The sequence below is a fragment of the Pinus tabuliformis genome, chromosome 9 (assembly GCF_031772625.1).
Source record: "Pinus tabuliformis cultivar Carrire ecotype Pingquan chromosome 9, CPIR1, whole genome shotgun sequence".
Lineage (NCBI taxonomy): Eukaryota > Viridiplantae > Streptophyta > Pinopsida > Pinales > Pinaceae > Pinus > Pinus tabuliformis.
The window spans coordinates 1,194,096,784-1,194,240,962 of record NC_142307.1 but is presented as its reverse complement, the minus strand read 5'-3'; the positions used below and the strand labels follow the sequence as shown (position 1 = coordinate 1,194,240,962).

Sequence of the window (144,179 nt, the reverse complement as noted above, 5' to 3'; positions counted from 1 at the left end):
AGAAGTTACAGAAAGAGGACAGACTGTAGTTTCTTGTGTATATTTTTCAGATCCTAAGGTCAAAATAGTGACACATGGCACTTTCTACAAGTTCGCTCTTCTGCAAAGGTCTATAATCAGGTCATCTTGGGAGATTGTGCATAACTCTGCCTTGGAGAATCTAAATTTGATCATACTGGTGGCATTAGAAAGAGGACAGAGAGGCTACTGCAGGTCGCAATTTCAAAACTGGATGATCCGAAATTACAGAGATACATCAGAGGCAATATCAAGCTCCTACAAAGTGAAAAAAGGTGTGTAGATTTTTTTAAATTTTTTCTTAAGCTTGGTTTGAAAAATTATTTTGAAGGAATTCAAAGGGCATAGTAGAGCATTATTATCGGTAACTAATGCCCCGAGGAAATAAAATGCAAACACCTAGTAAGCAACCTGAAAGCTCTAGCATGACTTATGAAGAAGAGGAAGAAATGCAACATGATATATCAAAATTACGAGACCAAGTGCAACAAATGTCACTCGCACAAAAAGTAACAGAATCTAAGATGGATGGTTTAAAGAAAGATGTAGAAGCTAAGATGAATGACGTGGAAGCTAAGATGGACGATTTGAAGATAGATTTGAAGACAGATTTGAAGACAGGCATGGCAGATTTGAAGACAGATTTGACAAATTTTCTACAAGAAATACTTACTAATGGTGAAAGGGTAGTAAAGGAAACTCATGATGAGAACAAAATAAATGTTAATCATGATTTCATAGACTTTAATGTTGGATCAGAGACCCACCATATTCCAAAAATCTATATGAGGAAGTTTGATGGCAAGGATCCCGCAACATGGATATTACAGATGGAGCAATTTTTCGATCTCAATAATGTGCAAAACACACAAAAGGTACATATTGCAACTTTATATTTGGAACCAAATTAGTTTGTATGGTATCAATGGCTTTGCTCTCATAAACAAATTATCACTTGGGCAATTTTTACTGAATAATTGACAGCATATTATGAGGATACAAAAAGCAACACTTTTTTAAGCCAATTGATAAGTCTCAAACAAAAGGGTTCAATAACGGAGCACATTGAGGAGTTCCAAAAATTGAACATAAGGGTAAAAAATATTCCAGAGGAGCATAGGATTGATGTGTTCATAGGGACTTTAAAGGATAATATCCAACATGATGTTTGCCTTTGGGAACCTGATTCATTAGAGAAGGCATTCAGGTTAGCAAGAAAAATGGAAAGCAAAATTATGGCAACTAGGAAGCATACCACTCACAACTATAAAGATGGAATTGTTGTTGCTCCTAGCCTTACACAACCTATAAGGTTGACACCACAACAATTGGAAGAAAAAAGAGCAAAGGGCTTTGTTACAGTTGTGATAGCAAATACACTATCACAAGTGTGATGAGAAGAAATTATTCTACATAGATTGTGAAGAGGAAGAAGAAAAGGAGCAAGAAAGGTCAAAAGAAGAGGATATACTCCAGGAACAAAGCCTAGATAAAGAAGAAATGAATCCGAACATATCTTGCAATGCATTGGCTGGAATTACCACTCCTCAAACCATCAAGATAGAAGGACAAATCAAGAAGAAAAAGGTAATAGTGTTGATTGATTCAGTAAGTACCCACAACTTTATTCATTGTAAGATAGCAAAAGAATTGAATTGCTTCCTATATCCAGCACTAGAGTGTCAAGTGATGGTTGCAAATGGAGGAACGATAAATTGCTCTAGAAAGTGCCATAATATCAAGCTATCCATGGGAGAATATGTATTGACTAGCCCAATGCTTTCCATTCCAATGGGAGGTGTTGATGTTGTACTAGGAGTCCAATGGCTACAATCCTTGGGTACAATAGCTTTTTTTTCAAGAACTTTTCATGAAATTTTCTACGGAAGGAAAGAAAGTTGAATTAAGGGGTATTGCAGGGAAACCAAGAAAAATAATCAGCTCTAACGATATGACAAAGCTTCTAAAAAAGGAACAAAGAGGTGTAATTGCACAATTATGTTCGCTAGATGTTTCCACGTCGAAATCATCTATTTCTCCAGATCTCCAAAAAGTCTTGGACAATCATTCCAAGGTATTTGAGACTCCCAAAGGTCTCCCACCTATTCGTGATCATGATCATGCTATTCATCTGATTCCAGGAAGTGTTCCTCCAAACATCAGGCCGTACAGATATCCCTATGCCCAAAAGAGTGAAATTGAACGTATGGTTGCAGAAATACTAGAGGTGGGTATAATTCAACCTAATCAAAGTTCTTTCTCTGCTCCAGTAGTATTGATGCACAAGAAGGATGGATCATGGCGCATGTTTCCGGATTATAGGGAGCTCAACAAGCTCGCTATTAAAGATAAGTTTCCCATTCCTGTCATTGATGAATTACTGGATGAATTGCATGGATCAATTTACTTCACCAAGTTGGATCTTCATTCAGGATATCATCAAATCAGAATGAAAACTGAAGACATTCCGTAAACAACATTTAGAACTCACGAGGGTCATTATGAATTTTTGGTCATGCCTTTTGGCCTTACCAATGCACCTTCTACATTTCAAGGTTTGATGAATTCCATTTTCAAACCCTTCCTTAGAAAATTTGTATTAGTATTTTTTGATGATATACTGAGCTACAGCGAGTCTTGGAAGGATCATGCTGAACATGTTGACAGGGTGCTACAACTATTGGAGGAGAAACAATTATATGCAAAAAGATCCAAATGTTTCTTTGGAGTACAAGAGGTGGAATATCTGGGTCATATTGTATCTCATGAAGGAGTTAAGGTAGACCCTAGCAAAATTAAAGCCATTAAGGAATGGAAAATCCCCACATCCATAAAGCATCTACGAGGATTTCTCGGGTTGACAGGGTATTATCGCAAGTTTGTTAAGAATTATGGGAGAATAGCAGCACCTCTAACAACATTATTGAAGAAAGATGCATTTTCATGGACTTCGGAAGCAACAAAGGCCTTCGAACATCTTAAAGAGGCAATGTGCCAAGCACCGGTCTTAGCTACACCGGACTTCACAAAAATGTTTATTGTGGAATGTGATGCTTCAGGAAATGGAATTGGTGTTGTTTTAATGCAAGATGAAAGACCCATTGCTTTTGAAAGTCATCCAATCAAGGGAAAGCTTTTACACAAAGCTATTTATGAGAAGGAAATGTTGGCAATACTACATGCACTTAAGAAATGGTGACCATACCTAATGGGAAGACACTTCAAGGTAAAAACGGATCATGATAGCCTTAAATACTTTTTAGAACAAAGATTATCCTCTGAAGAGCAACAAAAGTGGGTCACAAAGATGTTGGGTTATGACTTTGAAATCATCTACAAAAAAGAAAAGCAAAATGTGGTGGCAGATGCACTCTCAAGAAAGGATGAGGATGTGGAAGCATTGTTTTGCGCCATTTTTATTATCCAACCAGATTGGATAAATGAAGCAAGGGAGGAATGGAAGAATGATGAAGAAGTGTGGGCACTTATTCGAAAGTTACAACAAGATTTCAGTGCCTCTGATACATTTAGCTGGAAAAATGATTCATTATGGTACAAAGATCGCTTATACCTATGTAAGAATTCCCAACTCAAACAAAAGATTCTTATGGAATTGCACACTTCTCCCTTAGGAGGGCACTCAGGATTTTTAAAAACTTACCACAGGGTTAAGAAGGAATTTTTTTGGGATGGCCTTAAATCAGATATTCAAAAGTTTGTGGCGGAATGTTTGGTTTGCCAACAAAATAAAGTTGAAACAATTAATACCCCGGGTCTATTACAACCTTTATCCATTCCAAGCCAACATTGGGAGGAGGTTTCAGTGGATTTTATCACAGGTTTACCCAAGTCTGAGGGAAAGAGTGTCATCATGGTGGTAGTTGACAAACTTACCCAGTATGCACACTTTTGTGCATTATCACATCCATTTAAAGCCAGTACAGTTTCTACTGCATTTATGGAAACAATTCAAAAGCTACATGGAAACCCAAAGATTATTGTAAGTGACAGAGATCCCATTTTCACTGGAAATTTTTGGATAGAATTATTTTCTTGTCTTGGTACTCAGTTAGCTCATAGCTCATCTTATCATCCTCAATCTGACGAGAAAACTGAGATAGTAAACAAATGCTTGGAAGGATATCTTTGTTGCTTTGTATCTGATAAACAGACATAATGGGTCAAATGGTTGCCTCTGGCTGAATGGTGGTATAACACTTCCTTCCATACAGCAACAAAAATGACCCCATTTATGGCACTTTATGGATATCAGCCACCATCCATCACTTCATATTTAAGAGAAAATTCTAAGGTTCAAGCAGTGGAACATCACATCGAGCATCAACAACAAGTCCTCCAACTCTTAAAGGATAACCTTGTGTTGGCGTAGAATAGAATGAAACAATAGGCAGATCAACATCGCAGCGAAATAAGTTTTGATGTAGGTGATTGGGTATTCCTACGGCTACAACCATATAAACAAATGTCCCTCAAGCAAGTTAAGAAGGATAATAAATTATCACCAAAGTATTATGGTCCGTACAAGGTGTTGCAAAAGATTGGTACTATGGCATACAAATTGGAGCTTCCTGCAGCTTCTCGAGTGCACCTAGTTTTCCATGTTTCATGTTTAAAGAAGGTTATAGGCGACAAGCTCCCAGTTCAAACAATATTGCCAGAGAATTGAATGATAATCCCTTTCATTGATGAATTTGTTCTTGTATATCTAGATGATATTCTTGTCTTTAGTAGAAATTGGAATGAACATGTATGCCATGTAAAGTGAGTGCCAATTTCTCTATTATTGCATCAGCTCTGCACACACTGACAAGCGTAAAGCAAGTCTTTCAATGGGGAGGAAAGCAGCAGAAGTCCTTCAAAGAATTGAAAGAAAAGATCAGTGCCGCACTGGTCTTGGCCTTACCAGATCTCGAGCAGCCATTCAAGATTAAGACAAACACCAACGAATATGCCATGGGGATTGTATTGATGCAACAAAAGAAGCCGATATGTTACCATTCGAAAAAATTCTCTTAGGTTGTGATAAACTATGCCACTTATGACAAAGAGTTATATGCCTTAGTCTAGAGTGTGAAAAAGTGGAAACACTACCTGATCAAAAAGGAGACCATCATCCACATGGATCATCAGCCCTTGCAATATCTTCAGTCACAAACCAAGTTGCAACAAGCTCGTCATTTCAGGTGGATGGGTTTTCTTCAGCAATTTCGTCTAGTAATAAAGTATAAGAAGGGCACTAGAAACAAAGTGGCCGATATGCTATCTCACCCTCCTATTTCTGCTTCTGTTATTTTGCATAATGCTTCGTTATCTTTTGAAAGTTATGCTAAATAATATGCTAACGATGATGAATTTAAGGAGATTTATGCAAAACTAACGCATGGTTCATAGGTGGACAACTATCACTTGCAGGGGAAACTGTTGTATCACCTTGGCAAATTTTGCATACCCACAGGAGAAAATGTACATGTAATCAGGGAGGCACACACCTCCTTTGCGTCTGGTCATTTTGGCGTTGAAAATACTTTGTGTCATTTACAAAGATTTTGCTTTTGGCCTCATATGAAGAACATTGTGACTCGCTATGTAAAGGGATGTGTGATGTGTTGTGTTTCAAAGCCCTCTAATAGAAAACTCGGGCCCTACACACCACTCCCTATTCCAGGTCGTCCATGGGAAAGTGTGTCGGTGGATTTTGTAGGAGGTTTACCTTTGTCTAGAAAAGGTCACGACTATTTGTATGTCGTCGTTGACCATTTTAGTAAGATGTGTATCTTAATGCCTTGTAAAAAGTAGATCATTGCAGAGTAGGATGCTTATCTTTTCTTTCAACATGTTTGGGTCCATTTTGGGTTGCCCACATCAATTGTGTCAGATCGGGACTCTTGCTTTCTTGGAGAGTTTTGGACCAGCTTGTGGAAGATGATGGACACTAAGTTGAAAAGAAACACAACATTTCATCCACAGACCAACGGATAGACAGAGGTTGTCAACCGCACCGTGGTATACTTGTTGCGATGCTATTGTGGAAAACATCCTAAGTTGTGGGATGAGCATCTTCCATATGTGCAACATTCCTACAATCGAGTAGTGCACTCATCTACGCATTGCTCACTATTTGAGACATGTTTTGGCTACCTGCCCAAAGATCCTTTTGATATGGTCTTTGGAAAGGAAGATGACTCCAATGGACGTGATGATAGGGACAAAGCGCAACAGTTCATTCAACGGATCCAGTTGATTCACCAAGCAGTACAGAAGCAGTTGGAAAAAAGTCAAGCCTGATACAAGGCTCAACATGACAAACACCAGTCGACCATCAATTTCAAGTGGGCGACAAAGTGTGGTTCCATATCAGCAAGGAAAGAATGAAGGGAGAAGGGAAGAAATTGCGACCAATTCGGTATGGTCCATTCACGATCTTAGAGAAGATTGGAGACAATGCCTTCCCTCTTGATTTGCGGGCATATATATGCAAATGTACAACATAGTGAATGTGTAAAACTTAAAGCTTTATGAGCCACCATTGATTATGGACACTAGAGATGTGGGATCAGTTCCTACAATTAATGACTTTGCACCAGAGTACCTTGACGAGTTTCCTGAAGATATCATCCTTGACAGAAGAACCAGGACTTCACGACTGGGAGATGTGGAGTACCTTCGAGTTGGTTTCAAAGGGATGCACCCTAGCAAGGCAAAATGGTTGGAAAAGGAAAGGGTGAGGGAACAATTCCCTCACTTTCCAATTGACTAATAAAGCTTTTGGCGGTCCAAAAGCTCCTCAATGGGGAGGATTGATCCAGGTGGATCTCCAGATACCAGTGGCATGGTAAAAGGCTCAGAATTCAAAGTGGAAGAAAGTTGATGAACTTGACACCAAATCGACGTTCTCGTCGCCCTGATTCCAACGACGCGAATGACAATCCAATCTGAGTCCATATGAGGAAGATAGAAGCACTCAAAGTTTAAGGTTGACTTGCACACATGGCAAGCTTATGGAGGGCGTAATTTGGTAGAAACTTGGCACCAGAATTCGGCCAGTTTTCCGGGAAAATTTGTAGGACGATTAATTTGTCCAATAACCCTAAGGTTCGAGAAAGTTTTCTAAAATGGGTTACAAGTTTAAAAAAGGGGCGGCAAGCCATGACCCCTGTCGCCCCGGTGAAGCCCACAAATATTTTAATGTTAAAAAAAAGAGTCGGGCAGCCATGACCCTTCCACCCCTGGAACCACAACAATTTTATATTAAAAAAAGGGGCGGGTAGCCATGACCACGCCGCCCCCCGAACCACCGCACCAAAATATATTACATATATATTGTTGGGGCCCGCCGCCCCTCCACTCCTTTCAATCAACATAACAACCAGCAGAGAGTGAGGGGACAGGCCAATGCTTTGGCGGGCCCGCTGCCCAGTATAAGAGTTATGTGATAAACGGGGAGGGGTGGGATTTGATCCCCTGACCGCTCCTCAACCACCATGCCATTTTCACCATTGCGCCAATGGACTCTGTTGGGAGGTCCATCGGCCAAACATTATTTAAACCTTTCTAAGCAGTGCAATCGAGGGAGCAGGCATGAATTCCGAGACTATATTATTTTATTGCAGGAGGGCGGAACCTTGAGTAGCCTATGGCAGGGGGGCAGAACCTTGCCTGGGCACATTTTTTTCAGAGGGTCATTTTGGTCCAGTGTCAAAATTGGGCAAGTTTTATATCGATTTTGCACCTCTCCGCGACAGGAACTCAACGATGATGTCAGTTTTTGCAATAGAGCTCTCCATTTTTCGGCCATTTTCTAGATTGGAGGTATAAGACTCCTTATGTAAATGTTGATTGTACTTCTTTCTCTTTTATGCCACTTAATGAATGAAGGCCTCCCCATTGATTGAGTAGGACCCAGAGACGTAGTCCAAATTGGACGAACTCCATTATCAAGTCTCTTGTCTTCTTTTCATGCCTTTATGTGTTTCCTCTCTTCTTTCATGTGCACATTAAGTTTCTATGGTTAAGTTGCAATTTTTTCATGTAATTCTTTAATACATCTATAAGAAAAAGATCTTAGATCATTTAGATTTATAGAGGCATTGTCCAGATTGAAGGTTGGAACCGTTTACAAGAAAATTTAGTTGCTACTCCTCCTATTCCTAGTCCTATTACAACACATTTTTTCCTTCTTTCCTTTCTATTAAGTTGTAACATTTTGCTATGACTAAAATTATAAATTCTCCAAAAGACACTACCAAAAACTACATATTTGCAATTCATTTAGATGATTAAAGTTGGGATGAGGTTGAGACCTGCTTCCTTCTTCTTTTTTGAGCACTTATCCACCTTCTCTGTTGGACTGCACTGTGTATCCCCTACTAAATCTTTGTCATCAAGAGAGAATCCCACTGAAGGAATCCAAGGGAGGTCCCCTACTGTCATATTAGCTGAGATCTCTTTTATAACCATGAGAAATTCCAAATTTTCTTGCACTATATCCCCCTAAAGGAAACTGATTTCTTCCATAATCATGGAATGGGTAGAATGCCTTTGGGCTCCCCATTGATCAGTAGGTAACCTTGGGGAAACGTTGCACCCAAATTAGCCATTTCATCTACTTTTTTATTATGTACTCTTAAAATGTGAAATAACTATACTTGTTCAAATGTTTCTAGTTGATGGACGATTCATCATTGCAAAGAGCCTCTAGGAGGATCCTTGCAAATATTTTCCTTATTCATTTGTTAATAACCAAGAGAGATTCGTCGATGACTACCAGTCTTTTGATTTCTCTTTCCCTAGCCAATCTCAAACCTTGAAAGAGGGCTAGGAACTCGGCTTCACTATTTGTAGATAACCCAAGGCCCCATGCATATTTTATTTCTTCGTCTTTGAAAGGATCTATAAGCACCCCACCTCCTCCTGCATGTCCCAAATTTCCTTTTGATGCCCCATTGAAGTATAGGAAGAATCTATGCTTGCCCTTCATCCATTCTTTTAGTTCAAGTTCCTCCATCTGAAGCTTCCATTTGGGAATGTAAATAGGCTTCATACAACGACCAGTTTGAGAGTTAGGAAGATCTAAGTTGTACCAATTTCTTTTTTCTTTTGAGATGATTAAAAGATCCACTGGATCAAATCCATTAGTTGTTATTGCCTATGCTGCTAACTACTTTACTTTGGTAGTTGTAATGCTAATTTTAACATATTTATTTTGGAAAACTGTTTGGTTACGCGCTATCCAGATCAGCCAACAAATATATTTGGGGAGGGCACTCCAGTACCAAGCAATTGCGTCTCTTGATTACTTCCATAGAATTTTTTGAATCCATGTTACATACATCACTTCCCAAGTCACAGGGCAAGCGTCCAACTCTATTACTTCTCTTAAAATTGTCTGCCAAATAGATTGAACGTAATTGCAATTCTTGGACAAATTTTCAATTGTCTCTTCCTCCTCTTTGCACGGGAAGGATTTGGACGGTCCTTGAATTTGTCTTTTCCTTAGATTTTATGCTGTGAGGATTTTCCCCAAAACAAGATTCCAACAATTTTTTTACCTTGGGAAATCCATCAACATTCCACACAAATTTCCATAGATCTACAGTTGATAGAGTCCCACGATTTTGTAATAGCACTTTGTATCCCCTTTTAATTGAGTATTATTGATTTTTGTTGGTATTCCAAACTCTTTCATCGACCAGGGTTGTACTAATGGGAGTGCACCCTTTTAAATCCTGAATCATCAAGCTCCATTCAAACAATAGATGTTCTGGAACATCTGGACAAATCCAACCTCTCCAGTGTCTAACGCCATCCCAAGATGAACGATCAACAATAAAAACCAACTTTTGGGCTTTCATCCAATATGTCAATTTTGACATTTTAGGGTTTTCATGAAGAATCTCTTTCGAAGGAGTAATCCTTCCATAACTTTAACCTTTTCCCATTTCCATCTTTCCATCCTAGATGGTCAATTATTAGGGGAATGACTCCCTTGCAAAGCTTCCATATATTTGATCCCTTCTTAATCCAATTTTTACTTTCAGGTCTCAGAAGTTGGATTTTGTGAAAGTACTTTCGAAGGAGGGATGACTTCCACCATTCAAAGGTAGGGGATATCATCCTCCAAACTATCTTGGAACCCATAGATATGTTCATTAGTTCAGGGACCTTGACACCTAAGCCCCCATAGAGATTAGGAAGCCTGACTGTTTACCAATTGACAGGATGGAATCTATTTTCATTAGACTTACCTCCTTGCCACAAAAACTTTTTGCTGAGCCCCCCAATCTTGGACATAATTCCCTTCGGAGCTAAAATCTCTATCCCTAAATAGAGGGGAAGGGCGGAAAGCACAACTTTAGTTAGAACAACTTTCCCAATAACATTAATCCATTGTGTTCCCCAGTTCAATATTCTTTTCTTAATTTTTTGGATCACCCCTTCCCGATCATCACTATGAGATGCACCTATGGATATTAGTAGTCCATGATATTTAAATGATTTCCACTCTTTGCAGACCGAGAAGGAAAGATCCCTTACAATTTAAAGAGTTTTGTGCTACTGTTCCAGCCATATATTTGACACTTCTCCTTGTTAATCTTTCCCCTAAATAACTCATGGTAATTGCGCATTATCTTATGAAAACAACTTGAAACAATTTTAGAGACTCCTCCCATTAACAAGGTGTCATCTACAAAGAGAGAGTGATTAATATTTTTGACATTATGAGCGATGCTTAGCCCAAGTAATTTTACTTCCAGCTTGGCCCTTTCCAGATTTCTGCTAAAAGGTTCTGCCAAGATGATATATAACAAGGGGGACATGGGGCAACCTAGCCTCAGCCCTCTCATTGCTTTGAAAAATCCCACAGGTCTTCCATTCACCAATCGGGCTATCCAGGGGGAGCTTATGCAAGCTGCAATCCATCGGATTACATTCTCATTGAAGACCATTTTCCTCATAGTTTTAAATAGAAAGATGTGCCTCACTTTGTCAAAGGAGTTCACCATGCCTAGCTTTATTACCATGCCTGCTTCTCCTAATTCTTTGCTAAAATGGATAACCCTCTTACACTAAAATTATGTTGTCTACTATTTGTCTCTTTTCCATGAATCCCCCTTGGTTTTCATAGATCAAAGAGGGAAGAAATTTTTTGAGCCTAGTTGCTATAATTTTCGAGATTATCTTATATGAACAATTGCACAAAGAAATAGGACGATATCTGGCAAAGCTCACCGGATTGGATTCTTTCAGGATGAGGGCAAGGAAGGAGGAACTTGTTCCACCTCCTAATATTTCCTTTGATCCAAATTTGTTAACCATGTGAAGGAGATCCCTTTTAATCAGGTTCCACAATGCCCTGTAGAAGCAAATTGAGAAGTCTTCGGGACCAGGCGCTTTATTTAGTGTCAAACCCCAAACCGCCTCATCCAACTCTTCTTCACTTACCTCTCTTACCATCAAATGATTGTACTCCATTGAAATGGTTGCTTCAATTAGGTTCAGGAATTCAACAACCTTATCCTCATCTAAACCTCCTTCTTCCTAAAATAGGCTACAAAAGTGGCTGAAATCCTCTTGCTTGATACCCTCTATGGAGGAAATTTTCTCTTTTTCTTCCAAAGTAATTTATTTGACCCTATTCTTAGATTCTCTATATTTCACCATTATGTGGAAGTAAGTTTGTGTTTTGATCTCCCTCCTTTAGCCAAAGACTTCAAGATTTCAGCCTCTAGTGTTGTTCTTCCTTTCTACCTTCAACAAATATTTCTTTTGTAAGGGTCGCTTCTGCTTCTAAATGGTTCGAAGTTACCTCCTCATCTTCCATTCGCCACTGATGAGCTTCTAGCCTATTTTTAAACTCATGCCTTTTCCACCCTAGAGGTTGGTATTTTGTCTTCAACCAATTTCTTAACTCTCTTTTTGCTTCCTTCAGTTTGTTTTCCCAAACAGAAGAAGACGAACCAGAGATCGACCTTTTCTAGGCATGAGCGATCAACTCCAAAATGCCTTCTTATTTGAGCCAGGTTAGGTTAAATCTAAAGGGTATTGGTCCCAAATTATCAATAGGGAATAATTTTATCCTAATTAGTTTATGGTCTAACTCACCTTGATACATAATAGAAGTCCTGCACTCCATACCTTTGTCCAACCAACAACTGTGGATCAAGAACCGATCCAAGGGAGCTGCAATATAAATATTTCCACTGTGTTTGTTTGACTAAGTAAACTTTCCAGTCTTTGGTGGCAGATCCACTAAGTTCCACTTGTTGAGAAATCTAGGGCATCAAGTATTAGCTGATTTCTCTGAGAGATAACTTCTTGTGAATGCTTTTTACTTCTTAGATTAGATTCTTCTCTTTAGATTATTATTTTGTTCTTCTTTCATCAAACAGTTAGCAATGCATAAAAAATAAAGAGACAAGAGACACAAAATGTAGGTTATTTGTCAGCGCCAAAACCTCTCCACTTGAGAGGAAAACCCGCACAAATTCTTCTTCTTATAAAGACTGCAATTGACGAATACCAAGATTAAGACCCTTTACCTATTCAACCTCTCCAATACCAAGACACCTAACTTCTTGATTTTTATCTCTATTTAGAGTCAAAGGTAATCAACTGGCTGCTTCCTCTACTTTTGCCTCGGCTTCCTTGTAGATCTTGGCTTCCTTGTCTTTATTTCAGACCTACAGCTCCTCAGCCATAATTTAGAGGCCTTTGTACATGCAGATGACCTTCCTTCACTCAGGGTAGAGACCTTTCCTTGCTTAACTCTTCTTCTCCCTTTACAATTTGGATACCTAGATGAATGAAGTATTTCAGTCCTTTTTCCTATAACAAACAGTCCTGCAATCTTGCGTGTGTGGAGGTAAGTTGGCCCACAAAAACAATCCCAAATCAACACAAAATAATTCGTTGCTATTTCTTCCTTCCTCGTTGGAAATTCGGCTCCCTTGATGACCCTCGCACTTCGAATCTAGACCAAACTTATCTTTGAAATTATGTATTGAAATGGAGTATGAACATCCCTATTTATAGTTGCTTGTCATCATAATTAGCCGACATGTAGGAGGGTGAGCCAACATGTCATTTGTAGGATATATATTTATATTTCTTGAAGCCATTGAGGAGGAGACTTACTCTTGGTCTTGGAGGGCTTTCTAACTTATTTAAGGACTTATATAAATATATAATATGCCCAAGAAGGGTCCTTCATAAATGACATTGACTCAATTTGACATTACAACCAATCCTAAGGACTCACAATGGGAGTCATACTAAAAATAAAATTCCTTGCTCATGAAACCCATGATACAAGTATTACAATAATAATTTTGTTTTTCTTCTTTTCATCAATCACATAAAATCACAATTACATGTCATTATGAAGACCGAACCTAATTACTTTTCAACACCACTCCAACATTAAATCTTCCATCCGTTCTAAAAAGGGTCCCGAATTAGGCATCCTCCTCTTTTCTCTACAACCTTCAAAACTATGTTGAAATCTCCTCTCAGAACATAGTTTTCAAGCCCAAAATTCTCCCTTATTCTTTCTAGGGAGTTCTAGAATCCTAGTTTTTCGCCATATAAAACAAGCCCATAGACACAGACCACTAGATTTCTTTCTCCACTACTTTTTTCCTCCAACAAAACTGCTATCCAGTGCTGCAAGCTTAGACTATCCACTATTTTTTTTTTTTGTCATCTTAGAATACTCCCAATCCTCGTGATGCACCCTTCGAGTCTAGAGCAATTCCAGTACTGTTTTTCAAAAAAAAAAAGTTTTCTATTGATACTACAACCTCAAGTTTTGTCTCTTGCAACAACACAACCAAAGGATTTTCCTTTCCTATCAACCTTTTCAAAGCTAGGAGTTTTTGGGGACCTCCCATTCCCCTTAAATTCCAAGATAAAACTATCATTTCAGAAAGGGAGTTTTGAGAGGCACTCCACCTTCTTTTTGCCCTTTTGCACCTTTCGATGTTTTTGACTTGATGATTTTCAGAAGCACAAATTGACTCCCAAGCTTTTTATTTTGCTCAACCTCCCTTTCTCTCACTGTTTACTTAGGTGGTCTTCCCTTATGCTTTTTTTTACTACTTCTCGTTTCAAGACTGCTTCCTTCGTCTACCCATATCAACATTTGGGTTTTAGCTCGAGTTGATACTCTTGCTGGGATGTTGGATTCAACTTCTGCTCTATCTTGTAGCATGTCCAGATCTTGAGTAGTAAGCTTTGCCTCCTCTTCAATCTGCTGACTTTTATTCTCCTCTTCCCCCACCTCTTCTCCCTGGTTCTCATTTGGCTTAGGTTCTTGGACATTTGTTTTAGGATCTATGCCTTCATTCACTTCATGATTCTAGAGTATTTCGAAGAAATTCTTATACATTGTTGTCCCAATGTTTTCCTTACTACTTTGCTCTTTGTTGGTCCATGCTCTGTTCTTGTTTCCACCCTTCTTTTGAGTATGCCATTGATCCACTTGCTCATCCGACGCATTTTTGGGAGGGGCCTTTTTACAGTCCCTTGCAAAGTGCCCATACTCATGGCAATATCAACATTTGAAAGGGATTTGTTCGTAGTCCAACAACTGACAATGGGTCCATTCCCCTAGAGTTAAGTTGATCTCTAATGACAACCCTTTTTCAAGATCAACCTCCACACATATTTTTTCACAAGCAAACTGTGATCCTTTTGGTTCTGCCTAGTCAATAAATTTTCCAACTCCATTGTCGATTGCCCTCAGGAAGTCATCGCTCCAACAAGATAAGGGGAGTTTGGGCAGTTTTACCCAAATTGGGATTGTTGTTGGGATGTCTTCGTCTGGATTAAATTCCAGTGTCCACTTATTGAGATACATCCCCCTATTTCCAAAGAAGGTACATTTTTGAAAATAATATCTTTGTCTTCTCTGTTCTCGAATAGGAACACAAAATATCCATTATCAACAACATATAACTTGATATTACCAATCATGATTGATCTCTAGGTTTTTTATATCCATGCCTCCATTGGTTTGGGGTGGCCACATCCCGGTGAACTTCCCTATGAGGGCTCGCTCCGAGAAGGCGACAAAGGCTCTTCTAACACCCGATGGCAACTATACCGAAGGGATTTCTTTTGATTTTTGTTATAAACTTTGCATTCAAATCTCTTTTACAGGATCGTTTTTCAATAGCAGAAGTCATCACTTGGAAGGCAACGCTCTCTTCATTCCGGGGAGGAGGGGGAGGGACCCCCCCCCCCCCCCCCCCATAGCAGCCAAGGGAACAAGAACTCGGGTCACGCTTGCTTGCTAAAAAGAAATAGGATATTAATAAAAACAAAATTACAATATAACAAATCAAATTTTATTATTTTTTTACCTTTATTTTATTATTATCAATTGAGCTAACATTTAAATGTTTACACTCATTTACTGACACTGCAACATTTCTCCCATATTGAGCTCTATATTACGTTTAACATTTTATTATTTTTTAATTGAACCTATATATACATATTTATAAACAAACATTTACACCACTACAATGTTTGCAATTATTTGATTTATATATTTAAAGGATCATTTATATATTTATTTTTTAAATTAAATCGTGTTTTATATTTATAATTGGTTTATTTAAATATCTATATTGCATATGTTCACTTATAAATAAAAAATAAATATATTTGTTTTATTTACAATTTTTAAATAGTGAGAAAACTTGTTTAGAAAGATATATTTACACCACTACAACTTTGCTCTATATTAAACTATAGAGATTTATATAATTAAATTGTTATTTAAATTTTTATTTTGAGTCCAGCCCAATATTTGTTATTGTATTTGTTTTGCTCTGTTTAACATTTTGACTTGGTCAAATTACATAAAAATAAGAATAGAAATAAAATTAAAATAAATTGATAATTAAAGTCAAATAGTTGATTTAGCATGGCAGACTCTAGATTTTGAATATAATATTTTTATTTTAAAATATAATATAATATTTTTCATTTTTAAAATAAAATTAGTCATTTAAAAAAAAAAAAAATTAGTCATTTTTTATTGCCCCCAATATGTTAGAGATGTATAACGTAGGGTAATGTAATGTAAACATTTTGACTCGATCAAAATAAAAATAAAATACAAATATGGTAGAAATGTGTCACTTAGTGTAAGGTAATGTAATGTAAACATTTTAATTCACTGAAAATACATTATAAATAACAAAGTAACAAAATAAAAATGACCCTATAAAAATCAAATAATAATAAAAATGACTCATGGTATTGAGAACCCATGGTATTCAGGTAGAATATAATCTATTTAAAGGGGGGATTAAACTAGCCTAGATCCATCTTATTTTGATGTTATATTTAGATCTAGGAGCTTAGATCCATCTGAATTCTAGATCTACCAACTGCTAGAGGGATCAAATTTCTTTTCACTCTAAAAGAAGTTTGCACCTCAATAGATTTGATCCCTCTCCAAATTTGGTAGATTCAGAGTTAAGATGGATCCAAACTAGTGTATCTAAATATAACATCAAACTAAGATGGATCCAGGCTAGTATAATTTCCCCTTTAAATATGTTATATTCCATAATCCCCCCCTTAAATATGTTATATTCCACATGAATATCGTGGTTCAATGCCATGGGTTATTTTATTTTTATTTTATTTTTTAGGTTTATTTTTATTTTGTTATTTTTTTACCCAGTGAAAATGTTTGCATTACATTGTATTACATTAAGTTACACATCTCTACCATATTTTAATTTTAGTTTCAATTTTAGTTTGACCAAGTCAAAATGTTTACATTACAATTAAAATGTTTGCATTACATTGTATTACATTAAGTTACACATCTCCACCATATTTTAATTTTAGTTTCAATTTTAGTTTGACCAAGTCAAAATGTTTACATTACATTACATTATGTTACGTTACACATAGAGCACCTATCAACCCAATAAAAATGAGTATTTTTATTAAAAAAAGATTATATTATATTTTAAAGTAAAAATATTATATTCAAAATCTAGAGTCTAGAAATCAATTAACGATCTTACTCCTTCTTTTTTTCCATATAAGAGATCCTTCCATTATAGAAAATAAAATGGAGCACATGGTCAATTTTTTTTATAACACCTTCTCTCATATTGGAAAAACATTAAACGACACCAAAACAACTCCAAAAAGAAGTTAGCTTAGATTGAAAACAACCCAGAATGACACCAACATTCGGCAAAAATGATAAGAGGAGACAAAAAAACCATAGATAAAACTCCCCAAAACAATGAAAGTATAGGCCTATCTTTTAATGGACACCGAAAAAGTGTACAAACATAACAATACAAAAACAACACACATAAGTAATGTAATTCACATATTCAAAGGTTTTACTGAAAATGATATATCTGGGTCAAATGAAGCTCACTTGGAATCTGAAATGATCCCTTGCGCAAAAGCTGAAGACCCCTTCTTTCTTCGAAAAAGATGTATCCCTCCTCCATCTACAAAGTTTTTTAGACAAAATGTCTGCTTGTTGATTCCATTCTCTGAGAATGTGCTGAAATAATATATTTTGAAAGAGAGCATTGAGATTCTGTATGGGGTCCATTTAGTGATTCAGAGTGAGTACCCTCATATGGCTCTTACCAGACAACCAATCCACCACACAGTTGGAATTACCAAAAACTTGCATAGAGGGAATATTCAGAGAGGTTGCAAAAAATAATAGAGCCCATGCAGCCACCACTTTGGATTTGGTGTTTGTCCTTGAACCTGCATTCAGACAAATGTTAAAAGAAATATTGTCCAAAAGAAAAATGGATGCTCCGTGTAGCAGCCCTGGTGAAAATTCCATGTAATAAAAATTAATAAAGGAAAAAACAATAACCGCGGTTGATGGGACACTTATTCCAAGGTGAATGTTGGGCAAGACATCCTAGGGGGGTGTTCATTTGATTGCTTATGGCTAAGGAAATTGACAAAGGCAATGGATAAGGATTTGGAAAGGCAAAAAGAAATTTTGGCACATTAATTTATGAAAATAATGGAAATTAGGAGCAAAGGAAGGTGAAAGGTCACAGGTTGCATGTGAGGAGGAAATTGAAGGAAAATAATGGAAAAGGAAGAAAATAGAGGCCTCATTCATAAAAAAGCTTACGAGGATCAATTGGCAACCTTTGGTCAGTTGAGTTTTGGAGCTCTCTAATTATCTCTCTCTCTCTCACACACACTCTTAACACTTAGAGTTTTCTTGGAGCATTTTTGGCGTTGGAGCAAGAAAGGCAAAGAAGGCAAGAGGAAGCAAAGATCAAGCAGGGAAAGGTAGGATCAAGCAACAAAATTCTTTGCTGGTATCAATTTGCATGTGAATTTTCCTTGCTAGATTTGGCATTCATGGTATTGCATGTGGTTCTTTGCTATTGTGGCACGGGTTTTGCCAGGTGTAACAATGTTTTCAACATAGCCTTACCATTTCTGGATAACCATGGCGTGATGGGGTTCTCATGTTTTGGATGAGTTGGATTGCCAGATGGATTCAAAGATGAGTGGGGTGGATCTCTAAATGATAGAGCACATGGCCTAGTGGTCCCTAAATCAGACTGTGGATCACGTTAAATCCACTGGCCTAGTGACCCCTGATCCAGACTGTGGGTTGTGGTAAAGCCAGGATTATGTTGCCTTGGTGGGCCTAGGAACCCTTACCAGTGAATGGCAGGATATACAGTAAATCCAAGAGGTGTTTTACTCTCCGTTCAGCCTAGTAATCCCGGGTTTGGGATATGCAGTAAACCCTGAAGAGTGGGTCTCGATTTAGGGGCTAGTGATCTGGCTTTGGATTGCGATAAAGCTTGAGAGATTATGAGACAGGAAAATTCCTCACGGTGTAAGTGGAGAAATCCAGTGGCACCCATGCTTGTTTGGCCTAGTGATCGGGTGGAGATCACGGTAAAGCCTGTTATGATGTGTTCATTGTGTTGGCCTAATGATTCGGGATGGATTACGGTAAAGCCTAGTTTCTATTGATGAGGGTGAGGTGGTTTAGGCTTCATATGCCCTCGTTGGTTCTTTTGGTTTGAGTCCCACATTCATGCTTGGAATATCGCATAGGGGGGAATGGCAAAAGAGAGATTTGGCTCAACCATTTTATGGTGAGGTGGAACGTGGAAGTCCCATCCCGGGTTTGGTTTTTGCATCATTAATGAAAGGTTATTTCTCCTTGTATTTCTATGAGCAATTTGATGGATTATATGTGGTTTATATGGCTGTACTTTCATGAGTATTCCTATTGTTATTATGTTGGTTATATGTGTTTTTATGACAACAACTATGTATGGCTCTTAGCATGTTTTTACTTGTAAATGAATGGATAATGTATATATGGCCTAATAGATGGTAATGCAACAAATGACTTGAGGGAGGAAAGGTTCTTAGCGATTCTTAGATAAGTACAAGATCCCTATGTTTAATTATGTTGGTTACACCTGTAGATTACATGCTTGCGACATGTTTGACGAAATGTCTATCATGGCTAGTAGGGATCTGATTAAGGTCTTGTTTAACTTATTGCTTTTGCATCATTGTTTCCCTATTCTTTTACTGATATTAAGTTATCATTCCATTCTGGGCAGTGACCTGGGCTCTGGACCTGAAAAAGTGGCTCAAATCCCGGGGACACTGGCAAAAAACTGGCAAATTGGGTCTTTAGACATTTACAGACAAGCCTGTGAGAGCGATTCTGGGTTTCTGGACACTCTCATGCCTATAGCATGAGAGCGATTGAGGCTTAAGATGTCTAGAACATCAGTGGGACCCAGGGACAAGATGTTTGAGTGGCTGACATGTCTCCTGAGGGTTCTGTTGCTGATGTGGATAGGTTGGTTGATGTGTTCCGTCGATTCCACTTCCTTAAGGTCACATAGGAGGTCAAATCCAATCATAATAGCCTCTCGTTGCATGTTTACCCCAGTTGGATGGTTACTTAGGTAGATGTGTGAGGAGGGTGTTAGACTCCCCATCCACAAACCCCATCTTGGCAAACACCTTAAAAAAAACCAACATTCTTAGATAATGAACTAGGTGGAAGGCAGAAAGGTCTCTTTCTAAGAGGATAAGACATGACAACATCTCTGAGACAGGTTAAGACATTACAACATCTCTACCTTCCTTGGATGGAGAGGGCCTCTTGATACAACAATTAGTTGTAGAAAATGATGACATTGAATCCATGTAGCCAGTAAAGGTAAAACATTTTTATTATCGGTTTGTCTGATGTTTGTACGTATCTATTAGGTGGGTCTATCTCTTTTTGTATGTTTTATTTCTACCATTGAATGGATGAATACATAATGTGTATATATTTGTAGTGACCTATTAGGTGGGCCTATCTCCTTTTGTATGTTTTATTTCTATCATTGAATGGAAGAATACATAACGTGTTATATGCATAGAAGCTAGATTTTCATTTTGTACTCGCATATAACAAATAATGTAAGTAATGTAGCTCAACTAGGAGAATTGGAAATTTCATGTTTATAACTCAAATCTAAAAAATGTATTATACAAAAGGATATTTCTCTCTCACAATGGATTATAAGAACATCACTTATTTCTATTAATGTGAATAATTGTTTTAATATTTTTTGAGCTCTTTCCATAAGTTTACAAATGAATAAGCTTAACTATGAAGTTGAACTAGGGTGAGGGGAGGAGGTGGGGGGAAATATAATGTAAAATGCAATTATTACATTTTACCTAGTATTTTTGCCTATCTCCATCCACTTTTTACTAGGTAACATAATACTATAATATTACATTTTACTCAATATTTCCCCTTTTCTTTATATTTGAAGGTTAATAGTAAACAAGCTCAATTATAAAATTAACACGGGTGAGGGAAAATATTAAGTAAGATGTAAAGTTTAAAAGTAAACAAATTCAACTATAAAATTAGCACAGGTGAGGGGAAATATTGAGTAAGATGTAAAGTTTAGAAGTAAACAAACTCAACTATAAAATTAGCACGAGTGAGGGGAAGTATTGAGTAAGATGTAATATTAGATAAAATGTAATAATATTACATTTTAATTAGTATTTCCTCCCACCCTTGACCACTTTTTACTCAGTGGGGTGGAAATAAATATTGGGTAAAATATAATGCTATAATATTATTTGTTATCCAAGATTTCGCCTCGCCCAATCCATATTAACTTCAGATCTCCCAAGGGCCCAGAGGATCAAATCACTTTATGCAAACCTCTTTTACAATGAAAAAAGATTTGATCCCTCTAGGCCCTTGGTAGATCTAAGCTTAACATTGGGATCAAATGCGTACATAGAAGTTTACTTATGAACCTCAATTATAAAGAAAATTTATAATGAGCCTAGATCCATCTTAACTCTTAATCTACCAAGTCCATCAAATTTCTTGATATGCAAGCCTCTTTTATAGTGACCAGATTTGATCCTCTTAATGCCTGTACAATGTCTTTAGGTGCAATTATTGGATATATATATATATATATATATATATATATATATATATATGTTTTATTTTTAAAATTATTTTATTTAAAAATATGTATTTCTTTTTATAAACTTGGTGGGACTACATTTTCATCATGTCCAATATATCACCTTGATCGGGGTTGGGAATTGAACTGATGACTTCGATCGAGGTTGGGAATTGAACTGTTGACTTTGAGTGCCTTAACAGAGCACCGATCATTATCTATCCAGACCCATGACATGTTTAAATATCTATATTATATATGCTCATTTATACATAAAAATATATATATATATATATATATATATTATATATATACAATTTTAAATAGTCAACAAACTTCTCACCCATCTAAATTTATTTTATCTACACATTTTTAATTGGTGAGAAACCTTATTCGTAATCTAGATCTATTTTAAACATGGATTAATCAATTTTTTCTAATGTATACATTTTTTTATCATTTCACTTAGTGCTATACTTGTTATCGCTGACTACATTGAGTTGTTGTTGTTTTTTTTTAATATTGTCAAAATGAATTATGGTAACATACTTTTTGGGTAAATATTCTGGTACGTCGTGGAGTTTTTTTGGGTTTTATATTGTCAAAATATTTGGAATTATGGTAGCATATTTTTTGGGTAAATATATTGGTACATTATATAAATCAATGTTTTTTTCTTTTGGAAAAAAAAATATATTAACAGTCTAAATCTATAGTAAACACAGACTAATCATTTTTTAATGTATAATTTTTTTAATCATTTAATAGAAATACATTAATCATTCAATGCATATATGAATTCCTTCGCATTAAATGATTTGTATATTTAAATTGTTTCTGTTTGTTTGTCAAGTGACGAGTTCATCAAAGATTACATCCGGCTTGACTCATGGCTTGAGAAGCCACAACCCAGGGGCATCTAAGCCGTCAAAATTACCTGGGGATCACCCGGCCTAGGCCACACCAACCCTTAACATAACTAGATTTTTTCCCACAAAGTTTCGTGACCTTCACATCACAAAGTGACTTAACAATACACCCCATCACCCTCTATTCTACACCTGTAGGCTTATATATATATTATTTAAATATTTATACTATGTATGTTCATTTTTTTTTTTTCCGAGGAAAAAAACGGTAACCTTTTATTAAAAAATTAATGAAAAGTTACACAAAGCAGATGCATTGAAGCATTTCGTAAGCTGCCACATGGGCCCGAGTGCTTTCGCACCCCACGCAACGTTAGAAGACTAACGTGCAAAGAATAGGAAAAGAGAAAGAGAGGAGAGAGAAAGAAAGGGCAAAAAAAGCTGAAAGTCTCACGCTTCAAGCTTTTCTCCCCTTTTTCTTTTCAACCTTGCGCCACTCTCCTTGAGTGGGCTCGATCGAAGCAATGACTAACTGTGTTTCTGCATTCTGAGGCCCTGTTTCTTTGTCTGAGTCTGAAGTATCTGAGTGGTGATGCCGTTTGATGCCTCCCATGCTTGGATCCATGCTTGTCATCTCTGCCTGATTTTGATGAATCTTTGTGCTCTTGTTTGTTGATGTAGTAATTTTTCCGGAATCTGAGGACAGATGTTCCTGATTGTTTGCCGTTGGGGTCGCTGCTGCGGTATTCTCCCCAATAGGATCATCATGTTGTTCAGGTGGGGCGTTAAGCTCCCCCTCATCCTCTATTTCTTCTTCTGGATTCACTGTGCATTGCCAGCCTCTTGGTTTGTGCACTTGTTTCTTGTTCCTTCTGTTTTCTCTTTTATTTTGCGGACAGTTATTATGTAGATGTCCTGTTTGTTGACAGCCTCGACATCTGAAGGCCGTGTTTTCATAATCAAGAGGTTGTTTCCACTGAGAGTTGTTGTGAATCAAAATTATATTGTCAGGAAGCCCTTCACTGAGATCAACCTCCACACAGATTCTGGCGAAAGTATGAATGCATCTTTCTATTCTTTCAACATCATGCTTGATGAATGAACCTATGGCATTCCCTATCGCTGCAAAAACATTAGGGAACTAGAAGTGTAATGGTAGATTGTGGAGCTTGACCCAAACCGACATTTTGGAAACCACCATAGTGGAGGGGTCAAATCCCGGAAACCAGGGGGTCATGAAGAGACCAGCATTGCCCCAGAACCATGGCCCCTCATGGAGGGAAAAATCTTTTTCCTTCGCTGAGTCGAATTTTACAATAAAGAAACCCTTGGAGCACAAATGTATATCACAATTTGTGGTCCATGTGGAGAAGATCCATTGTCTTAAAGCATCTATTTTGGGCCAAAACCCGTTGAATCTGCATATGACAGCCAATGAAGCAAGATCAGAATGAAATTTTTTTACCTCAGGCAAGTCGATTTGCAGAGCAGGGGTCTGAGATCTTTGCTCCACAATGTAGGGACCAGGAAGATCTGGAGTTGGTGATGGCTTGTTTTTGACTTCCCCCTTCCCTTTGACAACATCTTTAAAAGAACCAATGCCTTTAGGGCCTGAACCAGAGCTTCCTCCTCTCAACCTTGTGCTTATAATGATAGTTGAGTCTCTGCCAATGCCATAGTGCTGTACTGTAAAATTGTCCTGCAGGATTTTACCTGCATGTATCAAGCTTAGCAGATTTGATGGGATGCCCATATCTGCTTGTATTTCATCCTTTATATTCTTTATCAGCAGTCCTGTCCAGATTTGCTTGCAGATAGTTTTTCCTGTCAGGGTTCTGATGAAAATTTGAGTCCGATCCTGTTCTGGGTCCTTGAGGGCTAGCTTGGATTCTTTACCCCCTGAAACTTCTACTATGCTCCTGATTGGACTGTCGCTTATTTTCATAATATGCTTGTCGGGCCTTATGTTACAATGCAGCATCCAGGTGGTAAGAGCCTAGATCTGCGCTGCAAAGATCTTAAGAAACTCCACACACCGCGACCTACTCCCGCCCCATACTTGATCTACAGCCCTACCAAATAAAATCCGCCCTAGGTCGGAAAATCGACTCCACAACGCGTCCAAATGGGGCATGGGAACTGCCTCTCTGCCATACCCGTGTATATCATTCTCGTATGAGAGCGTATCAAGAAAAGACCAGTTAAGAACCTGTTGTTTTGGGGTGCGAACCTCCGGGCAAACGGTTTCTGGTGTCGCCCTGAGATAATCGATCTGTAACCTGACAGAGGGGCACACCGGTCGCAGATTCCTTTGATTCGAACCGTAAAAGACCTTCTCCTCAGCAGATCCTGCCCCGGACCAGAGGAAGCCAGCGCGTTCAGAGTATCCAGCGGCCAGTCGTCTAGCCGATCCATAGCAAAGCAGTTCCTTTGGAGCCGCGGCGGCGCAGAAACTCTCCTCTGAAACCCTAGATCCATGATACGCCTCCATCGCTCGAGTGTCTCCCCAAATTCAAGTTGTGTATGTTCATTTATACATAAAAAAATAAATATATTTATTTTATTTACAATTTCTAAATAGCCTGAAAACTTATCACCCATCTAAATTTATTTTTAACATTTATTTTATCTATATATTTTATTTTTGGGTCGAGGCCTTCCAACCCATTATGGTAGAGATGTTGTAATGTAATGTTTAACATTTTGACTAAGTCAAATTAAATAAAAATAAAAATAAAATAAAAAGATTAATGTAATATAAACATTTTAACTCAACAAAAAATAACAAAATAAAAATAACCCTATAAAAAAATGGCTTATGGTATTGATCCATGATATTGAGAAACCATGGTATTGACCTGTGGTATTCACATGGAATATAACCTATTTAAAGGGGAATTTAAACCAACCTAGATCCATCTTAACTTTGGATCTACCAAGCCTCAAAGAGGATCAAATCTCTTGATAGGCAAACCTCATTTACAATGAAAAGAGATCCCTCTCGCCACTTGGTAGATCCGAAGTTAAGATGGATCTAGGTTGGTTTAATTATTAAGAAAACTTATTGGCAACCTAAATCAATTTTAAACAGGTATTAATCATTTTTTTATTGTATCAAAATTTTAATCATTTAATAGAAAACATTAAACATTTAATGCATATATAAATCCCTTCACATTAAATGATTAAAATAATTACATGTAACAAATTTGATCCCTTTTGATATTTGATAAAAGTGTTTGTGTAATTAATAGGCGAAATTGATAAATGCGTAGTCTAATTAATAGACGAAATCCATGTTTGATAAACACATAGTTTAATTAATAAACAAAATGAGTTTTTTTTTTAAGCACTCATTTTTTGGGTTAAATTTACCGAAAATTTGGTAGAGAGAAGAAAGAAAGAAATTATTTTAACGTCTATGAGGCTAAAGATAGCCTATGGGACATATTGCTTCTTCATTTGCTTGATGTATTCGACTCTTTTTCTGTGAAGCTTCAAAATAAATGCTCCCAGCTTCTTGACAAACCCCTCACTAAATAGATTATCCCAAGAGCTAGCTGCCAACATATCTGCATAACTTTCCCTGTTGTCTTTAGAAGCCTCACATTCTAAAATGAAATGTTTTTCTGTTTCCACTTTTCCGGAAGAACAAAAAATGCATACTCTTTCTTCCCACACTTCCTTTGGCCTTTTCCAGCGCCCTATTTCACAACAGAGTTGATGAGAATTAATCCTTAATTGAGCAATAAGAATTTTGGCTCTCTAAGAGATATTGGCCTCTATGTATGCTTTTGGTTGATGATTATGAGTGGGATTATACACTTCAATATAGTATTTTTTCGTTCTTCCTAGCTCCTTATCCCAAGTATGTTTGTGGAACGTTTCCATAACAAAAGCTTTTATCTCTTTGCCGTTTATGGGACACGTGTTCAAGCAAATACCCCGTTTACTAAACCATTTGTTATTTTGCTGCATCCAAGTTTTTTTGTTCTTGCACAATCTATCATTAAAGACAATCTTAGGCCATCTACCCTCTTCCATTTGCTCAATTGTTTTTAAATACCTTATGACTCACACGATAGCAATTGCTTCAATAGGAGCAATCCCTGTTTCACTTAACAAAATATCATAAGGAACTGCACTTTTAATCTTAAATTTGTTTGTAATCAAATGCTTCTGAATTTTCTCAATTTGTCTCCATTGCATGTCGGATGTACTGCTGGCCCATAGTTCACAACCATAGAGAATCACCAGAATCACTAGAAGCCCAAAAAGAGTTTGAGTGGTTTTTGAGTCCCATAACTTTGCCTCTCTACACCTATTTTGAAAAGCATAAAATGCTTTCCAACCCCCCAAAGTTCTTTTCTTTCTACAACCATTCCAACTTAGACTTTTGTTGAAGTCAATTCCGAGGTATTTGTAATCCGAAACTTCTTCCAGAATATTGCCTTCAAAGTAGAACTTATGCTGGTTATGTTTTCTTTTCTTAGAGAAGACCACTACTTTCGTTTTGCTGATATTGACTTGTATCCCCACACTTCTACAAAAATGCTCAAGGGATAGTAAGTGCTCTTGCAAAACAAGAGCCAATTTAGTAATCAGAATAAGGTCATCTGCATACAAAAGAAGCCTTATAACAAACTTGCCCAAATAGATACCATCACCCCTTTGCGAATTTAACCACTCCTCAAGCTTGTCGATATATAAATCAAAAAGGATAGGAGACAGTGGGCAACCTTGTTTGACCCCGATATCGCTTCTAAAACTTTTAGAAATGCCTGCTGAAGTTCTAACTTTGACTTTCACCTCTTCATACAGCCTATGCACCGCTGCTCTCAAATGTTTAGGAACCCAAAGTTCCTCCATTCTGTGCCAAAGCTTATCCCTGGGAACCGAGTCAAACGCTTTTCTGAAATCAACAAAGCAACAAAAGACTTCTTCCTTTTTCTCCCAAACTTTTTCAATGATGTGCCTTAAAGTTATAAAATGATCAACTGTGGAATGTTTAGGTCTAAAACTTGCTTGCCCTTTAGCATGCTTATCTCTTTCTTCTACCCACTTGCTAATTTTGTTTTCTAGCATGCTTCCAAATAGCTTTGCAAACAAAGGATTTATCATGATGGTTCTAAGGTTAGGTTAGGTTGTTTAATATGCAAAGTTCTAGTACCTAATGAATTTTAATGGTGATGAATCCATTTATGCATTCAAAAGTGCGTTTTAATCAACACGAAATCTCAATCTTGCCTGGAATTATATTACCATATTTTGTAAAAAAAAACTATTTCATTTATTAGTTAGACTATATATTAATAAATTCAGATTTAAAACATTAAATAACATTTAATTCCATATCCTATATTAATTCTTTTATATCAAATAATTAAAAAATACACATAAAAATTTAAATTAATTTATGTTTCTTAATATAATCTTATATTTATTCATAACCAATTTTTCTTCTTTTAAGGCTGAAAGCACCTCATGATTTTCATCAAATTAATATTAGACATAGCAATTATTGACTATTATCTATAAATATAAACCACACATATCTTCACATTTATAAATGTATTTTTATTTATAAAATATTCACATTTACAAATATAATTTTACTTATAAATAAAAGTTATAAATATACAAATATATTAAATAAAAACCATAAATATATTTATATGAGGAAAATCAAATACGTCGGTTCTTGGACGGATTCAGGGATAAAAACAATACTAAAAGGGGTAAATTGTAATGGACTATATTGTGCATAAATTAGCACGAAATAATGTAAAGTTTGTTCCCACCGGCCGTCACGCTCATGCCATAGATGCAGTGGATAGAGATGTACATTGGTTACCCGTACTCTCCATGTGAATGTCCATCTCCTTGACTAGTTGTAGCAGAAATATATGTTATTAAAAAGATGTACACCAATTGTTTAGCTTGAAGGTTTTGATGATGGAACATGACAAAATTGAAGCCAAATGAAATAAGACTACATACTAAAAGCCAAATTATGATTATGAATGTTCAAAATAATAACAACACATCAAGGTACAACTTGTATTTTAATTTATGGTGTAAAGAGCATTCACTACAATGATGTGTTGGGCTTCAACATATTTTTTAGGTATCCCTAACCTCTTAGGCACAAATCAAGAATCTTCTTTACATGATGATGGAGACACATGCCTTCATTGCATAAACTTCCACCATATTAGGTATCCCTATCCTTTTAGGCACAAATGATGATGGAGACACATGCCTACATTGCATAAACTTCCACCATATGTCTTTTTATTGATTGCAAAGGATTTTCACAAATCATTCCTTTTATTGATTGCAAAGGCTTTTTACAAATCATTCACCATGTAAATGTTGAGTGTTCCTTTATTTGTCTTTGTTTCTTATTAATAATAATGAAATAAAAAGTTGAAAATCAACAATTTTATTAAAAAGTTATTATTTTTGGATAAAAAATGTTTATTTTTTTAATTGTAGTTATAACATTTTAAAATGTAAAAGTTTTTTAAATAAATAAGGTTAATTATAAAAAAAATTAAATAAATAATATTATTTATTTGATTATATAATTATATATATGATAATTATAAAATATGTAGTGATTAATCTTAAGTTTGGTTAATAAAAATAAATTAAAATAAAAACAAAAAAAATACATTGATGATAATATATTTTTATATTTTAGTAATACAAAAGTTGATTTCTAAAATAACTCAAGTGATTATAATCTTTAATATGGAATCCGCATAAAGCAAGTACAATAACAATGATGAAACTATAGATAAAATGAATTAAAAGTATATCTAAGATATACTTTGTGAACCTCCTCCACAGATGTGTGATGCATGCATTTATTTTAGATATTCCAAAGACAAGAATAAAAAGTGATTATGAAATATTGTTGATATCATCATTTAAAGAATGCAAAAAAGTTGCAACCTTTGTATTTAGGAAATTTTTGTATAATCATATACATAAAATAAATAAATACATGAATATGATAATTTCTTTATAATACCATTATAATTTATGTGAAACGATGTCATTGTTCTATAAGAAAAATTATATATTTTTACAAAATAATAGCACAAAATATTGATCTTTTAGATCTAATAAGTTCAAAAAGAGTAATATAATTTTATAGAAAATATTAATTTTGAATTAAAAAAGAATAATATAATTTTATGGAAAATATTAATTTTGAATTAAAACTCAGAAATAGAAGATAATTACATTGTCTACATAAAAACTAAAATAAATTATTAAATTATTTTGATTGAATTGAGTTTGAAAAAACTAAAAAAATATTAAACATCAATCTAACCAACAATACTCCTACACCTATATAAATATTCAATATAGTGCACTTATTATGTTAAAAATACATTATAAGCCTATATTTTAAAAAACATTAAAAAGATATATTTGTAAAAACATTTAAATTTATAATATAAATTTTGATTTCTAAACTATAAAAATGCGTAAATTATTTAAAGTATCGTAAATAATTTGAAAACCTCTAACTTAACAACCTACATACAATATATAATATTTTAAAAAACATAATAACAATAACAGTTAAAAAAAATTCAACTCCAAATCAAAACCATAACCATTTCGTTAAAAAAAAATAACCAATACGAAGACGTGGAATTAATTTTCAAAACAAAATTTATATATAAATAATTTTTTTCGAAATATATAAAATTAAACGCAAGTACCATACAACTCAAATAACAAACATTAAAAATAGATACTATGCAAGTCAAATAATTAACAACTAAACGTGAAATTATTTTATTAAACAAAATTTAGATATAAATAATTTTTCCAACTACATAGAATTTCAAAACGTATGAAAAAAAAAACAAATATCATACAACTCCAATGAATGAAATGTTTGATTTTACAGGTAATCTACACCTCAGCGTTTCCGCTTGATATAAGGGTAAGGGGGCCGCCAGAGAGAGGCATCTTCTTGGGGTGTTACCAAATCACCAAGAGCGCCCAATTCGTGAAAACCTTGAGATGACCGTTCCACATTGGGGGACATTGCCTGCTAGCGGATGGGATTCCATCTCTGTTCTTCTCATGTGACCTCCCACTGACAGGCGGCACAGAGTCCTTATATTTGAGTGTTCCCCGAGCCTGAGCCTCGGAATCGAACCCGCAACCGAAGCGAGAAGTCCAAGGATCTAGCTTCCTGCTCTCTTTCGGTTGAAGTCTTCTCCTCTTGAGGTCAAGCTCGCTGAATATCCGCGGAAATTTCACAGGCGACGCAGTATAAGAAGAACAACGAAAATGGATTTCTGTAACAGAAGCAGGCGATGGCAGAAGGATTTTATTTGCCTCGGATAGATAACAGCGTCTGCCCGCAGTTAAAAGAATGCAGAAATCGTAGCCATTTCCAAGCTGCCTGAAAAGATCGTTAATTTATCGTTTTAAAGTTCTCAGAATGGGTTGCCTGCAGTCCAAGACCAGCAATATGCCGACCCCGGACGAAGAATCTCTCGAAAATGAAAAGCCAAATCAAGGTACGCTTTTATTCAAAGAGCTGCTTTTATTCAGTTGTTTTTCTTGTTTTTGCAGTTCAAAGAACTGTGATGTTCATATTTTTGCTACTTTTGCTGTCCCGAGCGGGATATGATGTTATTTAGTTGCTTCTTCAATGATCTTTAGGTAGTTTTAATGTTATTCAGTGGCATATTTCTCGATATTTAAGGAACGATGATGTTATATGGGTTATGCTCTTTAAATAGATCCGATATCCGCCATTTTAGGACTTCTGCCCTCTCGAATAAGCTATCACGTTGTTTTGTCGGATTTTAGCGATGTTTAAGCAGCCGTGATGTTGTTTTGTCACTTGTTTAGGGCTATTTAGGAAGCAATATTGTTCATTTATGAACTCGTAGATTGTCACGGGGTTCTTTTGAGCGAAGTCCACCATAAATAACGTATTTACTTTGACCTCTTGATTCAGAGAGTGACGATCAATTTGAGACAGAGAGAGTGCCTTCTTTCAAGGAATATAGCCTTGTCGAGCTCAAAGCTGCAACCAGAGCTTTCAACAGTGAGAACATAGTGTCCGAGGGCGGCGAAAAAGCTCCGAATGTCGTTTTCAAAGGAAAGCTGGAAAATAACCGCTGGATCGCGGTTAAACGCTTTCCGAAACAATCCTGGCCTGATGCCAGGCAGTTTGCGGTAATTCGTTCATCCTTATGATTGTGTTTTTGTTTTAAGTATTTTGAGGTCTTCAAGATGACATGGGGGTTCTCAGCTCGAGTCTTGTTGATTGTTGGCCTTAAAGTGCGAACGCTTCCTTCTTTTTAATTTAAAGATCAGATCCGTTTTCCTGTACACTATTTAGACTATTGTAAGTCTTTTTTTTTAGAGATTTTACGAGTCCGGGAGTGTTTGTAATAAAATAGGTGAACTAAAACTGTGTGTTAATTGTCCAGGCTGAAGCGGCGGGTGTGGGAAGAGTTCGGCATAAACGATTAGTGAACTTGATCGGTTTTTGTTGTGAAGGAGATGAAAGGCTACTGGTCGCGGAATATATGCCCTATGATACTCTTTCCAAGCATCTCTTTCATTGTAAGTCCCATTCGATCGGAACATTTTAGGATCTCATTCTCTCTTTTTGCAGTGTTTTTACATTATATGTATATGTCTGTTTAATTATAGTGTTTTGTGATCTAGAAAGACAAGCAGATATCTTAATATCGAACTAACTACCTGCTATTTAACATTATTAGCTGTATGTGTCTAGACTTGTTTGTACTACTGTATTGTGGACATTTCCGATTAGTCAGTGAATATGGAAATCTTTGATTATCGACGAGTTCTTGAAATGATTTGTAGCCCCAAAAATTGCTGAGCTGAAAAATATTGGGATGCAAACAATATTTTGAAAAAATGTCACCCACGGCAGAAAAGTAATCTAAAGTACAGATTTTCTAATATCTTTATTGCTTGGCAATTTTGTGCTGAGTTTTCCCTAAGTCAATGATTTCAAACCCTTTGCCAATGTTTTTGCCGAGTCTGAGTTCTGCAACACCGGTAGTACTGTTTTGGAGAGATTTTGGAATTTTTACGCTTTTTGACCGCAGTCTTTTGTAAATATTAGACTTAGACGTGGCATGGAATCTCCCTTCATGCCTCTTCAATAGAATCATTGGGCCTACTAGAGAATCATCGCTAATAGAATCATTGAGGTTCCCTATTGGTCATGCCCCTCTTATCATGCCCCTCGCGTTCATTTGCTGGGACAATCTTGATGATGAGTGAAACATCAAGATGAAGAAATGCTGGTGCTGTTTGGGCTAATTAAAGTCTGCCGAGAGCGAGAGCTGTGTGTGGGTTGGTATTAGGGAACTGTAACTGTGAGCCTCTATCTGTTTGTTAAAGATTTCCCTTTGAGCTGTAGTAAATAGACCGATGCTTTCCAACTGAATGATAGTGAAAGATATGTGGTGATGGCATTAGGGCTTATGTTGTTTGTTTTATGATGACATGCCATTTGATTGAGCTGTAACATGGTTCATTGCTATCAAGATTATGTTGTGTATATAATAATATATGCAACATTCTCCATGAAGAATTTTGGATGAAATTTTCTCTGTTCATAATGCGTCTGCATCTTAATGCCCTACAGTGAATTTATGGATTTGTTAGAATGACATCAGAGCAGGCGATGAATCTGAAGAGTATTACTTATTGTACATGGCACATGCAGTAGAGTTCTGTGCCTAGTTCTGAAAACTCATACTGGATTTGTACACTTTTAGAACTATGTGATTGATTCAACAAACTGATAATGACTTCTCAGAGTTGTTGCCCAATAACCAAATAGCTGCATAATTCATGTAACCATCTCTCTTTTTATCATATTGCAGTGCCATTGCCCATTATTTCTAGAACAATGCCCATGGTGCCACCACTCCTAGTCCATAGTCCATCGGTTGGGATTGGCTTTGAACCTGATTGATATCATTGGCAGCAGTTACTTTCAGCCAACCTTTTCTTTTGTAGCCAATTCTACATGAAATCAGGCTTCAATCGTTTTTCCTACAGTTAAATGATGCCTGCTACTGCCAGAACACAATTGGTTATCAGAGGAAACGTTTTTATCCTTGTTTATATTGGTTTCCTCCCTAATTATTCTTGCAAATGGTTCGTGTTTGAGTTACAGTATTTAACTCATTAGGGTTTGAGTTAGAAATTTATATCTGTATGCTGTGGGTTTGAAATTTGTCAGTATTCATATGTGCATGATTAGACATGAAATTTTCACGCTAGTGGCATTCTTACTTTTGTGTAGTGCTTCCTGCTACTGGAAACACTGATGGTTATTGAAGGATAAGCAGTTTCATAATTTTGTATGTATTGGTTTCCGTCCTTGTTTACGCTGCAGCTATTTCTGTTGGAGTTATACCTTTAGGCTATGGAGGTTCAATTCACAAGCATTGCTATTGGTCTATATGTTCCAAAACGGCTAATAATAAGGCTCTACTGCGTGCTGGATTTTTCAACTATCTTTCTTTCCTTTCTTATAGCACGTCTAGAGAGTTTGTTATCCTCATTGATTGACAGGCTAATGCTTCAAGTATATTTTGACTATAACCTTTGAAACCATTGCTTAGTTACGAATGGGTAATAGCATGATACAAGTTTTTTGGCAATTCAGTTTTGTTTAAACAAGCTGAAGGTGAAACAAAGCAATTGCTTCACCCAAATTATCCAATTTCTGAGCGTCAAACCTATTGTGGTATCCCAATGCAACTATTGACGAAGACTGAGAAATTATAAAATGCTCGACTCTGGTGTTGTTGTTTTGATCACTCTGTCCATATTTAATAGGTGCTCCAAAGAGTAGGGCCTTTCACACCTGCATAGAAAATAAACCATAGATAAATGGTTTGTGGGATATTGCATTTACTTGGTAAAAGCTTGTTCCTAGAGCATAGTCATAGGGTTCTATAGGTGGATAGAGTGTCTTCTTTAAAGGAATATAGTTTAGGGGATTGGTGATATGCATGATCATGGTGAATAGTTTAGATTTTCTAGTGTATTAGGTAATCATTATTTAGCCCTAGTCTTCTTTAAGTGCATGTTATGCTAACTTTTGTATATTGTCTTGTTCATATTGCATTGTGAATGTAGGTGCAAGAGACTAGTTTGTAACAAGCATCTACAATATTGGTCCATCAAAATTAAAATTGGTAGATTGATACTAGGATACTTATTATGTTAAACTTGTTGCATTGACTATTATCCTTCTTTCTCATGCTAACCCCAAATTTGTCAACACGATGTTTTTGTTTGGTAGCCTATTTCAGTGTTGCAAACATCCTGATTTTATCGCAATTTTTTGGCCTAGCTGATGTCTGCCAATTTTTATTCGATATTTTGGTGGTATATTAATTTTGCCTATGTTTGCCAATTTTTACCAATATTTTCTCAATTTTTATGAATTTTTGGTTTTTTGGGCCTTTGCTGATTTTATTCCGATGCCGATGTTTGCAACATTGGTCTATATTGGTAGATAAAAAACTGAAAATGCTAGATTGACACTAGGATACTCGTTGTGTCAAGGTGGTTGCATTGACCATGATCCTTCTTTATTAACTGATGGATGATTCTTTCTTTACTTTATTAGAGGGTTGTGAGTCAAGTCATGAGTTCGTCATTATGAAGACACCATAGGAAGTCCTAATTAATTGGGCAAACAAATGTTTTGAAACTATCATGTATGTGGACCTCTTTATGCACTCTTTATGCATAAAGAGGTCTCTCAATTTGGATTGAGTTATCAATAAGAGTGGAGGTAATATCATTGTATTTGTGCATTTCATCTCCATCTTTGTTGGTTATTTATATATAAAAAAAATAGATTGTGAGTTGAATATGAGTGTAATTACATTCTCTTTTCTTTAATGAATGTTGTTGTGATTATTTAAGTTATGTGCACAAACATTCTTTCTTTTTACAATATTTCATTGTGATTTCTCCATACTTTTGACCTGTGTGAAACCCACATTCAATATTTTGTCGCTATTGTTAAGTTTGGAGTTTGATAAGGGAAGACCATAGCTTGGTTGGTGATAACAATTGGGCCAAGATAAAGTGTTTGAAGATATAAAGATGTATACAAATGTTTGTTTGACTAATTGATGGTTCTTTAACTTGAGGATGTGAACCAAATACAAAGAAAAAAAATTCAATACCTTAGCCAAGGTTACATGCACATAGCTTTGAGGTAATCAAGAGACATCAAATGTGGTTGCTAAATACAATGATCATTAAGGTGTAGAGATATTATGTTCTAATTGATTGTTTTGATTTTTTATTGTTTTTTACTGACATGATGTTATGAGTCATATGATATGCCAAAAATAAAGTCTTAACAAGATGAGGGGTTAAGAAAGTCAATGTTCCTATGTTTTGTGAGGATTACAATGCGTCAAAAGTATTCGTAATTCCTTATTGTCTTTTTTTGTAACCCAGAGGAACTCAGCAGCCCGCATGACACATAACTACCATTAAACCTCTGGGGGGCTATGATATGTCCTCCTTCTCGTAGCTCGGGTCACAACAGGGGGGGTTTGAACCTGGGTCTTTCGAGTTTCAACGATTTCACATTTCTGGGATTAACCAATTGAGCTGCCCCCCTCAGATTATAAATCCTTACTTTTAAGTGATGTTGTAGTAGACAATTCATTGACAAATTTTGGTGATTAGCAATTGGTGATCTTGGTGTAGACCATAGTTTTAAAAACCGGAACTAGTCCACCTAATAAACCAGGACTGGTTAGATCTCAATGAACCGGTTTTTAAAAAAATACATGAAATAATTATTTTTTAATGAAAAAAACTATTTTTAAGATTTAAAACCATGATTCCAAACCAATAGAAACAAAATAAGTAAAGTTTGCTCATCTATATACCATGTAAAGGTGAATATATCAAAATTGCATCGAGTGCAATACATATCATCGACAAAATACATAAGCAATGAGGCTCTAAATGGCCTATAAAGTCCAAAGACAATGCTACAAGCTATGGGGCCATTGGCCCACTACAAGTCTACTGGTACATATCAGTGATCATTCCTCATCATGATCAAATTTGTCACCACTACTAGACTGAAAATCATCAACAGAAGCTACATAAACATCATCTGGATCAGAGTCTGAGGATGCCTCAGCCTCATCTGCAACCTCAGCAGTAGCACTGCTACCAATAACAATAGAAGTGGACCTAGTGGACGCACGAGTTGGTTGAGCTGCATGACTCGTTGACTAGTGCCTTCCATTGGTTGTTTGCCTTTGCTTGATGCAACTGCTAATTTTGGTTCCAATGGCACTGCCGCTACCAACTTTGTTTCATCCCCCCCTTAAAGCCATGTCATCAAACTCAGGATCTTCAGTCTCCTCCACCCATTTTGATGTTGGATCAATATTGTCCAACACAATGGGATCTAGATCAGGTCTTCTGTTCATCATTTGGTTGCGACTTAGTCGAAGGTTGTATTGCACGAAGACAAGATCATTTAACCGTTTTTGTTCCAAACGGTTTCTCTTTTTCGTGTGTATGCGCTCAACAACAGACCAATTGCGCTCACAACATGAAGCACTACAAGTTTGGCTGAGGACTCTAACTACAAACTTTTGCAATTGAGGACATTGGCCAACAAATGACTCCCACCAATATGTCGCAAAGAAAAAGGGTTTAATTAGTAACTTAGTTCATTTCATTACTTATTTACAAGTATTTATAGACAATTTGAATTGTAAATTTGTAAACAATTGAACTTTAAAAGAAAAACAAATTGGAATTGCTTACTTGGTTGATCCACATCTCTTGCCATCTTTGCCAAGTTTTTGCCAAAGGTACTTGTTGCCATACTGAAAAGAGTAAGTTGTCTATGTATTTCCAACTGGTTTGCATGGTTAGGGACCATGCGCTCCAAGCAATCATACAATCCATCTCTGACCTCCCCAACCTGCAGATCTCCTAGCCGAGCTTTATAATGATACTTTGGGTTCAAAAAATACCTAGTTGCATGTATAGGACGATGGAGTTGATTGTTCCATCTGTTATCAATGATCTCCCATATACGCCCATATTTAGCTAACTTATCCTTGTAAGCTGCCCGTATCTGCTCCTTTGCTTGATCCATAGCCTCATAAATGTAGCCCATGGCCAATTTTTCCCCATCCACCATCCGTAGCACCTTAACAAGGGGCTCGGTAATTTTCACAAGCTCTGCAGACCTTTTCCAAAAATAATTATCAAAAACTTTCTTTTTGGTGTCTTTGCCATCTTGTCTACGAGCCCATTGAGATGAAGTCCAATCATCAGAAGAAAACATTTTCTGCAAGTTTTTTTGTTGAGAATTGAGACATTGCAACGTGAAGAAGTTAGTTGCAAATCTTGTAATTGCAGGCCTAACAAACTTTTTGCCACCAATATTTTTCCTCATTAGGCTCAATACAATGTAGATGTATTTTGTAATGCCCCTGGCATGCTCTACATTGTTTTTTACTCACTCCACTTTGCCTATGTCCTTGAGCATGATGTCTATGCAATGTGCAACACACGGAATCCAAAATATGGTCTTATATTTGAACTCAAGCATCTTTCCAGCAAGAACATAGTTTGAGGTGTTATCTGTGATGACCTGCACAACATTCTGCTCCCCCACTTCCTTAATAATGTCGTCCAAAAGCTCAAATAAAAGGGTTGCATCCTTCACCTTATCAAATGCATCAATTGAGCTAAAAAACATGGTTCCTTGAGGGCAAGAAACAAGGAAATTAATGATAGTGCGGTTCTTTCCATCGGTCCATCCATCTGACATGATTGAACAACCTGTTTTGAGCCATGACTCTTTATACTTAGCCAAATACTCATGAATGGAAGAAATCTCTTTTTGCAAAAGAGCTCCCCTCAAGTCATGCATAGTAGGGCCTTTGAAGCCCTTTCCTGTAGCTATAATAGAGTCCCACATAGCTTGGTAATAAGGTGAGTGAGCAACATTAAATGGAATATCTGCATCATACCACCATCTAACAATGTATTGAAACGAAGATTCTTTGCATTGTTTTTTCCAATGTTCATCCAAAGTGGGTTGATGACTTGGCTGGGAGGAAGTGGGATTAGCAGAGGTAGTGGTGGCAGAGGATGAGAAATAACTTTGGATGTTTGGCCTCTTTGTTCCTTTAGATTCTTGGCCTTGATGATAAGATCTGTGAGCAGGAGGAACATATTGAAAGGGGTCATTGGTGGAAGGGATAGAAGAGGAGTCTTGAATCTCAAAATCATCATACCCACCCTCTTTCATGGCTTGTAAAACTTCCTTATTCCTTGCAATTTGTTCTTGGATAGCCTTTTCCCTAGCCTTATTCTTCTCAAACTTGGCAAGGTATTTTGCCCTAACAGGACCTATCACTTCCTTTGGTGCATCACATGGCTTTACCTGGCATCTTATCCCAACCAAGTGTTGTTTCAACCTCAGTATAGCCCCACCTCCAATAGATTTATTGCAAAATTTGCATATCATTATTCCATCAATCACATCACAATGAGCCCATGTGCTGTCCTTGGCTTTTTGGAGGCATGGTGCCTAGAAATATTTGGAATTTGTAAAGAAATCTGCCATTAAAAAAAATTGCAGCTAAGAAAAATGGAAAACCTAAGATAAATTTGGGAAAAAATGGGCATATTTAGTCTACAAAATTTGATAGCGAAGAACTAGAGATTTGATAACAATGTAGCATAGAACACATAAAAAAATTAAATACATGGACAACAATGAAATATGGATTTTTTCAAGTGAAAATCATTACTTGGAAATGCATAATTTCCTTAGCCTCCTCTTGAAGATGCCAAGTCTACTAATAGCTCCAAACTATCTCCAAAATAGCTCTAAGTCCAACTCCAAGCCTCTAAGATGACTACTCTAGCAAAAAATTGACACTTTCCAAGCTCCCAATGAAACTCACAAAAACTCGAAATGAGATGTGTGAGACAAATGAGAGGGGAGACCTTTTATTGGCTTGGAGGGGGTGTTTTTGGAGGGAAACAACCCTTAGTTTCCCTCCAAACCACCTTAGAAGTTGCAAAAAAGCTTCTTAGTGGGTTCGAGATCGATGTGGCAATGAATCAGCTTGTCTCGTCATAAACCGACCAGTTAGGCCAAGTTTTTGTGAAAAATTAGCGAAGTTGCTCCTTTGACTGGGATTTTTGCCTAGTCTAGCTGGTTTAGCCAATGAATCGACCGGTTTGACTGGTTTCCGGTTCAGACTGACTAATTTTTAAAACTATGGTGCAGACTTGTTCTCTACGTTATACTTGAACTCTTGCATAAAATATGGGCATGGTGAGGAGGTGATTTACTTTGGAGTGGAGTCAACTAGCAAAGGTGGATATAGGCATGAAAAGATAAATCTTTTGAAATATTTGATCGTTTCAACTTTATTAGGTTATGTTTGAGTTAGTTGGGGATTCTTGATGATAAGAGTAAAAGTTGGAATTTTAAATGAAATCAGACGGTAGGCTACCTCATGGTTGAATCTATTTAAAGGCCTTTGCTACATCTTTGTATTAACCATTAACCTTTTTTAGATTTTTGTGGTCAAACTTTTAGAGCGTGAGTTCAGATTATCGACAATTTTCATTGTTGATTGTCAATGTTTTGAATGTGAAAGAGGATCCATTTTTACCATTGTCTAGTTATTTTTCCTAATAATAAGAGAGTTTACATTCCATATATCTTTTTGGAACAATAAGTAGTAGTTTATGTTAAAAGTGTAAAATACAACAATTTACAAAATGCTCGAGAGGGCGGGGCATGCGAATGATTCTAATATCATCAATTGGTGTGGATACAAGGATGTAAAATTAAACAAAACTATGACCAAACAAAATTGTAGAGTGACATTGGAACTGGTAGCAAGGAATCATCAAAGACTATGCTATCATTAGTATACCTATCATAGCAACCTAACTTATCATAACATGTTGTAATACTATCTTGTATATGTAATGGGTATACATGGATTGACTTACTTGTGGTCAACCTTGCAATACATGGATTGACTTGTGTCCAACCTTGCTTTGTCTTCTTTTCTTTTACCATTAGTGCCATGCAGTTGTTGAGCAGGGATTGCTTTCACTTGGGAGAGCTCTTTGGAAAGAGGTTCAAGGGTGAACTCTAGGTATGATAAAAGATTTGTCACAAGATCCCTGAACTTCTAATGTTATTAAGATCAGAGGCCATGAAAAATCTATTGTGCTAGATCATGCCCAAAGTGCCTGGTATAAGGTGCGTCTGCCTTGAATGTTTTTAGGATCATCTAGTGGAAAGTCAAATGGAGGGTTGTCTTTCAATCTCTTGCCTTTGTCCTCCAACCATGCCTCCTCATTTAATTAGCTACCTTGTTGTGGGATTCCTTTGAGTGATTGCATTTGAAGGATGAATGTGGATGCTTGTTGTGAACTTAGAAATAAGGAGGAATTGAAGTGATATTGTTTCATCCTTCAATGAAGTATGTGCATATTTGGACACAAAACCCACAAACTTTTAAAACCTAAAAAATGTGAAGCAAACACAAAATGAGTTCATCTTAGATAATGATGAAAAGATGAAACTTATTTTCAACAAACTTTAGTATTATGTCATGGAAGACTAGAAAGGAGGTTGGTTCATCTTGAGATTGGATCCTATATTTCGATCCCAAAGACCAAATACCTATCAAAAGGCTTTTGAAGTAGCTCTCTAAATGGAGTGTGAAGTCCATTGGATGGCACAAATTGGAGAGTTGCAGGTTGAAGAACGGGAACAAGTGATTTGTCAACTCAAATAATGCTTGTAGCAATTTGTTGTTGGGTTGTTTGTGCACTAGGTGACCAAATGAACCCTTTTTAGCTAGTTGGGGAGTTGATGCAGACATAAATAAACTAACCAACAACCTAATCTATCCTATTCTCTCCCCAAGCAAGTATGTGACCTAAACTAATGAAATTTTGTCAAGGAAAGGGGAGACCAATTTGTGAACCCCTTGTAGGATGGATGGTTTGCATGTTGAGCAACATAAGGAGGAACTGAGTAGAGTTTCCACCTCTGAATAATGGTTATGAAAACAACACAATAAACCAAACAATCTACATTTTCCTACCAAAGATTAACAACTCAAATTCTTAGTTCAAAACTTCAAAAAGCAAATGAAAATGCATTTATGTGGACAAGTTGTTGGGGAGAAAAAAAGGAAGCTTTGTATCTACTTGTTGGGCACCTAATCTATTAAAGGTTATGGTGTGGAAGGTGAATCATAAAGGGCAGTCCAAGAGACCTTGGAAGATGAATCCAATGGTCACACAATGTATTTATATGTAACATCTTTGAGAGTAATAAAGCATTCACACTTATCATTCATTCTGGTATGCACATTCCAACAATGGTATCAAAGCAGGTCAAGCCTGGGCATTTTCCACAGCCTGTCAGCTTTGCATCCTTCCTAGAGTTTGTCAAATTTGTTTCTGTCCTTTCTTCGCTGGGCCGTTTCTGTGTTTTCCTCTCTCATCCTGAGCTTATCAGAGCTACGTTTAAACGTAGGCCAGGGTAACTCCTTTCTTCGCCATTCCCTCAGCCCTATCTTCCAAACTCTGTCAACCGCGCTGTGGCTAATGCTTCATTTTGCAATGCAAGGAGGTTGGGATGGAAATCAGGACATGGGTGTGTTGGATATCGATTATGTGTTTCAATGAGATTGACATTATGGAGGCAAAATAAGTTCTATGGACAATGTTAAATGAAATTTCACCTAGTGTCTCTTTATGAAGTTAAATTCCATAATCTCTGAAGAAAGCCTCTCTCTTATCATCAAGGCGTAAGGCTTCTATCAATGTGGACCTCCTCTTCTTTGGATGTAGATGGCCACGCGGTTCATCATTATCCACATACTTGGCCGATGAATCGAGGGTGTTCGCTAAGTTTGTTTCAAGACTTCAACCTTTTGCCTTATCGCCTCCACAATGCGAGGTGCATGTTGGCCAATTTTGTTGATTCTCCTATTGGCAAAGCATTCACCCCTATACTTCAGAATCAGGGTTTAACTAGGTTGCTTGGTTCTAGTTATCGACGAGAGATGGTTCAAAGAGACTTGCGGCATGATACAAGACTACAAAATTTCTCAGGCCCAACAAATTCTTCTCTTGCACAAGAAATTGCATGTTACTTGGGCCGAGTTCTTGGCAAAACTAGAATAAAAAGGTTCGTTGATGATGAGATATATGTTCAACTCCATGAAAATGTGAAAGGTTGTGACGTGTTCTTGGTACAACAAACCGCCACCTAGAAATGAGAATTTGATGGAAGCTTCTTATAATGATTGATGCTTGCCGTAGAGCATCTGCCAAAAATATTACGGTTGTTATTCCATACTTTGGATATGCTAGAGCAGACTGAAAGACACATGGACGTGAATCTGTTGTAGCAAAACTTGTTGCAAACTTAATAACAAAAGCAGGTGCAAACTGAGTTCTTGCATGCGATCTTCACTCTGGACAGTCCATGGGGTATTTTGATATTCCTGTGGATCGTGTCTATGGTCAGCCTGTAATTCTAGATAACCTGGCCAGCAAGGTGATTGCATCGAACGATTTGGTTGTTGTATTACCAGATGTTGGTGGTGTTGCCCATTCACTAAAGTATCATGTTGATGTGGAAATAGAGCCCAAGAGAATATATCCACTGGTTTGTAATAGATATTTCGTGGAGCGAAAATCCTCAAGTTTTAGATGGTGTGGAAAGGATAGAATACGAACGTCCCAAATGTAACTATTGCATTGAGAGAGTCTGGACTCGATTCTTCTAACTTGATTTTGATTTCACCAAGAGCAATGAATGGAAAGATACTTTAATCTGGGTTTTTGAAAGTAGCGCACAAGCTGTTTTTGTTTGTTGGTTTTGGGCATCCTTCAATTTAGAAGCACTGTACTTGGGCATTCAAATTAACAATAATGGTAACTTGCAAATGGTTTTTTTTCGTGTCAGTTTACTAGTGAAATTGCATTGTAAATAGGTGCATTTTTGGTAGAAATTGACACCCTTCTTGGGTTTTGTGCATGGAGGATCATTGTTTTTTTGATCTTCTTCCATGTGAACATTTTATAAGCATATTCATCCTCTCCCTTTGTATGGGATAAGAGGGGATTGATAGCGAGGCTTCTTGTTTTGAAGCCCTATCAATCAAGCATGTGTAAGTGAGCATGAGCAACAATGTTATCATCTTCTCACCTTTTATCTGATAGGGGGGAATTGATGATCAACTACTAGTTTCAAAGAGTCTAAGCCACAACCTGAGCAACAACGAAAACCAAAGCCTCAAGCTTGAACCAGAATCAAAGTTGCAGCCAGAGTCAAAGTTATGAGCGTGATTCAGTTTACGGTCATCTTCAAACTGGTATTGGGAGCACTTCCTCTAGTAGAAGACTTTAGCTTCTAGCCAGATTTGGAATTGTTCCAGAAACTGCACTAAGTGTTCCAGAGTTAGTGGGGTCAGCCTTAAACCACCGCAGGTTGAGACCTCAATGGTCTCCCTTTTCAAAAAAATAAGGAGCACTTCCTCTAGCAGATGACTTCAGCTTCTTAAAAGATGTCGAATTGTTCCAGGAACTGCATCAAGCGTTCCAGGCTAAGACCCCAATGGTCTCCCTTTTGAAATCATTAAGTACACTTCCTCTAGCAGATGATTTCATCTTCTAGCCATATTTGGAATTGTTCTAGGAATTGCTCTAAGTGTTCCAGAGTTGGTGGTCATCCTTGAACCACCACTCGTTGAGACCTCGAGTTCTCCCAACTTTTGGGTTTCTGGTATTCCTTAAAAACCACCATTTCAGAGAGCACACTCAACCATTTGATGACATGCATTTTTGTAGTTTTTGTATTTCAACTCTCTTCTTGGACTCATATATACCCCTTTGGATTAAGGGCAGAATGTTGGACACCTAATCTGTTAAGGGTTATGGTGTGGAAGGTGAATCATCAAGGGGAGTCCAAGAGACCTTGGAAGATGAATCCATCTGTCACACAATTTATTTATATGTAATATCTTTGAGAATTATAAAGCATTCATGCTTATCATTCATTTTGGTTTGCACATTCCAACACTACTTATGGAAAGCAATATATAAAATTGGAATTTCACCTTAAGGAGTATTTAAGGTGGTCTCCAATGTTCTCTTTGGGAGCTTCTTGATTCCTTAAATAAAACCTCTCCCTTTGCTTTTAGAATGATTTCAACAACATTTACCCTATGAAATTGTCATATGGTGGGGACATTTGGGCATTACAATACTAATGAAGCTCAAAGGAAGGATTGGAGCAAACGGGCTTCACAATCCTTGGAGAAGTTTTTTAGCATAAGATTAACACAATTGAGCTTGTTGAAATGGAGGATGCCTCTATTTATAGTTTTTCTTGGAGCCAAAATTGGAAATGAAAGATTAACCACTTTAATTTGATTGTATTAACCCCAAGTATGGTCAAGGATGTTCCAACTAAATGAGTTGGTTCGATGGGGGTATGGGTGCCACTTTTCCAACACCATTCCTAAAGTGATCCTCTAGAATCAACTAAAATCATGATGCAACAATTATTGTGTGTTTATCTTAGGCTTAATGGTAAGTTGTTTTCTTATTAACGAGATGTGTATACGAATTCAATTGGTTAAAGTGATATTTGACCTTTGATTTTCATGTATAATTGCCCTATCATCCAAGCTTTTGAGCTCATAAATTGTAGGTGGAAGTGATTTTCAATATCCTTAAAAATCGCTCGTGTGTTGCAAGTGGATAATATTGGTGTGATAAAACAATTGGCACCTTGATGTGTGAGGTTATAGATGCATCATATGGTTGAAACACATGACATGTTTTTGTAGAAGGTTCTAAGAGAGAGTAGAAATGAGAACTCTTGTTGGAGAGAGAAAGGAGACCACCTATAACAAATGAAAGGTGATTATACATACAATTTCTCAAAAGAAGGTGGGCATACTCATGCTTGTGTAATAATCAAGTATAATATGGGACCATGGCTTACTAAAATGGTACATGTGGTGCCAAGTCAAGATAGATTTGAAAATGAATGTTGTATTTGTGTAAAATATGTCATGGAACATTGTCACTTGATGATCCCACCATAATGGTGGGAGGATTAAGATAAGTAGAGAGCTCAATGGAGGTAAGCCCAAGATCAAGGCTCACAATAATGCTAAAAAGGAGCCATATATATATCTAAGGTCTTTGATTGGATCTAGAACATCGACATTGTGACATATGAATCTCCATAATGTGATAATGAGCTGTAGTCAAGCATGGATACCAAGGTACAATGAAATAGAGGTAGTAAAATATTGTATATATTGATTTAAATTCATCATTCATTATTCTAGAATCTAATTAGTACTAAGCAAGTTAGTAGATACTAAAGTCTGAAGGCTGGAATAGTAAATTGAAATTACTCAAACTTAAAAATAGTAAAAAGCGATGAATCAAAAACTTAGTAGAAGGTCATTAGTATCTAGAGTCAAGACTCAAAAGTTAAAACTAAAAATGAATAATGGACAATGAACCAATGTTATTAGAGCTAGATTAGTGATTGAACTTGTTGACCCCAAAACCTGGAAATGGAAAAAAATTGGACCAAAAGATCAGTTGACCAAAAAATATATAAATATTGAAATTTTGAAAAAAAAGATGTAAATATTCATGTGCATCCATATGAATCCAAACCATTATACACAAATATGCAAAGCATTTCATATCTATAGCAAGGGTGTATATAATCGAAACAAGACCATATGCAATCCATATTTGAATAAAAAATATATCAACAAATAGGCTCTAGATGCCAAGATGGCCTTTATAGTCCAAAAATCCATGCTACAACAAATGCCTACATATTATCAAAATCATTGCATATATTGGAATCCTCATCATCAATATCACCCTCTAAGCATTGAAATAAGACATAAAAAGTTTAACATGTCAAGTTGAGATTTTGTTTGAGTGATAGGTACAATTTCACTAGGGTCATGACAAAGTAGTTCAGTAATCAATGGCACAAACATTAAGGTACATATAGGGCTTGATGCTCTTGATTAAATGCTAGTTCCAAACCCTCATACATGATAAAATCCAATGGAAATGTTGCAATCCCACCAATATTTAAATCTTGATAACTGTTAAGTTTGCTGGATTTTGATTGGGATCTAAAATTCTACTCTCTCCATATGAAATCCAATGAGGTCGGAACCACTCTCAAACATCTTGAATCAATTAATGATAATGTTAAAAATTTAAGTAAAAGGATGAAATTGAATAATAAAGGAGAGTTAAATTTTTAACATTTTACTTTAAGAATTTTACATTACCATTAATAACATAGCATTAGTAGTGCCCTAGGGTTAAATAGTAGGCTTCCCCACTCATAAATTATTGTTTTCAAATGAAATTAAGGGGGTACGAACAACCCTTTTTGAGGGTGGAAACCCACAAACACCCCTTTTGGGAAATGCATCCCTCACATTGGAGAAATGTTTCCCTCCACGTCTCTCCGAGATTCTCCAAAAGGGGGACGTGGGGAAACGTTTCCTCAGGACTCCCCCCATCTTGGGTGCGTGAGAAACATGGGGTGTGCGCCCCCCACCCAGGGGGAAGCATTGGTCATTGGGGATTAATGATGGGAATCCACTAGTGTATGTGAAGTAAATCGCCAATGGTAAAAATGAAAACCCTCTCAATAAAACCCTCAAAGCAAATGTGTCATGGTCGACAAGGTTAGATTTATTGGAAAAGGGCAATGATGAATCCCATAAACCAACATGAAATGTGGAGAGCATTGATAGATGATAAATGATCAATCATTACACAATGGGATGAGCTTGGTATAGGTCCTAGGAAAGGACACGACTTCCTTGAATGTAGCATAAATGATGAATGACCTAGGAGGTGACCATAAACCCTAGCACAAACTCAACCAAAGTCAAAGCGGAGATGAGGTGGTGAGGAATGTGAAGGATGTATGGAGACCATGGGGTCTAAATTACACTGATGGTGTGAGCGAGACTTAGGGACCATGTTGACTAGGTCAAATAGCTGGGTGAGCAAGACTTAAGGAACATGATGACAACATTGGTTGGATGGTGTAAATGGGACTTGAAAATCAATGTAACATGTCAAGGAACTTGACTAGGTAACATAGTATAACGACTTCGAACAAGGGTGCCATGGAAATTACTTGAACTTGTGCAAAGGCATTATATGATAAAAAAGAGGTTGAGCAGAATAGAACTTAGTTTTTTTGTCCCCTTGGCTTTTTGAAATTTTGTAGCGTTTTTGTATTTTGGTTTTTAATGGTTTTTGTTGGTGCTTCTTTTGTAAGAGTAAAAGGATAAATACATTATAAAATTAGACAGTGTTTTTGATCAATGGGTAGGGAGCATGATTGCATATGGGTGTCAACAAGGGGGGCACTTGTGATATGTCTCCTTGAAAAGGGTGGTTGATGGAGTGCATGCATATGGGGCTTTGGCACATGCATGAAACAAATCGATGTGTTAATAAGTAGAGTGAGAAACAAAGCGTCAAACCAATAATAATCATGCGGTTGCCTACAGTTGGAGGTCAACAATTGATAAAAAAGAACCATGAGGCTCATTTTGCCTTAGGAGACTATGAAGGCTCACTATCTTAGTAGGGATGGGCATTAGATGTACCAAAATGCAAAGTGCATTAAACTAGGGCAACACATTATAGGGGGGTTTCTAGAGATAAACGAGTGTGAGGTGGTGACTTAGAGATGGTGAAGCAACTTGTCTAGTTGGGGTGGAACCAAGGCAAATTTAAGGATGAAAACTACTTGAAATGCAACATTGTAGAGGACAATCCTAGACCTATATGCTAATTGAGAAAACATACTTGAAGGGGTTGATGATGGCCAATAGAATAGACCAAAGGTACTAGAATCTCCAGTTCAAGGCCTTGCATCCACAAAAGAGAAGTTGGGAATTTGTGTCAAACTCTGGATGTGCTATAAAAATTATGGAAGTGTTTGTAACCCGTTACCCAACATTGTTGGACAACATTTCAAGTGGAGGCATGATTCATAGTATTCGATTGGAAAGAGTGTTCAGATTATCCTTGCAAGCATAGATGAATAATCTTTGATTAATCAAATTAATCTTAATTAATTCAAATGCAATCAACAAAATGATTATTTCGAAATAATCTTGTCATTGAAAACTACAAATTTGGCATTGGTTGATTTTTTTCTACCATTTGTTTCCAATCTAATATTTTCAATACCCTTGTTGATTAATTGTTGATCATGATTACTTTATCTATGCTCCCAAGTGCAAGAGGTGCTGGTAGAAAGGAATTGATAATATCACTAAAGGAAATGGAGCCTAAGGGCATGCAAGTGCAACAAATGGATCCAAAAAGGTCAATTGGTGAGCTAGGGGGAGATGTTCACAAGGTTTGTTTAAAGAAATCTTGATCTTGAAAGATCTCTTCATTGTTGTGGGAGAGCATGGTTGAAGGGGCGAGAGTAATTTTGTACATGGAGGGGATGAAGGGGACTACTTGAAGGTACGGTATCAATCTCCTAGTTTGAGCTAGTCAAAGGGTGCAAAGATTTATGTTGGAGGGAGGAAAGATTGTGCAAGTGGTGGAGTTAGCGCTGCAAGGCATTTGTGAAGGAGTAGATACAATGTGTTATGTAGGGTAAAACTTAAGCCCATAAAGGGAATCAATGGGAGAGCACATCACGAACTTTTTAAAGTAATTATGGCCTTTAGGGGCTCTTCATTAATGGGGAAGATAATGTGCAAAGAGTCATTAATGTTAAAAACATGGAGGGGAAAGAGGAGGGTGTTCCCATGGTTCGTTCCCAAGGTCAATCTTGAACAAAGGAAAAAAGGCATTTATTGCCATTTAATCTGAGAGGGCCAAACAATAGAGGGCATGGAGGCTAGGGAACTGTTGGAGTTATGGTGGCCAAGATACTTGAAAGAGGCACTGTTGGAGGCAAGAAGGTTAAAAAACTGAAAGAGACACTCTTAGAGGTAAGGAGTTTAGAAAACTTAAATAGGCACTCCCGTTTGGGGACAAAAAGAAAAAAAAACGTAATCTTAGCACACAAGGAGGGACAATATCCTACAATAGTTGCTCTAGTTAGGGAAACGGAAGAGCAATTCTTGATCTTAGCATGTAGGGAGACAAGGTAAACTATAAAGGGTGCTTTGGTTGTGGGAAGTAGAAGTAGTGGGATGAGATGTAATTGAAATTGTTATTTCTTTTCCTTAGTTGTTTTAGAACTTGATTGCTTTATAGGGTGTATGGGTGGTCCCATTGTCCTAATGCCCAATGCTATCTTGGGACCACTTGTTCAAAGGATATTTGCAGTAGAGGTGGGATATTCTTTGGGGCTCATCGATCATCCAATAGTTTTTGTTGGGGAGCTATTTGTTGTTGTGGACACATTTGTGAGTATGCAGTGACATGATTCTAAATTTACTTTACATTGATCAACCCTTACCAGAAGGGATTCTATTGCACTACAAAATCTTGAAGGATTTGTCCAAAACATTTTGGTTTGCAAAATTAACCAAAAGTAACATCTTGATCATGCAATTACCTATGTCGCAGGAAACGTTGCCCCAGGTTTGTTTTAGCTAGTAAACGAAATGGAAATGAGGAAACTCATACCGTACGGACTGACTGGAAACTCGTTTCTGACTGTATGATAGCGTTTCCACTTCAAATTGTGGTTTTATTTTATTTTATTTTTTACTTTTTTCACCTCTAATTTTTGATTGGGCGAATGAAATATCTTGTGGATACTTCTAGATGCCTCTCTCAAGTCATAAAAAGACTCTCGCCTCATTCCCTCATCACACAATTGAGCAAGTCGTTTCTCTTGGAGACAGACGATTTTAGCAAAGGAGAAAAGAGGAAGAGAGCAGTGACTTCAGCTAGGGCATTTTCAATAGTGAGCAAAGGAGATTTCAGCAACAAGAGAGAGATTTCAGTAGCAAGAGAGAGATTTTAGCAGGAAGAAAAAGAGATTTCAATGGCAGATTTGGAGTGTAGAGTTTCCGGCTACGACATTCTTGGCTTTTTGCTCAACTACAACCATATTTCTCTTGTATTTTCTGGCATTTTGGGGTAGCTTCAGCTATAAAAAATTAATTTGGGTAAGAAGCATTCATTTTCTTAGTTTTTTTCCTACTATTTCTTCAATTTTCGAGGGTTTACGCTTCCAAATATATGAAAAATGTTTTTTCTTTACAGATTTGTTTTTTGTTTTTTTTTGCAACAATGGCTTTCAACCAGGGTGGAGCTGCAAGTTCAAGCCCCAGGTCCAACCCAAGGGCTGAATATTATCAATGAACCCAAAGGTTGAAGATTATCCTCTTTGGAGGCATGTTTAGAAGCTTAAAAAATGTGGAGGTGGTGTCTCATGGGAATGGCGATGTAATCTTTGCATTAATTTGTACAAGGGCTCCTACCCAAGAGTGAAAGCACACCTTTTGCATGGAGGAGGACAGGGGATTGGAGGTTGCACAAAAACAACAGGCCCATTGGCAAGGAGGGCATATCAAAGACAACAAGATGAGGCGGATGGAATTAAAAGAAGGCATGATGAGCTTAGTCAAGTTACTCCTCAAGGGCCACCTAACATTGAGCCAAGGGTTGTAGTTGAAGCAAGGAAGAGGAGAGCCAGTGCCACTCAACAACATGAACTACCAGCATCCAAAAATGCCAAAGGGGCATCCACTTCAATTCAGGATAGCAGAATTGCTAAATTGGTGAATGTGCAAGTGAGAGGAGAAACTGATTCCAGAATGGCTAGGTGCATGTATGCATGTGGTATCCCATTCAATGTTGGTCGCTCTCCTTACTTGCAAGATATGATAAGGGCAATTAATCAAGGGTACAAGGGGCCCAACTACGAGAAAATCAGAACTCATCTTCTCACAAATGAGAAGGAGCTTGTGGAGGATATCTTATCACCAATTCGTTCTTCCTGGAGTAGCTCTGGGTTACCATAGTCTCAAATGGATGGATAGATACAAGGCGCAGACCATTGATAAATATCATTGCCACTTCCCCCAAATGAGCATTGTTTATAAAGGTGGAAGACTGCTCAGGAGAGGTAAAAGATGCACATTTCATTGCTGATGTTATTATAAAATCTATTGAACAAATGGGGCCTAACAAGATGGTGCAAGTTATCACGGATAATTCACCAGTTTGCAAAGCTGTAGGTTTAATTATTGAGGGGAGGTATGACCACATCTTTTGGACACCTTGCATTGTCCATAATCTGAATATGATCTTAGAGGAGATCGACAACAAAGTTCCATGGATAAAGGAAATCACAAATGAAGCAAGGGAGATTGTTAAATTCATCACCAACCACCACCAATCTCAAGTAATATTTCGAGAGTACTCCAAATTGGAGTTGTTAAAAGTTGTTGAGACAAGATATGCCTCAAACTTCCTGATGTTGCGCCGCCTTGTTGAGGTTAAGCAAGCATTAGTTTCTATGGTGGTGAGTCAACTTTGGGTTGAGTGGAGACAAACAGATTCAGAGCGGGGATATATGGTGCGTAGATTGTGCCTTGATGAGGACTGGTGGAGCAAGATATATTTCTTGCTAAAGTTCACAACCCCTGCATTTGAGCTTCTTCGGAATGCTGACACTGACCAACCTTTCCTAGGAGAGGTATATGATGGCATGGATTCCATGGTTGAGAAAACTATGGAAATCATTTCACAAGAGTCTCCACAACTTTTGTTTGTTGATGATCATTTTACTGATTTAGTTAAGAAACTCATTGTTGATAGGTGGAACAATTTCAACACTCCATTGCACACTTTAGCACATGCCTTGAACCCCAAATTTTATGATGGGGAGCTTATTGCTCAAAGCGATGGGAAGAGGAAGGCACCCCATAAGGATAGAGAGGTGGCTAATGGGGTAAAAAAAGCCCTTATGAGAATATTTCCATCTCATCTACACATGGAGGTAAAGGAAGAATTTGCCAGTTTTGCTGCAGGATTAGATGATTATTTAGATATATCAACTTTGGAGGAGAGAAGCACCATGAATCCAGTTAGGTGGGGGATTTGTCATGGAGCAAATGGCGTACATTTACAAAACCTTTCCATTCATGTTCTTTCACAAGTGGCAAGCTTTTCATTAACAGAAAGGAATTGGAACACTTATGGTTTTTATTCATTCTGTGAAGCGCAATAGGTTGGGCTCACAGAAGGCATAGGATCTTGTTTATGTGCCCTCCAACCTTCTCCTTGCATCTCGTAGTGGTCTAGAATACAACAATGGTCCTTTTAAAGAATGGGATGTGGATCCAGAAAGTCTTGATTTGGATCTCTCTCTTGCTGCCCGGAATATTGAGGTCCAGCCCGGAAGTGGAATTGGCCCATCATCTTCTTCAACACCGCTATTCACTGTTGAGCATGATTCTGCTTCTATTTTTGATGAGGATTAGTCTTTTGTCTTTATTGTACTTGCAGCCTTGTATATATAATAAAGGTTGATTTTGAGAATTGGATATATAATAAAGGTTGATTTTGGATATTCCGATATTGCTATTTTTATTATGTGATCATTCATGAGTAAATGTGATGTAAATTTAATCATAATGTTTAAACTTTAAATGCAATAAATTATAATGTATCATGTATGCTTTATGATTGCACATAACATTTCTTTATATATATATATATCGCGTTTCCCCATTTCCAAAATATGGGGGGGTCACGTTTCGTACCTGTGCCCATTTCGGAAACTCGTACTCGTTTCCTTGTTTCCTGCAACTTAGCTCTAATGACATCAATACAACTCTTTCAACCATACCCTAAACAACAACAATAGACAACCAAACCCTAAATGCTCAGTAATATTTTGACTCAATGCAAAGCACAAGGACCAATTGACTCAAAACATAGACCTCTACTAATAGCAAATTCAGTGAAATGACATCAGATTAAAAAAAGCTACTAAAAAATATAGAAGTGGAACACTTGATAGATATAGCCCAAAAATTGTTTAGTCTTGAAGGGGAAACATCTAGAACTCGATCAATTTACATCTTCTCTCCATTACACTTTGACAATTGCAGTTCACTAAGGTACTGCAGCTCCTCTGTTTTGTCATACGCATATCATTTCTTGACAACCATTTAATCTCCCAATCTCATGCGCAGAACTCCTTTCAGCTCTTCAGTCTCTGACACCTTACTCTGAAGCAGTGCACACTGCTCATATGCACCAGATATGTTACAGAATTTCAATACACTCTCTACGCCCAACATTCAACCCACATCACAATTTAAAACTCATTTCCCAATCCTCTTTAACTCGAGCAATACGTTGATATATAGTGTTTACCAAATTGTGCCCCCGATGCCATCCACTGCCACAGAGGACTTGATCGCTGTCCTACCCTCTAATGTGCGTTCATTTGCACTGGCGATGGTTTTGTGCTTCAAGTTACGACCCAACACTTAGTCGCATTATAAGAGAGATGTGCTCTAACTGGGCTCTGCACAACAGGTTAATACACTCGATGACTCCAGTCAACTAGTGTCAATGCTGTCGCTCGAAGAAACTCGGCTTTGATGAGTGATAACTCCACCCATCTCTGCTTGGCCAATTGATTTTTTTTACACAACTCTCGGCTCTTTTAATGGATAAATTTGCGCTGGCTTTTATGAATCGGCCAAAGTGATGATTTTAACTTTGAACAAAATAATTCGGCCAACTTTGGTTAAAAATTTAAACCTTGGCCCCCACCTTTTTAATGTAAAAATACTATACTTGATATGGTCTTTAATTCTAAGTCTGCTTTTCACACAACAACAAAATAATGTTGGAAAGGTTGAGTCTGTCGTCGTGCAATTCTGTGGTTCAACCTCAGATTAGTCGCTCCAGCATTACTCTGGTCAATAAAATTTGCAAAGCACTCCCATGCATTCCTCGGCGGCTCGTAACCATGATCACTATGAAGAGCAATTAGTTTTGCATGAATACACCATATTCCTTCATGTTATTTTTGGCTGACTTGAGCGACAGAGAATGGTTATTCGCGTGTGCTTCGATCATGGGTTGTCTCTGTCGATGCGACTGGGGGTCCATAGTGAAGACCTCCCTACTAAAATATTCACAGGATCAACCTCTGCGTATCAATGATTACATTTAAATCAACAGATCTGATGTTTCGCCTATCCCTTTCGCTTGGTCATGCAACCAAATACAAATTCAACGTATTTTTCAAGGCTCTCAAACAAACCACAAGATAACACAAGGCCTTCAAATGTGTACCCACTAGGTGTGATGAAATTTGTTAGTAGTGTGAACCAAGTAGGGTGTGAAAGAAACAAGTCATGATGACCTTTGTCCTGCAAGGTGAATCCAAGGGGGCACCCTTGCAATCTCCATGAAAAGTCATGTGAGTGGTAAACTTAAGATAAGCCACATGGTTTCCTCCTCAGAAGAAGTGGTTGAGGAGAATAAAATTACCTATCAATTGTGCATAAAGTGATATGGGTGGAGTTCCATATGTCTACACTTTTCTCTTATTTCTAATGTCCATATTTCAAGACATGTCCCTAAATACACCGCCGCTACTAATGGACATCTCTTCTATTGTAGTAAAGTTATAGTTTTGAGTTTTGATGATTTGGGAGAATTTTTGGGCCACCTACCTCCTGTTGAAAAGTTTAACTAGGTTCGGTGTTGATAATGACATGTGTAATTGTGATTTTATGTAATTGATGAAAAGAAGAAAAATAAAAGTATTATTGTAATGCTTGTCTCATGGGTTTCATGAGCGAGGAATTTTAATTTTAGTAATGGCTCTCATTGTGAGCCTTTAGGTTTTGTCATCTAGTCATAAAAGTCAATTTGAGTCAATGTCATGTATGAAGGACCCTTCTTGGGCATGTTACATTTTTGTATGAGTCATTAAAAGTATAAGAAAGCCCTCCAAGACCAAGCAAAAGTATCTTCCTCAAGTCGGCTCAAGATGAAAATAAGATGATCTCCAAAAGGCATGTCGGCCTAGTCTCCATGTAATGTCGACTAATTTACATGGGCAAACTACTATTTATAGGCAACTTGACTTTCATCCTAGGCACTGAATTCAATCATGTATCTGATCTACATTAGGAGGTGCGAGAAAGAGAGATAGAAGCCTCTCATCCAGTGCAAGAAGGAGGAGGAGAATTCGAGCTATTTTGGCATTGTTTTGGTTACCTTTTCCTCGCATGTGTGACATGTATTAAGGGTTTTAGTAGGGTTTCCTCGGTCAGCGAATAAGCCAAGAAGAAGATCTCTATATCAGCGTACATGCTAGCTGAGGTCACAAGATTGAGTCTCCTAGTCAAGCGAAGAAGGAAGATATCTCCAAACAACTCACACGTGTGAATTGCAAGGGTACAAATAGGCTGAGAGTTGCAGATATGTGGAAGAGACCGAAATTCAGAAGTGTAGACAGTTTGACTTGCGTTGATCGAAGGAGGAGGAAAGTGCAATAAGTTTGATTCAAGAAGAAGGATCTCATCAAAACTTTGTGTCTTGGTCTTGGAGAGGCAAATAGGTCAAGGGTCTTGGTCTTGGTATTCGTCAATTGAAGTCTCTATAAGAAGAAGAATTTGTTTGGGATTTCCTCTCAAGTGGGAGAGGTTTTGGCCCTGGTTGATAGCCTATATTCTGTGTCTCTTGTCTCTTTATGGTTTATGCATTGGTAGCTGTTTGATGAAGAATAACACTATAATAATACAAGTAATGGAAGATCCTAATATAAGAAGTAAAAAGCATTCACAAGCAGTTATCAATAGAAGAGAAATCACTTTATCTCGATGCCTTAGATTTCTCAACACCTCCAACATGGTGACCTTTGTCCTACAAGGTGAAATCCAAGGGGGCAACCTTGCAATATCCATGAGAAGTTATGTGGGTGGTAAACTTAAGCCACAAGGTTGCCTCTTTACAAGAAGTGTTTGAGGAGAATAAAATTATGTATCAATTGTGCTTAAAGCAATATGGGTGGAGTTCCATATGTCTACACTTTGCTCTTATTTGTAATGCCCATCTTTCAAGACATGTACCTAGATACACCGTTGCTACTAATGGGCATCTCTTCTATTGTAGTAAAGTAATAGTTTTGAATTTTGATGATTTAGGAGCGTTTTTGAGCCACCTACCTCCAACATCTTAATCTAATTGAAATGTGGGTTTTGTAATTTGTTTAATGAAATCTACTAGCCTTGTGTTTAGTACATCCTCTCATGAATTGATGCTGGTGTAAGGGTCATAAGCTAGTAACACGTCAAAAAATTGTTTGATTACAAGATTAAAATTTGGTGATTTATTTTAAGGGTTGCTTGCTGATTTTAGTAATGTTTGTATGCAAGAAGTCGTGTATGAGATGAATGAACTTAAAAATTGTTGGAAAGGAAATAATAGGAACGACAAGTTGTTGGAAAGGAAATAATAGGAAAGGAATCTTCTCTTATCTATTCAAATTCCTTTTCATTATGTGCAATTTAATAAAGTAAACAACATTAAAGCAGTAATTTTTACAGGAAAAATATATACATGCAACCCATCACCCTTCTCAATGGTCCTAAAAGCAACACAACAAACCAAACAATCTATATTTCCTACCAAAGATTAGTGTTCCAGTCTATTAGTTCAAAAACCAAATGGAAATGCATGATTGTAAACAAAAGCATAAAATAACCCACACTTTTGATGCACTTGCATGTGAAACAAAGACATAAAAGCACACTTGCATGATTATGAGGTTAGGGGCCTGTGCAATTGTGTGTACATATCTATGCAACTATTGTAGGTGAAAGTGTGTAACTGCACTAAATAAATTTAACAAAAGTGTGGTTTTCGGTGGAGGGGAAAAGGATAAATTTGGAAAATTGGAGCTGCTTAGTTGTGTGTTGGAACTAATGAACAATGTAAATTAGGCTATGGATTTTTAGAAATCGTTGAAAAATGAAGAGCAAATCTGAAATGCAACCAAGGAGATATCTGTGAACTTTTCCCTAGTATGGATACCATTATGTTGTCAAGCTTTTTGTGCAATAGTTGACCAAATGAGCCCTCTTCATCTGGGTGGAAAGATTAGGTAGATAGAAAATAGATTAATTAAGAAGCAAATTTGTCTTACTCCATTTCCAAGCAAGTATATGGACTAATTCTATGATACTTCAATGAGGAAAGGTGAGACAATCCTTGGTGAGTCCCTTGCAGGATGGATGGTTTAGAAGCTGAGCAAGATGAGGATGAACCAATGGAGTATCCACTTCTCAATGGTCCTAAAAGCAACACAACAAACCAAACAATCTATATTTCCTACCAAAGATTAGTGTTCCAATCTATTAGTTCAAAAACCAAATGGAAATGCATGATTGTAAACAACAAGCAATTGGGAGAAAGAAAGGAAGATTTACCAATGGAAAACAATATAAAAAATTGGAATATCAGAGTATTTAAGGTTTCCTCCAATGCTTTCTCTTTAGGAAGTTCAACAAATTTCTCTGTATGAAATGGTCATATGGTGTTAATTTGGGTGTTCCAACATCGAGGAAGTTGAAAAGAAGGATTGGAGTAGGAAGGCTTCTTAATCCTTGGTCAAGTTATTGTAGCATAAGTTAAACGCAATTGAGCTTGTTGAAATGAAGGATGGAGACCTCTTGTTTCTTTTGGAGTGAAATTGAGCTTGAAAGATGAAGCACTTCAATGTAGATGCACTAACTCCAAATATTCCCAAGGCCCTTCCAATTAAATGATTTGGTTCAATTGGTAGAGGTGCCACTTGACCAAGAACCTTCCTAAAGTGACCTTCTCAGTGAATGGGTTGAGAAATCAACCAAAATCATGTTGCGATAGTGACTACAGGACTTTCGAAGGCATAAGGGTGTAGTTGTGTGCTTATTAAAGGGATAAGTGTGCATTTCTTCAATTGTTAGATTGATTATTGGCATTTGATTTTCATGTATAATTGCCGCCATGTGTTACAAGTTCTTGAGCACATTGACAACATTCGACACCATACGCTGTACAACCAGAGCAATAGAAGGTGCTTGTGATATTGTTGATGTCAACTAGTTTCCTTGTTGATGTGTGCATTATCTCTGATATAATCTTTTGTTCCCAAATGTCTTGTTCCTTCCTATTTTAGTCAAGTCCCTTGGACATCAAAACCAACTATGATCATATGTACTATGCACCTAAGACAATGCCAATCTATTATTTTTTATGCATCTATCCACCATTTCTTTAGATATAGTGTTCATAAGTTGATCTGTCTATCGCAATACACTTTGTGTGTCACAAGTTGGGTCTTAAAAGTCAACATTATACTTCACCCTTGATATCTCTCACATGCTTTCCATAGGGAAGCGCTAGACAATCACTACAAGCATTGTTTGAGTTGATTAATCATTTGCTCCCATTCATCACTCCACAATTCTCCACTTCATGCCACCCAATGGACTTCACACTCCATTTCCAAGCTACTTTTAAAGCATCTTGATAATACTTCAACAAATTCTATGGTTCCTATCGAACATTTTGAATCCAATGCTCCCCTTTTTTGGTGAAACATTTTCCTCGATATTTCATTCTGTCCCCCCAAAAAGGGAACACAAAGAAATGTTTTTGATGAAGTTTTCTCGTTATGGGGGCATAAGGGGCAAGAGGAGCATGCTCCCTATCACAGGGAGCACATACCCATGCAACATTGGTATATATCCTTGAACCATGTTCAATAGCATCCTGCAAAACAATAAACTTGGAATGCCTATGTCCTTGTCAACGAATGGAGTCATGGACACTGCTTTTTGCAATCTAATACTCAATTTGATACCTCCAATGCACAAGTCTGTTCTCATGCTAATTCTCTAAAAGCAAGACATGTCACTGTTAAGAATATTTGTGAAGGATCCATCTTGGACTGTTATTGTTTTTTTTTGAAGAATACTTCTTATATTCACAAAAATATTTTTAGGAAAAATAAACAAAAAGCAGAAGGGTATATACAAAGGTGTGTTTATGTCTTCTTCCGTGAAGAGACAAAAATAAAGTCCAAGCAGTCAATAATAACACACGTTGGACTGTTATTATTAGCCAATAGTAAATAGTCTTCTCCAGATTGTCACTATCATGAAAATGTAAAGAAGCTGGACAGCCACTTGCAATGGGCCATAATATTCGTGTAATCATATTTCATAATTGATTAATTTCTTAATTATATAGGTCGTGCCTAGTGTTGATCAAATAGCAAGGGGTATACAATGTTAATTCTGGCATGTAGTAGCACCCATTTAATTGTTGAATGGAAACAACATAACATTCCTTGACCAAGATTGTGATATTCTCCAAATGGAATCATCTATTGTTGTGTAACTTTTTGCTTATGAGAGGGTTAAATTGATGTATAAGGTTGGAAGTATGGACATTTGGTTGTATTTAGCTGAATTTATAGTATATAATTCTAGGATATAAGTAACATTGCTTTATTGGTTCAATGGCAACAACATATAACACCTCAGGTTTACCAAGATTGTAAGATTGTCCATGTAGAATCATCTGTTGTAGGAGGATTAAAATGATGTAATAGTTGGAAATATGTACCTTCAACTTTATGATATAGACATTCATTAAATGCCCTTTTTTTGTATTTTTACAGGGGAGAAGCAACCTATGCCGTGGGCAATGCGCTTGAGAGTTGCATACTATATTGCCCAAGCACTAGACCACTGTAATAGTGAAAATCATCGGATTTATCATGATTTGAATACTTACAGGGTGCTCTTTGATGAGGTGAGGCCTTGCAAACAGACAAATCTTTTGATTGTGAATAAAAAGTGTACCTGTTACATGTTTATTTCAATTCATATATGCGGCTCACAATAAGGGAGAATATTAAAATTTCATGTATGTTACCTTAAGAGTTCTCAAAATCTTGTCTGAGTCTAACGTTGTTTTGAAATTTATAAATTAAGATATCATTTTGGATGGATGAATGGTCAATACTGGGTACAATTTTGTAATTTTGAATTATTCCATGGACCAGAGTTTATGTGTGAGCCTACCAAATTGATAGCATGTGATCAACAAAATGACTGATGTTAGATGCTAAATAAAAATTTGAAGGACAGCAGTAGAGCAGCAGAGCAAGTTAATTCCACAAGTTTTATGCATCTAGTTTTCTTAAGTGCTTGCATGATTATGCGGGAAAATATCAGAGTTTGACTTTCACTTTAAGTGCTATTTCTGCATGTATCTAGTTTAATTCATTGTCATATCTATATGCATTGCTTCAAAATTCACAATTTTGGCTGTTCAACTGTATCTTTTGAGGAACTGCAAGTCCTCTCGTGTTTTCCTTGGAACAAACTCTGCAGTTTTCATTATGCTTTGCCCCTATCTCATATCCCTGATTAGTGTCTCTGCTTTACATTTTTTTATAATACAGTTCTTTATCAGGGTGATCTCTATGCCAAATCATGCCAATCAGGACTGGCTTTATTGTATCTGATTCCTCATAACGATGACCTGCTTTCCTTCGATGATTTTGTGTAAACCAATTGGTTAGCATTGTGCCAAACTCGTATATCAATGATTTTTCTCTAACTTGACAGAAAGTGCCTAAGAAAAATTCCCCCATCAAATTTCAAGGAAAATTAACTTCCTTTTATTATTCTTCCTCTTCCTACCTGTGCTGGTTGTAGCATTAAATTGCAGAATTATGTTATTGTTCAATGGGGATAAGGTAATAAGCTAAATTTAGTAATGTCCAACAAATGACCATAAAAAGGTCAATGGGACTGCTAAGTGCATGCGTGTCAGTGAGAGTGCTGGGGCCACTCTTCTGAAAGAAAACGAACACATATCTAATCTAAGATTTAAGGTCTAATGCCCAAACATATAAAATTGTAATGTCAGTGAAAGAATCAAGTCACTGCCAGGAATACACAACCCTAGGGCCAATAAGAGAATGCCACCACATAAGGAAAGCTTGGGAGGGGGCCAAAACATGTTTTGCTGCTGCTGCTGGGCCTCTACCTGTGGGGATTCTATAATAGTGTGATTATCCACCAATGTCTAGAGGATGTTGCTCTAATTACACTTAATATCACCTGCTTGCAATCCAAAGTTCAGAAGCAAACCACAACGGGCTAGCATGAACAAATCAATTGTCCCTAAATACTGACACCAATAATTGAGTATGGGTGCCAAAGGAAACTGATACCACGTAGAAAAAACACACTCAGGGATATGTAAAGAGGTGCCCTAGGTCAGGAAAGGCCACAAAACACATGGCTTCAGATGTTATTGTGTGAGAGAATGCATAGAGTTGGAGACTGAGAGAGGCACTCAGGCCAACTGAAGCAGCAATGGACAGCCAAATTATGAAATGCTCATGCCGAAATACTAAATCTTATGGGCTGACCAGATTGCGGTTTTGAGAGAGGTAACAGGCCTCTGCTCTTACAGACCTACAGAAAGGCACAGTACCAATGACGAGAACCCAGGCTGTATTAGGAGGAGTGCCCAGGTCTACGAAGGCCAAAAACCCGTGGCTCACAAACTTTAAGCAGGGCAGGAGTATGCCTGCTCTGATACCATGTTAAATTCACTCATGAAAATAGGCAGCAATTAGATGAAATGTGAGATACAATATTATTCACAAAACATACATACAAATACATTTTGTGTGACCCTTGGTTTCCATCTTCTAAGAGGTCTCTTGCATTTTTCATGACTTTTGGCCTTCACTTGAGGCTATTCGCCTTACACTCAAGTGAATGTGCCAAATTCACACAGCGCCAAAGGATTATGTTTCCAACACTCATATTAAATGGGATATTTGAAAGATGAAATGCTCCTTTGTTTCAATCTCCTATAGATGGTAGAGTTCATAGGTCTTTCCATCCAAAGAATGTGATGCTTAGCTTCAACTCAACATTGTCGTGAGCCAACTTTGTACTGTTCCAAGGGGATCCTAGGTGCATGTAGCTAGTGTTGTTGTGTATAAGGAGAATTAACAATGAGGCCATCTCTCAACTCCAAAAAGTTTGCATAGAAAGCTGTTTTTGGATTCAACGGAGCAATCCAAAACTTGTATATATTGCATGTACATGTCCTCTTCTGTAATCCTGTTCAAATCCAACTTGGTTTATAAGAGATCATTACAACTATTTAGAGAGTATCAGGATGGAAGAATGCAGTCCATCGAGATGCCCATTGATTGCAGGATTCATGTAAATTTTTTGAACCAAAAGTGATTAGCCTCGAGGAAATGGCTAACACTATGGCCTTCGAGGAGCAGTAGGTAGGATAAGGGTGCCTAGCTAAATTGATAGCCAACTGTAAGAAGCTCCAAAAATGGATTCAACTTGAAAGGGTGGGATACAAAGTCTGCTTGGATAATGGGTTAGGGGAGTGTGCTTTTGATTTTGATGATGTAGTAAAGCATGATGGGTTGGACTTGCTCCATCATAGCCTAATCTAACTTCAATAAACTAGGTTCCTATGATAGACTGCGAATCCCTAGACTATCACGAAGTCTAAGACTACATTGGTATGGCTTGTAAACCTTCTCTATTGATGAGGTGTTGTCATGATCCATTGATGAGTTGTCAATGAGGTCTAGATCTTGAAGTGGTTAAGTTCATGTATTATAAGTTGATATCATGAAATAAATACAAGCTGTGAACAAGATGGCTTAAAGCCTTATTTGCATTTCTTGTTGTGCATGCCTATGCTCTAATTCTTATCATGGTGTCGAAGCTGTTTAGTCTTAAGGGCTTGGTAGTTCCCTGGTAGTGATCCATGGAAGATGAGGTGTAATGACACGGGGGGATCTCTCATTAGTTCATGATGAGAAGATTTGTCCCAAGCAAGAGGAGTCCATATTCAGGTCAACAAGCCACACTACAAAAAAGGTATTACTTCACAACAGTGTGGTCTCTGTTGGATCTGCCCATTTGTTCTTTGTTGGATACTTTTTTCCCTATCTTTTCCCAGTTTAGATATTGACATTTCTGCATTTGTGTTTGCTGGAAAGTGAGATTGCCCATCAGGCAGCCCATGTACATGCGTCAAGGGTGAGGGAGGACACATGATTGTTTCATTGAAGCAATCAAAATATCATACGGCCCACAACTTGACATTGTCCCAATCCGAAATATTAATTCCTCAATTTGACATCTAGATTGCAGTTGAAGAGAGAGGCAATATTCATTGGACAATCAAATGCTCATCAATAGAAATTTAAGGCTTCCACCATCACTATGTTTTTTGTTGTATCTCAACTCCGCTTTGTGTATATTATCCCGTGGATGAATGGATGAAAGTTTGCCCCATTGAGCCTTTGAAGAGCATGATATATAGGATGAGGCGACGCTATAGACAATATAACACAAAGCAATTGTTACATAAATCACTCTAAAATTTGTCAATCCAATTATATTCACATATACTATTGAGGTGTTTGAAACTCTAGAGACAAACTAGAGCCACAAAGGTGTGTGCTTGAAGTGTATGAAACTTAGTATTAGAGCTACCTATTCTTTCGAAGATAGCTGGAGGAGCCCACACTTGATCCACACACATGCAGAGTTGACAAGCAACAAGCCTGTGCACTGAGAAAGCTTGTTGAGAAAGCTTCAATGCACATGCTGTGTAGACAATGTAGCTGAAAACAAATGAGCAAATAAGTTGGAATGCAAGTATATGTGTGCCATTCATTGAGTTAAAATATTATCTTTAAAGACAAATGCATCCTTTTTGAGTTGTAATGTTGATAGCTCATTTTTTATATCATAAAAAGGTTCTTTTGGGTTAAGAAATTGAATGTTATTGGGGGGCATTCATTATCATAACTTATAAGAAAATGAATATGGTAGTAAATTCTGTTTTGGAACATTGTAATTGAGCTTGGGTTATTTCAATTATTATGGATGGTATAATTGCAACGAAATTCATATATCATTATAATTGGATAAACATTGCTAACATGGAAAGAAGTTAAACTTCCACGTGTTCCAAGCAAAACACTTGAGAGATTTTATAATAAAAGGATCATCTTCTTGTGGTTAATGTGTCCTAGATTACCTTGAAATTGAATGGGATCATAGTTACACCCTGTGTACTTATGTGTTATTGCCTATTTCTGGATGCTTGATGGTAGATATTCTGTGGCTAGTGTTTGACATGTGGTTACTTTTGTAAACAAAGACAAGTAAATAAAGTCAATTGCTTATGTGGTGATAAAGGGTGATGGCACTATTGGGAATTCAAAGCATGTGATGAGAGAGCAAAATGTTGTTTGTTCCTCTTATCTTTTGAAGCATTTGGATAAATCATTAAATTGTACAAAGGGTGAAGTTCCAAACTGTTTCAAAGTTGAGTGTGAAAATTTTCATCAAGACATACCTGAAATTTGAATAAAGATGTCAAGTGAGTTGTCAAATTTAAGTCATTGTAATCACTCTTTCATGTGCATTTTCAGTAGTACTCAACACCCTAATGTAAAAAAATTAAAAATGAAATAAAAATAAAGTGAGTGTGATATAAAAGAAGTGAGTGCAAGTCAGTGTGACAAGTAAAGATCACAAATGGGCAAAGCAAGAAAGCAACATTTACAAAATGCCTCTCATGAAATCAAGGAATTGCAAGAGTACAACCATGAATTATAGAATCAATTTGATATGAAAGATAAATTAATTAAATCACTTGAGTGGAAATCACATCATATACAAAACATAATTGATCGCTTGGTTAATAAAATACATTGAACAAAGATCTAATCCAAAATGTTAGTGGAAGTTGTGATGCAAAAGGTAAAATGTGATATAGAGGAGCTTATCCAAATGATTGATGCAACATGTGATATGGAGGAGCTTATTTGAAAGGTTGATGTGACTCGTGACACACAAGGCATATTGTAGATGGTTGATGCTAATTGTGATACATGTCTTGATGGATGATACAAAAGACACATAATATATGGCTGAGATGGAATCTTCCAGTCAATTGATGGAGGAAATATTTATCAAAGATGTGTCACAAGAAGGAGAACATAATTACAGCAACAATAAAAGCAAAAACGAATTTGAAGAAGCAAACAAACAACATTAAGAGTTACAGAATGTTTTTTCCAAGATGTTTGTCAAACCTTGTGAAAAATTGTTATTCAAGAAAAATGGACATGGCTTAGGACAAGACAAAGGCAACAACTTTCATATTCCAAATTACTCCAAATTAATTTAGTTTGTGAGTGTAGGATTTCTTGAGAATATTGAAAAGCTTGATAGTAAGTGCCAACATTTTCAAAGAATTGGGCATATGGATATAGAATGTTTTGATCTCCATCCTTGTCTTCATTGTGGGAAGACAAATCACCTCTTTGAAAAGTGTCAAAAGAAGGAGAAAGATCAGAAAACAATTCATTATGGATGGACCAATTCTTGGAGATGGAATTGAAAAGTAAATAAGCCACATAAGTCTCAATGTTTTAAGACTCCGACTCCGACTCCGACTCGGTCGAGGATCGACTCCGACTCCGACTCCGAAACGGTAATGACTCGGCCGGCTCGATTTCAATGACTCGGTCGTTGTAAAAAATACATTAAATATTTTTTTTTTATTAAAAAACATAATTTTAAATATTTTAAACATAATTTTAAAGATTTTTATTCATGTTTCCAAACACACAGCATTATAATATAGATGGAAGACAACATATGATCAAAGTAGGCTCATGAACCAATCCACTATATCAAAATGGTACCCAATGGCAATACATAGTCAACTGTCATACATGATCAAAGACTCAAAACAAAATACAAATAACCAAGGAGGCTAGAAATGGCCTCTACAACAAAAGTAAACTGTGATGGTGACCACACTGCAATACTAGTTCTACTGGCTAGCAGCTACTGCCAGAGGAGCCAAGATCATCTCGACCAATCTCTGGATCATCATCATCAGAGTCAGACAAGGGGCCCCATGGATCCTCATCATCATCATCGTCTCCAACTGCAACTGTAGAAGTGGTACCAGTACCACTAGCAGGTTGTGCAGCAGATGCAAGCTGAGATAGAGTAGATATGCGGCTGTGCTTCTGTCGTGGCTGAGCAGAGGAAGCACCTACAACTGGAGTCCTTGCTGGCTGTGAGACTGAGGCTGGTGGATTGGGATCTGCATTCAACTAAACAGGTTGAAGTTGAATTGGAACAACATGTTCAAGTTCATCAAGATCCTCATCAGGATCAAACTCTGGTGGACGACTCTCCACTACCCAATCTGATGTTGGATCAATGTCTTCCAACACAATGGGATCTGAATCAGGTCTTTTGCTCAGCAATTGGTTTCGTCTGAGCCGAAGGTTGTATTGGACAAAAACTAGATCATTCAACCGTTTTTGATCCAAACGGTTTCTCTTCTTTGTGTGAATCCTCTCAAAGACAGACCAATTGCGCTCACACCCAGATGCATTGCAAGTTACGAATTGCAAACCTTTGCAATTGAGGGCACTGGCCACCAAAGGCCTCCCACCATTGTGCTGCAAAAAACATAGGAGTGTAATGAATTATGAGTTAGATGAAGGCTGAAGCTCAACAAAATTACAAATTATATCTGACTTTCAAATTATAAATGATTTAACAAACTTTAATAAAAAAAGTAAAACTGTAAAACCATTAAGAAATTGAAAATTGAAATTTTTGTTTACCTGGCTCATCTGCTTCTCTTGCAATCTTTGCTAGGTTCTTCCCAAAGGTACCTGTTGCATTGCTGAAGGATGTGACCTGTTGATGTATCTCCAGCTGATCAGACTCCGATGGGATCATGCGTTCAATGCAATCAACCAGTCCATCTCTGACCTCCCCCCTCAAAGCTCCTGACTCCTTAGCTTTATAATGATACCGTGGGTTCAAAAAATACCCAGCTGCATGTATAGGGCGATGGAGTTGATTGTTCCATCTTTCATCAATGATTGCCCAAATGGGCCCATACTTTGCCACTCTATCCTTGTATGTTGTCTTTATTTGCTCCTTTGCTTGATCCATAACCTCATAAATGAAGCCCATAGCCAACCTTTCCCCATCCACCAACCGCAACACCTTAACTAGTGGCTCAGCAAGCTTCACAATCTCTGCTGCCTTTCTCCAAAAAGCTTCTTCATGGACTTTCCTTTTCAATTCTTTGCCTTCTGGTTTGTTAGACCAATTGCTTCGATTCCATTCATCACTGGAAAACATCTTTTGCAAGTTTCTATGTTGGGAAAGCATAGATTGCAATGTCAAAAAATGTGTAGCAAATCTAGTGATGGCAGGCCTAATAATATCCTTGCCTCCAGTGTGTTTCCTCATGAGACTCAAAACCAATGTATGATTGTAGATAAATTTTGTTATGCTTTTGGCATGATCTACAATGTTTCTGACCCAATCTAATTTTCCAATATCCTCAAGCATGAGGTCTATGCAATGTGCAGCGCATGGGGTCCAAAAGATGGTCTTGTGTTTTTCCTCTAACAGTTTACCAGCAAGAACATAGTTAGAGGCATTATCTGTGATGATTTGAACAACATTAGCCACCCCCACCTCCTCAATAACCTGATCCAATAGCTGAAACAACAAGTGGCCATCTTTTACCTTATCAGATGCATCAACTGATTTTAAAAACATGGTTCCCTGTGGGCAGAAGACAAGAAAGTTTATGATGGTACGGTTTCTTTGATCAGTCCATCCATCTGACATGATGGTACACCCTGTTCTTGCCCATGAGTCCCTGAACTCTTGCAAATACTCATTAATGGATTGAATTTCTTTCTGCAAACGAAACCCCCTTAGCTCTTGCATAGTAGGGCCTTTGAAGCCTTTTCCAGCAGCATGTATGGCATCAAACATAGGCTCATAATATGGTGAACGAGCAGCATTAAAGGGGATATCAGCATCATACCACCATCTAGCTATGTAGTCACAAGCAGTCTCCCTCAATTCTTTCTTCCAATGGTCATCTAAAGTGGGCTGAATTTGACCTTTACTAACTTCAGGACCATGTGCATCTGATGGAGAGGAGGGAGTGAAATAACTTTTGATAGTCACATCACCCTTTGTCAAATTCATTCTACCCTTTCCCTTATCTTGAACAGAACCAAAAGAGGGAGGAACATAACGGAAAGGGTTGGATGCCTCAGTTTGAGGGATAGAGGAAGAACCCTCAAAATCATAGTGGGGGTTGGTAGCCATCATTTTTTGTATCTCCCTCTTCCTCCCAATTTCAGCCTGTATCTTTTTTTGCCTAGCCTTATCTTCTTTAAATTTCTCAAAGCTGGCCAACAAATTCTTTCTAATCTCCCCAATTTCTGATGAGGTACATGGGGTAATTTGGCCTCTAATCCCTGCCAAGTGTTGTTTCAGCCTATTAATGCCCCCAGGACCTTCTTTAATTTTCCTATGGCAAAATTTGCAATGCATATGACTATCAACCATTTCAACATATGCCCAAGCAGGATCTTTTGCTCTAGGTGCCATTTTTTGACTAGGAAAACAATCTGAAAATGAAAAAAAATAAAAAATTGATTCAATGTTCATTTATTTGACAAAAAACACTCTCTAAGCTTTCTTGATATGCACCTAAAATTTACTAAGCAAAAATAGATTTATAGAGGTGGAAAAAAATACCTCCAGGCACAAACTGCCTCCTCAAGCTTGCTCCAAGAATCAGCTCCTCAATGCTGCTCCAAATGGCTGCCCAAGAAGCTCCTCACTCCAGCTACAATGCTCCTCCAAGACTCCTCACTGCTGCTCCAAAACAAGCTCAAGAACTGCTCACTAATTCTCAAAGAAGACTCTCACTCAAATGCATAAGACTGCCGTGAGTGAATGAGAGCATTTGAGTGTCTTAAATAGGGTTTGGGAGGGGGAAATGGACCCCAAAAGCATTTAACAAATTACTATTACCCTTTGGAATCCATAAACTGCATTTAACTTTGTAAAAAATTACCAAAAAAGTGAAATTTTTTTATCATTTACGCTGCCCAGCCGTCCCAACAGTGACTCGGCCGAGTCATAACGGACCCGGCCGGGTTGACCGAGTCACATATGACTCGGCCGAGTCATATGTGACTCGGTCAACCGGACCGGTTAGCTCGCCGAGTCACTCCCCAGGCCATTGACTCGGTTCGACTCGGCCGAGTCGGAGTCGATTCGGCCGTTTTGTAAAACAGTGATAAGTCTTAACATCTAGTCAAGACAGAGATAAAGACACAACTGCATGGAGAAATGAAAAAAGAAAAAAGCTTTCAAACAATTATCTAGTTGATTTTGGGCTTAGGATGTGACAATTGCAACAACTTTCATATCCCAGATTGCTCCAAATCAGTTTAGTTTGTGAGTGTAGGATGTCTTGGTAGTAGCTGCCAACATTGTCAAAGAATTGGGCATGAAGACAACGTTTTAATCTCCGTCGTTATCTTCATTGTGGGAAGACAAATCACCTCTTTGGAAAGTGTTGAAAGAAGAAGAAAGATAAGAAAACAATTCATTATGGATGGACCAATCCTTGGTGATGGAATTGACAAGTAAAGAAGCTACATAAGTCTTACCATCTAGTCAAGACAGAGGTAAAGACACAACTAGATGGAGAAATGACAAAAGCCAAAAGCTTTCAAAGAATTATCTAGTTGATTTTGGGCATGATCTGAGTCTAATTCTATATGTTCTCTGAAATTAAAACATGAAATCAAAGATGGTACTCTCCACACCTTGGGCGGGATGGGGGCAGGAGCACATTGATGAAAGGATATGATTTTGCACCTTAAGGTGGAAATATGATTACGAAACTCTATTGCACCTTAAAGGGTAGAGTAAAGATGGTTGGTGGTAACTTATGTTGCACGAAACTTCTAGGAACCTAACGTTTCAGGCTGTACCCGTACCCGTACCCGAAACTATGAAACTCAGTTGAAACTCGACCGAAACTCGACCATCATGTAATCATCTATGAGAGTTAATATAGACTTGGCTTTCCTTCTAAATTTTCATCTATGGGTCTTATTCCCCTTTTTCTTTTAAGATAATGTGTTATTCACTTATTTATAACTTTCTTTTTTATATCTATTTCTCCAGATCTCCAAAAAGTCCTGGACAATCATTCCAAGGTATTTGAGACTCCCAAAGGTCTCCCACCTATGCGTGATCATGATCGTGCTATTCATCTGATTCCAGGAAGTGTTCCTCCAAACATCAGGCCGTACAGATATCCCTATGCCCAAAAGAGTGAAATTGAACGTATGGTTGCAGAAATGCTAGAGGCTGGTATAATTCAACCGAGTCAAAGTTCTTTCTCTGCTCCAGTAGTATTGGTGCACAAGAAGGATGGATCATGGCGCATGTGTCCGAATTATAGGGAGCTCAACAAGCTCACTATTAAAGATAAGTTTCCCATTCCTGTCATTGATGAATTACTGGATGAATTGCATGGATCAATTTACTTCACCAAGTTGGATCTTCGTTCAGGATATCATCAAATCAGAATGAAGATTGAAGACATTCCGAAAACAACATTTAGAACTCATGAGGGTCATTATGAATTTTTGGTCATGCCTTTTGGCCTTACCAATGCAGCTTCAACATTTCAAGGTTTGATGAATTCAATTTTCAAACCATTCCTTAGAAAATTTGTGTTAGTATTTTTTGATGATATAATAATCTACAACAAGTCTTGGAAGGATCATGTTAAACATGTTGACAGGGTGCTACAACTATTGGAGGAGAAACAATTATATGCAAAAAGATCCAAATGTTTCTTTGGAGTCCAAGAGGTGGAATATCTGGGTCATATTGTATCTCATGAAGGAGTTAAGGTAGACCCTAGCAAAATTAAAGCCATTAAGGAATGGAAAATCCCCACATCCATAAAGCATCTGTGAGGATTTTTCGGGTTGACAGGGTATTATCACAAGTTTGTTAAGAATTATGGGAGAATAGCAACACCTCTAACAACATTATTAAAGAAAGATGCATTTTTATGGACTCCGGAAGCAACAAAGGCCTTCAAACATCTTAAAGAGGCAATGTGCCAAGCACCGGTCTTAGCTACACCGGACTTCACAAAAACCTTTATTGTGGAATGTGATGCTTTAGGAAATGGAATTGATGCTGTTCTAATGCAAGATGAAAGACCCATTGCTGTTGAAAGTCGTCCAATCAAGGGAAAGTTTTTACACAAAGCTATTTATGAGAAGGAAATGTTGGCAATACTCCATGCACTCAAGAAATGGCGACCCTACCTAATGGGAAGACACTTCAAGGTAAAAACGGATCATGATAGCCTTAAATACTTTTTAGAACGAAGATTATCCTCTGAAGAGCAACAAAAGTGGGTCACAAAGATGTTGGGTTATGACTTTGAAATCATCTACAAAAAGGGAAGCAAAATGTGGTGGCAGATGCACTCTCAAGAAAGGATGAGGATGTGGAAGCATTGTTGTGCGCCATTTCTATTATCCAACCAGATTGGAGAAACGAAGCAAGGGAGGAATGGAAGAATGACGAAGAAGTGTGGGCACTTATTCGAAAGTTACAATAAGATTCCAGTACGTATGATACATTTAGCTGGCAAAATGATTCGTTATGGTACACAGATCGCTTATACCTCTCTAAGAATCCCCAGCTAAAACAAAATATTTTTATGGAATTGCACACTTCTCCCTTAGGAGGGCACTCAGGATTTTTAAAAACTTACCACAGGGTTAAGAAGGAATTTTTTTGGGATGGCCTTAAATCAGATATTCAAAAGTTTGTGGCGGAATGTTTGGTTTGCCAACAAAATAAAGTTGAAACAGTTAAGACACCGGGTCTATTGCAACCTTTATCCATTCCAAGCCAACGTTGGGAGGAGGTTTCAATGGATTTTATCACAGGTTTACCCAAGTCTGAGGGAAAGAGTGTCATCATGGTGGTAGTCGACAGACTTACCAAGTACACACACTTTTGTGCATTTGCCATTATCACATCCATTTAAAGCCAGTACAATTTCTACTGCATTTTATGGAAACAATTCAAAATTTACATGGAAACCCAAAGATTATTGTAAGTGACAGAGATCCCATTTTCACTAGAAATTTTTGGACAAAATTATTTTCTTGTCTTGGTACTCAGTTAGCTCATAGCTCATCTTATCATCCTCATTCTGGTGGTCAAACTGAGATAGTAAACAAATGTTTGGAAGGATATCTTCGTTGCTTTGTATCTGATAAACAAACACAATGGGTCAAATGGTTGCCTCTGGCTGAATGGTGGTATAACACTTCCTTCCATACAGCAACAAAAATGACCCCATTTATGGCACTTTATGGGTATCAGCCACCATCCATCACATCATATTTAAGAGAAAATTCTAAGGTTCAGGCAGTGGAACATCACATCGAACATCAACAACAAGTCCTCCAACTCTTAAAGGATAACCTCGTGTTGGCACAGAATAGGATGAAACAACAGGTAGATCAACATCGCAGCGAAAGAAGTTTTGATGTAGGTGATTGGGTATTCCTAAGGCTACAACCATATAAGCAAATGTCTCTCAAGCAAGCTAAGAAGGATAATAAATTATCACCAAAGTATTATGGTCCGTACAAGGTGTTGCAAAAGATTGGTACTATGGCATACAAATTGGAGCTTCCTGCAGCTTCTCGATTGCACCCAGTTTTCCATGTTTCATGTTTAAAGAAGGTTATAGGCGACAAGCTCCCAGTTCAAACAATATTGCCAGAACTTGACGAGGAAGGAAAAATTATATTGGAACCAGAAGCAGTCATAGAAATAAGAACTCGACAGCTACGAAATCGATCAATTTCGGAGTATCTTATCAAGTGGAAGAACTTATCCGCTGAAGATTCCATATGGGAGGATGACAATTTTATACAGAAGTATCCAGAACTACTCAAGCGTTGAGGACAACACTTTTTTTGAAGGAGAGGGGCATGTTGGGTCCCTATAATACTAGTGATTACCCCATTACTATTGTAGTTATACCCCTTATTAATATTGTTGTGCCCTATTGTCCCCATATTGTTATTACTGTGCCCCATAGAATCCCTTTATTGTTATTTTTGTGGCTTTATATTATTATTGTTAGGTCGGCTGGGTTATATTGTGACTCCTTAGACTCCTATATATAGAAAGGAGGTTTTGTCATTTGAATCATCCAAGAATTGTTCATTTATGTAATGTAAAGGAGGTTGCCCCCTCGAAGAGGTTGAATTCTAAGGCGTTGATCTATCTTTGCTATCTTTTCTTGAGCTGGTTTCATAACATTATACATATATGACATTTCAGCTGACATTTCAACTGTCGTTTCCATTTTTAGGAGGTGATGTTTCTAAACATACCCGTTTTAGAAACTCCGAAACGTTTCGTGCAACTTAGCTGGTAACCCATCACCACCACATTGTTCAAATCAAATTGGTTAGTGGTTGTCCAAAACCATTGTGTTGTTCATGTGAAAATGGTTAGTGTTAAACCAAAAATCACTAATATCAATGGAATATGGCTAGTGGTCAACCAATACCATTGCATTGTTCAAGTGCGAATGGTTAGTGGTGAACCAAAAATCACCAGTGTCAATGAAAGATGGTAAATTGTCAACAGAAAAAACCAGCAAATCAAGTGAAGATGGTTAATGCTCAACCAACAAAACCACCACATAAAGATTCCAAAGCTCAAGCTTGGATCCCTTCAACTATGACTCTATTAGAGTAGAAGAATCCAAAACTCAATCTTGGATTGCTTCAACAAACTTCTCGCCTTGCACCTTACAGGGGGGATATCAAATATCAATGATGATAGCGAGGCTTCAAGATTCAAAGTCCTATCAGTCAGGAAAAACAATCAATATTTGGAAATTCTAGCGTAGCAGTTGGTCTCCTCAAATCAATCAAATCAACTTTTGGGATGCTAGTCAACAGAATGGGAATGTTCAGACATGATGAGCATTCACTTCCTGATGAGTTATTCAGCATCCAGATATAGGCTTTTTTTTTCGGGCATATCTTCATTGAAACCTAGTGCAGCAGTTTCAGATTGAAGATGATACAAGTTATTGTTAATGGTGCAAGTATTCAGACTTCTCAGTTGGGGTGGGGGATGTTAGACTATGAGTCGCTAGACAATCACAGAGTTTGAGACCACATTGATGTAAGTTGTAAACTTTATCTATTGATGATGTTTTGTCATGATCCATTGATGAATTGTCAATGGTATTTAGATCTAGAAGTGGTCAAGTTCATGTATTATATATTGATATTATGGGATCAGTACAAGGGATGAACAAGATGCCATAAAGCCTTTTCCACCATTTCTTGTTGTGCTCTAATCCTTAACGTTATAGACCTCTGAGCCATAAAGGACAATAGCTATGATGATGGTTTCCAGTGGATCCATCTTGGACAAAATGTCTTGAAAGTGGCTATTGGAAGAAAAGATGGAGCTATTTCATTTCTAAATGGTCAAACACTGTATTGCCAAGATCACACTTCATTTGAGTTGAAGAATGCAGTGGAATTTTAAAAGAATTTAGAGGGCAAGAATGATCTAGTGGTCACGTCTTGGTTGACTTGGCAAAAATGTCCAATGGTGGTCAAGTCTTGGAAGGAGAAATTTATTGACACATTAGTTGTGATGCAATGATTTAATCAACATTGAACAGATTATTTATGCCCATTGGATACTGAATGAATCACCTCACTAGAGTGAGTTAGGCGCAACCTTTTCCCTGTACATGATTATGCTATGGATGAATCTACTGTCCTTTTTAAGACATTTGAATAGCCTTAATTAGTTATGATCTAAATATTTAAGTAGTTAGGCAATTATACTGATTTGCACAAAGAAAATATGTGACTTGAAAAGTCCTTGTTGATTATGTCTAGATATACTTTCTGACTTGACAGACACTTTAGACATGATTGCACAACTAAATTTGGAATTAAACTCAAGCATCAAATTGTGTTTGGATGCATTGGTCGTTGTCTCTTAAGCCATTTAATATTGACTTTGAATTGAAGGAAAAACAGCACTCTGCCTGTGTTACATCGTATTTGATTTGAACTACCACTTGAGCTTATATCCAGTAACATTTATTTAGAATAACTTTTGCAATCAAGCCATTTAAGTTTTTAACGTGTTTAACATAGATTGATCAATGATCTATTCCATTCTGTCGATTAATGCTAGTGATCTTTCATGAACATGGAATAACAGTGTAAATTATCACATTTCAAATTCCCAGGCATCTATTGCAATGCAGTTGATAACTCTTACATTTTTGTGACCTTAGTTTTGATTACTACAGTAAATCATTGTCTGCTCGTTTAGGGAAGAAACATTCATGACAACTTCTTCTTCCTTCCTAAGATCTAACGCAATTAAACAAGGAAGAGCTATGAAGGAGCAAGGTTGTCATGCATGTTGCCAATCTCCTTATGTCCTGTTTTATTTAAAGGAGTGATGCAGCAGTTTTGAACCTTAAATGTGTTGTGGATATAAAAACTGTAACGTTTAAACTGCTATGGCTATCTATTTTTGTAGAAGATCACAATTCCATTCATATAAGAAGAGCCATGTCATACAATATTCTCAACAGGCAAAATTCACCTTGGATATCTGAGTTAATTCCATAATAAAATAGCTTTGAATTTCAGTAAATGTCAAATATTATGAAAACACTTATTTATGCAGGTATTTTCAGTGTAGACTTAATTTAGATTCAAATACCAATCAATACAATTTTCAGAAAGGAGGAACTCATCATATTAGTAAATTCCATTGCGCCTATTGGGCAGAGAACCAAACAAGTATAAAAACTGAATTTGAGTAACAGAATGCATGCATGTACTGATTCTTTAACCCATTTCCTCCATACATGAAATACATTCTGCAAAACTACATGTTTTCAACAAATTGCAAGATGTGAGGCTTAAGCAATCTGAATGACAGATTCGTAATTTTTGACAAGTATGAAAATCATGGACTGCAACAGTAGAAACTTTAGATATGTTCACCCAGTTGGAGTTCTGCTAATCTTATCCTTCATAGCCAATAGCGAGAACCCCAACATATTCAAAGCAAATAGTCTGACAAAAATTCAATGAATTCACAGGAGCTACCCTATAAGTTTGGTGCGAATCTGTGATGTGGTGCTTATCACTACTTTTCACAGCTGTTTGAGTACTGAGGGATGTATTTTGGGGATGGCAGGAGAGACCCCCCAAATTTCATGGGACAGCACAAGGGACGACACCCTGAAAAAAAATCAAATTTAAGTATTTTATATCTATGTTAGACTTATTATATCCAATATAATAGTGGCTCAAGGGCACTGTTGGAAAGTCATCGAACTCAAATAACTTATTAAATAATGCAAAATAATTATTTGGGGTTTCAAAATCCCTATTATTAGGTTGGAAGCTTGGTTGATTGGTGAGACCTGCCCTAGAGAGGAAATATAAAGAAACTACAAAATGTGTTTTCTTATATTTGATTGGTTCCTTATGTTTACTTGTTGTGGAGGTTGTGTGGATGTTGTTTGAAGGGGATTTAGGGTCATTTGGACATCCTTGAGATGTCTGCTGTCTACTGGGGATTTCATGAGCACATGACACATGGATCCCTGGTGTCCTAGACTCTCAGGGACATTATTTTGATTGATCCTGGACTGGCTATCGAAAATATTCCCAATTGATGGATTCGCCATTTTTGTCCATTCAACGGTTTGAGGAAGATATATCTGAGTTGGAATCATAAACCCAACATTTTCAACAAATTTTGCCAAGAATGACCTGTTGTCCTTGTCAGAGATGATCAAGGGAAGAAATCCATGCTGCTGAACCAGCTTATTCAAGAAAACGCTTGAATTGTGTATTTCTCTTCATGCGTATTACAAGATTAAGTCATTAATGTGCAGCATCCTAGAAAAGTGGTAAGAGTGCTGACAAACTCAGATTGATGATTGACTTGACGAGGCCAGTGTGTGAGATGACGTTGAAGTTTGTATTGGCAGAACTCATATAATAAAATAATATTAAAAGTAATCCATTGTGAGAAAGAAAAGAAAATTTCATTAATATCAAATTATCAAAATATCAATATAAATTATGGGTTCATATTTGACATGTCTCATCATTGATATCAACGACAACTACAACATGAGGCAACATATAAATAGTGGCTTGGCTTAAAAGTGTAGGAATTTACATGGTAAGTTCCTTAGATAGAACACCAAAGGGCACTGCTCACAAACAGATCACAGATCAGTACACCAATATTCTTGACGTGGTTAAAACCCTCAAAGAGGGAAACAGTCCATGACCTGAGCCAACGCGACCACTTCAGGGAATTTATTAATGTAAAAGAAAGAAAATTTATAGAAGTTTCTCTCATGAACTATCACGTAATAAAAGACCCTCTATGCTCTTTAAATAGAGATCATGGACCAATCAGTTTTTAAGCCACAAAGCAAGTGTCGGTAATACCGAGGAGAGAATGAACCGTCGGATCACTTCATGTCTAGAACATATTGTGACCGTCAGACTGTAAGTTACAAAAAGTACATACTAAAGAAACACACTTTACCTAGCTATACACTAGACGAAGTTGTACTTAATTATTTCCTTTGTCGGAATGTCTTAACATTCCCCTTTAAGAACAACTTGGTCTAGTGTATAGTTAGGTAAAGTGTGCTTCTTTAGTATGTACTTTTTGTAACTTACAATCTGATAGTCACAATATGTTCTAGACATGAAGCGATCCGACAGTTCATTCTCTTCTCGGTATTACCAACACTTGATCCATGGCTTAACACACGATTGGTCCGTGATCGCTATTTAAAGAGCATGGAGGGTCATTTGTTAGGTGACCATTCATGAGAGAAGCTTATGTAAATTTTATTTCTTTTACATTAATAAATTCCCTGAAGTGGTCGCATTGGCTCAAGCCATGGACTGTTTCTTTCTTTGAGGGTTTTAACCATGTTAAGAATATTGGTGTACTGATCTATGATCTGTTTGTGAATGGTGTCCTTTGGTGTTCTATCTAAGGAACTTACCCTGCAAATTCTTATATGGTACCAGAGCCATTCGAGGGCCGCATCTGTTAGTGATCGAAATCTGAAGCCAATACAGTTGCATCCGACTGTCGTTTCCTAGATCTACTATTTCTGACCGCTTTCGGGCTGAGATGACTGCTCTATTGTGTTAGGAGCATTTGTTCCAGTGAGGAACTCCTTTCGTTTCACGTAAAAAGGTTTCTGGTAGCCCTAGCTACGTCATTTTTAAGATTTGGAGCTATACAATCTTTATTTGCAGTTTTAGTTATTTATCTCTGTTTATTTCAGTTTATTTATCTCTCTGCTTTTATTACTGGATCTATACCTTTCATTTTTGCATAGGTTCTTTGCTATGTTGCACGGGTACCCGCACCCGGGGGTGGGGTTCTCGAACCCGTCCCGGGTTCCCGCACCCAAGTACCGGATTCGGGTACGGGTTCTTCCCAGACGAACCCAGAAGAACCGGGTTCTTCAAAAAAAAATTTGGGTTCTTTTCCTTTAACGAGTTCTTGGGTTCTTTGGGTTGGGTTCTTCGGGTTCTTTGGGTTCTTCATAAAAAAAACTATATTAAAAATTTAATTTTCAAATAATTTTTTTTATTGAAATTTAAAAAATAACTTATAACAAAGGTAAAAAACTTAAAAAACCCTAAATCTTTAAGACTTTAACTCTTTATGAACGCACACAAGCAAATATCTGATACGTGATTACTGATTTCATTTAACTTTTAAGTTTTTTCCATTTGGTTGAGGCTTGAGCCGTCCCCGTTTACCATTTTCGGCGGCAGTGGGCAGCTTCAGCAGCAGTGGGCAGCTTCAGCGGCAGTGGATAGAGCAGCTTCAGCGGCAGTGGTATTTACAAGTTTTCGTTTTCAATTTTATTATTCCATGAAAAAGTTTCACAAGACCCGCGTGTGAAAAATATAGGTGCATTATATTACACATTTGAACAGTGAACACCCACAGGGGCTCAACTACATTAAGCAGAATTGCCGGAATGAATGTCACAATTTCTTGCTGTTTCGGACTGTCTGCAACATGAGCCACAACTGTCAGTCCACTTTTATACACTCAATTTGCCTCCTACAGCTGCGGCATAGTCCCTCCTCCTTGTTGTCAAACGTTGAGCTGTAGGGCTTGATTCATGCCACTGTTTACACAAAATAGCTCACTGTTCACTAAGGAACAGACCTCGGCCTCCCTATGCAGACTCCTGTACCCAACCGAAGCCCTAAACAGAGATGACAATGCCACAAACTTACCTCTACTCAGCCCAGACTTGTTAAATTTTTAATTTTTTATACTATATACTATAATATGAGAAGTATACGTTTCAGTTCTTTTAACCTGAAATAGTTGCAATTAGATTAATAAAGCGCAGAAAATATTCATCATTTTTTGCATTAATGAATGGCATTACATAATTGCATTCATACACTGAATATAGCTCTGTGCTATTCTTTACAATATAAACCGTTCAGTGAGAATGTATTTCAAATTTTCAACTCAATCATCTACACAACATTCAAGCCAGTTCATTATCTACCCTCTAACAATGGTGTTGCTTGCCCTTGCAATGTAATTTCACCATGGATCAACAAAATCCAATTAAATGGTTCAGAATTTGTTCAGGAAAAACAGATCATAGTATATATATTTTAATTTTTGAAAAACTGAATCATTACATTTGTCATTAACATATAAATTCTGTGGTTTTTTTTAGGCTTGTGGCTATTAAAGTATAAATTATGGCTGCTGGCAGCATATATTTCACTGTTGTCCCACCAAACACACAAGGCAGCCCAACAAAATAAAGTTTAAAATGTTGAGTCTTTGAGAACTCAGAATACTTTAGGATTTTTGAGCGTACTCCTGAGTTTGTAGGAAACTTGGCTAGTGTATCTCAGTCAGCTGTGTGTGACAAAATCTGTCCCATTTAAATGATTATCATTTAAGTTTTCTTGTTTAAAGTTGAAAAAATATACAAATTCAAATTTCATATATATTCTTAATTATAAATTTATAATTTATAAAATATAATTATTAAAATTTAATATTATTATATTACCCGACGAACCCACGCACCCTGTTTCCAAAAATGCCGTCCCCGTCCCAGTCCCCGTCCCCGCACCCACGTTTCCTGGCAACATAGGTTCTTTGCCCTGCGACTCTGTGCGATCTGGATTCTGGGCAAACCAGAAACAAAAAGAAAGGATTTTTCTCATGCGTATTGTCTTTTCCACTACGTCCTAGTGTGATCTCGGAAAACTAGAAACATTGAGGAAAATATATAGTTTCCGGCCAAATCTAACATTTTTTTATTTTTTATTTTATTATTATTATTATTATTATTATTATTATTATTTTTTAATTTCTAAATAAGACTATTCTATTATTCACATTAAAGGTGTACAATTACAGCATGACTAGCGTCAAAAACAACTGCCCAGAAGGAAAGGCAGCATGAAACAGAGAATTGTCCAGAACAGAGAGTTTGGACGAGGCCATGTTATGCAGTCCCACACAGGGGATCCAGTGTTAACCATCTTGGCCTTACTGAGCTTACAAGCATTACAAAAAACATGCGTATTTAACCCTGGCGTAACAACAATTACAAAAATTATCAACTGTGGCAAAAAGCCCTCTATACTGGGCCGCATAACCTGAGACAGAGCTGCAGAGCATGAATTAGGCGTCTGGAGGCTCCTCCACGATCCTGCACCAACCACCGTCAGACAGATCCTGAGCTCGAGCATCATCGTTCACAAATGAACCCGGGGCCGTTGGCTCCATCACTATGTCATTAACATTGCTTGCAGGAATCTCCATAGCTCGCAGAGAGCCAGGATTCGGCACAGAAACTAAGCCTGGGTCCTCCTGATGAGCATTGGACTCTCCCCCTTCTTGGGCTTCCTCGAGAAAGAGCACCGAGACATGAGCGGTAATCCTTGGACGGTTCAGGGTGCAGTTAAAAGTGAAGATTGCAGAGCCGAAGGAGGGCGAGGACGAGGAACCTGGAGAACTGGGCTCAAGGAATTGACTGGGCCACAGAAAGCGCCCTCTCCCGCTGCGGGTGCGAGGGTAATGGCTTGAAATGAAGTCCCTGGAGGGAGAGAGGGATGAAGGGCGAGAGGGCGCCCTCCGAGAGGTGCCTCTGCGACTTATCATCCTTTGGTGGAGTCGAGGCATGTCGACAACGATGACGCCTTTGTGGATACCAGAACGAGCAGCCAGAGAAGTAGGGCGCAGGCCAGACAAGCGAACAATCAGACTGGAGCCCAAAGCTTCAGAGAGAATCAAGGAAATTGACTGACGCAGCTTCTCCGAACTAACAGAGCAGGAGCCCAGCATCTTTGCATCCAACCAACATAACATGAGAGATACCTGAACGAACCCATGGCGGAGGCTGGTTATATTACCCTTTCCCCTACCTCGAGACGCGCCCGCTATAACTATGGCATTCATGGGAGCCGAGGGCCAGAACATAATAGAGCGTGCGAAGGTGAAAGATAATTCAGGGTCGCCTACACTAATTCCCTTAAACATAGCAATGCCCACATGCCTATGATCATCCGTCCACTGGTGAATAGCTTCGCTGTACAAGGCTGGCAGGTGGCGGTCTTTCTCACTCGACTCCAGTCCCATCGAATTTAAGGCCAACTTAAACACCCGCATCCGGGGGCCAAATCTAACATTAAGTCGTAAGGCTTGGATTCTTTTTGCGTGTTCGTTTTAGTTTGTGTGGTTTTTTTGTTTTGTAGGCAAAAAGAGGTTTTTCAAGTAAGCACGCACTTCAAAGCTTTAGTGTGCCAACCCCCCCTACTCCCTACCCCACCCCTTTCCTCTTTTCCAAAAATTACTAACTTTTTAAACTAGCTCAGTGGGTCCAAAGTTACTTTATGAGAATAGAAGTCTTGGGTTCAAGTCTTTCTTTTTGTTGAGTTACTTTTTCAAAAAGTACATGTAACTTATGTTTTAAAGTTACTTTATGTAAAAGTGTTCTCGTCCATTATAAAAAGTGAGTCACATATAATTCTAAAGTCACTTTATCTTTTATTTAAGTTACAATTTAGTGGACAGTTCATAAAGTACCATTGTAAAAGTGACTTTCACATATTTACAAAAGTGGGTCACATAAAGTAATTTTTTTTAAAAAGCTAGCTAATTAGATTAAGTTTGGAAAGCGCGGGGGGGGGGGGGGGAAGGTTTAAATATAACATTATCATTCACTTCTCAACATTAACGTGGTTCGTCGACATCTTCAACAACTTTGCTTCAAAAAGCCAGAACTTCCTCATTCGGACTTCGTTTTCAGAGCCATTTTTTTGAATCGGCCTAATTTTTCAAGATCTTTCCATTGTAACACTTAGTTTCAAGATCTATAGCTTCAGTTTTTTTTAAAATGGAAAGTCCATGCCTAGTTATTCTTGACAACACTAACTACTTCCAATGGCTATCCTACATTGTGGATTTACTTAGTGTTGATTTTTAATGTACCTTGGACAAGTGTTTTCCCATGGGTTAGTCTCTACCTAGGGAAAAGTGTCCAAAGTCATTCTTTTCCTAAGTGTGACTTTATAAGTGGTAAAGTCAATGTTAAACTATAAAGTGAAAAGTGACTTTAGACATAAAGTACAATTTGGGTACTTTATTTAATGGGTGAGTTAAAAAAATAGAAAGTGAGAATTAAATGCACATTTATTCTCATCCCTTGATCTAAATGAATCTGAGCCATTAGATCTCAGGGTTGCCCAAGAGTCATTTAGGGAAACAAAAGGGGGAAAATAAAAGAGAGATTGCATTCATTCTTCATGAGCAGATTATAGAAAGGAGGTTGAGAGCTGGAGAAAAGTTCTGAAGGAGAAATTTGTTGCAGCAAACTGAAGGAGTGATTTTTGGGCAAAGTTGGGTATGGAAATCAAGGCATAGAAGACCACATATAAGGTACAGTACGAACATCATTAAATGCCGTGAGTAAGACACAATTCGAGAGAAGTTTTTGAAAAAAAATTCGTATAGTCCATACAGTGGTACGGAAATCTGTATAGTCCGTACAGTACAGTCTGTTCAATCGTATCCGTACAGTGCATATTTTCAACTTTAAGTGGGCATGAAAATCGAGGCAAAGTGGGCATTATTTTCAAGGAGTTTTGGGCTAAAGAGATAAGTTGTATTTTGTTGTTTTGTTTTGTCTGCAAATGTATCTTTCCTAAACTTGAAAGATAAATTAATTTTGAAGAGCTCCCTAACAAGTTTTCCCTGGAGAAGATTGAAGGGGTTTTGCCTGGGTGTAAGTTGACCAAAAATCTGTGTATTTTTATGTGTGTTGCTGGTCTCGTTATGTCCATATTTATTTTCAGCTTGTGTTGACAGTCCCATGTGTTTTAATCTGAAAATTTCATTTCTAGAATTTTATATGTTGAATGTATGTTTATGGGAAAGAACATTTAACTGAATGGGAGTGATAAGGTGAAATTAAAACCGGGTTGGGATTGCAGGAAACTTTCTTTTAGTCATCAAATTTCAACATGGTATCAGAGGTACAAGCTGAAAATTGTAGTTTGAACAACAAACAGTAGTTTGGGACAACAAACAGTGGTTTGGACAACAAACTGAATTTTTGGACAACAAACTCAGTTTGGACAACAAACTGATATTTTGGGACAACAAGGTGAAATTTCACACAGACTGAACTTTTGGGACAACAAGGTGTGCTGAAGAGTTCATTTCTCCATTTTCTTGGTTTTGTAAATTTTGGACAGACTGGATGGGATATCCAACTATGCCGTTTGGAAGGACAGAATTCAGACAGTGTTTGAGGAGGTTGCAGTTTGGGACATAGTGCGACAAGTGGTTGTACCTCCTACTGCTGCAGATGAACTTGCTGAATTCACAAAAAAAAATGCAAAGGCAAAAAGGATTTTGATGGACAGTCTAAAGGATCATGTGGTTCCTTAGGTGAGAGGAAACACATATGCATATCAGCTGTGGACAACTCTAACCACTCTTTATGAGAGGACCAATGAGAGCAGGAAGATGGTACTCAAAGAACAATTGAAGAACATCAGGATGACAAACGCTGAAAGTGTAGTTCATTATCTTGGCAGGGTCAAACAAGTATGTGATGATTTGACTGCTATTGGTGAGACAGTTGCACCCACAAAGTTAGTCAGGATAGCTGAAGCAGAACTTTCTAACTCTTGGGAGGTCTTTGGAAACACTGTTACCTCTAGGGAGAATCTTCCCAATTGGGACAGATTCTGGGATGATTGTGTGTAGCATGAGATATGGAAGAACGACAGTGGTGGGGTGAAGATAGTAGATGAGGAAGATGTAGCCTTGACAGTCAAGAGGAAGAAGGGTACTGCAACTTCAACAGAGGTGTAGCAGTTTGCTTCATAGTTTGACCAAGACTTCGCATTTATTACTTCTACATCTAGTAGGAGTACATCATTCAATGTGTGGTACATAGACAACGGGGCTTCCCGACATATGACAGGTTCATGAGAGTTCCTTTCAGAGCTTGAAGAGAGGGCACTTGATATTGAGATTATAATAGGAGATGACCGCACTGTGAGAGTTGTTGGTGTGGGGACTGTGACCTTTGAGAGGGAGTCTTTGCCTCCTTTGAAGGTCATGGATGTTTTGTATGTTCCATGGATGAAGAAGAATTTGATTTCAATGTTTGCTATGGAGGAGAAGGGGTTTGACGTCACTTTCTCAGGAGGGCAGTTATTAATGCATCCCAGGGGAGCTTCCATCACTTTGGCCAAAGTGATTGGAGTCCGCTCTAGGAAACTATACAAGTGCAGTTTTCAGTCGGCAAGAGCATTGGTGGGTAGCACATCTGGTGGCACTCACACTAGTACCACCAACAATAGAGACTTGTGTGAGTTATGGCATTGAAGGGTGGCGCATATGTATCATGGAGCTTTGAGAGTACTGAGGGAGATCATTACTGGAGTTCTTGATTTCAGTGTTGAGCATTATGAGGTTTGCAGAGGGTGTGCTTTGGGCAAGTACACCAACTTACCATTCCCAACGAGCGACAACAAATCTACATGTATACTAGACTTGATTCATAATGATGTTAGTGGCTGTATGTCTCATGTGTCTTTGGGTGGTTATGAGTATTATGTTATATTCATTGATGACTACTCTAGGAGGACTTGGATATATTTCTTGAAGATCAAGGGTGAGGGCTTTAGTCGCTTTAAAGATTTCAAAGCTCATGTGGAAAAACAGACAAGTAGGAAGATTTGGGTCTTGAGGTCAGACAATGGTGCTAAGTACACCGATGGTGGGTTTTCTGACTTATGTACACAAGAGGGCATTAGGAGAGAGTTCACGGTTCCTTACAACCCCCAGTAGAATGGGGTGTCTGAAAGGAAGAACAAAGCTATTGTTGGGGCTGCTAGAGCGATGATTCATGATCAGGGGTTGTCTTTGTTTTTGTGGGCAGAGGATTGCAATACTGTTGTTTATCGTCAGAATAGGAGTCCTCACAGAGTATTGGGGAATATGACTCCGGAGGAGGCTTTCATTGGAGCGAAGCCTCATGTGGGACATCTTCGTATCTTTGGATGTCTCACATATTCTTATATCCCCAAGGAGCAGAGGACGAAGCTGGAACCCATGGCAGAGAAGGGTATCTTTATGGGTTACAATGAGACTTCGAAAGCCTATCGAATCTTCATTCCTTCTAAACGAAGAGTGGTGATTAGGAGGGATGTGAAGTTCGAGGAGGAGAGGGCCTATCAGAGATCGCGAGAGTATGATGAGAGAGAGTCACAAACTTCTCCTCAACAGGGAGGTCAGGTACATGGATCAGGACCTCAGGGTTCTGGATCGACTGGTACAGGAGGTACTTCAGTGTCAGCGACATCTGGGGCACTAGTGGCGAGTTCACCGAGCACTTCTTTATGGAGTCCACTGGTACAAAGTTCACATGGCACTTCAGCTGACGCAGACACAGGTGCTAGTACAGGTTCTTCGAGGACAGGTGCTTGTATAGGCACACCAGGGTCAGTTGGCAGACCTTTAGGTTCACCAAACTGGGGCGCAGAGGATGAGGTTCCCTATGGGGAAGCCTCTTCAGGGAAGAGGAAGCCCAAGTGGCTTCAAGACACCTTAAGGGAAGCAAAGTCCGTTGGTCCTTCGAAGAGGGTGAACAAGGAGAGTATGCCACATGAGCGGTTTTGCAGTTATGCAGCAAGGCTACCAACATTGTTGACTCTGAGCCTACTATCTATGAGGAGGCTGCCAGCCAGGAGGTATGGAGAGAGGCTATGGTGGAGGAGTATTCCTCTATCATTAAGAACAATGTATGGGAAGTGGTGCCTAGGCTTGAGGGCAAGTTTGTTGTGACTTCTAGGTGGCTCTACAAGACCAAACATGCTGCGGATGGCATCATTGAGAAGTTCAAAGCGAGGTTTGTGGCTAGAGGGTTTTCATAGATAGAGGGAGTTGATTATGTTGAGACCTTTGCTCCCCTAGCTTGGTACACTTCTATCTGGTCCCTTATTTCTATTGCTGCAGAAATGGGTTGGCAGATCCATCAGATGGATGCGAACACTGCATTTCTGAACGGATTTATAGAGGAGGAGGTGTATGTTGAGCAGCCATAGGGCTTTGAGGTACTTGGGCGGGAGACCCATGTATGGCGATTGAGGCGAGCACTCTACAGACTTAAGAAAGCTCTGAGAGCTTGGTATTCGAGGATTGATACTTGCAGCAAATGGGTTTCACGAAGAGTGATGCAGATCCGAACCTATACTACATTGTTGTAGGGGATGATCCGCTCATTCTTGTGTTGTATATTGATGACTTGTTCATTATTGGGGCAGAGAGACTGATTAGTGGTTGCAAGGAGGATATTGCTATGGAGTTCGAGATGAAGGACATTGGGCTGATGCATTACTTTTTGGGGCTTGAGGTGTGGCAGGAGGAGGGGCATATCTTTCTGGGGCAGGGGCAGTATGCTGTGGATGTGTTGAGTAGATTTCGCATGGCAGACTGTAGACCCATGTCTACACCTATGATCGCCAAGTGGAAGAAGCTTCATGCTTTAGATTCTAGTTTGGCGGATCCCACATTGTATAGGCAACTTATTGGGTCCTTGATGTATCTGGTCAACACTAGGTTAGATGTATGCTTTGCAGTGAACACACTTAGCCAGTTCATGGTTGAGCCCAGGACAATGCATTGGGTAGCTACAAAGCACATTCTTTGCTACGTGCAGGGGACTGTTGATTATGGTTTGGACTATAGGCGGGGAGACGGAGTGAGGTTGGTAGGTTACACATATTCAGATTGGGCAGGCTGTGCTTCTAACAGGAAAAACACTTTAGGGTGTTGCTTCGGATTGGATTCGGTAGATGTGTCGTGGTTTAGTCGAAAGCAAAAGTCAGTTGCTTTGAACTCTTCTGAGGCTGAGTATATGGTTGCTAGCCAGGGTAGTTGTGAGGCCGTTTGGCTTCGCAAGTTGTCGTATGGCCTATTTGATCAGGATTTGAGATTGACGGTTATTCACTGTGATAATCAGAGTTGCATTAAAATCATGGAGAATCCAGTGTTTCATGACAGGTCAAAACACATTGACATCATATATCATTTCATCAGGGACTATGTTCAGAAGGGGGCAGTGAAGCTGGAGTATATATCAACATATGAGCAGGTGGCTGATGTTCTCACGAAGTCCTTGCCAAGAGGCAAGCATGTCCATTTTAGGGACAAAATGGGTGTGGTGAGAAACACTTTCCTTTGTAAGAGGGAATGTTGATTTTTAATGTACCTTGGACAATTGGTTTCCCATGGGTTAGTCTCTACCTAGGGAAAAGTGTCCAAAATAATTCTTTTCCTAAGTGTGACTTTATAAAGTGAAAATGACTTTATAAGTGGTAAAGTCAATGTTAAATTATAAAGTGAAAAGTGACTTTAGACATAAAGTACAATGTGGGTACTTTATTTAATGGGTGAGTTAAAAAAATAGAAAGTGAGAACTAAATGCACATTTATTCTCATCCCTTGATCTAAATGAATCTGATCCATTAGATCTTAGGGTTGCCCAAAAGTCATTTAGGGAAACAAAAGGGGGAAAAGAAAAGAGAGACTGCATTTAAAGTATTTAAGGACTTGTACCTTTCTCTTGGTTCTTAGGGTGACGCAATGATTGCAAACGTATTTATGATGTTCTTTGACATTTCTGTGACACATTTATCCTTTCAAATATTCCTGTGTCTGGTCCAAACATTGGTTTGCACCTGAGCTCCAAAATATGGAGGGGCTTATCTCCATTAAAAGTTTGCTAGTAGAAATATTCTTTGTTTCTTTCTGTAGCATTAGAGGCTGTTTTATTTATGATATAAGCACTTATATTAACTGGGAATAACACATTCATTATAATCTATAGAACCACTACTCACCACAAATCTTTGGCCATGAATGTATTGGAGTATGAAATGTGCGATATTTAAAATGTAGACATAACCTAAATTTAATTTAGGTCAATAGTCTTCATCACAAGAACTTTGTTGATGGTCCAAAGCACTGTTTATTTATTTCATATGGAGATATCATGCTTGTGTAGAGTAATTGTAAGGTTCAAACTTTTATTCATTGTTTGGCAACATATGTAATACATGAGCCATCTTTTCTGGCATATGATGTTAGTGATTATGCCTTCACCGGTAATGTACAAATGATCAAAGATAAAACCCAAGCTTTGTGCAATTCTTGTTTTCTTCCCAACTTATAGACAAAGTTATCAAACACGGACTCTATTTGAATTTGGCTTGGCCGAAAGCTATGGCTTAGATCTACTGTATCGTTGACTGAGAAAATGACTTGGACACAAAAAATATAAAAATGTATATATTCATGTACATCAGTGAATCCAAAGCATTAGATACCAAATATGCAAACATGACTGATTTATATTGCATATAAGGGTGCATAAAGGCAAAACTTAATCAAGATACAAAAGCTATAAGTTCGGAGATACATAAAGTTAATGTTCTGAGACAAAATACAAAAACATTGAAATCATCGTACTATAATCTAATGAATACATAACATACAATGTCATGAATATGACTGATTACTCAACAATATCATCAAGAATCACCATCAATAAAATCTACTGAATCCTCTGAGCATCCTTATGGTCTCATGTATATGCACCATCCTCATGAGTTGCTGCCCTCGAAGTCTAAACACCAGTGTCAGGCACCTCTGGCAGTGGAATCCAGGTTGTGTTTAAAAGCACAGGGTGAGGGTTTTAAGGAGGTTAGGTGTTGTGTTGGGTGGTTTTCTCCCTTTTTTCATTTGTTGTTTTTGCAGGCTTCGTTTGCAAGAAGCCCAGTCAGCCTTATAGCACTAGGCCAAGTTAATGTTGTTTTTGGTTTGACTCGGATGAGTCAGATTGAGTTAGTGGTTGACTTGGCCATCTGGGTACCATTGTTTCTAACTTGGCTTTCCAGAAAACTGGTCAAACTCAGCTGAGCAGAGTTGACTCGGATGAGTTTGATAACACTGCTTACAAATAAACTGCAGCCGTATACTGCTTGACCTCCAAAAATGGTCTGGCAAATCAAATCAAAGAATTCATTTAATTTAATTTTTCCCTATGGTGTAAACCAATCCCTTCGAAGACTTATTTTCTTGCAATTTCTCAATTTTGGAGATTGCGGTTGTGGCTGCAAAAAATTAGGTTCTGATCTCCTTGAATTATGTATTGAATCTTGACGGGAGTTGGCCAGTGCTGTCATACAGGTGACAGCCATTATAGTAAAAGACTTGCTTAGGGTTTTATGTCTCATAGATTCGTGTCCTGACATTTGAATATCTTAGAGCATTTATTTGTAAATTGTTTGAATTCAGTGGAAGCTGTGCGCACATTTGTTAAAAGGATGAAATGATATGCCATAGTCTGTCTGTTCTTTGTTTAGGAGGGTTTTCTGGCATATTTTCTGGTCTAATTTGCCCAGAATCCAGGGGGATTTCTTAGAATCCCAAGTATGAATTGTAAACTTTCCACAATCTGAGTGCTCCATGGGTTTTTCAGGGTGCTGAATCCATATATGTAGTCAAAAACCCATTTTAAACAACAAAATTTAAGACTTGGCCATTTTGTTTTTGCCAAATTCCAGCCAAAAACTCCAAAACGTAGCATTTTTAGACAATGCCAAATGATATTCACAAATAAGTTACCTGGCTCATGATATTCTGCACTTATATAATATTGCATATAAAAGTAGGAGAAATCTGGCATTTCATTTCCATGTACTCTGCAGTTGTACCATATTGAAGATAATGAGTAACATCTCGCTTGCAATTTCTATTTACTCGTAAAAGGCTATTGTTGGCAATCTAACTCCAGCTAAAAATGACTGTTTTTAGATAGTGTTTCATTTGTTGCTTTATTGATGGGACTGTTCCTTAAAAAATGTTAATTTTGTTTGGTCTCTTTAACTTTGGTGCTATAGCTTGTTCAATAATTCTGCATAAGATAACCATTGCTGTTGATGATATTGAATAGCCTAAAGCGCTTGAGCACTTCTTGACTGTTAACTTTGTATTTCAATTTGAGATTCATCAGTTGTTTCTATTTTGTTTCTTAGGATGGGGATCCCAGACTTTCAAGCTTTGGCCTTATGAAAAACAACAGAGATGGAAAGAGCTATAGCACAAACTTGGCATACACACCACCAGAGTTTCTGAGGACAGGTATTCTTATTAGTTTTTAATGGATTATGATAACCTGTGTTTACTTTGCACCTAGAGGAATCTTATGAAATTTGACTGCCTTGAAAGGATTCAATCGAGGAATAAATAAAGATTATGCAGGAGGATGCATAGTCTAATAGAAAACTACTTCCACTTCTAATACCTGCAAATAAATAAAATTTAAAAATAGGATCTATGAATCCCATTGGTATTCTAAGCTCAACTTGAATGTCAACAGTCATGTTTTTGAGCTATGAGCTTGCGTATGTTATCTAACCACCTATTTTCTTGAAGAAAGGAGACCTGTTGAATTGTTTTCTTTTAAAACTAGAATCCTGTTGGTACTCTAATCTGCACTTGTTATTGGTGGAGGCCATGATATTTGATTAGAATATTTTTGCCACTTCTTGCTTTTGTTTTTGTTTTTCAAACGGGAGGGAAATGAGAAATGTTGGCTAATGTGGGTGGAATTGGTCAAGGAGATGCAGAGCTAGTACTTCAAGATCCATTATGTGTTGAAGGTCTTTTTATTCTTAAGCATCTGTCATTCTGGAAATGATAATTTTGGTCCTTAACAAGAAACAATTTGAGAAAGTTGAATTGGCCAAGACTGATTTTTAGTAACTAGCTACAGGTTCTGCTATGACTTTTTACCATCATCCTACTGTTACAGAAGTTTTTTCCTTCGTTCAAAACCTAGTGACTGATGTTAACTTTGGTTGGCTAATCCGATCAATCCATTGATGGTCGGCAAGTGTGATGTCTGATGATGATCCTGGACATATTCTGCATTTATCTCACTATCTGCCGTTTAATTCTGAACAATTTTAAACTGTAGCATGACTTTTTACCATCATCCTACTGTTACAGAAGTTTTTTCCTTCGTTCAAAACCTAGTGACTGATGTTAACTTTGGTTGGCTAATCCGATCAATCCATTGATGTCAGCAAGTGTGATGTCTGATGATGATCCTGGACATATTCTGCGTTTATCTCACTATCTGCCGTTTAATTCTGAACAATTTTAAACTGTAGCCCATGATTTTTTGAGATGCTTGCTGCAGAATTGGTGTGAATGGTTAGGTCACTCCAACCAAATTAAAGAGAGTAAAATATTGTGACCTTGGATAATCTATTTTTTTTAATTAAACTGTCAATGTCCACTAGAGGCCAAATATGGCCAATGGGAGTGCTAAAAATACAATGACCAGAATCTGCATTGGGACTCGGGAGTGCTAAAAATACAATGACCAGAATCTGCATTGGGACTTGGGAGTGCCTAAAGCATCTCCAATAAAGAGAACAAGAGATGAAACAAAGAAAGATTTACAGGAAATACAGTGAAGCACAAGAAATCCCAAATGAATAAAAATGGGGTGAGGATCTGAAGGACACTAAAATATATGCAGTCGCTAAGCAATAGCGGATGAAAATGAGCTGAGCACATTGTCACCCAATAACTCTCCTAATATCCAATGCAGGGAAAAATTGGTAATGAAATTTAGTGCTGGTATCTGGCCAGGGTGTTTGATGTGTATGCCTTCTGACTGATCTCATAGTGGAAGCCTAATCTTAAGGTTTCTTACAGCATAGGTCATGGAGTTACTGAAACTTAGAATTCACGAGCCTCAAATATTGATGATTCTAGCAGTGGAGAGGTACTTCTGCATAGGCTAAGTGCCAAGCATGCAGGAGTAGTCCAAGACCTTCCTAGGAGCTTGCTCATGTTGAGTGTGTCTATTATGATAATTTTTTTTTTCCTAAGTCTAACTTAGGAAAAACACATTGATTAATGTTGGCTATTGGGCTAAGGTTTTCTAAGGAAAAGTAAATTATTGTGCTGAGAGGCGCTGTCCAGCCTAGTATGGAAGAGATGTTGTAAGGTTATGTTATGTAAACATTTTGACTTGGTAAAATTACATAACAATAAAATAAAATTAAAATACAATTAAAAAATAAATAAAATATAAACATAAAAATAAATTAAAATAAAATAAATAATTATAATTATCAAGTATTAATAATTAAACCAGCCTAGATCCATCTTAACTTTAGATCTATCAAGCACTGAGAGGGATCAAATCTCTTGAGGTGCAAACCTCTTTTAGAGTGAAAAGAGATTTGATCCCTCTCGGTGCTATCTCAACTGTTGATCTCAAGTGGGTTAGGATTTAATCCTAGCTATCTATCACTTTGGAGAATAGGGTTATGGATCTAGCTGAATGAAGAATTATAAAGACAGCCTAAGGGAAGGAGAAAGACACATTACAATTGCAAGTAATTTGCAGATTTGAGAGACATTTCATCAAGTGAGTAGTGAGAGACTCAAAGGCCGAAGAGAAAGAAAAGTTTGCAGCTGGAAGATTCCGGAGAAGGAAACTCAGTGGATGCTAAGACCATATGAGCAGCTGAGCACTAGATTCACATATGGCCAAGATCTAGCACTAGACAGTACTGCTCACAGTCCGCATGTGTAGATAGTTCTACACACAGGCCGCACATATGATGGCTAGGAGGGAGGGAGGCTGTGTGGGTGTAGTTTGGTTTTTTCAGGGAGCTGAATTTCCAGGTTCCATTTGTTGTAAAAATTCTGTAATCCTAGCTATCTATCACTTTGGAGATTAGGGTTATGGATCTAGCAGAATGGAGAATTATAAAGACAGCCTAAGGGAAGGGGAAAGACACATTACAATTGCAAGTAATTTTTAGATTTGAGAGACATTTCATCAAGTGAGCAGTGAGAGACTCAAAGGCTGAAGAGAAAGAAAAGTTTGTAGCTGGAAAATTCCAGAGAAGGAAACTCAGTGGAGGCTAAGACAATATGAGCTGCTGAGCACCAGATTCACAGATGGCCGAGATCTAGCTCTAGGAGAGTCGCACGAACTGACTTGTGCAGGGAGGCGGCACGTGTAGATAGTACTGCTCACAGTCTGCATGTGTGGATAGTACTACACACGGGCCACACGTATGATGGCTAGGAGGGAGGGAGGCAGTGTGGGTGCAGTTTGTTTTTTTCAGGGAGCCGAATTTCCAGGTTCCATTTGCTGTAAAAATTTTGTATTTCTCTGTGTGCCATTTTCTTATTTATTCTGAGAAATAAAAGTGAAGGATAAATTGGAGGGTTTATAGTTTTTGGCATGTGATTGATTTGATATTTGTGCTTTTGCTGTCAATTTTATTGTTAAAATACCAGAGTATTTTTATTCAGCAATTTCAGAAAAGATTTACTAGGTAAATTAAATTTCTGGGTTATAAAAAATTGCTTGGGACATAAATCAGATCTGGTATTCAGAAATTAACATCGAATTCATGTTATAGGAGGTCTTGTCTGTGAGAATTATGCTTAAGGGGTAGCACCTTGCAAAGGAACAAGACAACTTTGGTTTTCTTACTGTAGAGAAGTCCCATAGAGGGCATGCATGATGTGAATCACTAAACAAACAATGGCATCAACCATGGTTTTTGTAATTTATAGCACATAAAAAAGCAAAATGATCCTGAGATTCAGGTTGCCAAATAAAAAATATGCACAAATATTGTGCCCCCTTTGAAGATGATGATCGGTCTCAGTATACAATTGGTGATAACAAGCCTGAAGTTTTTTTTTTAATCAGGAGAATTGGTAGACCTGCTGCCTGTCACCGAGAAGACCTGAGATCAAGTCAGTGGGACTGCCAACTGCCCACAAGCCTTGCTAGACAGATAAACCAAGTTTCAAACCTGGGCAGGGCCCCTATATTGGTTGGAAAACACTTTCTGGTGCAGGATGCCCGGACTCTTATGCTATAGTGTAGTTGTATATGAACTACCCTAGGGTGTGGATAAGGCCAACCTGAAGTTTTGGAATAGGGGCCGTTATGGCGCAATTCATTTGAATTTCAAATAAGCTTTGTAGATCTTCTCCTGAATACCTCTATTAGCATTTGTCCTAATGAGACTGGGGGCATTAATAGAGAACCAAAGAGGTGGGGAGAGAGGGTTCTCAATGTCCAGGTTTAGATGTTGGAGGAGAAGTGTAACCTTGACCTACCAACTAGTTCCAGTGCCTTGACCATAGCTAATGGCATTGATGATTGAAGTGCTAGGTATCGATGTTTGTTGTGATTCAAGTAAGAGTTGGCGATGCATTGTATCCTGTGCAGTATGGTCATTGTGGAAAATCATTGATGTGAAGAGAAGGTGGGAACTGAACTTGGCTAAGATGATGGTGTAGAACTGTTTCCTCTACGAGAATATGCTTTGATAAGAAAGTATTGCTTAAATTTGTTTGCCACACACGGGCTCCACACCTCAATCATAAAGATGTGTCCCCATAGTGTGGAAGAGGGGCCTTTCATTTGTGCAGGTGGCAATATCTGATTAGAATAAAATTTTCTACTTCAAAAATAAGTGAAAGGAATTTCACTAGTATAGTTTATATGCTTTTTTGTAGAGGGGATTTTAATCAATGTGGAAAAAGTCGAAGTCAGGATTAATTCGGCAAGGGTCCAAAAGTTGAAAAACTTGTCAAAGTCTGGAGTTTTTTGAAAAAGTCGGCAAAATAAAAAAGACACAAAATTATTCATTTTTTTAACATCTAGAGTATCCACAGCATCAAATAAATGCATTTCCACATAAACATGTAAAGAAAGCTAATATAAAATATGTATATGAAGTCTAATGCTACATCACATATCAAAATAGTGAATCAACTCCTGAATTTTGAGTCCTGTCCGAGTCTCAACTCTCAAGAGTCAAAATATCAACAAAAAATATAATAAATGTATATCATGAGTCATCTAAAAGTCATCAAGTAATCAGTCACTGAGATCCTCTTCCCCTTTTAATTTTTGTTTCCGCTAATTGTATTAAGAAATAAGTCATGCATTTATTCAGTAGATTGTAATCTGCTTGGGTAATAAGGTGTCAGGTGGTAGGTCCAATGAAAATTAACAGTGAGGATCACAGTAGATGTGAAAATTAACGCTTGGTGAATCCAAGCTGCTTATTTTCTGAGAAAACAGTAGATGTCAGATTATTAACCTAGCCTTGGCATCTATTATTCAAAAACTCTTGGAGGTAAAATCCACTTCTGATACATAACCTTTCCCCACATTTACAGGGAATTCACCACTAAAGAAGATTCCCTTTCAAAACGTGCTCTCAGTGCAGGAAGGATCTTTGCTATCACAAGATTTCATAGGTACTTTGTTCCTGTCTGAAAAATGGGTTCTTTTTTGAGGCACTAGTTTTGTTTTTTCTGGACAGTTTGTTGCTATTTGATCTTCATGGCCTCCTCTTTGTTGTTTCTCCTGGAAGCATTCAACAACTATAACAATGTTTTTGATGGTGTGGGGTTCTTTCTATGGAAGACTGTTGTATGCCTAACCTTTTGGTACTTTTGTAATCTTTTGAAGGGGCAATGGTTGTTAGAGTCTGGATCACTGAAAGCCTAGAGGCTTAGCCAATGTATACTTTGCTTTCTAACTAGAAATATGAAGTATAAAGATTTGTTTTTCCTTGGAAAACAAAAACATATCTTAACCTCAAAACTAACAGATTACAAATGAGACTGCTATGCTCGCAAGAAGTATGACAAACAATACAATGCAATAACTTGAAAATGCATGGATGGAAGCTTCAATTTACAGTTTTTTCACCTTTGCGGCCTCTTTATCTGCGGCCTGGGAAGGGAGGAAGACTTTTTGGGTCGACTCCCGATTAAATCGGGAGTATAAGGAAAAAATCGCGATTTTTTCCTTTGTGAAAAAGTCGCCAAAAAGTCGGGGGATTAAATCGTTTAGTTCAAAAAATCGCGTTTTTAGGATTAAATCGGGATTTTTTGCAGACTTTTTCCACACTGCTTTTAAAATAATACATGATATTTTCAATAATGCATGCTGGAGAGCTAACATGAAAACTTTGTCACTCCAACCATATTTTGGGTTTTAGATGGCATCTCTTATATTTGCGACTCTTCATTGCTGGATTTATATTCTTTCATTATTACCGTTTCTCTTTGCCTTCATCCACCACATATCGTGTTAGTTAAAAATAATTTCACATTTCGATAATTCGAAAGATAAATTTGTGGAATTTAAAATTCCTACTTATAGTTCTCAGCATCATAGATTTCGAGATTAATGAATCTTATTAATTCAATATTAGTATAAAGTTCGTTCATTATATATTATTTAATGTCAGTTGTCTTGTTGTTTTTGTTTATAAAACGAGCAATATATGTGTAATTGATCTTGCTTAGTCTTCAAGCTTTGTCCATCCCTCTCATCTTTGTGTTTTTTCTATGTTGAATGCTCATTATACAAGAACTGTTGACTTTGTTGATAGATTGTTTTCATTTTTTTCTCTTTAGAATAGCTATTAGTTCAGCATCTAGCATTCAGTTGATCTCTTTCTTGTGCATAACATTGGCAGATTTGCTAGCAAATTATTTTGTGACATGCAAGCATTAAATGTATTTAATGGATCTTCCTTATCATTTAAGTTTATCTCTTTCTTGTGCATAACACTGGCAGTTTTTCTAGGAAATTATTTTGTGACATGCAAGCATTAAATGTATTTAATGGATATTCCTTCTCATTGATGCAGGCAGAGTAACTCCTGAAAGTGTAATATATAGCTATGGGACAGTTCTATTGGACCTTCTTAGTGGGAAACACATCCCGCCTAGTCATGTATATGCTCTCTCTCTCTCTATCTCTGTGACAGCCACAAACACACTTGTTATTTATCTACTTTCATGTTTTATTGTGGGTCAATGCTACAATTTTTCAAATCTCTTTCACACAAACATCCTCTCGAGTCTCAACATATCCTTTCCTGTAGGCAAAAGTAAAGTAGAAGATACAATCAAGTAGCATAAACAGGTCTGGCTCTCTTTTTCACATTTCCATTGAAGGAAAAGGTACCAGCTTCATTAAACAACAGAAGCCTTGAGTCATTGCTCTTTTAAATTTGATCATTTTTCCTTGTTACTTGTTTAACTTGATCAATTGTTGTTTTATGTGTGCTGTATTCTCATCATATAGGATACTGTAGGTTTGCAAATATTCAATGAATTTGGATTTCATCCTACTTCGACCACTCATCTCTGTCCTTCTATGAAGCTAAGAGGAAAAACGGAAATTAGGGCAAATAAATATGTAAGATTTTATAATGTCATTAACTTTTAAAGTTAATATAGCAGCTAGAATTGTATATGAAATTTGAATCCATAAATTTGTGTTCTTTTTATTTAGCTGTAGTTGCCATCTTGCAACCCTACTGTTCCCAATCAACCAGTACTTTCCAGCATATGTTATACATTTATTGTTCCTGTCATCACCATTACAAGAGAATCAGAGATTACAATTATAAATCATTTCTCTGATAATTTTCTAAACTCTCCTTACTGCTACTAGTCTGGTAGCATAGTCATTTATAATCATAATGGATATGAAACATTTTCTATAGACTATAATTCCTATAGCATTTCAGCTTGCAATCTGTGATTGCTTTGCTTTATTATGTTTCGTTGTTCAGGAGTTCTTCAACATCTATTTGATCTTAATATCTTTTTTTTACTGGATTTAAAAGCGGCAGTGCATTCTGGGAACTGTTTCTGGCCAGTACTGAAAGTATTTTGGTTTCTGAAATACATCCAGATGTGAGAAATCGTTTCCAAAAGGCTGGAAATGCCTCAATGGTTTCTGGCAATTTCTTGGCAGCTTCCGATGTTTTTGCATTAATTTTTTTAGAAGTTGTAGTTGAAAAATTAGAAAGAAGGAAATAAAGGGTTTTCTAATCCTTCCCTAGCTCACTAAATCAAAAGCAATATCTCTAAAACATGAAAGCTCAAGTAAAACAAATAAGATATTTTATGGGAGGTGAAGGGAAATAACTTCAATGAAAAGATCTTCTCTTCACCTTTTTCAAAATTGTTTCCTGGCATTACCTTTGTTTCCTGCAGTTTCCTAAAAAATCTATCCTGAGTGTTCTTGTTTACGGAAACTCATTTCCTTCCCTTTGTTGGTTTCCATCTCCAATACTTGGGGACAGATAGAAAAGCAGGTATCTTTTACCCTCATTTTCATATATGTCTAGTATAGGTTGAAGTTTCTCTGGTGATACTTATAGATGCCAATCTCCATGGTTATTTGAAATTCTGTCAGAAATTATGATGTGGGAACTGTTGTTGCAGGCCTTAGATTTGATACGAGGGAAGAATGTGCTGGTGCTGATGGACTCGTCCTTAGATGGACAGTATGCAAATGAAGATGCAACTGAACTAGTTGGACTGGCTTCAAGGTGCTTGCAGTCTGAACCTCGGGACAGGCCTAATGCCAAGTTTCTTGTAACAGCATTAGCCCCACTTCAAATACAGATAGAGGTAAAGTAATATGTTAAAAATAAATAAAAAATTGAATGGCTTTCTTCTATAGATTTTGTTTATTTGTGCAGATAATAATGATTGGTTGTCTATTTGTGCAATTCTTTTGCAATACAGGTTCCATCCAATGTTTTGATGGGCATAACGAAAGTTACAGCATCTCTACCAGTTATGCTTTCTCCACTTGGAAAGGCTTGTGCTAGGATGGATCTCACTGCTGTGCATGATGTGCTGGTCAAAACTGGATATAAGGATGATGAGGGTGCAGAAAATGAGGTACTTGTTACATTCTTCCTTTTTCTTTAAGTTGAGGGTTTCTGATTGACCAAAGCAGAACTTCCCATCCTTTGGATATTTCTACTATGGAAATCTGAGGGGTTGTGCTTGTGTGTTGTGGAATATCAAAGCTATCATTTCAAGAATGGACTCAACAAGTCCAAGAGATGCTGAACATGAAGAAATGTGGAGACATTGCTTTCAGAGACAAGGACTTCAAGACTGCTATTGAGTACTACTCTAAAGTATGTTACTATCTCATGCAGTGCACCTTCTAATATGCAAATCGTAATAAAAGAACCATTTGTTTGTGCAATTTCACTAGCTTTGTCTGTTGTTGTTCAATAACATTTATTTAACGTTGATCTTTGAACGATAACCTCGTTATTGTTTAAAGTTTATTTTTGATTTTGCTCCCTGTTAATAGTGGAGTTGTATTTCCTTAAAAACAGTTAGTCAGTCAGTTTCTCAGGCTTTAAAGACAGCTTTCAAGACTTGGCACCTGGTCTCTCTGCCAGCAGGATTCTGTTCTGTCAGTCCTGCCTCCGGGAAATGTTTCAACCATTCACTTTTGTCGAAGAGGTTGGCAGCATGATTCTGTCACCTCCTCGAGTCCAACAGCCCAGCTTCTACTTGAGTTGGAACTATTTTTCTGGGTGAGCCACATCTTCCTTGCTATGATGGTTCTGCTGTTTTCCTTATTTGAATAGAACAGAAACTGTCCTAATATCTGTTACCATTCAAATCCTGACCCAAAGTGTCAAAGTCTTAATTCACAAGGTGAAGACCTAAGGGCAATTTGGAGGGGTTATTCCAAAGATGCTGGAAGCGTCCCGTCCCCCTCACTCTGGCCCTGGAACCATGCTCTGAGCGGGAGTGATCTTGGGAGGATGCTCCCAAAAACCAGGAGAACTCTAACCTTTTGGGCATGCTCCGTACAATTCAGGAGCATGACACTCCCGAGTCCTAAGGATACTCCTGAAGCCAAGGATACACATTCCCAAGGCGCTCCCTGAACACTCCCTAGGGGTTCCTTGGGCACTCCTTGAACACTCCTTAATGGTAATGTTAAATTGTTACTTAAATTTTTAACATTACCATTAATTGTTTGAGGATGTTTGAGAGTGGTTCCAACCTCATTGGATTTCATATGGAGAAAATAGAATTCCATATCCTATTCAAAATTCAGTAGACTTAACAGTTTTTAGGATTTTAGGATTTATAAAATTAACCATTCTCATTGGGCTCTATCATGTATGAGAGTATGTGGTTTGCATTTAATCAAGAGCACTGAGACCTATATGTAACAACCCAATGTTGGTGGTATTGATTGTTGAACTCCTTTGTCATGCCTTAGCAGAATATACCCTTCACTCAAACCAAAATCATTGATCAGTCATGTTAAGCTTTTTCTACCATATTTTAAGGTTTGGATTAGGTAGTTTCATCAAAATTGGGTGGTTTCTATCGATATCCCTAGATGAAAGAGGTAAAGGCAAAGGCTAGACAAGAAGTAAAGATGAAGGCTGATACTACCATTAATTGTTTTAGGATGTTTGAGAGTGGTTCCAACCTCATTGGACTTCATATGGAGAAAATAGAATTCCATATCCTATTCAAAATTCAGTAGACTTAACAGTTTCTAGGATTTTAGGATTTATAAAATTAACCATTCTCATTGGGCTCTATCATGTATGAGAGTATGTGGTTGGCATTTAATCAAGAGCACTGAGACCTATATGTAACAACCCAATGTTGGTGGTATTGATTGTTGAACTCCTTTGTCATGCCTTAGCAGAATATACCCTTCACTCAAACCAAAATCATTGATCAGTCATGTTAAGCTTTTTCTACCATATTTTAACGTTTGGATTAGGTAGTTTCATCAAAATTGGGTGGTTTCTATTGATATCCCTAGATGAAAAAGGTAAAGGCAAAGGCTAGACAAGAAGTAAAGATGAAGGCTGATACTACCGATGAGGATCTGGATATAAGTGATGGTGAAACATTGCTTGTCAAGTAGTGGTGGGACATGCATGGTGGTGCTACCCCATAGCTACAACATTTGGCAACATGGGTGCTTTCATAATTAATGAATACTTCTTTTATAGAGATGTCTTTAGCAACTAGCTTAGTTTTTTCCTTGGAGTGATTGGACCTTTGAGTAGTCGTACTTTGGTGTGTAGATGGCCTATTTTGTGAACAAAACCATTGATCATGATATTATTGATAGTTGGTAGATAACCTATTTCATTCCATAAGTTAAAGGTCTATTTTTTTTTCTCTGGGGCTTAAAAGTTTGTATGCTGGTTTGTATTTGCGAGAATCTTGACGACTGATGCTCGAATAATTAATCATTAATGTACTATGGATGCCATGTCTATCTTTATTGATGTATAGGCATGTTTTCATATATTCTGAAACTAATTTGGCATTTTACATGGTTTTTTTGAATGTAAATGCAATATATATGTGTGTGTGTAAACATAACAATTTGATCAGGTTATTATCGATAGTTGCTAGATAACCTATTTAATTCTATAGTTAATGGTCTACTTTTTTATGTGGCTTAGAAGTTTGTATACTAGTTTGTAATTGCGAGAGTCGAGATGGTTGATGCTTGAATAATTAATCATTAATGTACTATGGATGCCATGCCTGCCTTTATTGATGTATATGCATGTTTTCATATATTCTGCAACTAATTTGGCAGTTTGCATGTTTTTTTAATGTAAATGCTATATATATATATATATATATAGAGAGAGAGAGAGAGAGAGAGAGAGAGAGAGAGAGGAACTCTTGGGATGCTCCGCTCCTAAGGATTTTTGTAAAATAATGCTCGTGACGCTCTCTCTCTCGCAAATGCTCCTGCTGCAACCTTGGGTTATCCAATGTCATCTCGACAACCCTCTCCCACTTTTTAGGTTGGAATCTCTAAGCAAAAGGTTATAAATGAAATGGTTACTGAGACTTGGATTAGATCTGTTCTTTATATGGGAAAATATCAGTGTTGATAACATCTACATTGATGAAAAATTTGCAAGGGTCCAGAAAACGAAAAAATCGACAAACCATGACAAACATTAAAAAATACAATGAATATTCTTTTTTGTTTTTCAAAATTTTAAACATATAAAGCAACAACAACATTCGATGAACACACTAGCATATCAATATGGAGAAGGCTGATATATATGATGTAGTTGATGGCAAGAAAAGATACATAAAAGTCAATACTGAATCCTTAACCTTGATAGCTGTCCAATCCAAGGCCCAAAAGTGGAGAACCAATAGAAAATCACATCACATATATAAATGTATCTCTTCATCACGAGGTAGATGTACAGTGACAAAAATAAATAAAACTAGTAGCTAACTATTTGATATCAACGACCTCTCCCCCTTTTACGGGAAAAGGTCATGAGCTGTTTGCTAGGTTTGCCCCAAATAGTGGAAGGCCTTGGCCTTGCTCCAAATGTTTGATGGTGACCGATGGGTGTGGAACTATGTTCATCAATTTGCATAGAAGGTGATGTTGATACTAGCATATCACTCTCCATGATGTCTTCAAGCTTCTGCTTCTCCTCCTCCTCCTCCTCCTTTTTCTCCTCCTACTGTTGTTCCTTCTCTAACTATGCAAATGCCTTCTCCATGATAGGCACCTCATAGTCCACCCTCAACTTTAGACAATACGTCAATATTGTATAAGGAAATGGCATCCACATTTGATGTTCTCTTCATTTGCCTCATCCATAGTGGAAGATTGTAATGGACATATACGAAGCCATTGATACATGAGAACTCCAACGTTTAAGAGGGTCATAAAAAAATTAACGAGTCTTGAGGGTCATAAATTACAATAAATGTAATTGGTCTATTGAAGTTCTAAGTTCTAACATGTCATGTTTCTTTGAGTGTGTTTTTTCAAATACACACCAATTGCGCTCACGTCTTGAAGTGCTGCAGGTTTGGCTGAGGATTCTAATGGCAAATTTCTATAAATTTGTTGCCCTTGCACCATAGTTTTGCTAACAAAACATCTACAACAAATAAGAAAGAAATAACTAAATCACATTTCATTACAATGGAAAATAGAAAATAAAGAAAACATAATTAAAATTTCAAATAAAACACATAATTGAATTTTAAAAATCTAAAATTTTAAATTCTAATAACTTATGTAGCATCAAAGTGGTCCTTTCACGAACAACGTCATCAAAGCCAAATACTCCATGTCGATTAATTGTGCTGTGAATATCGACATTAGGTACCATTCTATGATGACAAACTATGGAGCCCTTCCATCACCTTGCCATCAAAGTCAATGTTGTAGTTGTAGGAAAATGCGGGGTTGAGAAAAAGTGTTATTGCATGAATCAGTTGATGGAACATATTGATCCATTGATTATCAATCAAATCCCATAACATCATGTCTACTAAACGTAGGGGTACCTTTGCTCGCGTAATAAGTTCATATAGTTTCTTTTGACCTCTCCATGTTCTCATACGAATAGGCCATTGTGGGCTTATCACTATCAACTAATCTTAGAACCTTTACCAAAGATGTTTCCTAACTAAGCACACTTCTTCCACTCCTTCCTAGAAGGAGTGGGTATACACCAATCTAGCTATGGATCTCCCATCCTCTCTCTTACTATATGTACAATCACACCACTCATCACAAAGAAACATTTGCTTCAACTCAATCTAACATTGAAGCAAAGAATGAAGAGTAAAAGTTGGTGGAAAAAACACATGATTGTAGGATGCCACAACTCCCTGTTTCTGGTGCATCTCCACCAAAAATGATGAACCTTGTTTGAATTCAAATTCAAATTGAATTTTATCATTGTCAAACCCAAATTCTAACCCAAACCATTTGGCATAGAGTGAGAGTACATGGCCCAAAGAAATCTGCACCAATATCTTCGCAAGACTGTCAAAATCTTTCGTAGATACTTCAATATATGCATCATAAATAGGATCTCCATAATACTCCCAATAATCCCCACTCTTAATTTAATAAAAAGCCTTAAAAGTGATATCTATAACATCATGTCTTAGGGTGACATTATCTTCATCATCATTTAAGGGTTTGCTTTCATGATTATTCTTTTCATGTTTATAACAAGAAAAATATTCAAATTTAGAAATTTGAAAAGGCCCAATTGTTACCAATCACTCAACTTCATGAAGAGGAGAAATAGATGCATGGGTACTCTCATCATCAAGGTCTTCCTTGGTAGGAAAAGGTGATTCTTCACATACTTGGGGGTTTTCTTTTGTGCTTGGTCTTCAACGAAGATATGAGAAGAGTCTTCATCATTGTGTTTTTCAAGTGCTTGATGATTTTCCTCTTGTGATTGATCTTCAATTGTATCATGAGGGGCATTTTTTGTCAATGTGTTCTTCAAGTGAAGGTGTATCAAGATCTTCAATGGCCTCATCATCTTTGTCTTCTTCTAAATATGAAATGATATGTAGAAATGGCTCATGGGAAGAAGAAGAGGGATGGTCATTCTCATGTAACTCATCTTCAAGTTTTGATGGAGTTTAATGTAGAAATTATACATGGAAGGGGCCCAAAAGGATCAACCTTCAACTAGTAACATCAACTATGGCCTAGCAATTTAAATTAATAACCTTCCCAGGGTTCCTAGAGGATAAACAAAGCAAGGAATTGATAAGAAACTACTAAACTAACAAAGGAAGATAGGAGAGGAATTAATTCAAAGCAATTTCCTTCCAAGTGGTAGAATTTACCCTTAAAATGGATTGATTTGCTAGCCTTATGTAGAAGAAGCAACATCAAATCCAAGCTTTTAAGAACTAAAATATTTATGCACTCAACTAAGAAATAGCCCTTGTACATCATAGCTCCAAGAAGAATGTGTTAGTTAAGCTTCAAGGAAGAGAACCTCAAAAGTCTAACCATGAGCACAAATGTGGAAGGGTCATTATTTATGTGAAGTCTGGCACAACCTCCTTTATAATAAAATAATAAATCTCATGCAAAAACCCTAGATCTAGTTGAGGGATGAGTAAAGAATTATTTCCTCCAACTAATTATTCAACAATACATAAAATAATGAAGTGAAGAAGGCCACATGTACAAGTCTCCAGAGAAAGGGTTCTAAAAGAGTGGAATATCTCCATCCAAAAGGGAATGAATGAGTAAAAGGTGCAATGCATAGCCTCCAAAGGCCTCCAAGTAGATAGATCCACAATCAACTCCTTAAAGTAGGCAATAAAGCCACTTAGATCTCCTCCAAGGTGGATGTGTAGCTCTCCAAGTTGAAATGTCCGAGTAAGCAATGAATTGAAGTGCTCCCAAGAGTGGATTACCTCCAATAGATGCATAAAAATATGGTTCATGTGGCCTCAAGAGCTAGAACTCTCTTCATTGTGGGCATATGTCAACAATAATCTCCCTAAATAACCAAAACACCCAAGCAGACAGATATGGGGCGTTCCTTAAATGAGTGGTAAAAAATTCAGCGAAATTTTTGTTGTGGCAGATTTTAAGAGCACCATAAGTGGTGCCATCTTTTCCTAGAATTTCTATTATGACTACATTTTGGAAATACTGTAGTCATTCTGCATCTAATGGTGTCGATCTGGTGGAAATTTTTGCTTTCTTTATTATCAAAAGATAACCGCTCTTGAAGCTAGGCCACTCTCAAAATGTGTAATAAACCCTAGATGTACGTTTTGAAACTGGATAGATCTCAAATTTGGGATGTCCTCAACTATTGAGTGCAAGCAATATTCTTCAGGATGGATGTCTCCTCAAAATATGGCATGAAACCAAGAAGAAACTCGTTAAGTGATATGTGGCATTTCCCAAAGTGAGAACTTCCAGCGACAAGCATGATAAAATGTGAAAAGTGACCTCCAAAGTGGATGTCATCCTTCGACAAATGGAGCCATGGTACAAGGCCTCAACATGTGGAATGTTAATAATACTAGGTCATGTCCATAAATATTAAAAAGAATGGATGACCCCCCTTTAATCCAATAATATGCATCAACAAGTATGCAAAACAATCTAATCTCCATAAAAAGAAGGGATGACCCCCGTTTAATCCAATAATATGAATCAACAAGTACGCAAAATAATCTCCAAGATGGCATGCATGGACCAATAAATCATGAATGGATGTAAAGAGGTAGAAGTGTAAGTCAAATATGCCATGAACCATGCGTGAAGCAATCAAGAGACCAACCAACTCATCAAGGAGGACAACTTCATCAAAATGTGATGCATGAAATGATGATGAATGTGCAATTGGCTACAAATGCAGGCTCAAGAAGGAGAGCACTCAAGGCAATACCATTCTTGAAATTGAGAACTTTGTTGACATGACTATAGTAGTGGGGTTTAGTCTACCTCATTGGTGTGATGTACATCAGTAATGTTATCAAACATTAAGAGTGGTAATCTCTATTCAGATTTGTGTGGTGTATTTAAATGTTGAAAATTGGCAAGTCTATTCATTATAATGCTGGAAGGACATAAAAACATTTAATGGAATTTTTTTAAATACTTGGAAAGAAAGAATGGTGGCAATTTTTGAGTACATATGCATGGGAAAAATAATGGTGTGAAAGAAGTTGTGATCTGAATCAAATGAAGGGGCTCAAACCAAATACAATGGGAAGAATTGGTGGGTTGTGATGCTAAGCTTTTAGTGACTGATGAGCTGCTACATGAAGTTCATGATGACAATGATGTTTTCAGCATTTGGAGGCACCTAGAGAATATGCATGAAACACCAGAAAAATGTAGTGAATTCTTCTTGAAGAATGTGTTATTTTTGATAACAATGGAGGAATACAATTCTCTTCAAGACCATTTGTTAAAAATCAAAGATGAAAGGGATCCATTAAAATCAATAGATAGAAAGATGAAAGAAGAGGATATGGTGATAATCTCTTTGAAGATTAGGTGGAAAACATAGTTTGGTAGCAATAATGTAGATGGAGAATTGGAGGTAGCCCTACAAAATTCAAGGGTAAAGACAAGCCTTGCAAGCATAAAGATGGGCATGAATATGGCAGGTATTTCAATGATATATATACTCAAAAACTTGGAAAAGTTATCAAATGTTTTTATTTTGGTAATATAGGGTACAAGGTCAAGTTTGTAGGAAATAATTGAGGGACAAGAAACAAAACCAAGGCATTTCTTCCAAAGATCAATCCTGGCAGAGATAAAGCTAACGGGGCTAAACATAAGGAGGAAGAAGTACTTTATGTTTTAATGGCTAGTGGCAAAACAAATTGATATATTGATTCAGGTGGAACCACAACATTTTAATAATCAGAAAAATGGTATGTTGATTTTGTTGAGAACAGATCAAACTTTGATTTTGTTTTTTTGAACGGTAGAGAGGAATACATAATTGAAGAAAGAGAAGTGTACAAGTTCAGAAAAAGGTAAGAAGTTTTTGTTTAAGGATGTGTACTATGAACTTGGTTTGGAGAAAAAAAACTACTTTTAATTTGTTGTATTATGGAGCATGGCCCGCACTTAGATGTTGTCTTCAACAAGATTAGATGTTTTATTGTTGACAAAAAAAGAAAAAAAAAGTAAACACAGATTTGAGGTGCTGGCTGTCCCAACCCAAAGATGAATGACCGAATGGTCAGAAAAGACGAGAAGGTTAGCAACATATTCATCATCCTCTCTGTTGAGGACAAAGGTGAAGAAAAGAAGAGTGAAGACGAAGCATGGCATTTTTCTCAGTGAAGCAGGATGGTATTTCTCAGTGAAACAAAATCAAAGCTTTGATATGTTGAACTACTGTGGTGTTGATGAGGTGAGTTAAAAAAACAAGCCAAGTTCAACATTCATGGTGGAAATGCTGATCATTCAGTTAACATCAGCTCTCGTCTGGGTGGTGAGTCAATGGTCAAATAAAGAGTTGGAGACATGAACTGTTTTAATCAACTGTTCTGGATGCATTCATTTACAGTAGCTGATCGAAGACATTTCTCAGAAGTGGGATGGAGATGTCTTGCTTCTTCGAGATATTCTGTTTTTGTTTCAGAATGGGCAAATCTACGTAATATGACCATTATGGGAGGTTGTTAGATTACATAATGGTCATAATTAGATTTAGGCATACATTAAATGCCTATTTTGTGATGTAATAAAGTCATAGTAATGATTTAGACAGTCTTTAATAAAGTGTTTTTTAATTTCTTTAATTTCTTGTTTTATTTTTATTTTTACCCTTTTTAAAAGGCGAAACAGCCCAAAGCACCGAAAAAACCTGGAAATAAACCATTCTCTTTCTCTGACAACTGAATAGCAATAACATCATTAAAATGCCATGCCAGTGTCTTGTGGACTCATTACATTAATAGCGATAACACCATTAATATGCCATGCCACAAATGACGGTTGACCATGAAAGGTGTGACCAAGGTTACTTGGGAGCGGGGAGCAACAATTTCAAAAGCTCCAGGGTCAGGAGCGAATTTTTATATATTTTGATACATATATGATATATGTCAACAAAAACATGTAGAATGATGAATTAGATATAAAAAGCATAAAAACATGGATTAAACCATATAACATCAATCATCTAGAAGTTATAATCTTCATCAACCATGTCCACAAGTTACAAGTTCTCATTTATATAGCATGTAAGGGTGCACATAACCAAAATAGCATCGAATGCAATCCTTCTTTGAACCCAAAATACATCGACAAATAGGCTCTAGATGGCCTCTAGCATCTAAAAAAATCATGCTACAACAAATAGCTATATATCATCAAAATCATTGCTTATCTTGGTATCTTTGTCATTAATATCAGAGTCTAAGCAATTAACATAAGATAGAAAAAATGTAGTATGTCAATGTCAAGATTTTGTTCGAGTGATGAGTACATTTTTAGTAGGGTCATGATAGAGGAGTTCGACAACCAATGTCACTAACATCAAGGTACATAGAGGGCTTGGTGCTCTTGATTAAATATGAGTCCCATACCCTAGTACATGACAAAATCCAATGCAAACATTGCAATACCCCCAATCCTGAAATCTTGAAAAACTGATAAGTCTGCTGGATTTTGAGTGAGATGTAAAATTCTACTTTCTCCATATGAAATCCAATGAGGTCGGAACCACTCTCAAACATCCTGACTCATTTCATGGCAATGTTAAAAATTTAAGTAAAAGGATGAAAATGAAAGATAATGATTCTTAAACATTACCATGAATTGCATATCAATATTAGGGACATAAGCTTGAATATTAGGAACATCTTTGTGATAAAAAAATTTGTGAAAAAAACAGGGAGCAATTTTTTTTTACCAAGAGCGATTTGCAGGGGGGAGCCACCCCCCCGCAACCTTGGATGTGATCGTGCCCACCGAGATTTGAATGTAGGTCATTGTGGGGACAATGACCCTTGCGGCTAGACCATAGCCCAATGGACCTAAGGTTAATTTGTGACTTGATAAATATTGGGTTATTAGATGATTAGGTATCCGGGAGTTACGTAATGTTCTTCCTATCCTACTATGCTTTGAGACCTTGCATCAATCAACACTTTTCTATCGTGTATTTGTCTGCCCATGTTTTATATCTTATAAGAAGGTCCATTCAAATTATATCTTGTACATCCTATGGAAGGTGGAGTCCACAGCTCGTGGATTTTGTCTTGCAAGCCTAAGGTCGTCTGCGCATTAACGGGATATGAGAGGATCATATAACTAATAACCTTCAATGCCTGCAATTTTAGCCATCCTCCAGAACCGAGATGGATATAAAATTTTCCTCTTTTATAACAACTATTGTCATGTAGACTTTGAAATATATTGAAGGTTCTTTGTCATGATTTAATGTTTTTTGCCTTAAGCCCAAGTCATATGCATTTTATAGCTGTAGACATTTAAATATCACTTATTATTGATGGCTTTCTGCTGGAAAATCCTGACCGCTAATTTAGTCGTGGTTTTGTTTACAGTTGGTTAGTGTTATGACTATCCCGTCTCCAACTGTCTTTGCAAGGCGTAGTTTGGCATACTTGATGAGTGATCAGCCTCAACTTGCTCTCCGGGATGCAATGCAGGCACAGGTATGCCAACCAGAGTGGCCAACAGCCTTTTACATGCAAGCAATATCCCTTGCAAAGCTTGGTATGGAAAGAGATTCACAGGATATGCTAAGAGAAGGAGCTACATTAGAAGCAAAGAAGAACATGTAGCATAGCTAGTTAGTTTTCTCCATGAAGGTGTATCATGACAGATATTGCCTAGATGATTATCAATGAATCGGGATTCATTGTCAATGGTGTTGACCATTTGGTCTTTTCATCACAGATAATTTATTACCTTTGTATATCTTGAATCGTCTTATCACTGTTTGTACAAATTTAATGCTTAGCATACCGAGAAACAAGAGATGAAGGACAAATATGCAAATATGCATTTGCAGCTGCATTGTTGTGTCGGCTTTAACAAGAGGAGTAAAGATGGATCTGGAGAAGATTTTAATGGTGGGTAAAAATTGGTGTAGTGATAAAACCACAGCCATGTTACCAATAATATACATATTCTAGTAAACTATTTTTATGTTTCATAGCACCTGCCGTATATCGGCCTGTAAAAATTGTTGAGTTGGAGATGGATGGATTCTGCTGACCAACAAATTTGCAGATTGATTTTTATTTTTATGCTATGGATCCCTCATTAATATGACAATTGCTCATCTCATTTTCACTGATGCTGCTCCTCTTGGTGCTACTATTCCAAAGAAAAGACTGGACTACATATCCCAGCTATTCAGTTCTAATGGCATGGACCTAGTGATGAGTACTTTGTGTTCTCTTTTTGCTATTTACTTGTACTTTCATTTTCGTTGTTATCTTTTTCTTCCAGTTTGCAGGAGCAGTTCTTGCACTCTTACATGATGTTGTTACTGGTGCTATTTTAGGTTCTATTGACTGGTGCTACTTTTGAGTTCCATTGACCTGCATTTTGGGTTATTTGTGAACATTGATAAAATAATTCAGTCGGAGTTGATAAAAAAATTAATTAAAATTCTAGATCTCACTTGTTCTTGCAATTCTTTATTTTGCATCTGATATTCTGTTGCGTAAGTGCATAGTTGCATGATTCTCGTGTCCGGTAACAATGATACACTAAAGTGATCCTGTCCAAGGCGTGGACGTCATTGAATGTGGTTATAATGCGTGTCAGTGCCCTATACCCTCCATGAGCTTGTTATATAATTTTAAATATGATGTGCGATTTGACTCACACTATGCTCTTTTCCAGCGGGAGAATTTATGATATCCTTTGCTTCCATTATTTGCACTTAAATTTTTATTTTGGAATTCATTCTCTTAACTTCAAATAGCTATTTTGTCTATGGCTTTAAGCCAAGGGGAAGAGGTGTGACGGATAATTTGTTTCACCGTTTTCATTATAGCAGCGCCTTACGAGCAAATTTTGTTTGCCACAATTTGATTTTAATACGATTATTCTAGCTACTCTGTATAATAAACTTTACGCTAAAATTCAGTTCTTGCAGAAGTAGCCACCATAATTTAAATGGACCGTTTACGGTGTTTAACATCTCTTACAGCAGGCCTACCTAGCATTCGGAAGTCTTACCGCATTTTTTTAATTTAACCACGTAAAATTGGTGTCCTACCACATCTAACATATATATATATATAGAATTTGATCTATAGTTTCATTGCCCTCGGCACAATTTTGATTTCCGAATACTTTTTAACAAATGGCAAAGCAGGATGCTAGGGTGCCTGTCGTTTGAATTTTATTATTATTTTTCTTCTCTTTAAAAAGTTTGATGTAAATGCCAATATAATTGGTCAAAGCGTAAAAGGAGAAATGTGTCTGTTGAGTTTTAGTACCATGGAATTATTTAGAATGTTTGTATATATATAATTATACATTTTGATATGAATTGTGTTGTTCTTCGTGTTGTCATGGAAGGAGTAAGCCCAAAAATGTTTTTTTCGTAGTTTCATCTATTCATAACCACATTCTAAAGGGTTTGGGGGTTTATAAATTGACCTAGATCATCAAGAATCACGAAAATATTCACCGAGATTTAACTAACATTTAAATTTTGCATTGATAAATTATCCACCCTATTTCAAACATAACCCTATTTAAATTTTCTTAAATTAATTTAATGACACTTTGATATCACTTTGTAACTCACTTGAACATCCTTATATCCTTGTTTTAATTAGAAACTTTTTACTTATTTCCCTTTCATTTCTTAATTTCTTAAAAGGATAAAATTTTAAGAATTTGAAATTAACCTTTTGAATATTTTATCCTTTAATAAAGTAACACAAAAGCAAAGTGGTTTTAGTTTTATTTTTTAATTTTTAGTTAGTGTCAAATATTTAATATACGTTTTTTACTTGTTTAAATTAGAATTAGAATTAAAATTGTATTAATCTAATTTTAATCTAGATTAATACAATACTAATTCTAATTCTAATTTAAACAAATAAAAAAAGTATATTAAATATTTGACACTAACTAAAAAAAATAAAACCACTTTGCTTTTGTGTTACATTATTTTTCTAATCATTCTCTTTCATTAAAATCGAATTAAAGAAATAATTAAAAGAGAAGCTACATTATTTCCCATCCATTCCCTATTTTTTTTTCATCTAGTCTCTTCTCTTTTATATAGTTTTTCACTTTAAATTAAAATTAAAATTAATTATATATAAAAGAGATGGGAAGCAAATGAAGGAAAAATATTCAAAAGGTTAATTTCAAATTCTTAAAATTTTATCCTTTTAAGAAATTAAGAAATGAAAGGGAAATAAGTGAAAAGTTTATAATTAAAACAAGGATACAAGGATGTCCAAGTGAGTTACAAAGTGATATCAAAGTGTCATTAAATCAATTTAATAAATTTTAAATAGGGTTGTGTTTGAAATAAGGTGGATAATTTATCAATGCAAAATTTAAGTGTCAGTTAACTCTCGGTGAATATTTTCGTGATTCTTGATTATCTGGGTAAGACCAAAAATGTTTTTTTTTCATAGTTGTATTTCTATATGCTGATGCAGCAAAAAAAACACACACCTTTGTTCGTTTTTAATTTTTATTTATTTATTTATTTTTAATTTTTAATTTTGGATTAATAATATGAATTTTAATTTTACGTGACAAAACTATAATGCTCATTTTAGAAAGCAATGCTTTTCGTTATATGAGTTTTTTTAAACTATTGTTCATTTTATAAAACAATGCTTTTTATTATAAGAGTTTTTTGTTTTGTTTTGTTTTGTTTTGTTTTTTTTTTTGGTTTTATGGAAATATTGTCAGATAATACATTTTAAAAATGTCATATAATAGAAATATGAGTATTAATAAAAAAATGTTCTCAATATGTAGTGACTAGAAAAACATGTTGAAAATGGTGCTTCAAACCTAACCAAGCTACTTTCTTGTGGAAATTAACAAAGTTACACTATAGTATGGATGATAGCTTCTTTAGCAACATATCCTTGAGAAATTCATTATTGTATCTCATTTTTTCACACAAACCATCTTGACATAGCTCACCAAGGATGACAATTCTCTAATGCAAAACTGTAGATAAACATATGTTGAAATATCGTTAGCACCATTTTTGATCTAGTGATTGCAACTTTATTGTCACTTGAAAGACACTTCATTAAAATCTATTTCTTACAAAATGCACGAGCAAAGTTTGTTTAATGTGATTGACCAACTTATATTTTTGATAGTAGGCCTATGATGATGTTGGTAATATTTTTAATAATAAAATTTGTGTTGGGAAGGTTTAACACAACATTTCAAGTTAGCCCTCTAATATTTTATTGAGGAGGTTCATATCCATTTGCATGAGGTAAACACTAGCAAACACCTCAAAAGGGTGAGTAACTAATTTGACAATGAAAGAGGAAACAACTTGCATTGCATCATCCTTGTGGGACATTGGTCCCCTCTTCATTAACATCTTTTTGGTTTTAAAACACTAGTTATTATGTTGGTAACGTTTATCTTCTTTTTATTACTTCACTTCACCTTTCATGTTGAATTAGCAAATTGAAAATGACACTAGGTGTATGATCGGTCACTTGACAGTTTAATAACATTAATTGCTTGATTGATAACCAATGATTGATGCATTGGAATAGTTGTGCTTGTAGGTTATTTTTCCCTTTTCCTCCACTCCTTGTAGCTTTTGCCACTAAGTAGCATATGAGACAATTGAGTCCTTGCCATTTCTAAGTTTTTTAGCCTAAGAGGGGAAACATGCCCATAATGGTTAGGGCATGTGTATGTAGTTTCATTCAATTCTGTGTCAAAGTCAAGTTATCCTTTAAGAGTTGGAGAACTTGTTGATGGTTGATGTGATATTCCATTTCTTGAACCTTAGAATTGCCACTTAGAGATGATGTGATGGACGATGGATGATATCCATAAAGCGCCATAAATGGGGCCATTTTTGCTGTGGTATGGAAGGAAGTGTTATACCACTATACTGCGAGAGGTAACCACTTGACCCATTGTGTTTGTTTATCATATACAAAGCAACAAATATATCCTTCCAAACATTTGTTCACAATCTGAGTTTTCCTATCATTTTGAGGATGATAATATGAGCTATGAGCCAATTGAGTACCAAGACAAGAAAATATTCCTGTCCAAAAATTTCTAGTGAAAATGGAATCTCTGTCATTTACAATAATCTTTGGGTTTCCATGTAGCTTTTGAATTGTTTCCACAAATGCAATAACGACTGTACTGGAATTGAAAGGATAAGATAGTGAACAAAAGTGTGCATACTTGGTAAGTCTATCAATTACCACCATGATAACACTCTTTCCTGTGGATTTGGGTAGACCTGTGATGAAATCTATTGAGACCTCCTGCCAAAGTTGACTTGGATATGGTTGTAAAAGACGTCGGGTCTTAATTGTTTCGACTTTATTTTGTTGGCAAACTAAACATTCTGCGACAAACTTCTAAATATTAGATTTAAGGCCATCCCAAAAAAATTATTCTTGACCATGTGGCAAGTTTTAAAAATCCTAAGTTCCCTCCTATAGGAGAGGTGTGCAATTCCAAAAGAATTTTTTGCTTGAATTGAGGGATTTTACATATAAGCGATCTTTGTACCACAATGAATCATTTTTCCAGCTAAATGTATTAAATGCATTGGGATCTTACTGCAACTTTTAGATGAGTCTCCACACCTTTTCATCATTCTTTCATTCATCCCTTGCTTCAGTTATCCAATCAAGTTGGATAATAGAAATGGCATAGTGCAATGCCTCCACATCCTCATCCTTTCTTGAGAATGCATTTGCAACAACATTTTGCTTCCCTTTTTATGTAGATGATTTCAAACACTAGTACAAATGGGGCCAAAATCTGACGGCTATTTGTTGGATATTCAACATCTTGTCGTCGACTATCTGACACATTGGAGTCAAGCAACTTGTCACTCGTGTTGTGTCAAATAGTCGACATTTTATTAAGTTTCAAATATTCGATGCGCTGATGCTGGATAACCGACGACAAAAAATCGCTGAAAATGTCATGTCTATCAAGTCACCATGATATAACCTTGTATCATTGTTAGAGTAATTTTTGGGATTTGTGACGACATACTTATGATAATTAGATATAAGAAAATATGATCCTTAGAGAGATTCTTCAAATTATCCTTTTTGCTAGACATCCTCATCATCTAAAGAGGGACCCATGCTTGGATCAAGAATGTCTTCCTTAACAAGAATAATGTTTTTTCGTAAAAAATACCCTTCAAAACTCCTAAACACAATAAAATTCTCCACAAATTGTTCTTTCATTACACATCAAATTTCACAAGGTGTCTATGAGATTTAAGGGCTTCAAATTTTTAAAGATATGAAAAAAGTCAAATTTTCATCACCATGTTTCACTAAATATTTTTTACCCATATTCATGCATTCAGTCTTATGACAAAGCAAAGCACTTTTTGATAAATATTTGATCCATACCTTGCCCAATGAAATATGTGACTTATGTCATGGAATATAAGAGGCCTCAATAAAAAAAGAAAATGATTCCTCTTAAGATATGAAGTCATGACAAAAAAACTAGATATCTTGCTATTACAAAAACAAAGTGTAGTGCTTGGCACATATAGAATATCATCATATCATGTTGTCCAAGTAGTGACATAATAGAAAAAATGTTAATGAAATGGTAGAGGGAATAGCCATCCTCTATAAAATTGCTAATATCATCCTCTTAGATGTGATAATGGAGAATCAGCTCATTTAAGAACCTGCTAGGAAATTAGATCCAAAGAAATAGGCACAATAGCCAACTTTTATGGCCCATTAATGTCCCACCTTAAGGGAACCTTCATTGACTCTATACAAGAAGTAGGGGGAAGAAATAAAATAACTTAATGGATTCAATGAGGGGATTTCAACATTGTCAACTCTTTATTCGAGAAAATAGGAGTTCAATGACTATGGGAAAATGAAACCCATTTCAAACAATTCAATAAGAACCTTAAGCTCATAAACATCCAAACCATATATGTGTTGATTTTTGGTAGCTTGGGAGGTACTCCAAGCCCTAGGGTTCGGGGATTAGAGGTTGGAGCACCACAATAGAGCATTATGGGCTTGGAACCCAAGATGTGGGATTTGCACCCAAGCATGTGGGTGTGAATCCATGAGGTCCACTAGACATGTGATGGATGGAGATGATAGAGGATGTCGAGACAAATCCGATGCATCGAGAATCATCGAATTCCGAGTTATCTATGCAGATATATGATTTTTTGAAGTCAAGGAATGGTTTTTGTGGCACCTAGAGCAAGTCGACCTTGTGTATTTGTATGCCACAAGACATGTTGGAGACAACACGAGTTGTATAAATAGGAGTGACATTGAAGGTCATTCCTCACCATCCAAGTGCATAAAATCATCACCATAATTCTCTAATGCAGCTGCAAATGCAAAGGCAGACTAGCATGGAGTATTTTCTAAGTTTTTGAGGTGTCTCTTGTCTTGGTATAGGTCCAAGCTATTGCATGAAGGAGGCCGCATTATAGAGAGGGTTTTAGGGCTATTTTGGGTGCGGTTTTGTGTGGAGGGAGCTCTGTTTGCTACAACGCAGTAGCATGGTCACATGGGAGTGTTGTAAGGGTCGTTTTAGGCTACTGTAGGGCACCACAGGCATAAACAAAAGTTTGGAAGATGACAATGCAGGTTGGAGAGGTCTAGACAACGTTATCAAGGGCTGGTTTCTTCCTAGACTTACAATACTTGATAATAGGGGCATATTGGAGCAACGCTGTAGTTGCTAGAGTGGTTCTGGAGGAGGAAACGAGGGCTATAGAAGTGGGTTATAAGCCCTAACCAATATAAGAACTTGCAATAGAGAATGGACCTACAAACCAAGGTATGTATTAGTGATTTCTTGTTGATTTGATGCTAGGGATGGTGTTCTAGTATGGACAGAAGTATTAGGTACCTTAGGATTGTTGGAGGGAAATGTGCAGGTGACCCAAGAGTAGCCCATAATCAGTAGTCATAAAGGAGTTTGAGAGCTAAAGGTGGGTGAAGTATTGAGCCTATGAGTAGCTCTTTGAAGGAGGAAGGAAGTTACTAGAAGAGGCAGTTTGGTGCTCAACAATTGGCTAGCCTAGAGGAGCAGATTGGATTAGCTGAAGGTCATTGTAGCAGAAGAGAATTGCAACAGTGATAGCAAGAAACCCTCTTGGAGTCTCTATGTGTTGTTCCTTGATGGACAAAGGAAAAACTAGTGAGAATATTGGGAGTAGGACCAACAGGTTACATGGTATGACAAAGCAATTGTGAGGTGCACTACATCAACTAGATAGTCAAATTATCGTGTATTTGTATTCTTGTACTTGTGGATATTTGAGGGCCGTTATCCCTAGTACGGGAGCCCTAGACTGTTGTATTATTTAGTTAGATTAATATGATGAATATTTTGTTGTTGTACATGTGTATATTTTGTGAACTAGTATATTTACTGTTGTCTATTGTTCCACTGTGCAAAGTAGTTTCGTTGTGATTCTTGGTTTGGTAGCATCAGGGATTTAAGATTCTATCTTGGACACCATGGTCATGGAAAAACAACATCATATTAGAGCATATATGAGCTACTTTGAGGGACATTTAATCAGAGTGTGCACAACGAAGTACAACCTAAGAGGGAGTTGGTCACATTGTAAGTGAAGGGCTCACTACAATGTCAAAGTTGCAGGTTGTTCTCTAGTATGAGGACATGTTGGAATGGTAATCCAACTATAGTCTATTGAAAGAAAGGATCAAGTTGGTCTTGTAGGTCAACAAGATATGGGATTTCACCGAGAAAGCTATGAAGAAGCCAATTGACCCCAAGGAGCTAGAAGTCTATGAAGAATTGGATACGAAGGTGACATTGATCATCTTAGAAGGTGTGAAGGACTCCCTAATACCACATTTTTCCAGGAAGAACACCGCACATGAGATGTTGATGGCTCTTCAGAATTTGTTCTAGAATAAGAGCGAGAACCAGGTGTTTGTATTGGAGGACTGTTGAGCCTCGAAACCACACTTTTCCTACACATTTTCTTAAACCTTTTCCATCCACTTGGACCTCATAAGCTATCAACATCACTGCATATTGAGTTTAAAAGAGCACATAAAGTGGTTTTCTAACTATGTTTGTGTTTGCTATTTGAGATTTTTGCTCATAAGATGCGGAATCTTGTCACTTTCCGCAGCCAGTCCAACTTTCCGCAACCTTTTTGTTAAACTCTATATTGCAGGTGTCTTCAGGCAAATCGAGCCACATGGGCAAGTTGGAAATGACGTGGACATGGACCGAGTCCTATTGGCTCAGTCGAATTCATCAAAGAAGGCCGTGGTCAAAGGTGGTCAAGCGGTGGTCAAATATAGGAGTCCTACAGCAACAAGACTCCGTTTCCAACCACGTGAAGACTTGCGTGGCCGTTCCTAGATCTCTGGGGACATATCAACACCTGTGGACTGCTCCATAAGCCGAATCCAACAGCCACCCTCAATAGATTTAATCATCACGGCAGCCATGATGCTAGATCCATGGACATTGTCGTTCACGTGTCCTCTATCAGCGTAGTTTTTAGGAAATTAGTTATGTAGCCTTCTGTTATAAATAATGCGTTCCCATACGCATAATAGTTAGTCTTTGTAATGTAATTTTGCTGTTAAGAAAGCCCACTATGCCGTGACACTGTTTCGTTGTTATGACTGCGTTTTGAATATATGAGAAGACTCTGTTTATAAGCACAATTCGTGGTTGATCGCTGTTGCCCGAGGTTGTGAAGAGGGCCCCTGCACACGCCGAGGTTTTGTTTATTGCTGTATAATTTCATGCTGTGTTTCCTTACGTTCATTATGTCATAGTTATTCACGTGTATATATTGCATTTCTTATGGTATTAACGTTTTATTTCTGTCCATAATTTTACATGCTTTATACTGCTGTTAACGCCGATCAGTGTATTTGTTCTAGATTACAGTAGGTAGCTCGGGCATTTGCATATAGTTTTCACAATGACTAATGACATGGAATCAGTCTTGTCTTTCTGCTAATTTATTTTTCTTAGCTTTTAATTCTAGCACTGTTTTGTTTATTTCAAGATTGTTCATTGGCTTTATTAGTTAGATTAGATATTAAATTGCTCATCTCATTTTCAGTTACCTCCAAAAGCCATAGCGAGACTAATTGTGAGGGATTGAAGTATGAGTGTGTAATTTGATATTATTTTATCTTTATTCAAATTAGATATTAAATTACTCATATCATTGTCAGTTACCTCCGAAAGCCACATCGAGACTAATGGTGAGGGATTGAAGTATGAGTGTGTAATTTGATATTAGTTTTATTTTCCTGCAAATTAGATATCAGATTGCTCAAGTTGTTTATGATTACCTCCGAAAGCCATAGCGAGACTAATGGTGAGGGGTCAGAATATGAATTGATGTAATTTGATTTTAGCTTTACTTTACTTGCACCTTTTTGGATTTCTTTGAGTACAGTAGCTTAATTCATTTATTTTGTATTTAGACAGCAATAGGGATAATGATTTCATGATCAATAGTTCACTGTTTGTTTAATTAGAATAGTGGCACATTTTCATTTTCTTTTAGGAATTAATTTCATCATTGCATGTTTTAAGATCTTCTGAAGTTTGAAGTTTTGGAAATCATTTTAAAGGACATAATTGCCTTGAATATTTATATCCATTTAGAATTTCCATTTCACAGTAGGATATAAACTAAGATAAAAACCCCCAAAAACAAAATAAAAATAAAAAACAACAAAAAGTAAGAAATAAGTTATCTTGCACATATAGTGCGCCACACTTCAACAGTTTACGACTCCCGAATTGACAATTAATATAGTAATTTAGGACACTCTAAATTGACCAAACATTTTGGCGCCGTTGTCGGGGAAGTGTAACTAGGTAGCCAATTTCTTAAAAAAAAAGAGAAAAAATTTAAAGAAGGGAAAAATTGATAACTTCTCAAAGTATGCTCTCCTCTTGCACCTAGTGTGATCTGGAGGATCAGAAAAGAGAGTTATTGGTTCAATAATTTCTTGAGTATGCTCTTTTCTTGCACCTAGAGTGATTTGGAAGATTAGAAAGAGAATTATTAGCCCGATTTGAAGATAAAAATAAAAAAATGACATACATAGAGTAAGAGATTCTAGGGGAATGTTTATAGCTAGGGCCAAGAGTTCGATTTTTACAACTCCATCTACTTCAAGGCATAGAAAAGATACACCTCCATCATCTCCAACTCACACTCCCAGCCTTAGGATTCCTGGAATTCAAGGGGCAGTAGCTGAATTAGGAGACTCTCCCACACTATCCACCAAATCTGACTTAGGAAAAGAACCTTTCTTCACTTTTACAGGGGAACATATTGTAATCAAAGAAGTAGAATCACCTGAAGAAGAAGAGGGAGAAATTCCTCCTCGTTCGCCATTAGTAGAAGAACCAGAGGACTCTGAAAACTCTGGGGAAACTATCATGACAGAGGAAGTAGTAAACGGATTAGGAGGAGGAGGTAGAGGTAGAGGTAGAGGAGGAGGAAACAATGGAGGAGGTAGAGGTAACAATGGGGGAAATAGGGATGGAGATAACTCATTTGGATTTCCTATAGTTGATGAGGAATCTTGTACAACAATGAAAACATCTCACCATCTGTCCTCCCAAACTTTTATGGGTTGCGAAGTGAGGATCCTGAAACATTTCTATTTGAGTTTGAAGTCGTGTGTCGAACTTATGACTATATGGAAGACTCTCAAAAACTAAAATTGTTTCCTTCAACATTGAAGGGAGGTACTTTGAAATGGTTCATGGGATTAGTCACTCAATCTATTAGGACTTGGAATGATATGAAACAAACATTTTTGGATAGATACCTGGACTATTGCATGCTTACCAACCATAAGGATGGGGTATTCAAAATGGTGCAAAATGAAGATGAAAAATTGGAGGATTTACTTGAAAGATTTCAATACAACTTGAAAAGAGAAAAAATGAGTAGCTTAGATGAGGAGACCTTGAAATCCCTTCTATTAAAAGCCATTAGAGATGAATGGATAGATATTTTAAACATGATGGGAAAGGGAGATATTTCTCAACTTCCACTTCATGACATAGTAGAACTGTGTCCATTTCTCAAGGGGAAAATCTAAAACTGGAAAAGGGCCTAGAGATCATTCTCTTATCAGAGCAAACAAATCTGCAACTGGATCAGTAAGTAGGGCAGATATTGGCAATATGTTTGATGAGTTCAAAATTGATATTCTAGGAGCCTTAGTGAACAACTAGACACCCTTAAAATACAAAACAAGCAGAAGGCAGAAGCTGAAGCCTTGGCCATCTTTTGTTCAAAATGTAGGAAGAAACATGCTCTAAGGGAATGCCCCTTGGATGCAAAAGTTGTAGAAACATGTATGATTTGCTCGGAAAGCCATGAGACCAAGGATTGTCCTTCAATTCCTGGGCTCAAAGTTGTCTTTCAAGAAGATCCAAATTCAGTAGAATCTCTCTGTTTTGTTTCAAGGAGACCTTGGCAGGGGCAACAAAATCAAGGGTTTAATAACCCTATGAACTTTCAACCCCCACCAAATTGGAATCCTTGGCAACAACCTTGGTCCCAACCTCAAAATCCATATCAATCATGGGTACAAGGTATGCAAAATCCTTATGGGAGATTTGCTCAATTTTATCAATATCCTCCATCTTTTCAAAATCAACAAGCCCCACAACTTCCAAATCAAAATCCACAACTTTTATTTCCATTTCCACAACAACAACCTTCTCAACAAAATCCAGATTCTCAACTCTTGTTTCCATTCCAACAAAAGACAAATCAACTACCATCCCAGCCATTGCCAAATCCCAATAATAAAAATCCTCAGAATGCTTACATGGTAGAAGGACAACAATTTCCTACCTATATGATTGTTCCTCTTAATGATGTACAACTCAAATCTGGTAGAGTTTTAGAAAAACCTTCTATAGATGCTCAAAAGCAAAGTATTTCTGAGGAAGATTCTCTTAAAGCCAATAAAGGTTCTGAAGCATCCCTTCAAAACCAAAACACTCAAAAAGAAAAAGAAAAAGAGTCAACCCCCACAACTCCTATAGTTGAGCAACCTGCATCTTCATCCACACCACCTTTCCCTGAAATATTACAAATTGACAAAGGGGTGGAAAAACAAATCTTGTTGCCTGACTATGATTTCTTAGATGAATTAAAGAATGTTTGTATCAAGATTCCCTTGCTACAAGCCATTAGAGAGATTCCTATTCTAGCAAAAATAATAAAGGAGTTGAGTCTCAAAAGACCAGGAAGGAAACCAAGAGATACAAGAAGAATCCACCTGGTAGGAAAAATTGCAGATATCATGATGGGAAAAATTACCATGCAAAATTATGTAGATCCCAGTAGTCCAATTGTCAAGACACATATAAATGGGGTAGAAATTCTGAGTAGTCCAATTGTCAAGACACATATAAATGGGGTAGAAATTCTGAATACTTTGATTGACTTAGGGGCTGCTATCAACATTATGAGTAGATAGACTATGGAACAACTAAAACTTCCTAATCTTGTTTTTACACCTACCCTACTGCAACTTGTAGATAGATCAATAATCAAACCAGATGGTGTATTAGAAGATATTTCAGTCTCCTTAGATTCTTAGGAATATCCAGTAGATTTCATGATTTTGACTCCCAAGAGTAATTTAGGAGGGCACCCACTCATCTTAGGAAGACCTTGGCTAGCCACATCGATGCTTTCATTAGTTGTAGATCTGGAGATATGTACATTTTTGATGGTAATTCGACAAAGAAGTTCAATTTGTATCCTCCAGCAAAAGCAATTACAGAAGTAGGAGATAATGAATGGGTCGATGATGAGGACACTATACAACCTGTCTTTACTATTTCTGAAATTAGTGAAGATAGTCAAATTCTAAACACATTAGAAAATTTTGAAACATCTTCAGAATATGACCACACATAATTTCAATTAGATTCTGACATTGAGTATCTATCATCAAGACAAATGTCTCTTTATTCTATGGAAGAGTTTGGTAGTTCTACCATTGAGATTTTTCCAGGTAAAACATTGAATATCAACAAAAACTTGGAAAAATCACAACAGGGAGAGCTAACCAAAATCTTGCAAAGACATTCCACTGCGTTTGCATGGGAGTATACTGATATGAAAGGTATTGACCCTAAGACTTGCATTCATCACATCTACATTGAGGAAAACAATAGACTAATCAGACAACCTCAGAGAAAGATGAATCCAAACCTTAGGGATATAGTGAAAGAAGAGTTCCAAAAACTACTCAATGTAAACTTCATTTATCCAATTTCAGATAGTTGATGGGTTTCTCCTTTGGTTATAGTACTTGAAAAGAATGGTAAATGGAGGGTATGCATTGATTACAGGGAATTGAATAAAGCTATTTTGAAGGATCACTTTCCTTTGCCCTTTATCAATCAAGTATTAGATACATTAGCAGGCAAAAAGTACTTTTCATTTCTGGATGGTTTTAGTGGCTATAATCAAATTCAGGTAGCACTTGAAGATCAAGATAAGACCACATTTACTTGTCCATGGGGAACTTTTGCTTATCGAGTACTTCCTTTCGGATTATGTAATGCACCTGCAACATTCCAAAGAGCAGTAATAGGAATTTTTTCTGATCTAATCCATGATTGTGTAGAGGTTTATATGGATGATTTTACAGTTTATGGTAATTCGTTTGAAGAGGCATTAGAGAATTTGGAAAAAGTCCTTATAAGATTTAAAGAAACAAACCTTTCATTGAGTCATGAAAAATGCTTTATGATGTTCACTGAAGGTATTGTTTTGGGACATCACATCTCAGGGGATGGGATTAAAGTCGATAGATCAAAAGTTGAAGTCATCTCCAAGTTGCCTATTCCAAATTGTCAAAAAGATGTTAGAAGTTTTCTGGGATTTACTGGGTACTATAGAAGATTTATAGATAACTTCACTAAAATAACATCTCCACTCTTCAAATTGCTTACAAAAGACTGTGAATTCAAATGGGATCTTGATTGCCAATCATCATTTGAAACTTTGAAGACAAGAATATCTGAAGCACCTATCTTGAGAGGACCAAATTGGAAACTTCCTTTCCATATTTCTATAGATGCTTCAGATACAGCTCTAGGAGCTGTGTTGGGACAAAAAGATATAGTTCCTTATGCCATTTACTATACTAGTAAAAATTTGACTCCCACTGAGTTGAACTATACTGTGACTGAAAAAGAGTTCTTAGCTGTTATTCATGCAATCAATAAGTTCAGACATTATATAACATGCTATGAAACTTTTATTCATACTGATCATTCTGCGATTAGATATTTAATGAACAAACCTGTTACTAATGGCAGAGTTACAAAGTGGCTCTTACTTTTACAAGAATTCAATATTACTGTGTTAGATAGAACAGGAAAACAAAATACAGTAGCTGATTTCTTGTCTAAGATCCAGAATACTAAAGAAGATTCTCCTGTAGAGGATAAGTTTCTGGATGAATATTTATTTGCAGTAACTACTAAGACCCCTTGGTATGCAGATATTGCTAACTATTTGGTTACAGGGAAACTACCTCCACATCTATTTCCTAGTGAAAGAAGAAAGATTATTTAGGAAAGTTCAAAATATTCATGAATTTCTAACGAATTGTTTAAAACAGGGCCAGATCTTGTGATCAGAAGATGTGTTAGGGAAGATGAAATGCCTGACATCCTCAAGGCATGTCATGATGAATCATGTGGCGGACACTTTGCTGACAAAAAGACAACCTATAAAATCCTCTCTTTAGGATATCATTGGCCTTCCCTTTTTAAAGATGCAAAAGAATATGTAAAAAGGTATGACAACTACCAAAGAGTAGGGAAACCGACAATTTCAAATGAAATGCCATTGAAACCACAGGTACTCATCGAAGCCTTTGAAAAATGGGCTTTAGATTTCATTGGACCTATTAATCCACCATCTAAACAAAAGAAGTATAAATTGGTATGTACTGATTATGTCACTAAATGGGTAGAAGCCAAAGCATTACTTTCTGCTACTGAAAATTCAGTTGTTAATTTTCTTTATGAGGATATTTTTACTGGCTTTGGTGTTCTAAGAGAAATTGTGACAGATCAGGGAAATCAATTCACATCTAACCTAGTGGAGAAGCTGATGGAAGAATACAAAATCAAGCACATAAAATCTACTCCTTACCATTCGAAAGCAAATGGCCAAGTGGAGTCTACAAACAAAGTTATTGAAGGCATCATCACCAAAACTATTCATCTACATAGAAGAGATTGGGCAGAAAGGCTTCCTAAAGCCTTATGGGTCTACAGAACTACATGGAGGAATACAACATGACATTCTTCCTATGAACTTGTTTATGGGAAAGAAGTCCTGCTCCCCATTGAGTTTCAAGTCAAAACTTTCAAGATGGCAGTTCAGTTGGGGATGGATCTATCAGAAGCCTAAAAGCATAGAATGGAGCAATTGAATGAGCTAGATGAGATTAGACAAGAAGCAATCCTAAGAACTGATCTAGTTCAGTATCAAAGAGATAAGTGGCATGATAAATACATCAAAGAGAAAAAGTTTCAAGAAGGAGACTGGGCATTGCTATTTAATTCCAAGTTTAAAGACTTTAAAGGTAAATTTCAGACTCATTGGCTTGGGCCATATGAGATTGAAAAAGTCTTTAGAAATGGAGCGGTAAGAATCAAAACCATTGATGAATTTCAAACTCCTCTTATTATGAATGGCCACAGATTAAAAGTCTATCATAAGCCACTCTCAAAAGAGGAATTTGTCAAAACGTTTCAAGATAGTTATGCAATAAGGCTGGTGAAGAAGAATCCTTCTTCTTCTCCATCAGCCTAGCCTTTGTTCCTTTCTATTTCTGAAAAAAAATAGAAAATAAAAAAATAAAAAAATTTAAAAAAATTGTATAAGCTTGAAAACCAATCACAGATTGGCAGTCTTATACAGAAAATATAGGGTGAAAATCAGAATCTTTTGACGCCCTATATTTTTCCCCGTTTTTTTTTTCCACTCCACTTCATTTTCATTTCACTCCACCTCATTTCATTCCACTCTATTTAATTCAATTCATTTCATTCCACCAATAAAATTTTTTATGACCATTCATTCAGTCATCATTTATCCATCTTCATTCAGTTAAATTATTGCTGTGTCAGTTTCCGCAGCTGAAACTAGTTTCCACAGCCAGAAGCAGTTTCCGCAGCTATCACTATGTTTTTCAAAACTGACAATCAGATGTTAGTTGAATAATCATGAAATCAAATGCAGGTATGACTGAGGACATATTATGAAGACATGGGGCACCTAAAGGCATCAATAAGGAGCAGCTGATCAAGGGTTAATGGACAACAAATGGCAAAATTTCCAAGGTATGAGTAGAAATTTATTTCAACTAGCAATCAAAGCACATTTTTGCATAGTTATTAAACCATAAGCTCCACTATATGCAATGATTGGCATGATAGCCTCCATAACCATTCCATGACATTCCTCCATGAACCATGCATTTATTTTCCAAACGGTCTTATGATTAGCCTTCGGATTTAATTTGTGTTGGCTGTATGTTAACACTCCACCTGTAATCATGAGGACGTAGTCGATTTGACTACGGCTCTTCTCAGCCGCACAAAATCCGCAGCCGTTTCATAAACATGTTCGCGTCTACTCCGCAGCCACTCAATTTAAAATTCTGCCGGATGCACTTTACTCCCCCTACTGTTCTATTGACATCACAGCTGCATTTCCACCTTGCTCACATAAGCCTTCGCCCCATTTCACGAATTCACTTCCGCTGCCTGTCCTCTGTTTTCCGCTCACAGTCACTGGTTTTCTCCATAAACTCTGTTCACTCCCATAACCTAGCCGTCTCACTTCTGCTAAACCCTCCTCAGGCAGACAAATTTTAAGAACAGAAGAAAGGATGGGTCTGTTGTTGAGGGCAGAACTAGAAGGGCCCAAATTTTTGGAAGGATACCCGCAAGTGAAAGACACATTGAAGAAGGCAAGATGGCTACGGTTTATACAAAAATTCAAAGGCTACAATAAGGAGATTACAAAGACCTTTGCGAGGTCTTTTAACGGCCAGGAGGTGGAGATTGGGGACCTTAAGTTTACAATCACCGAGGCATCCATAGCAGCCGTTATAGAACTCCCGCAGGAGGGTGAACGCTGGTTCAAGAACAAGAGCTTTGACGAGAAGGCTTGGAGAGTCATACTACATAATCCAGGTATGGATGTAACTATATTCAAACGAGGAATTCCTGTCCATGCTTTAAAAGAGGAGTGGGCCAGTTTACTGTTAATTATTCAAAAGTTCATTACTTGTGAAGGCCGTTTCGGGTCAATGTATATGTATCATACCCAGTTGTTGATGAACTTTTTAGAAAACCAAACCCTCAATCTGCCCTACTTTTTATTGTTGAGCTTGAAAAAGATGTGCACAACAGTCCAAAAGAATATAGAAGACATAGAACCCCATTTGTATCATCATGGGCTTGTGAGAATTCTAATTGAAGACCAGTTGAAGAAAAAAAGGGACACTTGGGAATGGTTTTTGGTGAGAAACTACTTTCAAGAGCCACCCGAGGTACTTGAGAGTAGTACAACAAGAAGGAGTAGGAGGAAGGAGACAAGAATTCAAGACTCTCCTATTAGCAAAACCAAAGAAGTTAATCAAAAAGAGAGGATGGAAAGAACCAAGGATAGAAGCCAAGGAAAATCAAAAGGGAAACGAGACATAGAAGCTGTATATCAAATTGCAAAGCCTTCTCAAAAAGAATATCACCAAACACTGTCCGAAAGATTAGCTTATCTTCGAGAACAAGCGGCTGTAGCCAAGAAGAAACGAAAAGGAAAGTAGAGTATGGAGGAAGATACTAATCCACAGCATGTAAGAAGAAGCTCTAGGCTTAAAGGGAAATTAAAGACAATAAAAACCAAAGGGCATCACTTTATTGATTTGGGGGAGGGAACCCCAGAAAAGCCTCCAGCAACCTCTCCTGACCGTAACCCACACCATACTTCCATCTCACAGCCAGATGTTGACATGAGTCCCTCTCGGCAAAATTTTGAAATCAATCCTTCTCAACAGGATTTTGGGGTCAGCCCAAGGAAAACTACACCTGAGATAGATCTGAATCAGTAGGAGATGTTTGATTATCTATAATCCTTGGAAAAGGCAGCCAAAGGCCCAAGCACTTCATCCACTCAGCCTCACACAGCACAAGAAGCTTTAGTTCAATCGTTGAAACAAGAAGTCTTTGAATTGGAGGTTTTAAATAGACATATTAAAAATGAAAATGAAGCATTAAAGGAGCAAAGCAGATTGGACAAGATCATTCATGACAACACTATGTTACATCTAGGACTGTGGTAGAAAAAGAATAGGAAATTGAAGAAGAAATGCAAGAGGTTGAATACAACACTTATCAACCTCAAATTCAGATGCTTGATGAGGAAGCCTAGGATGGTGGTAGTACCAAGGAAGAGGAGAAGAGGATTGGATGTGCTGGCAGAGGTGTTATAGCACATGGACTAAAGGGAGGATGATACAAATTTTGGTTGCATGGGGACATGCAACACCTTTGCAGTGGGGGTATGTTGAGCCCCGAAACCACGCTTTTCCTACACATTTCTTAAAATTTTTCCATCCACCTGGACCTCATAAGCTATCAACATCACTGCATATTGAGTTTAAAAGAGCACATAAAATGGTTTTCTAACTATGTTTTGTGTTTTCTGTTTGAACTATATTTTTGCTCATAAGCTGCGGAATCTTGTCACTTTCCACAGCTAGTCCAACTTTCCACAGCCTTTTTGTTAAACTCTATATTGCAGGTGTCTTCAGGCAAATCGAGTCACATGGGCAAGTTGGAAATGACGTGGACATGGACCGAGTCCTATTGGCTCAGTCGAATTCATCAAAGAAGGCCGTGGTCAAAGGTGGTCAAAATATAGGGGTCCTACAACAATAGGACTCCGTTTCCAACCACGTGAAGACTTGCATGGCCGTTCCTAGAACTCTTGGGACATATCAACACCTGTGGACTGTTCCATAAGCCGAATCCAACAACTACCCTCAATAGATTTAATCATCATGGCAGCTATGATGCTAGATCCATGGACATTGTCGTTCACGTGTCCTCTATCAGCACAGTTTTTAGGAAATTAGTTATGTAGCCTTCTGTTATAAATAATGCGTTCCCATACGCATGATAGTTAGTCTTTGTAATGTAATTTTGCTGTTAAGAAAGCCCACTATGCTGTGACACTGTTTCGTTGTTATGACTGCGTTTTGAATATATGAGAAGACTCTGTTTATAAGCACAATTCGTGGTTGATAACTATTGCTCGAGGTTGTGCAGAGGGCCCCTGCACACGCCGAGGTTTTGTTTATTGCTGTATAGTTTCATGCTGTGTTTCCTTACGTTCATTATGCCATAGTTATTCACGTGTATATATTGCATTTCTTATGGTATTAACGTTTTATTTCTGTCCATAATTTTACATGCTTTATACTGCTGTTAATGCTGATCAATGTATTTGTTCCAGATTACAGTAGGCAGCCCGGGCATTTGCATATAGTTTTCACAATGACTAATGACATGGAATCAGTCTTGTCTTTCTGCTGATTTATTTTTCTTAGCTTTTAATTCTAGCACTGTTTTGTTTATTTCAAGATTGTTTATTGGCTTTATTAGTTAGATTAGATATTAAATTGCTCATGTCATTATCAGTTACCTCCGAAAGCCATAGCGAGACTAATGGTGAGGGATTGAAGTATGAGTGTGTAATTTGATATTAGTTTATTTTTCTGCAAATTAGATATTAAATTACTCATATCATTGTCAGTTACCTCCGAAAGCCATAGCGAGACTAATGGTGAGGGATTGAAGTATGAGTGTGTAATTTGATATTAGTTTTATTTTCCTGCAAATTAGATATCAGATTGTTCAAGTTGTTTATGATTACCTCCGAAAGCCGTAGCGAGATTAATGGTGAAGGGTCAGAATATGAATTGATGTAATTTGATTTTGGCTTTACTTTACTTGCACCTTTTTGGATTTCTTTGAGTACAGTAGCTTAATTCATTTCTTTTGTATTTAGACAACAACAGGGATAATGGTTTCATGATCAATAGTTCACTGTTTGTTTAATTAGAATAGTGGCACATTTTCATTTTATTTTAGGAATTAATTTCATCATTGCATGTTCTAAGATCTTCTAAAGTTTGAAGTTTTGGAAATCATTTTAAAGGACATAATTGCCTTGAATATTTATATCCATTTAGAATTTCCATTTCACAGTAGGAGATAAACTAAGATAAAAACCCCCAAAAACAAAATAAAAATAAAAAACGACAAAAAAGTAAGAAATAGGTTATCTTGCACATATAGTGCACCACACTTCAACAATTTACGACTCCCGAATTGACAATTAATATAGCAATTTAGGACACTCTAAATTGTCCAAACAAGGACAATTTGATGTCCACCAAGATGTTGCAGGGTGAAGGAGTGATTTCATATCTGACGAGGTTGTCTCTGGTCAAATATTAGATTTATGCTGTTAGTGTGCCTATTTTAGATTCTAATATGGTGATGATTGCTTTAAAAGGGTTCATCGAGGAATGGAAGCCATTCATCAATGGGATCGTTTCTAAAGAGAAATTTCCAGACTGGAATAGGTTGTGGGATGACTTCATTCAGGAAGAGTTGTGAGACGAGGATATTCATATGAATAAGAAGGCTTCATATGATGATGTGGCAATTGCAACAAGAATGAAGGGAAAGCAGAAGAAGGACTTCAGTGAGATTAAGTGTTTTGACTGTGGTGAGATTGGTCATTTTTCGACGATATGTCCAATTAAGAAGTAGACGGGAGATGATGAGAAGAAGAAAGGGAAGCAGATCGCCGAGATTTCCATTTTTGCTGAGAAAGATGCTCTCACCAGGAGATTGGAGGAAGAGAACTTTGCCTTGATCTCTCATTTCTCGTAGGGTACCTTCGACAAGGCTGCATGGTACGTGGATAGTGGGTCGTCAAAACATATGATAGGGTCATAGGAGGTATTCAAGACTCTAGCTGATTGGGACTTGAAGTTGCACATGGTGTTGGGCGATAATATTCAGAAGGAGATCCGAGGATCGAGAGTTGTGTCGTTCAAGATGGAGTCAGGAAAGGTGATGCGAGTCCAGAATTTATTGTTTGTATCAGAACTCAAATATAATGTGATATCTATCTCAACGATCAAGCATAAGTGATCCGGCTTATCTCTGAGAAGAGATGTGTCGGCTAGATGCCTCTGAACTGTTCCGAAATGTGTTCACAATGAGGCTCGAAGGCCTATTTATTATTGAGAAACAATGGAAAACCCTTCACATTCCAAAACCTAACCCTAGAAGATGAAACGCCAAATTGTGGGCCCCGTTTTGGGGTGAGTTGGACAGCCAACTTCCCGGGTCGCGAATTGGTTGTATTATCTCTGTTTGATGCATGATAGCCCGTTGGAAAGATGTCTCCGAGGACTACGACGGAAAAGACGATTTTTATTAGAAAAATCGCTGGCGGTAGATTTCCAAAAAAACGTCGTTTAGGGCCTCAAAACGGCTCCGGAAGTTTAGGACCCGAAAAAATGCTAAAAATAGTAAACTGTGCTATAATTAAGGAAACTAAAAACTGAAAGAGATAGTTGTGGGGGTCCAAGTGGGATAGGTGGGTGGCCACCAACATCCACCTGGATCAATAAGGGGTTTGAGGTCACGTTCAAGCGTATGAAGGCAAGACTCAGGCCCAAAGGCTCTAGCTCTGTGAATGTGGTGATTTGAGTTAGAGAGCATGGTCTATACACGCTGATAGAAAAGCTTATGGATCATGGGAAGAAGTAGGAGGACTAGGTGCAGGTTCCAGAGAAGCAGGTGCAGGTGTAGGCTTCATAGGAGTAGGTACAAGTTATAGAAAAGAAGATCCAGGTTCTAGATGCTCAAGGGAGTCGACTTCTAGAGGGAGTTTGAAGGTTAATAGGGAGACTTTGCAACCCAAAAGAGCGCATGGTCAATAGGGAGAAATGATGCTCCTACAAATTCCAAAAGGAATCATGGAGAGATTGGAAGACATTTCAATTGAATAAGAAGAAGTAGGATGCTTCCAGTGAAAGGGATGCTTTTGAGAGAGGCACAGTTCATGCTACAGGGATTGCTGTAGTTGTGAGCGGTAGGAGTTGGGTGAGTGTTGCGAGCAGTGATGATGATGATGATGAGCTACTTCATAGTCTTCGAAATACCTCCCTCGCTAAGAGGGTGTATTGATTTTTGGTAGCTTGGGAGGTACTCCAAGCCCTAGTGTCACGCCCCCAATTCTTTTTTCGTTAAATTGGCCGAGTGCGGCACCGCCTAAGTTAATAACTTGTTCCGTCGTTAATTAACTTTACGAACTACGCCTTCAACAATTCATAATAAACATGAATTACATATTATTAATGTGCGGAAACCATCAACAATATAGAATGATAATAACTCAACAATAATATAAAAGAAGTGATCTTTTATTATATAAGAGGAATTACAATGACCGGGAGCTGCACTCCACCGGTGTTAATAATATAAGTGGGCGCCCGCCCGTGCAAGAGCGCACGACGGTCTGCCTTAATAATCCACCGAAATACAATACATACACATAACCTTAGCATTGGGCGGGCGGGCGCACCCGCGCACGACCCATGCCCAAATCTCAACCCAATCCAAATGCGTAACCGGCGTGGGCGCCTGTGCGCACCACCACAAACTTCAAAACTCTTCCACCGTGCACTTGAAACCTCTGCCCGGCTCGGCGGGCTCATTCCCTTTGTGCGAGCTGCGGTAGTCTTTGCGCAATCCCTTGTGCGAAGAGAATGCGATGAGAGTTGATGCCAATGAGCGTGCGTCCATCCTTTACTTATATGCGCACATGGTAGTCGCCTCCCCATTCGGCTGACGTCAAAACTACATAAAACTTCGCCCACCAAACACTCTATCCTCTGTCGGCTTGCCCAACGTGTGGTTGTGCCCTTGGTCGGCTTGAACGCACAAGTGAACCGCCTGTCCACCATATAAATAGGCGAGATCTCTCCATATTCGCGCCCGCACTTCACAAATGTCTTCGTCGTTTATGGAGCGCTCGCACCAACACTTAGTCGATTTTCAAGTGAGAGGGGCGCACACCTTCGCACGATCCTCCAAGGCGTTACATCCTCCCCCACTGGAAATCATTGTCGCCTCGACAATCCTGCTCTTCTCCTCAACTTCCTGTCGTACTTCTCGATCTTGTTCTTCCATCTCCAAAGTGAGTCCTCCGTTTCCCAACTGTCTTCCTCCGGTGCATCCTTCCATCTGCAAAGAAATTCTCGTCGCATGTGGCAACAAACTCCTGTAGTTCTGAGACTCAAAATATTCTCCAACTCTAGTCCTGGTCTGTCCACAATGACGACTGGTCCTCTCGTTGGTTCAACTCTCTCCGGATGGTCTGAATCAAGTCTACATCTCTTCAACTGACTCACATGAAAAACTGGGTGCTTCATGTGCATATGGCATGGAAGCTCCAGCTCGTAAGCAACTTCCCCCACTTTCTTCTTCACTCGGAATGGTCCCTCATACTTCCGTGTCAGTTTGCTCGTCGTCCCCTTGGCTGGCTGAAATTTCTCCCCAGTAATCCTGAGAAACACCATATCTCCCACACTGAAGTGTGCCTCCCATCTCCCACGATCAACATACTTTTTCATCCTCCTTGCAGCATTGTGCAAGCGTAACCGTGCTAACTCCAAGGTCTCCTCCCAAGCCTTCATGAACTTCTTCGCATGAGGACTCCTCAAGAAGCCTCCCGTCACTACGGTATGCGGTGCAACCGGCATCTGCCCATTCACCAACTCAAATGGACTATACCCCATCGCATAACTCTTTTGAATATTGTAGCTAAACTGAGCAATATCCAAGAATTCAGGCCAATTCTTCTGATCAGCCGTCACATAATGTCTCAAGTAGTCCTCCAGTAATGCGTTGATCCTCTCGGTCTACCCATCTGTCTGCAGATGGTAACTCGAACTCATCAACAATTCTGTCCCGACTAGCTTGAATAATGTGGTCCAAAATCTGCCTGTAAAACGCGAATCTCTATCCGACACAATGCTCAATGGCATCCCCCAATACTTCACTATGTTCTTAAAGAACAACTCTGCAGTCCGCTTGGCTCCACAAGGTATCTTTGTAGGAACAAAGACAGCATACTTGGAAAAATGATCAACCACGACCATAATCCCATTATACCCCTGAACCTGTGGCAACTGAGTGATGAAGTCCATTGAGACACTCATCCATGGTCTCTCAGGAATCGGTAAAGGTTGCAACAGTCCTCCTTGCCTATGAGTATCCGATTTGTCCTGCTGACAAATGATGCACATATGTACATACTCCTCTACATCCTCCTGCATCTTTTCCCAAAAGAATCCTCTCTCCAACAATGCCAAAGAACGACGCATCCCTGGGTGGCCAGCCCACGGAGAATCGTGGCACTTCTTCAAAAGGTGCCTCCTGAGCCCAGATGACTTTGGAACATAGAGTCGGTTTCCAAAGAACAAGAACCCGTTTCGTAGAAAGAACTTTCGTGTCTTCCCTTCCTTTATCTGCTTCACTATATTCTGGGCCAAAGTATCGGTTTCAACACTTTCCTTGATCTTATTATACATCTCTTCTGACATCTGAACTCGACTCCTACTCCTAGCTACCCGGTCTTCTCCCTCCAATGCCGCAAGTTGTCCCTTCCTGCTAAGGGCATTTGCTACTGCATTGTGCCTTCCCGGTCTATACTCGATAGTCATGTCGAATTCTGCCAAGAAGTCCTGCCAATGAGCTTGCTTCGTAGAAAGCTTCAGTTGTGATGCAAAATAACTTGCTGCAACGTTGTCAGTCTTGACAACAAACAACTTCCCAATCAGGTAATGCCTCCACACATGAAGACAATGGATGATGGCAGTCATCTCCTTCTCATGAACCAGATACCTTCATTCTCTATCCTGCAACTTCCGACTCTCATACGCCATCGGATGCCCATCCTGCATAAGAACTCCTCCTATGGCAAAATCTGAAGCATCTGTGTGTACCTCAAACGGTCTCTCGAAGTCAGGAAACTTCAGTATCGGTGCTGTAACCATCCTCTTCTTCAAGTCATCAAATGCCTCTTGACATTTGTTCGTCCAACTCCACCTCTTGTCTTTCTTCAATAAGTTTGTCAGTGCTGATGTCACCTTGGAGTACCCCTCTACAAACTTCCGTTGGTAGTTGGTCATGCCCAAGAACACTCTCATCTCATGGACATTCTTCGGCTCAACCCAGTCCTCAATCGCCTTCACTCTACTCGGATCCATCCGTATGTACCCTTGACCAACAATATGCCCAAGGAATGGAATCTCGGTCTGAGCGAACACACACTTAGACTTCTTCAAGAACAACTGATTTTCCCTCAGCGCCTCGAACACCATCGCCAAGTGCTTCTTATGATCCTCCATGTTGTCACTGAACACCACTATATCATCCAAGTATACTACTACGAACGAATCCAAGTATGGTTGTAGAACATCGTTCATCAAAGTGAAAAATGTAGCAGGAGCATTGCACAACCCGAATGGCATAACAAGGAACTCAAAGCTACCATACCTTGTTACTATCGCGGTATTCTTCTCATCTCCTTTAGCTATCGCACCTGATAATACCCATGCCTCAAGTCCAGCTTGGAAAACACTCGGGCTTTCGCAAGCTTGTCAAAGCAATCAACAACCAATGGCAAAGGATACCTGTTCCTTACCGTCTACTTGTTCAATGCACGGTAATCACACCACATCCGTAGCTCATTCGAATCCTTCTTCCGCTGGAACAATACCGGAGCTCCATAAGGGGACCTTGAAGGTCTAATGAAACCTGCATCAGTTAACTCCTTTAACTGTCATTTCAACTCCTCCAACTCAGGCCCTGACAACCGATAAGGTGCTTTAGCCGGGGGTTGCTTTCCTCGCTCAAGCTCAATGCTATGGTCCACTGTACGTCTTGGTGGAAGCTTCTTTGGAAGCTCATCAGACATCAAATCCGCATATTTGGTAAGCACATCAGATATCTCAGCTGGAATAGGCGTCCCCACTCCATCACCTTCGACATCCTTGAACATCACCACATATGTCTCCATATTTGACTCCTTCATAGCCTTCTCCAAATTCAGTGCCGAAACATGCTGCACCTTGACTTCCCTCCTTTTCCTATGAGTGGGAAAAGTCCAAGTTTGTGTTTGTCCAACCAGCACCACCTCATCACAGAAGGGGACAACAATAGCCTTGTTTCCCTTCAAGAAATCCTGTCCGAGTATCATATCAAAGTCATTCATCTCCATCACCGTGAAGTCCAACTGACCCTTCCAGTCTTTTATCTGCACAGGTACTTCGTGTACCAACCCCACCACTTTAGCTCTAGAGTTCACTGCCTTGACTTCCATATTCGATGGGAATATCATTAGTCCAACCTCTTTCACCAACCGTGTCGTTATGAAGTTATGAGTGGCCCCCGTGTCCACCAGAGCTTGAATGGTCTTACCATGAACCATCAAGTCCACGAAACCCAGACTGTTCATCCACGATTTCTCCATAAATCTTCCCTGTTCATCAAGCTTCTTCAATCCTGAATCAGATTCACCTGTCATAAGAAACGGCTTCACCACCTGTGAACCTGCTCTGATACCACCTGTCACGCCCCCAATTCTTTTTTCGTTAAATTGGCCGGGTGCGGCACCGCCTAAGTTAATAACTTGTTCCGTTGTTAATTAACTTTACGAACTACACCTTCAATAATTCATAATAAAAATGAATTACATATTATTAATGTGCGGAAACCATCAACAACATAGAATGATAATAACTCAACAATAATATAAAATAAGCGATCTTTTATTATATAAGAGGAATTACAATGATCGGGAGCCGCGCTCCACCGGCGTTAATAATACAAGTGGGCGCCCGCCCGTGCAAGAGCGCACGATGGTCTGCCTTAATAATCCACCGAAATACAATACATACACATAACCTTGGCGTTGGGTGGGCGGGCGCACCCGTGCACGACCCGTGCCCAAACCTCAACCCAATCCAAATGCGTAACCGGCGTGGGCGCCCGTGCGCACCACCACAAACTTCACAACTCTTCCACCGTGCACCCGAAACCTCTGCCCGGCTCGGCGGGCTCATTCCCTTTGTGCGAGCTGCGGTAGTCTTTGCGCAATCCCTTGTGCGCACACTCCTTTGTGCGAAGAGAATGCGATGAGAGTTGATGCCAATGAGCGTGCGTCCATCCTTTACTTATATGCGCACATGGTAGTCGCCTCCCCATTCGGCCGACCTCCAAACTACATAAAACTTCGCCCACCAAACGCTCTATCCTCCGTCGGCTTGCCCAACGTGTGGTTGCGCCCTTGGTCAGCTTGAACGCACAAGTGAACCGCCTGTCCACCATATAAATAGGCGAGCTCTCTCCATATTCGCGCATGCACTTTGCAAATGCCTTTGTCGTTTATGGAGCGCTCGAACCAACACTTAGTCGATTTTCAAGTGAGAGGGGCGCGCGCCTTCGCACGATCCTCCAAGGCGTTACACCTAGGGTTTGGGGTTTGGAGGTTGGAGTGCCACAATAGGGCATTGTGGGCTTGGAACCCGAGATGTGGGCTATGCACCCAAGCATGTGGATGTGAATCCATGAGCCTCACTAGACACATGATGGATGGAGATGATAGAGGATGTCGAGACGAATGCAACGCATCCAGAATCATCAAATTCTGATTTTTCTGTGGAGATGAATCTTTCAAGTTAAGGAATGGTTTTTGTGGCACCTAGAGTAAGTCGACATAGTGTATTTGTGTGCCACAAGACATGTTGGAGACACCACATGAGCTGTATAAATATGAGTGACATTGGAGGTCATTCCTCACCATCCAAGTGTATCAAATCATCACCATACTTCTCTAAGGCAACCACAAATGAAAAGGAGGACTAGTGTGGAACATTTTATGAGTTTTTGAGGTGTCCCTTGTCTTGGTACAGGTCCGAGCTATTGCAGGAAGGAGGCCACATTATAGAGAGAGGGTTTTAGGGCTATTTTGGGTGCGATTTTGTGTGGAGGCAACTCTTTTTGCTACAATACAGTAGCATGGTCACATGGTAGTGTTGTGAGGGTTGTTTTAGGCTACTGTAGGGTGTTGCAGACCTAAACAAAATTTTGGAAGAGGACAACGTAGGTTGGATAGGTTTGGACAATAATAGGGGCATATTGGAGCAAGGCTGTAGTTTCTAGAGTGGTTCTAGAAGAGGAAAAGAGGGCTATAACGATGTGTTATAAAACCTAACCAGGAGAATAACTTGCAACAAAGAACATACCTACAAACCAAGGTATGTATTAGGGATTGCTTGTTGATTTGGTTCTAGGGATGGATTCCTAGTATGGAAAAAAGTATTGGGTACATTAGGATTGTTGGAGGGAAGCGTGTAGGTGACCCAAGAGTAGCCCTTGATCAACAATTATAAAGGAGTTTGATAGCTAAAGGTGAGTGAATTATTGAGCCTATGAGTAGCTCTTTGAAGGACGAAGGAAGCTACTAGAAGAGGAAGTTTGGTGCTCAGGGATTGGCCAACCTAGAGGAGAAGATTGGATCAACCAAAGTTCATTGTATCAGAAGAGACATGCAACAATGATGTCATTCAACCCTCCTGGAGTATCTATGTGTTGTTCCTTGATGGAGAAAGGAGAAACTAGTGAGAAGATTAGGAGCAGAAGGATTAGTAGGTTACAGGGTATGACAAAGCAACTGTAAGGTGCACTACATTAGCAAGACAATCAAATAGTAATGTATTTGTATTCTTTTACTTGTGGATATTTGAGGGCCATTATCCCTAGTACAAGAGCCCTAGACTATTGTATTATTTAGTTGGATTAATATAATGAATATTGGGTTGTTGTAGATTCTTGTGTAAAAATTTGTGTATATTTTGTGCACTAATAGATTTATTGTTGTATATTGTTCCACTATGTAAATTAGTTTCATTGTGATTATTGGTTTTGTAGCGTTAGAGATTTAAGATTCTATCCTAGACACCAGGGTCATGGAAAAACAACAATATGGCCTTGATACTTGGAACAATAGAAGAATAAGACATCAAATGGAGGTAGTATGTTTGGATAAGTTCTTGGTATTTAAAGTATTTTGGGAAATGGTATATGGAGTGCTTGATGTGGAGAAGATAGAGGGAGACTATCTTTTTTCCTCTTGTGCACTTGTGATATGTAAGTGTAGGTGCCAAAGTGGATTTGACAATGTGTATGCTTTCTATTTGTGAATATCCGGTGGTGCAACCAACTATGGTTGGGAGTTATTCCTAGCTAAGAGATCAATTTGGTGACTAGGGTTTGTTGTATATGGTGGATGACCTAGCTAGGGTTTGAAGAGCATGAGTTATATTGGCTTGTATTATGTTGTTGGTATCTACTTGTAACTTCATCCTATGTATATATGAATATTTCCTTGCTATCACTTTGTCTTCTTGTAGATCTAATTTTCAACTTGTGTTCTCATAATGATTGAGTAATTTCTAGAGATAGTTATGCATGTTTATTTTACATGATAATGAGAAAATTTTGTTAACAAATTTGGAAAATGTTAATTTTTCATAGGGCTGCATTGTTCTTTGCTTTGAAAATTGCATTTCTTCATTAATACATTAAGTTCACCCCATATCATAATTAAATGATTAAGATCTACACCATTATTCGTCAGCATATGCAACTATATAGAAATAACAACATCATCATCATCAATGCAACATAACTTAAAGAAACAATAGAAGAAAAATATGCACACATAGAGGCACCAGGATTGGTCCGAGCCCAGGGAAAAACTCACTATGAGGAAAACCCTTGCAAATATTCTTCTTCTTAGATCATCATCAAATGATTTAGAAAAAGAGATTACAATGATCCATAACTTTATCTATGCAACAAAACAACTATGATATCCATGAAACATATCTAATCATGCTTATAATCACAACCTTGATTATGAGGACTGTAGTGTGCTGTCACTGACTGTAGTGAATTAATGGATACTGCTGTCACTATGCTGAACACTGCTGTCACTGAGCGAAATCTTTGGAATATTGAAATATCATCTTTGAGTCCTAGACGCAGGGAGGAGGAGTTGTGCGAGCGTCTATAGCAGTCATGGATGCTCTCTACAGAACTGGAAGACTGCGTCTGAAAAAAATCTGGATGCTCCCAGGTGAATTGGATGAGGGTGTATAGGGTCAACCATATCCAAATCAACCTCAAACCCTAGACTCTCTCATAGGCTTATGTGCAAGTTTCTATGGCAGCCCAGACGCTCTTAGGACCATACTATGTGTGAGTCTGGGGACCAAACTGAGTAGCGAAAACCCTAGCCTCTCAGATGCTCCCATAACACTTTATGCTAGTGTCCAAGGCTCCCTGGATGTTGTCAGGACCACTGTGTGCCAGCATCTAGGGACTGAAATGCCCAGTTCTGTGTCAACGTCTGGGAATAAGAAAAACCCTAGATCCGTGCGAGCTTCATCCCTGAGATTTCACACCCTTGCGCGAACTTTCCTCTGACAGACCTATGCGAACCAAGACAATAAGAAAATAGAAGATGGCTTTATCAATGTGTAAAAATGAGCTTGAGGACTCTTCTATTTATATGCTTTCATGAGGGTCCACTTGGGGTTGAGGCCGACTTGTCGAATTTAACATGTGCTTAGGGCTGACCTAACCCAATATATATGAGTGAATAAATAAATTCAAAAAATCAACTTTCGCTTGTCCAAATAAGGTGATATTTAGGTCGATTTTGTTCCTCTCGAAAAGAGGAATATAACGTAATCATCATCTCGGTCATTTGATCTGTCAAAGGTGGAATTTGATTGCAGTTGCAAAAATTAACATCCTCTCAACTAGGGAGAATTCCACCTGCCAATATCTGTCCATAGATCAATATGCCATTCTGGTGTCTTCAAGTGTCATCAAGTATCATCCCTAATCATCTTTTTCATGTAGTCATCATGCCATGACTAGCTCAAGTATCTCATCATCACAAATCATCAATGTACATCTCGATCCATCGCTTGCTTATTCCTACTGATCTCTTGATTGTTCCTACTCGTAAGCTGAACATTTTCGAATCTAGACAAAGAAGAATTTGTTACCGAAGGGGAGCTTAAGCTACCACCCTCTATCCATAAGAATTCTATTCGAAATCTCTTCCAGCAGGATACTACTCGGAATATCATCATCAATCGTCGTTGGAGAGCATATCATCAAGGAGCACATCTCAACTTGGAACCACATCAGAGAACACATCTCGACCCAGAATCTCATGGGGGAGATACACATCTACAACCCCATATTAATGAATAGGATATACAAGCACACAAGGAGCACATCTCGACCCTGGGATCTCATCAGGGAGCTCAATCTTAACCTGGAATCGCATAGGTTTATCTTAACTCATCCTATTGCCTACTGATATTCCCATAAATGACCCTGAATAGTCATGTGGTAGAACACCGACATCATAATAGACTTGGGTTGTACACCCAAAGTAAACTCTCAAATCATTGGCCAAATGAGGATCAATATTCGCGACAAGCTCGACTTGTGGGTATGATGCCAACTAGGGTATACTCTGCAAAGACTAGAAAGGGGAGAAAACATTCTCCGACCCTGTGAAGTCAAGGGAGCAACATCTTCAACCCTATGGGTAACAGATAGGGGTCATACCCTATTTTCCAGAGTTACCTCAACCCCAAGATCCCTTCTAACTCAATTCCTCACCCTGGGAGCTTAGACAGGGAGGAAGAGCTAGCTTAGTGTCCTTGATCAATGTTGTTCTCATCATACTCAAATATGGTATCTGCTTGTCTCAATAGCAGTTGTTTCTTATTCATAAGGACATCAAATCAAATATCATGTCAAAACATAAATAATCATATAAATCTCAAAAGGATATCATAATCATCCTCCCTCTCAAGGAGGTGCCAACCACAAGCCCGAGCTTGTTTCGAATATATGCATGATATCAGTATATGAGCGTATCTCAATCCCAACTATAAATATGGGACTTTCTAGCAATCAAATCTCACTCTATGTTATCACAATGTATCCATGTCATATCCAGATCATGCTTAGACAAATATAAAAGGAGCTTATTCATCTTGCCTCATAGCTAGCCATGCTAGCAACATTGTACTCAACCTCAATAATACTATGGACCTCTCATCGAAGATATCATGGCAGATCTCATACTAAAGCAACATCCAAATGTGCTTAACAATAATCTCTATCAAAAACAATACATCCATGAAATCACATATCATAGGAGAAATATCTCAGCCTCAAAAATATAATATCC

General features: G+C 37.6%; 2 protein-coding genes and 1 pseudogene across 3 annotated transcripts; 2 read left to right on the top strand and 1 right to left on the bottom strand.

Moving 5' to 3' along the window:
• The first annotated feature begins 30,411 nt into the window (after window positions 1-30,411).
• Window positions 30,412-111,772, top strand: BSK2 (BR-signaling kinase 2). Of its 2 annotated transcripts, XM_089445941.1 has the most exons (10): window positions 30,412-30,966; window positions 31,413-31,633; window positions 31,891-32,026; window positions 60,237-60,370; window positions 91,284-91,389; window positions 97,977-98,062; window positions 99,568-99,756; window positions 99,874-100,032; window positions 100,164-100,277; window positions 111,019-111,772. In XM_089445941.1, exons 1-10 carry the CDS (start codon window positions 30,888-30,890, stop codon window positions 111,256-111,258), a joined length of 1,464 nt encoding a protein of 487 aa, XP_089302067.1. In that variant the 5' UTR covers window positions 30,412-30,887; the 3' UTR covers window positions 111,259-111,772. The 2 variants fall into 2 exon arrangements, with proteins under 2 accessions (XP_089302067.1, XP_089302068.1); XM_089445942.1 differs by lacking the exon at window positions 31,413-31,633.
• On the bottom strand, window positions 36,538-39,294 carry LOC149152824 (uncharacterized). Its single transcript, XM_089439261.1, has 6 exons — window positions 39,283-39,294; window positions 38,768-39,059; window positions 38,115-38,305; window positions 37,479-37,682; window positions 36,848-37,098; window positions 36,538-36,664 (listed from the first exon to the last, which is right to left on the bottom strand). Exons 1-6 carry the CDS (start codon window positions 39,292-39,294, stop codon window positions 36,538-36,540), a joined length of 1,077 nt encoding a protein of 358 aa, XP_089295387.1.
• Window positions 42,340-43,274, top strand: LOC149152823 (ribose-phosphate pyrophosphokinase 1 pseudogene; annotated as a pseudogene).
• Window positions 111,773-144,179: the final 32,407 nt, after the last annotated feature.

Coding starts and splice junctions, on each gene's coding strand:
- BSK2 (XM_089445941.1), top strand. CDS start 30,888: ATGGGTTGCCTGCAGTCCAAGACCAGCAATATGCCGACCCCGGACGAA. Junction 31,634..31,890: donor CTGATGCCAGGCAGTTTGCG/GTAATTCGTTCA, acceptor TTAATTGTCCAG/GCTGAAGCGGCGGGTGTGGG. Junction 60,371..91,283: donor ACAGGGTGCTCTTTGATGAG/GTGAGGCCTTGC, acceptor TTTGTTTCTTAG/GATGGGGATCCCAGACTTTC.
- LOC149152824 (XM_089439261.1), bottom strand. Junction 37,099..37,478: donor ATGCAACTAGGTATTTTTTG/AACCCAAAGTAT, acceptor CAATTGCAAAAG/TTTGTAGTTAGAGTCCTCAG. Junction 36,665..36,847: donor GAGGAGACTGAAGATCCTGA/GTTTGATGACAT, acceptor TATTGGTAGCAG/TGCTACTGCTGAGGTTGCAG.